This window comes from Hermetia illucens, chromosome 3 (assembly GCF_905115235.1).
Source record: "Hermetia illucens chromosome 3, iHerIll2.2.curated.20191125, whole genome shotgun sequence".
NCBI classification, from domain to species: Eukaryota; Metazoa; Arthropoda; class Insecta; order Diptera; family Stratiomyidae; genus Hermetia; species Hermetia illucens.
In genome coordinates, this window is record NC_051851.1 from 25,994,085 (window position 1) to 26,122,075 (window position 127,991).

General features: G+C 43.2%; 6 protein-coding genes across 8 annotated transcripts; 4 read left to right on the forward strand and 2 right to left on the reverse strand.

The window, feature by feature from the left end:
- Positions 1-916: 916 nt before the first annotated feature.
- On the reverse strand, positions 917-10,482 carry LOC119652484 (protein Tube). The gene is made up of 2 exons (XM_038056665.1): positions 9,987-10,482; positions 917-2,537 (listed from the first exon to the last, which is right to left on the reverse strand). Exons 1-2 carry the CDS (start codon positions 10,327-10,329, stop codon positions 1,705-1,707), a joined length of 1,176 nt encoding a protein of 391 aa, XP_037912593.1. The 5' UTR covers positions 10,330-10,482; the 3' UTR covers positions 917-1,704.
- On the forward strand, positions 2,654-3,306 carry LOC119652485 (succinate dehydrogenase [ubiquinone] cytochrome b small subunit B, mitochondrial-like). The gene has a single exon (XM_038056666.1). It carries the CDS (start codon positions 2,724-2,726, stop codon positions 3,246-3,248), a length of 525 nt encoding a protein of 174 aa, XP_037912594.1. The 5' UTR covers positions 2,654-2,723; the 3' UTR covers positions 3,249-3,306.
- Positions 10,483-20,850: 10,368 nt separating the features above from the next.
- On the forward strand, positions 20,851-39,794 carry LOC119651425 (filamin-B). Its single transcript, XM_038055021.1, has 4 exons — positions 20,851-21,543; positions 38,834-38,994; positions 39,068-39,263; positions 39,362-39,794. Exons 1-4 carry the CDS (start codon positions 21,450-21,452, stop codon positions 39,655-39,657), a joined length of 747 nt encoding a protein of 248 aa, XP_037910949.1. The 5' UTR covers positions 20,851-21,449; the 3' UTR covers positions 39,658-39,794.
- A 9,214-nt stretch (positions 39,795-49,008) lies between these two features.
- Positions 49,009-66,289, reverse strand: LOC119651764 (cytoplasmic FMR1-interacting protein). The gene is made up of 13 exons (XM_038055504.1): positions 66,186-66,289; positions 59,568-59,778; positions 59,319-59,498; positions 57,599-59,250; positions 57,366-57,539; positions 57,188-57,306; positions 57,008-57,120; positions 51,133-51,332; positions 50,760-51,051; positions 50,449-50,689; positions 50,290-50,384; positions 49,811-50,197; positions 49,009-49,727 (listed from the first exon to the last, which is right to left on the reverse strand). The coding sequence occupies exons 2-13, from the start codon at positions 59,772-59,774 to the stop codon at positions 49,521-49,523; spliced, it is 3,867 nt and encodes a 1,288-aa protein (XP_037911432.1). The 5' UTR covers positions 59,775-59,778; positions 66,186-66,289; the 3' UTR covers positions 49,009-49,520.
- Positions 66,290-66,720: 431 nt separating this feature from the next.
- LOC119651709 (probable aminopeptidase NPEPL1) lies at positions 66,721-76,857 on the forward strand. 2 transcript variants are annotated; one of them, XM_038055422.1, is made up of 6 exons: positions 66,721-66,920; positions 74,788-75,758; positions 75,818-75,974; positions 76,037-76,213; positions 76,279-76,389; positions 76,445-76,857. In XM_038055422.1, the coding sequence occupies exons 2-6, from the start codon at positions 74,788-74,790 to the stop codon at positions 76,571-76,573; spliced, it is 1,545 nt and encodes a 514-aa protein (XP_037911350.1). In that variant the 5' UTR covers positions 66,721-66,920; the 3' UTR covers positions 76,574-76,857. The 2 variants fall into 2 exon arrangements, with proteins under 2 accessions (XP_037911350.1, XP_037911349.1); XM_038055421.1 differs by lacking the exon at positions 66,721-66,920 and adding an exon at positions 74,364-74,482.
- A 6,710-nt stretch (positions 76,858-83,567) lies between these two features.
- LOC119652368 (glutamyl aminopeptidase-like) lies at positions 83,568-113,155 on the forward strand. 2 transcript variants are annotated; one of them, XM_038056461.1, is made up of 13 exons: positions 83,568-83,681; positions 83,785-83,883; positions 98,440-98,600; positions 98,664-99,022; positions 99,103-99,509; positions 106,184-106,354; positions 106,413-106,510; positions 106,569-106,858; positions 106,921-107,070; positions 107,132-107,354; positions 111,991-112,271; positions 112,334-112,612; positions 112,685-113,155. In XM_038056461.1, exons 2-13 carry the CDS (start codon positions 83,874-83,876, stop codon positions 113,049-113,051), a joined length of 2,796 nt encoding a protein of 931 aa, XP_037912389.1. In that variant the 5' UTR covers positions 83,568-83,681; positions 83,785-83,873; the 3' UTR covers positions 113,052-113,155. The 2 variants fall into 2 exon arrangements, with proteins under 2 accessions (XP_037912389.1, XP_037912388.1); XM_038056460.1 differs by having other exon boundaries at positions 83,641-83,681; positions 83,759-83,883.
- The last annotated feature ends 14,836 nt before the right edge of the window (positions 113,156-127,991 follow it).

Consider the following 127,991-nt stretch of genomic DNA (forward strand, 5'->3'; position numbering starts at 1 on the left):
CTAAGAGAGTTGGCAAGGATGACACAATGAACAACCAGACTTGTTGGATAGTTACATGATCTTGAAAGCAGGCTGCGTTTCGTAAAATAGCGGGTCGTCGAAACGCCATGTAAGAAAGGCCCTAATCAAGGAACAGAATGCATGTACAGTCAGACAGCTTAATCCAGGAAAGAGGCAGGATTTTACTTTTGAAAGAAGGGGAATTTCACGAGACGGAGTTAGGTCCCCCTTGCTAAGACTATTTTCTTCTATTCGTAACACTTGCAACCACGACCTCTTCGTATCTATCGTTTCTCTCAATTTATGCTGAATTATGGAGTTGATCGCAACCCAACCTTCCCCGCATACAGTAGACTTTCACCTAGAGTTTCCCATCGGAGCATTGAGCAAGCAGATGCAAATATATATATGGTTGTATAGCGTAGCGAATCAACCACACCTACGCGTCATAGTTCGCGGTTCATTGAAATGAGTTTCAACTCTTCCTTTACTGTTCTGCTCGAAGCAGTCTTGGGGCGACCCATTCGTCGGCCCCACTGCACGGCGTAGCAATGGAATTGTTACTCTTCCTTAATGTGAGACATATCCACTCCCGTTTTCCGATCACATCGATTATGGGTGACAGGCCAACGTATTCCGATAATACGTGAAGACAAGTGTTCACGAGGGCTTAGAACTTTAGAGTGCCAATGGGGGTCACTTTTGATGTGCTGCGCGTATCGCAATACAACCCACCGTTGCCAGAAACCACGATTCCTAGATACAAGAATCAATACAGTTTATTGGTGCCTTCGATACTTTGTCCATTACTGCAGATAGGGTGAGTTCGGTGACCCGTCAGACTCGGAACCTTGGTTTTGTTGGTAGATCCAAAGAAGCTTTGCAATCCGCCATATACGAGTCAATGATACACAGATTTCGTGAGAGCATTTTATAAACATTTACTGTTAATTTACAATATGAGAAATGCAATCATAATGTTAATGGTTAAAGACAATCGCTTTCAGCATGATCTTAATGGTTTTTTTTCTTCTACACAATCTCATAAAAGACATTTCATTAAAACTACCCTAGGTTTTTTTTATGTACACAATTGAATATCACACGTATAAAACATTTTGCTACAAAACCGTACACGTCTTTACAGTCTAGAATGTATTTGATTCTGTTAGTTTATCAGTTGTACGAATATTGCAATCAACTTGTCATTTTTAGAAACGTTATATTGAGCCTAAAGTCTAATAGTTGAGTACATGAATCTAAAGCTAGGCTGGGAATGATGTAAAGTCGTTGTATCTCTTGGATAACTTGAAAACATTCCTCAATATCCAAACTGTCAAAATTGTAAAATAACAAATCAACTTCGATCTTTTGCCGAATAAGCAACTTTCAAGCGATGATGGCAAAACTACTGTGACCATTTTTACTATTTCTACCATGGCACTGAACTGATAGCTATCAAATTGTATCTAATAAAAATATAATCGCGAAAAAGTTACGAAATTTTGAAATATATCAACAGACATGGAATGTGATTCATTTTTTCTTCAAACACAATGTAATCACTCACATAGTAAGCACGTCGCATTAATCTAAATAATTGAATTTCCAAGCAAAGTACTCTCAGGCCGGCGTCGTCCTTCCATTCAACTTAGCTTAGCATTTTTCAACGTCTTAAAAACTAACTGAAAATTTCTTGTCGTGTCATTTCTGCAGAATACTCAGCATCGGAAGATTGTTCTCACTTAGATTCAACCGTGTTTGTGCATCGAATGATAATTCCTCGCTGGTTTCAGTTACGTTCGTCAAACTCGAATCATCCAAGCTGCTCTGATCCAGAATACTCAAGTCTGGCGTTAAATTATTGTCACTATCATAAAGGCCGTTGGCTGCATTTGGAACATTCAAATGATGCTCTCTGTCCTCTGATTCGCTTACGCCATTCGGAGTAGTTGCGGTGGTTGTCGTCATTGGAGTATCGTTTGGTGTCGTAGGACGATTGGGGCTCACTTGTAAATTTAATGCACTTAAATCAGGCAGCTCAGTACTGTTTTCTTCGGTGGTGTTTACAGAGTTCGTGGAATGCATTTGCAGAGCACTCAACACTGGAATATTACAGCTATCAGTCACTTCATTGTCATCGTTGTTCACGAAAATGTTCGCTTCTGGATTTGTCGTTGCACTGCTTTGAGTATTGTTGAGTCTACTGTTCAATTGCATCAGGTCGGGAATATCACTGGAACTTTTGCCTATTGCTGATAAGATCGGTAATTCACCAGAATCTACGGTGCTCATGGAAAACTTGATTAGATCCGATGCAGACACTTCGACTTTTCCTTTATCTGGAGAGATTTTAGTGTAAAAATCATGATTGATCATGGAACTGGGATCGTTCGCGTTCTTCATGAGAACACTCGTTCCGGGGTAGCTAATATCTTCCATGATTTCATCCACGTCTTTGATTTCTTCCGTTTCGAATGGGAGTGATATATCGATTTTGGCGGCTGGACCGTTTGCTGGACGTTCTGGCGGGGGCTCTGTAAGAAACGGAGTCAAATATGAATATTTTTTTTTGAGAACAAAGATTAATCAATTTGGGGACCAAAATACTATGCAATCAAATCCAAATCAGAAAAAAATCTAAAATTGTAGCATACACTTGCATTTGTCAAAATTGGTTGACTTTTACATCTTTTATTCAGTCTAGTGCATTTCCAGAAAATATGGCAACTTCATTTGCACGTAATTCTTCGATCCTTTTGAGGAACACAAACAATTTCAAAACGATTCCAGTATTCCAAACGAGTTTCAAACAAATTACAACTATCAACAGACATCCGCTCACTTTACTAAGGCCACGAATAAGTCGGGTTCCGCTCATTCAAATTCGACGTGGAACGTCGAAAGGCGATCATTCGACGATATGGATTTCTGAAAAACTCATATCACTTGCATTCGTTGGGGTATTTCCGGTCGTTTTGATTTGGCCGAATCCATTCACGGATTATGTTCTTGCGGCATCTTTGGCGTTTCATCATTACGTCGGTATTGAAGCAGTATTAACGGATTATGCGAGGCCTTCCGTTATAGGGAAAACTCTCTCAGCAATTTGCAAGTATTCGAATGTGGCTATGACTTTTGTGGTGCTTTATGGACTGATCATGTTCACGAGAAATGATATGCTTTATGGAAATGCAGTGAAATTGCTGTGGTCGTTGGATACTAAGTGTCGAAGCAGAAGAGTATAAATTTTAATTTAATGTGGCGTTCTGGATTTGTTCAAATTGAATTAAATTATTGAAAATTTGTTTGTTTTTTTTTTAATTCTAATTTCATCGGAGAAGTTTTAAGTGGAAACTCATGTAAATAAAGTATATCGCAGATGCAGGAGTTTACATTAATGTTTTTAAATCAGTAACGAGTGCCGAAACCCAACACCTGTAAACGTGAAGAAGGGCATTTTCCTTTGTCGCTGGAAGGTGTCTATAATCAGTAAAGCACAAGACTCAGCTGCTGTCTACGTACCAACCGCTGTATATGCTTGTTAAAGCCAGGAAAGTGCTCCAAAAGCTCATCAGGAGTAAACTTGCTGAAACGATTCGTGCAGCCGAGGACTTATTCCCGAGGCAGCTCGCGTTCAGAGCAGAAATCCACAGCGGATGCTGCTATGGAAGTCGTGGATGCGATTCATATTACGAAGGCATACAGCCGTAATTTCGATGGATAGTACTTCTCATAACGTTTCTGTTAGAAATGCCTTCAATTCCGTAGGATGGTCTAATATGGGCACGCGGGCCGAACTATCCCTTGCGAATATTGAGGGATTATTTAAGAGACCGCTCCCTGCTCTATGAAACGTTAAAGGGTCAAAGGAGGATAGAGATCACGTCGGGAGTAGCACAGGGATACATTGTAGCGTCGGACCTTTTACGGGAGCAAAACTTTCTGTTGTACTGTACTGGTCGGAGGTATGGACTGACGACCTTAAGAAACAGGTGTATCGTAAGCGCCTTGCCCAAGTGCAAAGACGGGAAGTTTTGCGAGTGGCAACTGCCTATTGCACTGTCTCAGAACCGTCCGTGATGGTGATCCCCGTTGCCCTCTCTCCTAAGGAACGTAAGACCATCTACAACCGTAAGGGAGGACAATAATTGAAGCTAAAACTATACATGTGTTTCTTGGAGAAACCTAAGGTTTATGGATTAGGTATTGCAGATTAATAGTCAGTTAAGGTTTTATGGCTAAAAATGGCATTCTACTTTTTAAATGTGTTTTACTCGAAACTGCATGTTGAAAATCGGCTGCCACCATAGCCCAAAATCAATCCAAAGAAATTCCTTGAAATTTTCACGACTTATTCAGAACATATTTCTACGGTCCGCATACTAGGATAATTGCGATTCATTCAGTAGTTTTTTTTTTTATTAATTGAAGAAGCCGTGAAAGAACACCAAAATTCTCAAAAAAAAGTTTAAGACAGCACCAAAAATGTATCTTTTAATAATCCTAGTTTGCGGACTGTAGTTAAGTCTCTACAATAAAATGATGTTTACTTTTTTTTCTTTAAGGCGGTGGCAGCGTCCTCTAGCGTGGCAGCAGAAAAACACCTTTTTTTTGGAGATGGGTGTATAAATTGCTCTGTATTTCAATAACGAACTATGCGATCGGGTTGGAACAATTACTAAGCACGCTCAAGATATTAATAAATCTATGGTGAAAAATTCGTATTTGTATCTTTATCCAGTTTTTCACAAAAACTTTCTAAAAAAAGCCAAAAAAAACGGATAACCCCCTTAAATTTGGATTTTTCTTGTTACGAAGAAGATTCAGATCGATTGGTTGAGAGACCTGATGGCAAGGGATTTCTTGACCTAGCAGCTCCCTTCCTCCACCCTCACTTGAAGGCTCCCTAAGCCGAGAGAATGGGAGGGTTAGCCCGAGGTAATTCTCAAACAGTTCCAGACTAGTGCTCTGATGAGGTGTTTAGTTAATAATTCGACGGCGTCATATCATATATAAAAAGGAAGATATCACACAGTGCAGCAATTATAGAGGTATCACGTTGCTGAGTACCATCTATAAGATATTTTTCTCTATCTTGCTGCCCCATACGCCCAGAACATCATCATACCAAAGAGGCTTCACTCCAGGCAAATCAGCAACAGATCAGATTTTCTCTGTGCGGCAAGCGATGGAAAAAATGTTGGAATATGGATATCAGTTGCACCATCTCTTCATCGACTTTAAAGCCGCCTATGATAGCATAGCCAGGGTAAAACTGTACACGGTCATGAGAGAATACGGTATCCCGACGAAATTGATAAGACTGACTAGGGTGACCCTGACCAATATGCGAGGCCAGATAAAAGCAGCAGGATTACTCTCAAGACCATTCAACATCAACAACGGTCTAAGACAAGGGGATGCCCTATCATGCGTCCTCTTTAACCTGGCCCTGGAAAAAAGTGATCCGTGATGCTGAAGTGATCCGTAAATGCGAGGAGTATGATCCTCTTTAAGTCCACCCAACTACTGGCCTATGCTGATGATATCGAAATCATGGGGAGAACGACCCGAGACATACAAACTGCCTTCATCCAAATCGAGCAGGCCAATAGAGCCTATTTTAGCTTACAAAAACTATTTCGCTCGAAACGTCTCACCTTACTGTACAAGACTATGATCTTGCCAGTCCTCATGTATTCCTCGGAGACTTGGGTTCTTATCAAGAAAAATTGCGAACTCTTGGTCGCTTCGAAAGAAGAATCCTCAGAAGAATTTTTGATCCCTAAAAGAGGATGGCCGATTCCGTAGCCTACATAACGGCGAAATCTATGAGCGATACCATGACCGTCAGGTTCTGGATAAAATCCGGCTCAGTAGGTTGCGGTGAGCGGGTCACTTAATCCGTATGGATGAGGATGATCCAGCCCGGAAAGTCTATATGGGCAATATCTATGGTAGAAAAAGAAGATGAGGCAGACCCTGTCTGAGATGAAGTGATGGCGTAGGCCAGGACGCTAGACAGCTTTTAGGGATATCGAATTGGTGGACCTCGGTCCAAAACCGGGATGTCTGGAATTCCTTATTAAGGCAAACCTAGACCGGATACCGGTTGATATATGCTGCGGTTACCCATAGAAAAACATCGTGAGAAGCATCGCCATCTCAACATTTCATTTTTGAATCTAGAGAAAGTATTTGGCCGTGCGCCACATAAACCCATCTGGTATGCTTTGCGGCAATACCTAGTGTCAGAGGAACTCGTGCGCTGGGTTCAATTGCTCTACCTAGATCCGAAAAATAAAGTTCGAAGGGTGGAAGGCATACCGAAACTATTTCGTACCTCTGTCGGTGCTCATCAAGGCAGCACCCTCTTGACGCTCCTATTTATTTTTGTTATGAACATTGGCACACGAGGCATCCAACGTTCCGTACTGCTCTTGAGCAACTTGTTCAAAAATATAACGATCGCCTCATACAACACGGTCTCCGTCTGGATCTGAATAAAAGAGAATTCTTCACGACCAACCCCGTCGATGGGAAATCACAGAAAGGCCAGCCGAAGCAACGCTTGATATGTTGGATGATAATTCAAGAGCCTCTCGATATTCGCCACGAAAAATGAAGGCTTTATATAAGGCTAAAATTATCCATACGATGTATTAACTAATCATTTTGCAACGTTCCGCAGATTGAGCGGAGTGCTTGGGACGTCACAAGAGGATTGCCTTCGCCAACTTCATTTATTTAAGCATTTTTATTTCTAGAGTTTCTTCAGTCCTTATCCCGTTCAGTAGCGGGCTCAGCCCGTCTTGATCGCCATTCTGCTCGGTCATGTACTATATCTAACGATCGCCTCATGCAACATGGTCTCAGATTGAATCTAAACAAAACTAAATTTTTGACGACCGATTCCCATGAAACAGGCACAATCACTGTCAGTGGTAGTGATCTGCCCAGAACTGAGCGATTTAAATACCTCGGGTCAACGCTATCAGTCAATGGAGAATTGCGTTATGAAATTACCACGCATTAACGCAAGCTGGTTGAAGTGGCGTTCCACAACTGGTGTTCTTTGTGGTCGACGTATAAACGAACGTCTCAAATCTAAAATTTACCGCAATGTCGTGTGTCCTGTCGCCCTCTATGGTTCTGAGTGTTGGCCGACTATAAAAGACAATGAACGGCGTCTTGCGATAATGGAGACGAAGATGTTGCGTTGGACTAGTGGCGTGACACATTTTGATTACATCTGATATAAGGTTGGACCGGTCGTGGAAAAATTGCGAGAGAGGCGTCTTCGATGGTATGGTCACGCAATTCGCGCTAATGAGAATTCACTTGCCAAGATGTCGAAGTCGATGGTAAACGACCAAAAGGCAGACAGAAACAACGGTGGCTTGATACGCTGGATGGGGATTTAAAAGCCACGAAATTGCATCCAGATCAGGCATTTGATAGAGCCAAATGGCGAAACTGTTCACGTCGAGCCGACCCCGCTTGTGAACGGGACAAAGACTGAAGAAACAGAAGAAGATGCACTATATCTAATGTGGATAGAGTCGAGAGGCTCTCAAATCATGACAAATAATTTTATCTGGTTTTGGCTTCAAGCATTTGCATTGGTTTCGTTTTGAAATATTTCGTTCCATAGCCATTTAAAAAAACCCTGATCCGATTACACTATTTACAAATATTTTGAGAACTTTTCCAATAATAAATGACTGCTGGCAATGTTAGTCTTTCTTCATGCGCGGCTTGGGAAATTACTTGTTTGGGGGCAAAGCGGTTGGGAGTGCAGAAAAGGATCGCTTCGTGAAAAAAGGGATCAAAGGAGAGGAGGAGGAGGGGATGAAGGCAGACTAAAATTTTTAGTTGTATACCAATTTTTGTGACTTTTTCGGATGATTGAAGTTTTCTAACATCTCAAAACAAAGCTGATCTCCAGCAGCTTGGTCAAAAATGGAATGATCGCCCCACGCAATGCGGTGTCCGAAAGAATCTGAATAAAACAGAGTTTCTGACGACCGATGCCAATGAAGAAGCGTTCTGATTGTTACTGACAGAAGCCTGCTGAGCGGTGAACGATTTAAGTATTTCCGATCACGGCTTTGAGCAAACGCGCAGTCTGAATGAAATGCTACTCCAACTGGTTTCTTATACAATTGATGCATCCCTGCACCACCATCTGAAAAATCTGAAATCTATTGCAATATCATTTGCCCTCTTGTGGTAGTAGAGACGAAAATATTGCGTTGGATCAGTGATGTAAGACGCTATGATCACGTCCGAAATAAGGACATCCGCGATTAATATGGGGTTGCACTCATCGTGGAAAACTGCAAGAGAGATATCTTCGATGATATGGTCATGTAATTTGGGCTGATGAGAACTCCTTTTCTAAGACTGGCCTGAATATAGATATCGATGGAAAAGAGCCGAACGGAATTTGATACGCTAGATGGTGATTTGAGAGAACGAAGCTTAGGACAAGTCGGGAAATCGGAAGCTTGACACTTCAGGTATAAAAGGTTTTGTGTTTTCCTATATGAGGAGCATAACGCAGTTCTCCATTGGCTGATAGCATTGACCCGAGATATTTAAATTTCTCAGTTCTGGGCAGGTTACTGTCATTGCCAGAACTGATCGATTTAAATATCTCGAGTCAATGCTATCAGCCAATGGAGAACTGCGTAATGAAATTGATTCACACATTAACGCAACCTGGATGAAGTGGCATTTCACAACTGGTGTTCTTTGTGATCGACGTATCAGCGAACGAAATCTAAAATTTACCGCAATATCTGCTATTCTCTACAGTTCTGAGTGTTGGCCGACTATAAAAGACAATGAAGGGCGTCTTACGGTAATGGAGACGAAGATGTTGCATTGCACTGGTGGCTGCACGTATTGATCAATGGTAAGCCGGCCAAAACAACGGTGGCTCGATACGCTGGATGGAAATTTCAAGGCCTCGGGATTACATCCTGATCAGGCATTTGATAAAATAAAATGGCGAAATCGATCACGATGAACGGGACAAAGGCTGAAGAAAAAGAAAATGTGAGGAGCGACGAGTGCACGACAGCTCCGTGTCACATAGCTAAAAATTCCATTGCCCTCTATTCTTTAGAAAGCGATTTAAATAAATCAGCAGATATCGGAATGGGACATATTTTGTGGCCTAAGTGCACCATCCTGATTTTTTCGCATTTTTAGGTTGGATAGTTTCCGAAAATGAGTCCTGTCCCACTTTAAGTTTTACACAAAACCTTAAAAATGGAGAATCCTATATAAATGAGGTGACCATGGTGCCGAGCAGGACAAAATCTAGAGTGCGATTTGCAATTGAAGTTCAAAGCGTCCGCCAAACTGAAGTCCTTGTTCAGTCACGTAATAACTCATATCATCATGAATCGCTCAAATCAGTGGAGCTTCATTTTTGTGAAACATATACCTCGACCTCACTGGTTCATCGGGAGGATTTTTCATATTAAAGGTTGATCTAATCTAAAAAGTAAAATAAAAATTGAAGTAAAAAAAGACTCATGATATCGGTTATCCAACACAACTCAGCATAATTTACTAACTTGTCAACCGACCGGCTACCTTGAGCTGCGATAAGATAACTAATGTTTAGGCTCTATTGTAAGAGCTGAAAGACCTGATAGCGTTATCACCTTATCGAAAATCAGATTCTTAAGAATGTCCAAGTCGAAATATAAACAATTGTGAGTACGGCTGAGTTTAAACGGTGAAAAGAATATCAATTTCAATTTGACATGTTTTCTAGCTCCTCGATTTTGGAGGCAGTAAACCCAGATACTATTTTTAACGTTCAAGTGGGTGTGATAAAGTAATATTTATGTAATTTACCCAAAGAGAGACTGCTTGGAATAATTGATGAAATCGAATAGTAATTTTGGATAAATTACCATATTTATTACTCCAAATGACCACACGATTTCCACCGTAAAACTTACCATTCAAGAAATTCATTGCAACGTAATCAGCGGCCCGAAGTAACTCAGCCTCGACCAGAAGATCCAATAAATTACCAACTGTGGGGCGTTTTCGTCCGGACGTCCCCCATTCGTCAAAGAGGATCTCCGCTCCCGTTCGACCTTGCTTCAAGCTTGCATTTTCAATCAATCGAATCTCATCGGCATTGTATTTTTTCGGTGCATCCCGGACTGGCGGCGAGGAAAAGGTCTTGGGTATTATCGCCATCAATTTCTTCCATGAATTCGCGTGTTCGAGAATCTGTGCGAGCTGATAAGCGTCGGCAGCGGCTATGTGACGTATTTCTGTGTTGCGGGAGTACATGACGGAGGCGGTCGGACGGTAGCTCTAATCACCGAGGTAGATGCAACTAGTTTTCTACGGACACACTAAGTACACACTAGCCAAAGCCAAGCAGGCGATGCAAAACAAATCTAGCGACTGATGAAGTGGTTGCTTATCGACGTTGTCAGCTGATTGTCATTTGGGTATTTGGGTTTTGTCCTGAAAGCCGCTGTAAATAAAGTAGGTCCAAAAATGAAATCTGGCCTGAGCTACATGTAATATGGCGGAAGTTAAATTCCTGGCGAAGAATTGGGGAAAAACTCAACTGCTACTGAAAGTAAAGCTTGTATTTATACAGGGCTACAAAATAATTCGAACTACATCCGTTAAAAACGTATATTATCCATAATTTCTGACTGATTTCATTATGAAACTCCCTATCCCCCGATTGTCGGATTCAATATTTTGAAATATGTGACTCTTATTATTATTTCCGAATAATCATAATCTCAGTAGATGCCGGATTTTACCTAATACTAGCACTAAGTGCCAAGCATTTAGGCTCAGACGATCCTAACTACTTAAAAACTAAAGGGGCGCTGGTGGTAGTGGCCGATGGTAGGTCAATGGGAGAATCCGTCGAGTACTCCCCGCAACATCGAGCACGTATGGAGGATGGCGACTTCTGCATGGTTTGAACCAGACTGTCCGAAAATCCCAGGACATCAAGGGGAAGGGATTTAGGTACAATACCTGTAGCTGACAATATTATGGGAACTACAAGCACCCGCTCGAGATGCCAAATTTCTTTGATTTCCCGAGCAAGTTATTCATAATTTACCTTCTTCTCCACCAATTTCCGTTCGATATTGCTATTATGGGGGATAGCAACATCAATTATATATGAGGAGCGACTCGTCTTGTAAACTAACAGCACGTCAGGCTTGTTATGTGGAGTATGGCGATCAGTCAGAACTTGCCGGTTCCAATAGATGCTGTAAGCAGAACTATCAAGTACTGCTTGCGGTTCATATCGGTAAACCGGGCATGTTCCCGTGATCAGCCCATGCTTGTATGCAAGGTTTTGATGGATAACCTTACATACAGCATTATGCCTAGTGATGTATTGCACCGATGCCATAACGGTACAGCCAGAAATGAAATGGTCCAACGTCTCTAATGCTGAACAGCACATTCTGCACTGGTCGTTCTCCACCCGTTCATTCATGATGAGCTTTTTATAAGCTCGGGTGGCGACCACGCCGTCCTGAATGGCACACATGAACCCCTCCGCACAATTATGGCTGTTGAGGTCATAAAGTATCTTATTCTACATGTAAAAATTAAATAATAATAATAAGAATCACATATTTCAAAGTATTTAATTCAAAATTTAAACTCGGGTATCTTGAAAGCAGTGTTTGGGGTAGGGGGTTTCATAGTGAAATCTGTGAAATGATGGATACTACACGCTTTTAACGGATGTAGGTTGACTTATCCTGTACCCCTGCGTAGCTGTTATAGCTATTAGAAAGAATGATTAATTTTGTTTGTGTAAGTTAAATATCGAAGAAGAATAGACGACTCATAATTCTAATCGTCATCGTCATCGAGGCTCTGCAACCCATTTCAGGGAATGGCCTACAGCATATCCTTCCTCCAGTCATTTCAATCCATCGATCGCTTTCTCTAACTTCGAAATTCGACCAGTGCTGCGCTATCTTCATCAACAAAATCTTCCCAACGCTTCTGGGATTTTCTAACTGGGCTTCTGCCTTCCCTTCGAATACCCTTCTAAATATCCGAGTGTCGTCCATACGTTGAACGTGGCCAGCCCATTGCCACTTCTGAAGTTTGATTAATTTGGAGACTTCAGAGTCGGGAAATATTTGGTACAACTAACGGTTGTATCTGATTCCCCATTGATCGTCCTTTGGTTTAGCTCCTTTTATTCTCCTCAATACTCTTCTCTTGGAGGAAGTTTGTGCTAGGGTTCATGGTTTGCATCCCCAGTATAGCACACGTCTTATTATAGTTCGGAACTTTGATTTCCTTTGTATGCAGCTGGCTTTTAGGTAGGACCGATTAGAAGGCTCTGTTTGAGAGCCGAATTTCGCTGACTTCATCTCCATCTTTTGTCAGTTGTACACTTAAGTATATAAAGTTTTCTATATTTTCTAAGTTGTACCCATCAATCGTTATACTTTGTCTGATAGACGTCATTTTTCTCATTTGCATCATAATTTTCGTCTTGTTTTTGTTAATCCGTAGACCAACTCCATTTGCTGTTTTGTCGAGGTTTATAAAAATCTCCTTTGCTAATGTGAAATATTGCGCCATGATGTTAAATAGTCCGCATATGCGACGATTTAGTAGGACTTATAAAGCAATGCGCTCTTTATGTCCACAGGCAACTTGCCTACAACCTGCTTCAGTCCATCACCTCGCTTTAATCCGACGTTTGTCTCAAACGCATCTGTTAGTCTGTTATTATTTCTGAACTACGCTGTTGTGCGGGGCATTGTCATTCTGGGAAGGCTTACCAATTTTGCTGGAATTTTCAAATCAACCATTACTTTGTTCAGTATATTTCGATCAATACTGTTTCACTTTCTTCCCCAATGATTGCCCTGTTTTTGTTTTTAGGTGGTTTTGGATTGATATTCACACCTCAGGCTCTTCACTACTGTCTGTCTTATATTTTTTTAGGAATTTTAGGAAGAGTTAGTGTGCCGCCGAGTTGGATCAAAGAGCAACTCATTATTGACTTGTTAGTTCTAGGACAGTCAACTAGAGGACAAAAAACCTCTTCAGTTGCTATATCAATTACGCCAAGGCATTTGACAGCGCCCCGCACACCAGGCTAATCTATAATATGTCCTACATCTGTAACGCATTGATCCCAAACTAATAAAGTTTTTGCGGCAGTTATGGAAGGGTGGCATACCTTGTTAGTGCTTTCATCTGAAGGTATTAACATCTCAGAGCTCATCAGTACACGGAGAGGCATCTTCCAAAAGGATTCGTTGAGTCCTCTTTTATTCTGTCTTGCACAGTCCTTTCATGGCTACTGAATGACAGCTTTGCGATAAAATATGACCTACGTGCCGACACACTTGATGTACTTAGATGACATCAAGTTGAACGCTGGTATATCTCAGAAATCTGTCACGAACAGCAGACATGTTTAACCGTGTTATTCGGGCGGAATTTAGATTAGACAAGTGTCGTATCCAAACCATCCGCAAATGCAATCAAGAGCCACATGGCTGACCTTTCCATCCAAGCTATGACCGAGACATACTTCTACAAATACCTGGGAATTCTACAAGGAACCCATGCTCGAGTTGATGATATGAAGGATGCTCTGCTTTCCGAATTCCTGCGATGCGTAAAGCTGGTGCTGAAATCGTATCCCTTATATATTCACTATCTCTTCTTGACATATTCATTCGGGATATTGCTGTAGACGAAAACCGATCTGGAAAACATCTAGGGGCGGATACAAACTATTATATCCAAATTCCGATTGCGTCAGCCGAATTCTCGAGCGGATGAACTTGACCAGTGACATCAGAAGGGGGACGTGGTTGACGGAGTGACACAACATCACCGTCAAGTCGACTCACTACACGCTCACTTTTATAGCAAAGAGCAGACGAGTCCCTTGCATGCAGCTGTTTATAAGACAGATTGCGGACTGATTCCACCTAACTTGAAGGATCGAACTTTCAATCCTCTGAGTGGAGTTAGATTGATCTTTCAATTCTCTGAGTGGGATGAAGCCAGACACAGAGCGTATCGATGAATGGAAATCAAAGGCAATGCACGGCAAACACGTGAATTGTCTCTGGCGGTTATTTGTCGATTTGCATTTGCCACAGCCTCACTGAAAATCCAAATAGGAAAAGAAGGAAAATAACAAAAGTTTGTATGGATTGCCTACACTCCACAAAAGCTGCGAACAGAAACCATAAAAGTGTGCTTCCATAGATACGGGTAGGGCCGCACAAAGCAGGTTGCACCCACTTGGTGACGGACTGGACCGCTTGGGAAGCAACTTACTTCCTCTTTGGTAGTGCACGGACTCTACTTTTTTGGGTTAAACACCCAAGTTTTCAAAAAAGAACGAAAAGGTTGACTGACAGTTAGCAATCGCCTGATAGACACTACGTAACCCGTACGATCGATCGAAATAAGGTCTTACGACTATCAGGAAAATATGGTGGCCCAAGAGTGTTCCACGTCTGCTTCAATGGTTATGTTATAACGAGTGTCCTATAAAATTTGAACAAAATCTTCCCGGTGTTTACCCCTTGTGGAGTATAGGGCATCCACATATTCGGGGCTGTAGTGTAAAAATTCGGGCAGGGAGTGAAAATTATGTAGAAAACGGGATTCGTGGTGAAAATTACCCAGATCTGCCACCCCCTCTCCATCCCTTTCTTGTCAGGCCAGCACAGTCTTTCCGTGACTCAGGTACTCATTCGCAACTGAGTCGACTGGTATCCGACGTCAAATCACGATACAAAACTCACCGCCTTCAGTGAACCGCGACCTTCCGTACGATAGCCTTGTGCTCTAACCACTCAGTTATCCGGACACTGTGTGAAACAAAACCTTAGTAACATCAATTCACTGTCTGTCTGTCTGTCTGTCACACGCACTTTTTTCCGATTTGGCTAAACTGATCCGAACGAAATTTGGTGGACAGATGGGAACTATGAAATCCCACGCATAAAGTGAGTGACATGAATTTAGGTGGAGTTTAAAGGAGGGCTCCCCATACATGCAAAGGACGGATTTAACATTTTTTTTCGCCGGATAAAAGCGTGTGTCAAATGAAAGGTCTCAATTAGTACTTTCGATCTGACATTAGTTTTGACGTGAACTACAAAGTGTGTGACTAAGGAGTCAAAATGTACGCACTTAAAGTGAGACAGGACTCATTTTCGGAAACTGCCCAACCCAAAAATCCGAAGGGTGGTGCGCCTAGATGAAATCTAGGCCTCAAAATATGTGCCATTTCGATATCTGCTCAAATAAACTTACTAATAGTATATTACCAACTTTTAGAAATTGACTCCCCTTAAGTTCATCCTAGGAGTACTAAATTTTGCATAGATGACAGTATCGTGCATGCGCACGTCAAGTTTCATGAAAATCCAGCTATTAGTGTCAAAGTTATAGCAGTTCAAACTTATCAATTTCGTGAGACTTAACTGCATCCTAGACCATGCAAATAAGATGCTGACGCCATAATTAACGAGAATAATTGACACTGAAGTGAAATATTAAAATTTCATTCATGAAGAATCTACTTTTCCGCACCCCTTTTTAAGGTTTGTAATTCATTTTTCTATATACAGGAAACCCACCAGCACCCACCGGACAATCCCGGTCGCTTCATTCCATAATTTCCAGCATGAAATGGCAGCTAATGGCACGACGATCTAACCTTCTAACAATCCCACTCACAGAGGAAGACTACAAGGAAGAACGGGTACATCAGCACCACCATAGATACGATGATCAGGAGACACGCACAAGAGATAGAACGCAGTAACCTCCCTTCACTGTACAGGCAACAATGGACTCCTACTGTATTAAAAAAATCGAGCGTCACCTTCTCAAATCTGTCCAAGCATATAAAACGCACATTAAAAAGGTTCGACATACAATTGGTACGATCAAGTCGTATCTACTAGCTAAAATTTCAGCTGGCCAGAGAAAAGGACCGCGAAACCGTAGAGAAGATGTATAAAATCGTTTGCTCAGATTGCCGGAAGGTGTATATCGGACAAACAAAAAGACTGGTAACCATTAGATTTAGGGAGCATACGAAGGAGACAGAGTTGGCTATCTAGCACTCCCGAAAACCCACAAAATCTATGGTGGTCCAGCATATGGTGGAATGCGGCCATAAAATCACCACTGACGATCTGAAAGTGTTAAAATGGGTGAGAAAAATTATCCAATTAGCAAACAGCCGGTAAACATTAGATTGAATTCACATCTAGGCAATTGCTATTCACCGTTAGTTAAGAAACTTATGAAAAACTAATTAAAAAACTCTTCTCCTTTCAGGATATACACATAAGTTTTTAAAATGTAATTAAATGTTTCTTCTATTTCATTTGAAACAGGTTTATCGGATTACAAAATTGCAGAATTATTGCAAATGAGACCATGCACTGTTTATAAAGCACTCCAGGCTTATATATGATAAATCGGGAAACAGGAAGCTTGGCGCTTCAGATATGAAAGGTTTTGTGTATTTCTTATATAGAGACATTTGACTGTGCATTTGCCCCATTAGTACGTAGCACGTAATATATGCACATCATATGTGATAGTATCCACTTTTAACTCCGCCATGCTATTAATATAGTATGCTGGTCCCAAGCCCAGGTAAAGGAGGAGGGTTTGAGGCAACGTACTCTGTACTATCCTCAGTAAAACAAAAATAAAATGTTGAGATCAGGGAAAGAGATAAATAGAGTATAGTTGGAGTTATTCTACTATGCTAAATCCTACCTGATCTCTCTTGGTGACAGGCCCCGCGACAGGTCGACCAAGAAAATGCATAGAATGTCGTTACAAACATGATGATCGGATTGAGTCACAAGCCTCGGAGAAACGCTAGGGCGTGCACCTCAGTCGACGCGGCAGGACTGGCCCCGGTCCTGTCGAGAAATGGGCAAGGGTTCTTGACGCACGGACGGCGTCAGGACGTAAGCAAGTTAGTCCGCACACAACGAACAAAGCAAATACGTTTCTGCACGCTAAATGTTGGTACCCTAACTGGAAAGACGGAGGAACTCGCAAGAGCCCTTCGGAAAAGGTGCATTGACATCTGCGCTCTGCAAGAAACCCGATGGTCTGGTGCCAAAAGCTGCGACATTGAACGCGAACGCGGTAAAAATGGCTACAAACTTCTCTATTTTGGTAACCCACACACTTAATATGGTGTTGGCATTGCCATCTCAGAGGATTTCCGTGATGCTATTAAAGAAGTCGAACGATTTGATGATCGGCTGATGAAGCTCACCATTATATCAGCTGATCGCACTATTCACTTCTTCACTGCGTATGCATCACAGACAGGTCGACCTGATGCCGAGAAAGATGCCTTCTGTCACGTGCCTGCTGACGATTACATAATCATTGCCGGCGACCTTAATGGTCATCTGGGTGAAAAGGCAGACGGTAACAGGTGCCATGGGGGAAAGGGGCTCGGAGCGCGCAATGAAGGTGGCGAGCGTATAATCGATTTTGCGGACACCCATGACCTTGTACTTATGAATACATGGTTCATCAAACGATTGTCTCATCTTCCCACATTTTATAGTGGGAACAATAAAACGCAAATCAACTATATTCTCATAAGACGCCAACATTTTACCACTGTCACTGATTGCAAAGTCGTTCCCTATGAGACCATCGCACCTCAACATCGGCCGTTGATTGCCGTCCTGGGAATTAAGCCATTGATAAAACAGCGTGAGGAACGCACTGGCCCGCCGCGCATTAAATGGTGGCGATTTGGTGAGAAGAAAGAAGAAACGGTCTCACTCATACGATTGCCAACCATTACGAATGAGGAAGAATCATGGAACCAAATGAAAGACACGATCCACAAAGCGGTCTCTGCAAACCCTGGGGGTCACCAAGCCGGGTAAGCGATACATCAACCGAAATACTTGGCTTTGGAGTGACGATATTGAAATGAAGGTCCGTGGAAAGAAACACCTCTACCACAAGTTTTTCGACGATGAAACGCTCGCCAATTTGCAAATTTATAAGAATGCCAACCGGGAAGCAAAGAAAGCGGTCGCTGTCACCCGAGCGAACCATTTCAAAAATCTTTACGATAAACTGGACACTCGGGATGGCGAGAGAGATCTGTATCGACTTGCTAAAGCCGTGGTGAACGCATACAGGATATCGACCACTTCTGTTGCGTTAATGACAAGAACTGTACTTTGCTTACCAACCTTCGAGCCGCGACGGGTAGATGGCGAGAATACTTCGAGCAAATTTCAACTGAAGAATTTGCTCATCCTCCACTTCCACAATCATTGCTGACATTTGGAGCAGTTCCACCTGACAGCGCAATTGAAGTCGAGGAGGCAATAAAACGAATGAAATCGGGGAAAGCCACAGGACCTGATCACATCGCATCTGAGCTCTGAAAAGCGTAGAGCTGGGACCCAACACTGTGTTCTAGTGAATTCTTTAATCGGGTTATTCACGAAGGAAGACCACCATCTGACTGGCAAGAAACTACCACTGTTCTAATATGGAAAAAGAAAGGTAGTCCAGCAGAATGTTCGATCCGGTTATTTTCCCATACCATGAAGATTTTTGAACGCATTCTTGACAACTGTATTCTCGAAATCGTTGAAATAACTGTGAATTAAGCCGGATTTGTCAAAAACTGCGGAACTTTTGACGCAATATACACTGCGCTGTTAATCATGGAGAAACACCGTGAGAAGCATCGCTCTCTTTACATTGAATTTCTCGATCTAGAGAAGGCGTTCGACCCTGTGCCGTACGAACTCATCTGGTATGCTTTACGACAACACTTAGTGCTAGAAGAACTCGTGCGCTGGGTTCAATTGCTCTACCACGATCAGAAAAGTAAAGTTCGAAGTATGGCGGGTGTATTAAAACCGCTTCGTGTCTCTGTTGGTGTTCATCAAGGAAGCGCCCTCTAACCACTCCTCTTTGTTCTTGTTATGGACACCGTCACACGAGACATTCAACGTCCAGCGCCCTACACACTGCTTTATGCGGATGACGTTTTCCTAGCATCTAATGACAAAAATGATCTCGAGCAACTTGTCCAAAAATGGAATGATCATGCAACACGGTCTCAGATTAAATCTGAATAAAACTGAATTTTTGACGACCGATCCTCATGAATCAGGCACAATACTGTCAGCGACAGTGATATGCCCAGAACTGAGCGATTTAAATATCTCGGGTCAACGCTATCAGCCAATGGAGAACTGCGTTTTTAAATTGCTTCACACATTAACGCAACCTGGATGAATTGGCGTTCCACGACTGGTGTTCTTTGTGATCGATGTATCAACGAACGTCTCAAATCTAAAATTTACCGCAATGTCGTCCGTCTTATCGCCCTCTATGGTTCTGAGTGTTGACCAACTATAAAAGACAATGAGCGGCGTCTTGCGGTAATGGAGACGAAGATGTCACGTTGGACTAGTGGCGTGACACGTTTTGATCACATCCGAAATGAGGATATCTGCGATCGATATGAGGTTGAACTGATCGTGGAAGAACTGCGAGAGAGGCGGAGGATGGTAAATGATCAAAAGACAGGCCGAAACAACGGTGGCTTGATACGCTGGATGGGGATTTAAAAGCCTCGAGATTGCACCCAGATCAGGCATTCGATAGAGCCAAATTGCGAAACCGACCATGACGCGCCGACCCCGCTTGTGAACGGGGCAAAGGCTAAAGAAAAATATATTTGTTTAAACGCCAATGTAATAAAATATTTAAAAATTCCACAATCATAATGTAAAACTAAATGACCCTAGCTATAGAACTATAACTATTATGATATGCTACAATTATCCAAACAAAGCCGAGAAAAGACTACATTTATATATGAATACAGTAAAGTAAAATCGTATACTTCTAATCGAGACCTTTCATTTGATTGATCCCACATAACTATGTTACTACCCCTTTTTGAATATATGGGGATTCCCCTTATGGGAGTTCAGTGTTTTACCATCTTTACCAAGTTTTATGTCAATAGTTGCAAGTGTTTCGCGTATGACTGAGAAACAGATAGACGGAGAGATAAGCAGTAAACCGATTCTAATAAAGTTTTGTTTTACATAAAATGTTGAAAACGAAATATTTCTTACGTTTACACTGACGCTTTGATACCTGTAACCGCGCTTCAACTATTTTGCTGTTATAAACTCTGACAAAGAGCGAGTTAAATATTTTTGCACCAATTAATTTATTGTATTTAAACAGTGTCTCTACTGTGGCTATTCTGTACAACGAAAAATTCACATTCAATGCCGAGTTCTTCACTATTGTGCTAATCTGATCTAAGGTCTGATATTTGTATCTTAGGGTTTAACTTTGCTCCGAACAGATTGTCCATATATGAAACAGCGTCCTTTCCGGGAGATCAGTTAAAAATTTTTTTATTTTTTTAATTTTTTATTTCCCCAATTCGTTGCTCTTATTGCGACTCCAAATGGCGTACTATATGATATTTCCATGCTCGATCCATTCTAAACATTACTCCATAGAATTCAGTAAATTTTGCACCCTTCCCTGCTTATCGTCTCATCTGTTTACTGTTCCCTGGATTTCTTCTTAATGAATCAAATACTTGATTATCGATAGAGGCTAGGCTTCTGTGCCATTATCTTTATAGTTGGCACAATGCAAGTGATAACCCACAGTAAAAGTGCTTAGCATCGAACACTATCAACAAGATAAGATCCCTCATTCTGTCTTGAGTTTTTGGGACTACATTTATTTATCGGTGAAGTGCGTCTGACTCAAAGTCGAATGCCAAAGCATCTCTAACTTTCCCCTAATTACATTTCATTAAACAACTTTACCCATTTGCATCGGACGCAAACACCCTCTCTGACGAAATCAAGATGGACTTGCTGGCACGACAATACATATCATTCAACGCAGCAGGAACACAGCAGAGCTCAAAGACTTTCTCGAGGATGTTATTTTTGGATGATCCATTTGACGGCCGCGGCACTTTAGGAGGATGACCCACGCAATTACTTAACTTTCGGAAAATTAGTGAAGTTCTGCCTCCCAACTCTAGATACTCGGCTGGGTCTTATGCTGACTCATAGTAAATTTGTTGCTCTTGCGAGACATGGTGAGCTCGTATATGTTTTCATTTTTTCAAAACGATATTTTGGGACATTTTCTGTCGAACGACTCTGCGAGGCGGTTTGAAAATTCCACCCAAGTTTTCTTCGTGCGTGGCGCGTGTAGGATTTCTTAGCCGGAAAAAAACGTTTGAACTTTATTTTACTTAAACAAATTTATTGATATAATAAACACAAGATTGTTGTCGTTATTAATTAAAAAAATAAAATAATAAAAATAAATTAAAAGCGTGCAATATGTTCAAAGTATCTCAAGATATTTATCTAAACGCCAGTGATTCGGCAAATCATAGTAAAGTGTTTGGGAAGTATCAAAAGGCGCCAGATGATGGTTAGTGGTTTATGTGATCCATAAAATGTATAAACCAAAAATAAGTTAAACTTGTTTAAAAAATGTTTTACTTTGAAACCCCATCAAATAGTTGCTATGGTAGTGAGTGGAATATTTTTTAATGGTTGTCTGGAATATATTTAAATTAAAAGTTCTTACAAGTGAAAGCACGTAAAGCAGATCCGGAGTTATTTTTAAATATCTCTAAGATGCGCATGATGTGCCTTGAGTAGCAGCATCACATGTGTTTTGTTGTCGTCACTGAAACAATTTCGAGCGGAAGTTGCCCAGGGATAAATTACACAAAAGTTTCCTTCATAGATTTTGTTTAGGAAGTTATTGACTCCCTGGCAAAACGATCAAAAGAAAAAGGCTTGTTCATTATTTATAGTATTGACAGTATTATTTCAAAAACGGAACTGTAATATAGGTTTCAGTATACTTTCAAATAAAACTTTTTTCCTTATCCGTGGGCTCTATTATATCATATCTCATATATTATCACATTTTCATCTTCACTTTTAAATATTCGGGGTTTAGCTTCGTATACTACTTTTGTTTTGTAGAAATAATTACATTAGAGGCAGTCCTCGTACTTACGGCATGTTACGTTCTCGAAATACGCGATATTGATCTGGTTGATCTGTAGATGAAGAACTTTCAGATGGCTTAAAAAATTGTGGGCATAATTTTTTCCAAACTCCTTTTAAATTGTTGGGTGTCACCTCATCCCATGAAGCAGCAATATTTTTTACGCCTTGCAAGATATTATAACTTTTCCAAACATCTCTCAGCTCCATGCCATCTTTTTCATTAGCCTTTACAGCCTAAGATAATAGGCCTTAAAAGACGTTATAACTCCTGGATCCATTGGCTGTAACAACGAAGTGGTGTCTGGGGGCAGGAACAAAACTTTGATTTGAGGATCGATATCGGCAATACGCACAGGATGGTCGGGAGCATTGTCCAAATAAGTAAAGCTTTATAAGCCAAATAATTGTTTAAACAGTGCTGTTTCACTTCAGGTATAAAATGCTTAGTAAACCATTCTTCAAAAAGTATTGATGTAACCCATGCCTTTGGATTAACCTTCCATGTAACTGGAAGAGTACTCTTGACGTAATTTTTAAGAGCTCTAGGATTTTCAGACCTATAAACCAAAAGGGGTTTCAATTTAAAATCACCTTCAACAATCGAATCCAATAACAACGTCAAACCATCTGTAGCCGCTTTAAACCCAGACATAGACTTTTCTTCCTGCGATATAAAAGTACGAGACGGCATTTTTTCCAAAATAAACCAGTTTCGTACACGTTAAAAATTTGTTTAGGTGAAGAGTCTCCACTTTAGATAATTTCCTTTAATATTCCAGGGAAACTCTGAGAAGCCACATGATTGGCACTATCAACTTCCCCTTGCACTCGAATGTTATGTAACGAATATCTCGTTTTAAAGCGCATGAACCATCCGCGACTGGCAGAAAAAGATATTGTTTCTTCACTATTATTCTCGCCACGTTTACTTTGCAGCATTGATGATATTCAGCGCCTTATTAGTTAGTTTCAGTCGGCTACCATCGGCTCTGCCTCTGAGCACTCGTTTCGGAATCCTTTCCTCGTGTATTCGTTCGATGTGGCCAGTCCATTGTCGATGCTGGTGGGCCGTCAAATAATTCACACAGTTCATGATTGTATCTGATTCGCTAGGCATCTCGTTCCTTTACAGCTCTTAAAATCTTTCGGAGGACTTTTCTCTCTAAGGTATCGATCTGCTTTTCCGACACATGCCTCAAGGTCCACGTCTTGCATCCATACAGCAGCACGGGATAAATTGATATCTTGTAGATGCGTAGTTTATTGTGTCTGTGTACTTTCCTCGATCTCATTATGGGGAGGACCGCATAAAATCCTTTATGAGCAGTAGTAATCCGCTTTTGGTTTTCATGTTTTTCGTTTCCGTCCTTCGAGAGTAGGGCTCCTAGGTTGACGAACTGGCCCACCTGTTCCAAATTATGCTCGCCCATTGCAATTCTTTATACTAGCAGTCACCGTTCAAGTTTGGGTCATGTATTTCGTTTTGGATTCATTGACCCTGAGCCCCAGCTTACTCGCTGCTGACTCGAACTGCTCGAACAATTCCTTCGCTCGATGCATCGGTCGGGTAAGCACATCCATGTCATCTGTGTACGCCACCAGTTGCATGGATTTTACCAGTAAGGTACCTCTGGTATCAATTGAGGCCACCTTCCTGACGGCGAATTTGAGCACGAAGTTAAAAAGGGTGGGGCAAGACTATCCTCTTGCTTGAGTCCTGACACTGTTGGAAAGGTCAGTTCATTTTGGATTTCTACTTGCTCCTCATTATTAATCATTGTGCCTTTCGATAGCTGGGCTAACTTCGGCGTAATTTTTAGTTCGATCATTATTCCATATAGAGCATTATCATTTACATTATCGTACGCTTAACAGAGGTCAATTAATAGTTGGTGCACATTGAGGTCATTTATTATTATTCTGTTAAGGGAAAGTCGCACCGCGTCCTTGAGGAACTATTGTGCCCCTTTTACTGGTTATAGTGTACCTATTGATCATAGTATCTCAAGCAGGCCAATAACCGTTAGGAACTTTAGTATGTTCCCTACTTTCAGATCTTTCAGCTTTGCATCTGGTATTAAGTGTTCTCCCAGATGCCTCGACCTACTTTGCACAAGTGCCGGATACTGTCCCAGGACGTGTATAGAGGTTTTGTCATCCTCCTCACAAAACCTGCAGGCAGTGTCCGTAGATATCCCTAGCTTCCCTAGGTGATAGTTCAGTCGACAAAGACCAGTGAGAATTCCCACTATGATTCGGAGGTTCTTTTTGGTGAGGTTTAAGCAATTCTTTGTGCGTATGGGTTCGTATCCCTCAATAAGCACCCTGGACTGCTCCATCCCTGGTAGGCACGCCCAGTATAGTTCCCTCAACCGTTCCTCTTAATTTCTTAGATTCATAGCCATGAAACCGTTTCCGATTCCACAGAAGGGGTCTGGCCCATGTAAAGGCGTCGCTGCTCTCTTCTTGGCTAGATCCCTCCTTCCAACCCAGCATGGCCTGGAACCCAAAGTATCCAGACTTTGTTCTAGCCTTGGTATCAGTAATTCGGGATACCGCCTAGAAAGAATATCAACCTTCCTTCGATTTAGACAGGTCCCCGCCTCACTCATACTACTGGCCATCCTGAACATTGTCCTCCTTGCATGCATCTGCATGTGCAGACGGGCCGTTGGGCATGTCCCCATTGCCCCACTGATACACACGCAAGCCAGCCTTGAAATCGCTAACTACATGCCAAATTGAATTTGAACAACGAGAAATGTCTCGTTCCTTTTCTGAAACAGACACTCAGAAAAGAGCTATTTAAAGTACGTCTCATATCCAGAAGGACCAGAAGGACCAGAAGATCCCTCTTAAGCTCGTTCGGATACGGTTATAGCGATTCACACTAAATTTGGTGGAAAGGTGGGAACTGTGAACGCTCATGCATACAGTGAATAAGATAATTATACATCGAATTTAAGGAGGAGGGCGGGTCCCCATACATGGGGTGTATTTTTTTTTCATCAAATATTGTCATGTGGAGTATCAAAAGGAAGGTCTCGATTAGTATGTTGATATTCTCACATAAATTACTTGCTGCAACTATATAAAAATAAAACTGTACCGAAAGCTCCAAGGAAACTCAAAACCGTTCATATTTGAAGGCAGTTTCCCTACTTGCGACTTGGGAGAATTTTGTGAAAATAAGTTGGTAACGAATTTACTAGACCCCGTCAAGTTGAAAGTGGTCTTCTAGCCGATGAATTATTTTCAAAGGTCGAGTAAGTCTTTAGAAATTGTAGAAAAAGAAAAATATTAAAAAAAATAATGATTGACAGTTTCGTAGAGTGCAAGTCATTTCATCAGACGCTGCCTCGCCCTGCTTTGCGGCAGCGTGACCAAAATTATTGCCAGATATTGGTTGTTCTGTTAGATTTGACAATGAATTCTTCGTTCGATGTGAATCATTTTCCGCTGAACCATTGTTAATGTTTTATATGAAAATGTCCGGATAGCTGAGTGTTTAGAGCATAAGGCTGTCATATGGAAGGTCGCGATTCAAATTTCACTGGTGGCAGTGGAATTTGTATCGTGATATGACGTCGGATACCAGATGCAGCTGTGAATGAGTACCTGAGTCAAACCCGGGTAATAAACTCGGGCGAGCGCAATGCTGACCACATTGCCTCCTACAGTGTACTGTAATGTACCGTTACGGTCTTGAATGAAGTGCTCTAATGCACTTCGGATCCACTATGGATTGTTGAGCCAACGATTATTATTATATTATGAAAATGAAACCATACTAAAATCGACATACTGTCTGTCTGTCATATGCGCTTTCCTCGAAAATGGCTGCTTCTATTATAACGAACTGTGTACCAGATTTAAGAGTATGAAATCACACGCATACATTGAATAGCGCGATTTCACGTGAAGTTTAAGGGGACTTCCATACAAATGAAGAGGTAATAGACATTTTTTTCCCAGAATATAGCGAAGCCACGTGGGGTATCAAATAAAAGGGCTCGATCAGTACTTCAAGATTTAACATGGGTTGTTAAGTAGGGGAGCGACCGTTTGTGAGTAACAAAAGACTCATTTCCAAAAACTACTCATATTATTTACCAGGGATACACCAGCTATGTTTCGGATGCCATACGCCCTCAAATTCAATATTTTTGACAAATTGTTCTATTGTTTACCTCACATCTCCGTGTGCTCCTAGTGTAATAGTGAACATTTTTATAGAGATACTCGATATTACCTGCATTGAGAATTGATCCAGCGTTGTTTTTCTGCCTGGGGGAATGAGGTTTAGGCGATTTCGTTTCTTGGTATCTTGCATTTTCCTAATTAAGCTATGGATTAGAGTTGGCCGAAATCCATTTTTAGTGGCTGTAACCACAATGTATGACTTTTCTTTTTCAAACTTTTCTTTGGTAAGAGGTATAGACAAAAGTCTCTGCACCATGGATCGGTAGGCGGCCACTTAGATGTCCTGATTTGATTCTTCTTCCATCGTGAATTTTATATTAGAGTGCCACTTGTTGATTTTGTCAAGCATACCACCCTCTTTTTTACAATGGCCGGAACGTCATCCACATGGCATGGCATGGCTTGTCATGAAAATTTCACTTGATAGTGGAGATAATATGGGTTAACCATCGCTGCCCCTTTGGTCGTCTTATAAAATTTATCTCTAAAAGTAAAGTTATGTTCTGGCATACCTGTCGCCGCTAGTTTAGTATACAGTTTGGACTTTCTTTTACCCTCCGGAGTACTATCGTGCTGTTGGATCAATTCTTCCAGCTTTCGTAAGGCTTTTTTCACCGGGATGCTAAGAAATAGTGCCTTTACATGTCTCCACGACTTCTGCTGTGTTTCTTACTGTTGTGGTGTTGTAAATATTACCAATTTTCTGTATTTCACATATCACCTATTTGGCTATGTTGTACGTTGAAGAGTTCGTATCTGCTATTATCTCATTCATTACTTACCCTTCTTTGTGAACTTCTGGTTGGCACCCTTCTCAGAAGGGCCGAATTAGTCATTCTAGGCTGTGCCATGTTTGGTATAATCGATTTGCACACCTCTAGTGCCTTTCCCACTCGTTTAATCCAACCCCGCAATGGATTGGTTGTTAATTCGAAAATGCTGTAGATTTTAGTTTCTCGAATACTCGCCTTACTTTTGGAAGGGGGGAGGTTCTTACCGGTGACTGATATTCCTACCTATCCTGCCGCTTTCGTCGACAACTACCCGAAAGAAGGAAATCTCCGGTACGACAATCATGATGGAGTCAGAGAATACATTGTATCTGCGTGTATTCCGCAAGACGCTGCGCCCCGCATATCATGTACAATGATGTAATTAGCCTTCAATAAGCCATTATAGTGTCGACTCGGAATAGAATACACAACGAAATAACTGAAACTAGAGAAGCTCGTGAAACTTATACCGCAAGTAGTTACGTCCTGGTGGTTTAACGTGAGTACCTGTAGAATTAATCCCACGGTCTTCTTAATACACGGATTGATTTTGCGACCACAATCAGAGCCCCGCTGAGACAGGCGCCACGGTACCAGTCTTTACTGAGCGCATGGCTTAGTTTATTCATACTAATGGATGTAACTCCTACCCAAATCTCTACCGAACTATGCAAGGTTTCTGTTTGCTTGAACGTAATCACAACCCCCATGAAATTCCCATTAGGGGGCCAAGCAGAACAACCTAGCGGAATGCAAATGAGTCTGGAATTCTGCTGAGATATGTGAATTTGGGGGTATCCCGATTCCCATGGTACAAGTATGCCCCTGGTAAGGTTTCGTGACTCCTCTTGCAGACTCGGGTCTAATTGCCTTGATTAGGCCTCTAGAGCATTCGACTACTGCATGACGGCCAGCAAATCATGGAGGTTCTCTTCGGCCACTTGGTTTTGGTTTGGCCGGTAGAGTTGCTGCCCCGTCTTCCTTACCGCCACCTCAGAGCACCCTACATCGCAGACACGAAAATTACTTCAACCCCACGCTGGGCAAATCACCAATTTTTGTTTGGGATATGAGGGATCCTAAGTAAAATCTACTTCATGTTGGACCGGATATAATTCGCACCCAAGTCATATTTATAATGCACGATGCTATGGACGACAAAACTATCACTGTCCGAAAATACTAAATTTATGTTTCTAAAATTTCATTTTTTTCATTTTTCATCACTGAAAAAATCTACATATGAAAAAACTCAAGAGTTCCAATACAATATTGATTTGTTTAATTGAAAACTAGCCTTCGTATTCATTGTTCAAAATTAACTCAAATATTACCAACTATCTACCGAGATAAGCAAAACTAGCATTTTGAGCTTCTTTTATGCTTACTCTCCTTGGAGTTCAGATTTGAAAATTTAACCTCTACCTTTTCCTTTTTTCATTTTGACTGATTTTAGTATTCTCTAGAACGAATTTCTATGGGAAATTTTAGCTAAAACTTTTTAATTATTAACCTAAAAAATTCGTAGACACACCAGGTTCTCATGGTTAAGCTAGCGAGGATCGTTCACTATTTGGCTTTGCTGTTCGCCGTAAGAAGGCAAAGTAGCATTTGATGATAGTAGATGAAACCACCAGTCTGGAAAATGTTATGACTCTCCAGTCACTAAAGCCTCGATCAACTTCTTCTGAGTAATTTGAATTGCTGACATCCATCAACCTCAGTTGATTGTGATGATTCATATTAACGTAGTAGGAACCGAAAAGCCTCAGGGCTCAATTCCCTAACAATCAATTAAAAATCAAACCAATCCACTCATAACCCCAATATATCATAATGATTAAAACTTCACCCAAAAATGTACTGCAAACCACAAACATTGCCAAAAAATGTTTCGATAAAATTGCGATCTGATCACTTGCGCATTGCATCATAATCACGAATTACGAATATTATAACGAGTCGAGTGACGAATAAAAGTTGTTCTTAGTCATGTCGATTGGCTATAAATTCAGTAAAAATGATATAATTCGAATGTCTTATGGGCGTAAATGCGATGATTACCTCAGAACTCGATCGAAATGAACAGATGGAGTCACCGCAAATATAAACAAATAATGAATGAATTATTACCAACTTGTGATATTTTCCCGCGAATAGTTATTTTCATTCAATAGTACTATTTTCTACTTTTATGGTGTTTTTGAGGCTCATTATTCATTCATTCTTGAAAACGTTCTTATTCTATCTTATTTGCTTTGAGATACATTATTATTTACTCCAAGTAATATGAGAAGTAAATATTTAGTTTCCGTTTAGTTCTTTTTATGGAATATCCGAATTTTAGTAGATTATGGAATCATAAATCTATTTTTGAAAATAGCAGCGTTTAGATACACATGTTATTTGATAGATATTGATATATCTATATATATATAACGCTGAGTACGTATATGCTGAAATAATCAATCATTCAACAGTATTCTCTATTCTATCAGTAATCGCCTAAAGCAGCGAAGAATACAAAGAGAAATGTAAATAAATACAAAATAAAATCAAAACAAATCTGTTTGAATTACAATTTCAATATTAAACTGAAATAAAAGAAATTGAAAATGGTACTATTTAATGCTTTTCTAAATTTGAAGCACCACATGAACATCAAATTTGACTAGTGTGGATCCAGCTGTTTTGCTCGTTTTATTTTGATTTCGATCAATTGCTAAAATTAGAAACTGAGTCCCTTAATACTATGAAGCGTAATAGCGAATAACATGAAATGAAATCAAAAACACAAATAGATTTAATCCTAGAGAATGTGGGATTATCAATATCTTGTAAGTTACATTGAAAAAAGCATACTCTAAAATTACTGGTTTTTAGGGTGATCTTCAATACAAACAAAGTAATCAAAATACATGTCGTCAAAACTCAGATAAACTTTTTCAACACAAATTATGAAGGATTAACCACAATAAAGTAATGAAGTTGGAACTGTAGTGTAGAAACTAATTTTGGCGCTGATAATCGAGCACTTATGTAGGTCCATGTGGATGTCGGAGAGGCAAGAAAGCAGAGACAGGTCCGCTAGCACCTACATGGCAAACGACCAAAACAGACCAACCCCCTTTCTGAACAACACAAAGAAAGAGGAAAAAGAACATATTCGCTTGGTTATCCTTTCTGCGAAATCATAGCCAGATGTTATCGTTACATAGAGGTCACAAGTTTCGCTCATAAATTCTTTACGATATTAGTTTCCACTCCTGCTCAATGATGGTCCGCAATAGCTACACCCTGTTTTGTTTCAATTCCGCGGCTTAATTATTACCCATTCATTTTGAATTGGATTTAAATCTTGTCATCATCATCATCAACGGCGCAACAACCGGTATCAGGCAGGGTCTGCCTCGTCTTCTTTTCCTACCATAGATATTGCCCTTATAGACTTTCCGGGCTGGATCATCCTCATCCATACGGATTAAATGAAACGCCCACCGTAATCTATTGAGCCGGATTTTCTTCACAACTTGACGTCATGGTATCGCTTATAGATTTCGTCGTTATGTAGCCTACGGAATCGTCCATCCTCATGTAGGGGATCAAAAATTCTTCGGAAGATTCTTCTACGCAAATCGGTATTCCTTTGTCGTTACCTGGTTCGTCGTTGTACAATCCGTCCAGTCGGAGGCTCCTGTTGTAGTTTCGTAACAAGTTGTTTTCCGTGTAGGGTTGTCAACCCTACCCAACCCTCAACCTGGAGGACCAGTTAGTACAATTAGTCCCGTTTTTAGGTGCGGGAGACTCGCCTTCATCCTTTTCCGTCTGCAGCTTTTCGTTAAGAAAGAGCTCTCAGCGGTCACCACGTGGAGGTGGAGATAGGGTTTGGTAGTAGAGCTGTTCGTGTTGGTTCAGCAGGCGTTTCCAAGGTTTTATGCTCCATCGTGGGTACCAATCCACTTTTCGCCCTAGGACCTATACTACCCTTTGACCATCAGCAACCTTTACACCATAATTTTCCTACATTTTTGGGTTTTATTTGTATGGAAGTTGCGAACGGAACGCACAATGCTTATCGAACCATCTTCCTTTTCAGTGTTTTTTTCTGGGTTTGAAATGTTTTGAATTTAGAAAACTTTCTTGGATGTATTTTTAACTTTCAATAAAAAACACTTTAAAAACTTTCATACTGAGCAAAAAGGGAGCACATGCCATTAGCATTTTTTACTGAAAACTTAAGGGGGTCAGGGAGAGGGAATTGATTTTTTTACCATCAATTGTATCCAGATATAGTGTAGAATATTGGGCAAAATTATTTTTCGATACTCTAAGCCATCTTTTTACGTCGAATTTAAGGGGGCTCTCCATACATGAAAAAGAGTGGTGTAAATTTTTTTTTCAGCAAATATAGTCATGTGGAGTAACATAAAGGTCTTGCTTAGTACTTTTCGAAGCCGGGCTTAGTTTTGACATTTGTTGGAAAGGTGGGGAGTGCGGGGGCTTGGAAGTGATCATTTCTTTAACGGACCCATTCTCAGAAACTACTTAACCGAAAAATCTGAAAAAAATCAAGAGGCTGCCACTGTATAGTGTCTAGGCTCCGAAATACCCTCCATACCGATACTTGTTCAAATAAAGTTAATGATAGTACATTACTATAATTTTTAGTAATTGGCAGGAAAACCCCCCTTAAGTTCATCCTAGAATCAACATAGAGCATGACCCTACCAAATTTGGTGAAAATCGTACTATTACGAACAAAGTTATAATAGGTCAAAACTGTCGCTTCTGTGCAAATTCAAGACTTTGAATGTCAATATCACTTGAAAGTGGATATTTTCACATAATATATGCATATATTACGTACTACATACTAATGGGATAAATGCACACTCAAATCTCTTTATAAAAGAAATACACAAAACCTTTCGTACCTGAAGCGTCTAGCTTCCGGTTTCCCGACTTGTTTGTATCTGTTGCAGTTTAAGTTGTTCACATTTGCTAATAATATTAAACTCAGAGTGTGAAACATGTGAGGTTGACTATTATCAATACAAGGTTTTCTATCAAATGACTTATTTAAATCGCTTTCTAAAAAAAATAGAGGGCAATGGAATTTTTAATTATGTCATGCGCTTGTCGCTCTTCACATACGGAAACACAAAACCTTTTTATACCTGAAGCGTCAAGCTTCCGGTTTCCCAATTTGTTTTTGAACTGGAAGAAATCCATCATGGATACGCATCTGGAATCTATGATAAAACACGCATGCCGGACTGTTACCGACTAAAACCTCTCATATTTTCTACACATTCTCCCCGCGGGACCACCGTTTTGTTATTGCTTCGCGGGGCTGCTCAGTTCTTAGCTGTTCACGCTACATGAGCTGATACCGCGGTCTTAATTATAGTAGCTTCCCTTCTATGCTTCTGCTGTACTTCTGCTTCTTTTAGCTGCTAGAATCCGTTTTACCATTGTAGGTACCGCGTCCCATGCTGTATTTGATTGCACCATGTACCTTAGCAGATTTTCCACTCTTAAACGGGTATTTAGCTCTATTTTAAGATTTCGCCTTGAGCTTTTAAATCTTGGGCAGGTGAAGAAAACGTATTTTGCATCTTCGGCTGCACCTTCACACGTAGGACGATCGCGCGATTCGTCTAGACCGAACCTAAAGAGGTACTTCCTGTATCCACCGTGCCCGGTTAAGAACTGAGTCAGATCGTAACTCGTCTGACCATGGTTCCACATAGTCCACATACTTATGTGTCCACCGGCCATTCTCCGCCTGGTCCCATGCAGCTTGCCATGCAGCCAATGACCTTACTTTGCTTGTTTAGGCTTCCTTTCTGATTCTCGTACAAACGACTTGCCTTATCGGTTAGAATATCCACTGGGATCATCCCTGCAATCGCGCATGCTGCCTCATAAGATGTTGTTCGGTAGACACAACATATCCGGAGAGCGCTTAGCCGATAGCAGCTTGAAGCTTCTCCTATTTTTATCGCCGATGCCAACACTGGCGCTGCGTATAAAAGGACAAAACTGACGACCCACAATAAAAGTAATCGTCGGCTATGTTTAGGGCCGCCTATATTCGCAAACATCCTTGCCAGTGTTGAGCTGATAGTCGTTGCTTTCTGCCCAGTAAACTTTAAGTGAGGTTTAAAGTTTAGCTTGAAGTCGACCGTTACTCCTACTATTTCAGCGATGGCTGAGAGCCAACAACATGTGTTCTGATGCAAATTTCAACAGTTTTCTGTTTCCATCGCTTTGTAAAGAGCACCAACTCCGTCTTGTGTTCGGCTAGCTCCAGCCGTGGTCTTTAAGCCACGATTTAATCGTCCGTATAGTCTCGTTCGCATATATCTCTACTTTGTCGGGGTGATTGGATGTTATGACCACTACAACGTCATAGTTCCATAGCAGAGGACCCAGAACAGACAACTGCGGAACTCCTGCCGTTATTACATACGTCTTCGATCCTTCGTCCGAGCCATAAAGTAGCTTCCGCAGTCAGAAGTGGTCGAAGATTGAATTTAATATATATTTTGGCGTTTGTGCCGCGATGAGCGCTTCGATGATATGGTTCCATTTGACAGAATTGAACGCGTTCTCGATGTCGAGGGTCAGCAATGCGCAGTATTTCCCTTCGTCGTATGCTTTTCTAGCTAGCTCAAAAACTGGCTATTTGATAAGTAACCACCACTATCAATAATTGGATATAGCCGGTTATAGATCACCGGCTCGAGAACCTTGCCTATTGTATTCAGAAGGCAGATAGGTCTATAAAATGTTGGTTCACCTATTGGCTTACCTGTCTTCGGGATCAACACAAACTTTTGTATTTTCCACTCTGCGGGGAAGGACCCTTTTTTGAGGCAGCCTATATATACCCCTGCGAACATGCTTAGTGCCATTCCCTCATTTCGGATGTTAGAGAAACAGCGCCCAAAACTATTTCCCACAATAATTTAGGGCCCAAAATAGGAACTTGATATCACTGCATAATAAGGTTATTTTCATCGACGAATTCATTTCCCATGCGAGCAAATCATTGAGCGCAAAAGACAAAACTATAACTTAATCCCAAGATAGAAGGAATTTCCTGCATGATTTAGTAATTTTAGAATAGAGTGACTCACGATTTTCTATTAATAATAAAAATAAATCAGAGAAGCAAAGATTTTATGCGGACTCAAGTTGATCTATTAATACAATACAATATATACTATGTAAATATAAGTTGCAGTCGCAGCAGGTTCCTTGCTGACAATTTGATCAATTTTTATTTGAGTTAAAATAGATTTATATATTTATGAATATTTTGATTGAAATTTGTTTAAACAATGTTTGCCAAGAAGTTGACAAATGAATATTTCCTATTTGGACGCCAGGTGTTCAAAAGGTCTCTTACTTTCTCGTCAGTTATCAAAAGTCTAACGAGTTCGTTGATCGATCTCTTGTTGACCAAGACCCAGAAGAACCTTGTGAAAAAGTCTATACAAAAATACAGGTGAATGATTATGGTAGTTTCTTTCTTGCTAGCTTCGCGAGTAAGCAAGCAGAGTCCGAGCTTTTGTCTACTTATGTCCTCCACATGCTTGAGTTGAATTCGGTGTTTAGCTCCATATACTGGAGACAGGATAAAGTTCAATTTTCAACCTCAACCCCGATGGTGGCGGGGAGGCTATGGAGACGGAGACGAAGGCCAAATTCTTCAACCCCGATGAAGACTCATGGCGGTCACTCCTCTTTTAAGAAACCATGCTGCTTCAAGCAGCAGAAAAAGGTCCGTTCTTTCCTTTCTCTTCCTTATTTGGAACCATTTTGAGGTAATAACGGTAGGATTTAACTACAGGTGGGAAACCTCTCTCTTAAACCTATACCTTGAAAAGCAATGCGACTTCGAAGGGAGGACATTTAGATATTATCATGGCAAAGTTTGATTTGTCAACTGTATCCTTTGAGGAGGAGAGGGTTTGTAAAAGCAATAGTAAGGTCCCTTCTCTAGATGGCGTTACCGCGTTCCCCACCTTTTAAAAAGCTAAAGATCCCACAAATGAGTTATTTTAATGTCATTATCCACGCGATTTGCAAAGTGGGGTAGGGGAGAGAGGGATGCTTCCCCGTTTCGCTACACTTCCTCCCATACCTACTGTATTACTACCTCATCGACCTGCCTGAATGAAATTTTCCTTAGTTTACGATTGTTGAACCAAACTATGAGAGTTGTAACTACAATGGATCTGACCTGGCTTTCCAAAGCCATTTCATTTGTATTAGTTATATATATATATGCCTAGTTGGATAACAAAATATTGAAAGTTTTCAGAACAATATTCGCTATAATAAAAGCTGGACTACTATAGTTGAGTTTCCCTTCTAAGTTGAGCATAAGTTTACTGCGTTTATTTCTTCGTCTTCCCCAAGGCTGTATCAATTTAAACGCATATTACTCTGCCCAGTAGGAGGAACGAAGGTACGAAGAATGCTCTGAGAAACAATCTGACGTACTAAATGCAATGTTTCACTTCCTTTCCTTTTTTGGTAACTTCCAACTTCCTTATGCTCATGTCTTCTAATGATCTCATCTATCTCTTAACTTCTATCCTTTCAATGAGGACTTGCTGCGTCTATCAATTCAATTGGACAAGGATTTACTTGAATCGCACTCTAGATCTTGTCCTCTCTTACCTGTTTAACCCCTTTTTTGAAACTTCTCTATGTATCTCCTTAAACACAAACACTTTTCTGGTCTCATTTTCGCAGCTTTGCCTAGTCCTCTCCCATTTCTATGTAATTCACTAGCCCCACTGATAACTCCCCTCTACTTTCTTGTAACTTAATTCGAAGTTACTTTTTCTCAGTGTAAAACTCCTCACTTCTTCTTTGATTCTGTGTGTTGCTGGTCCGTGGCTTAGTATAGTTGTGCTTCTCATTGACTATCTTGATGCCAATATCTATGTCTTCCTTAACTCCTTTCTGCTTTCAAGCAGTGTATTTTCCCCTCCTCAACATCAGTTTTAATTATCCATCTGCCTGTTTGCTGTCACACGTACTTTCCTCAAAAACGGTCAGTCTTATTGATACTGAATGAGAAAATGGGAACTGCAAACCCCCCCCCCCCCCCCGCCATGCGGCGAGTAACATCATTTTAAATTGAGTCTTTCGGGGAGGGGGGGGGGGGTGGTATTAATAAATGCAAAAGGAAGGTGCAATTTTTTTCACCAAATATGCCAACGCCTCGATTAGTACTTTCCAATTCTGATATTTGATGTAAAATATTTGAGCATGGAGGCGGGAAATTGATGATTTTTTTCAAGGACCCATTATCAGAAACTAATCAGCCGGAAAAGCGGAAAAAACATTAAGATGCTACTATACGGTGTCTAGGCTTCGCAGCATTCTCCATGCCGATATCGGGTCGAATAACAGTACAGTAATATATGCTGTACAATAGTGCATGATACTGCCAAGTTTGGTGGAAATCGTAGTATTACTAACAAAGTAATAATAGGTCAAACTTGTAATTTTTGTGCAAATTTACGGATATCTAAGACTTTGAATGGTAGTATTACAAACTATTCTTATATAAGAAGTATACAAAAACCTTTTATGCTTGAAGCGTCAAGTTTCCGGTCTCCTGACTTGTTTTATTCTTCAAAGGCCTCTTTCCTCATTTTACCTGCCCTTATTGGCTGCACACATAGAACCTTAAACTCTTTCCCTCTATGCCTCCCCTTCTCCGTCATCGAGTCCTAATAGAAAATAAACATTTTAGCGCACTGGCATGCATGAGTTAACACTTCTTCTTTTTTTGAGACGGTACCAGGGTCGGCTCGTCGCGATTGTGCGATGTTTTTCGGTCATCGGTTTAGTTCGAGTGGAGTCGAGAGGCACTAAAATAACTATCTACCTATCGAACCATTATTGTTTCGGTCGTTTCCCATCGACTTCGATGTTTACACTCATCATATCATCGAAGAAATGTCTCGCGCCACTTATCGCCGACTAATAAAAATCGGCGAATACTTTGAGCCGTAGAGGACGGACGTGGTTGCCTTTCATGGTAGAGAGAAAGCAAATTTTTATTTGTTCTCCTTCATCGATGACATAAATTCTGTAAGGGTGTGTAGGAGGGTTGTTCATGTTTTCCTCCGCGGTGTTGTCACATGCACTGAACAGGATGATCGGAGCGCAACAAGTGTCTGGTTGGCAGCTTATTTTTCAGCCTACGTCTGATCTTCGTTATATTAACAATTAGCTCGTAGCGGCAGAATTCTTTGTCTTGATTTGTCATCTCCCTTCGCTTCACCAACTCAACGATTTTATTTCGCTTTGGGATTTCATACTTAACGAGATTTGCCGAAGTCTGTGGTAATTCCTACTCAGACTGGCAATCGGGGGTTATGAGAGAACAGGCTGCCGGATGGGGTGTAGACTGTTCAGACTTAACTGACAGGCCGGCCTGATCGTGTGTGGAGGCTTTAAGAATTCTGATGTAGAGATCAATTCAAAAACAGTTCCCTCACAACCAGATCGCAGAAACGTCTCGTTTGAGGGGTATTTTGAAAATATCTTCTAATAAGAATCGGCACTGGTTCCGAAGTACATTTTCCAGACCTCAAAGCGTACTCCTAGAGCACAGGGTCATAGTGATAAAATATGGACACCGGGTAAAAATTATACGTCCCCCCTGAAATTGAACAATCAATCTAATTTTGTTAACCTCTCCCAACCGATCGACTAATAAAAACTCCGTGCCCGGGATAATCACCAACTTTCCTTCTTCTTTTCCACCGGCGGGGCTAGCACTAAAAACTCTAGTCGATTTTTACTTCTTACTTTTCGATTCGCTCGATTTTTATCCACATTTTTTTGGGAGGGCAGTTCAATTTTTTGTTGAAGATGCTGGGAGTCCTGAGTCCGCACCCACTTAGTGACGGACCGGATCACTTTGGAAGCAACTTACTTCCCTTTGTAGCCCATGGACTCCTCTTTTTTGGGTTTGGCCCGGTTTAGGTTTGAATTTATGACGGATTTCACTTGAGTATAATTTGTACCCATTACGTGTTTGCGATTATATATAAATGGAGCGATTACCATCTGTCGTCACTTTCGGCCACGTTGCTCCCAGGTCAGAAGTGAGACAGTATCTGACGAGTTGCCCCTCTGTCCTGGACGAAACCGTCAGTAAATTTTTTCTTTTTTTTTAGGGTATCCTATTTCAAAAATGCAAGTGGACTAAACGATCATTAATCACAATTCTCATGCTAAAAATATTTCCTCCGAAAGGAGGTGATTCTCCCCGGACTTATAACTTTGACGGGGCTCCGAAATATGGAGGTTTTCACAAAATTAGATTGCTCAATTTCAGGGATCGTATAGTTTTCAACCTGGGCCCAGGGACTTTATTAAAATAAAGGAACAATAGATGGATCCGCATAGTTTCTCCCCCCGTCCTGAATTTACTCTTTACCGTCCTGCAGAAAATTTGAGGGTGGCGGATATTAGCTGTTGAATAGGAGATCGAAATTATTGGCACAGTGGTGATATATTAGCGCTAGGTGACTATGACTTTTCCACAAGCTATTCTTCTATTTCAGTTGCTATTATTGTTGTTGATATGAGCAAAGATATGAAAAAATGAAAGGAATAAATACACAAAAAACTGGCACGTTTTTGAATCACCCAAAAAATATTAAACCTTTTTTTCAGATACATACAAGCTAAACGAAAACAGTGTATTTGTATCTCCTGAGCTCACAGAAGTCGACAAAATTCAAATTCTCCATTTCCCAGAAGACGCTGTTGCAGTAAATGAATTTGTTGATTTTGTCATTAAGAGGAATGGTGTTAGGGGAAACTTCGAGGTTAAAGTAAGTTTACTAAAATATACGATTCCCAGATGTTATTCTAACAATAGCAAAAAAACTTTAAAATTATTTCCAGTTCGAAACACCTTCAGGCATTGTGACAAAAATACCATTGATAAACTTGGATCCAGAGCGAATAGGCGTTCGATTGAATCCCGCTTTTGAAGGACTCTATAAAGTTCATATTACTTGCAACACAGTCAAACTTATGGGATCACCGTATTTCTTGGTTGCACAGATTACAAATGAAGAAGCAGGCAATCAAACGAAATGTAAGTGAATGCCCAATGCCACTAGAAGCATTTATTAACGAATTTATCTGACTATACGTTAATATATAATATCTTTTTACCATTCCATCCACCCCTAGTACCAACTTTCCAATCAGATCCCACGAAAATAACCCATCGTGGCGAGGGGTTGCAACGGATTGTCCTTAATGAAAAGAATGAATTTATCGTGGATGCCTCCAGTGCCGGAAACAACATTCTTCTCGTTGGAATTTGTGGTCCCAAAGGACAATGTGACGAAGTTTCAATAAAGCATATGGGACGAAACGTCTATGACGTGACCTACCGTGTGCAGGATCCAGGACAGTATGTTATAGCGGCGAAATGGGGTGAAGACCATATTCCTGGTTCCCCATTTACATTGGGAACACTGTGATACATTTGGGTACCTTTTCGGAATTCTAATTTAATTTCGATATCTTATAGAATTTAAGTGAATTTATTTTGAATAATTAGATTTATTGACTTATTCCATTGTGTTTCATAGTTTAATAAATGTTTGATGCAAGTAGTGATCACAAATTTTCAGTTGAAGGAGTACTGTTACCAGTAGTACTAATAGAAAATGAAAATTTTCTTGTTCAACCCGATCGAGGCAAAAATTATGGTGTAACTACCTGGTGTGGGACCTTCTTTGAATTAACCCAAACGGAAGATATTTGAATTACTATCCTTATTGTATATACATATCTAAAAAAAATACAACGTGCCGAAAACTCTATGATTAGGGACAATTGGTGGTCAAAGAGTAGTATTGGTACCCACGATGAAGCATAAAACCTGGAAAACGCCTGCTGAACCAACACCAACAGCTCTACTGAACCCTATCTCCACCTTCAAGTGGTGACCGTTGGGAGTTCTTTCTTAATGAAAAGCTGCAGGCGGAGAAGAATGAAAGCGAGTCTCCCACGCCTAAGATCGGGGCAAATTGAATCAAGTGGTTCTCCAGGTTGGGGGTTGGGTAGGGCTGAAAACCTTACATGGAAAATAGCTTGTTACAAAGCCACAAAAGGAGCCTCGAACTGGACTGACAACACAACAACAAACCCGACAACGACAACGGAATAACGATTTGCTTATTTTCTCATGGAACGTGTGCTCCCTCTACAGAGATGAAGCTGTTGAGCAGCTAGCCTATACCCTGTCCCAATATAGGGCTGATGTAACAACGTTGCAGGAGATGCGTTGGACAGGGACTGGTTTCCTAGAGAAGAGTCAATACACTACATATTATAGTGGCCATTCAGTAAATCATGTATTCGGAGTAGGTTTCTTAGTCAGCCAAAGAACGAAACCTGCTGTTATCGGCTTATTCTTTTTCTTCTTTTTCTTCAGCCTTTGTCCCGTTCACAAGCGGGGTCGGCTCGTCGTGATCGGTTTCGTCATTTGGCTCTATCGAATGCCTGGTCTGGCCTGCAAAACTGCTTTCCAAATTATCAGTATGGCACCTTGGAAAATCGCATGAAAGGAATTCATAAAACTCAGATCACTATTATGCATAAGTCTAACTTTATTTTCCTTTTTCTTTTATATAAAATTGTGTATATATAAAGTTTTTTTTTATGGATGGAGGTGGAAATCTTAGAAAGATGCTGCTGCGCCAGGTTGCAGCAGTGTGTGCGATTCACATCCACTAAAACCACCCCCACTCTTCCGCCCCTCCCCGTAGGACCACTGTGAAGTATTACCTCGCGGGGGAGGCTCTGGTTCGCTATACCAGCTCGTCCATGTCGTGTCTCCGTCGCGCCGCTTTCCTAGCTCGATCCAGCTCCAGGAGTTTTGTCTGCAACACGGCTACTGCCTCATTTACCGCCAGCCAGCTCTCCTCCGACTTCAGCATCTCTTCCACCAGATTGGAGGGCTCGGTATCCGCCCCCAAGATGGTGTTCAACCTCCTTTTCTGCTGCAGAAATCTGGGACAATGGAGCAGAACGTGCTCCGGCTCCTCACTCAGGACAGTTGGGAGACTCGTCTAACTCGAAGCGATGCAAGTATAGCCACCGTGTCCCGTAAGGAACTGTGTCAGGTGGTAATTCAATTCTCCGTGCTTTCGGTCGACCCATTTCTCGATACAAGGGATTAATGTATGGGTCCACCGGCCCTTGTCGGAGTTATCCCACGTTTGTTGCCACTTGCCAAACAACTCTCTCCTGATCGCTTTTCGGAAATCCGCATTCACCTCGGCTGGATTTGCCATCCGTTTTTCGTAGAGTCAGTGTGCTTCGCTCGCTAGAAGATCTATAGGGATCATTGCTGCGATGACACACACTGCCTCCGTCGATGCCGTCCTAAATGCGCTGCACACCTTTAGCGCAATTGGCTGGTATGCCGAACTTATCCTCCTCCGGTTTACAGCGTGGTTCAACGCTCCCGCCCAGACACTCCCGCGATGAGTAGCCTACGACTATACTTCGGCCCTCCCACGTTAGGCATCCTTGCAAGGGATGAGCTAGCATTTGCTGCCTTCTCCCGCGCATAATCCAAGAGCACCCTGAAACTCAGCTTGGCATCGATCATCACCCCCAGGTATTTGACAATTGATTTTGAGACCACCTCATGATTACCAACCCCGATATTAACCGTGTTGTTCTTCTTGCGGTTGGTAATAAGGATCGCCTCCATCTTTTCATCCGCCAGGTCTACCTTGGCCATTCGTAACCATGACTTGATGGTATGAATGGCTTCATTTGCATAAAGTTTCACATCTTGGGAATGCTTTGCAATTGCAACTACCGCCAGGTCGTCCGCAAAACCAATCAACGTTGCCTCCTCCGGCATGCGTAGGCCAAGCACTCCGTCGTACATTATGTTCCACAGCAGTGGTCCCAATACAGAACATTGAGGCACACCTGTTGTCACAATTTACTCCTTCGGCCCGTCTTCCGTCTCGTACCAGAGGAGTCTATCTGAAAGGTAACTCTCAATTAGTCGAGCCAAGTAACTAGGAACACCCAGTTTGGCCAAAGTGCCCTTAATCCAGCCCCAGTTGGTTGAGTTAAAAGTATTTTTGACGTCCAGCGTCACCAGAGCACAGCATTTGCCCATGGCCATTGCATTTCGAGCCAATTCGATGACCTTTGCTACTGCATCGACCGTAGAACGGGCTCGCCGAAACGCTCTGAAAGACCCCACCCGCAAGCTCGATGAACTGGAGCAGCCTGTTGTATATCATCCTCTCCAATATCTTCCCTATGGTGTCTAAGAGGCAAATAAGCCGATATGAAGAGGGCACGCCAGGCGGTTTTTATGGCTTCGGTAGCAACACCAGTTTCTGCCTCTTCCATTGGGGGGGGGGGGGGAAATACTCCTTCCGCCATGCACGATTCGAATGTGCGAAGAGACGTGGGCATGTCTCTTGAGGTGATTTTTTCCCGCGGATCTTGTTCATTATAACTCAGTAGGCTGTACTCCACGGATTCGTATTAGCCTCCATGCAGAGCTCCTGGTAGCATTCCCGCTTGCTTCTCCGTATGGCCTTCTTAAGGTTGCTTCACAGATCCCGGTATTCATCTTCATGCTCCTGGTGTTCCGGCCTTCCCCTTGTCCTGTGGGAAAGTCTCCTTGCTCGGAGACAAGAGGATCTCAAGGCAGCGATCCCCTTGTTCCACCAGTAGTTTGGCCTCTTGCCGTGGTGCAAACGTCGTCGTGGCATCGTAGCGTCGCATGCTTCGGTTGCACGCTGAGACACTGAGCTGTTCCAACCGGATCATGGGCTCTCTCCAATGCCGCCAAGTATGTCTCCTCCTCGAAAGCTCTGATAGACCAACCAACCGCTTTAGCCTTTTTATCTCCAGAGCGTCGTTGATTGCTTCCTCGGTTTTTGATGCTGAGGAAGATGGCCTGGTGGTCACTGTGGGTGTAGTGCTCACTCACTTGCCAAGCCATCTCCCTTACTAGTGAGGTGCTAATAAATGTCAGGTCAACGATCGAACCCGACCCTCTACTTCGAAAGGTGACCAACGTTGGTCAGCACGATGTCCAACTCTGCAAAGACTCCAGCAGAATTTGACCACTTGTGTTCGTCGATCGGCTTCCCCACTCCAGGGCCCACGCGTTGAAATCGCCCGCAATGATTTTAGGGCTGTGGTCTCCAGCGTCCAACACCAGACTCTCTAACATCTCCTCATATTGTGCTAAGGTTGCACTAGGGGGAGCGTATCAGCTGTAAATATGGACACCGTTGACCTTCGCCCTTATAAACCCGGCTGCTTTCGCACGCTCAGATTGCGGCATTGCCAGACGCATCCACTGGCCAAGTCGCACTGCCGTGGTTTCTGTAAGGCTCGCAAATTACCGAGACATCCACATTCGACTCTCCTCCCTCTCCTGTGTGGAGTTGCCAAATCTCCCATCAGGCGCGTCCCTTCGTGCGGATAAGGGAATGCTCGGCGAATGTGTCATGGCCATGCACATGCACGCATCCGGAGATGTGCGTGTATGGGCATGTTTATGCGCAGGCCGGGTAGGTGGGAAGTAAACGCCCACCCGTGGATAAAAATTGGCTATGGGAAGGATACCTAGAAATAAGACCAAACATGGAGGAGCAGAAGAAGAATGAAGTTACGGTGCAGGGCTTCAGAAACCCAGTGCCGGCGGTTTTTGGGAGTGAGCAAGCGGGCTCCCGGCCGTCGATATCCAACGACCGCAGTGCCTCAGTAGTGGGAACCTTGGCTACTGTGGCATCTAATGTTACAAGCGTACGGGAGGAACTTGAACTGGCTCCAGTGATAGATCCGTTCAGAAGGAGCTCAATTTTTCGCAGATCCCCTCCCACACGGGCACAAGCCCCCACGATCGCTACCCACAGTGGGAAGCGTATAGCGGGAGCCTTCGATGAGGAAGAATCGCTGACGCCGATTCACCCGAGCGATGTTTTGGGCAATGATCAGTCTGGAGCTGCCTTTACTGCCCTCGGTAAAAAGATCATGGAGCTGTGTGAGTTTATAAAGGAGCGCAGGAACATTCACCAAAATATAAGGGCCATGATAAGAGGTATCCGTTTGACGTACGGCAAGGCCCAGGATGAACGAGTAGGGAAGTCGCCGATTGGAAAAGTGAACCAGGCAACTCAAGTAACGCCGGTTCAAAACACAAAAGGGGAGAAACCGGGGAAGAGGCTGCGCGAGAAGCTGAATGACTCAACAGATCAGCAAACCCCGAAAAGAAAAAAGGACTCAACTCCCAAAAAGGCGGAGTTCATGAAAAGTACGTTTGAAGCTACCAGGGAAAATACTGCAGTGGCTACCTCGAGAAAAGGGATCGAACCTTCAAAGGCGGATGCGGAAGCTTGGAGGAAGGTAGAACCGCGGAAAAGAAATTATTGGAGGAAGATTAGACCGGAGGTGATTTTCATTTCCAAACGAGGCGAAGGGTCATACGCCGACATTCTCAGGAAAGTGAAGGCGGACCCCGAACTCACCAATTTGGGAGACAACGTCAGTCGTATTAGACGGTCGCAGAAGGGAGATCTTATGTTGAACCTTAAGAAATCCAAGGATGTAACCGCGAACAAATTCTTAATCCAAATCGGGAAGACTTTAGGGCAGGAAGCCGACATAAGAGCTAGCAGGCCGGAGATCACTATATCTGCAAAGATATAGATGAAATCACGACGAAGGAGGAGGTTCGCGAAGCGTTGGAGAAACAGTTCGATCTTGCCGGACTACAAGAGTCAGCGGTGAAAACGCTAAGGAAAGCCTATGGGGGAACACAAACCGCCATCATCAGCCTACCAGTGGAGAACGCACTCAAACTGTTAGCAGCAGGGAGAGTGAGAATAGGCTGGGTTATGTGTCGCCTTAGGGAACAGGTGGCGTTAAAACGGTGCTTTAGATGCCTTGGCTTTGGTCACATTGCGAAGTCATGCACTAACCCAAATGACAGGTCAAAGCAATGCAGGAGATGCGGAGTGGAAGGCCACATCAGCAAGGACTGCGGAGCTGACCCAAATTGTCTACTGTGCAAAGGAAAGGAGGGTGTGGACCATCGGCACATTGCAGGCAGCAGCAGATGCCCGGAATACAGGAGAGCCCTTAGCACAAATCGCAGATGAGGTTGATACAAATCAACCTCAACCACTGCGAGGCGGCGCAGGATCTACTCGCGCAAACCATCCGCGAGAAAAACATCGATGTGGCCATACTAAGTGAACCATACCGATACCGCGGTGGTAGCGTTTGGGTCAGAGACCAAACGGGCCAAGCAGCGCTGTGAACTTGTGGAGAACAAGCCTTCCAGGAAATAATGGAGCACCCGGAGGAGGGCTTCATCAGAGCGAAGGTGAAGGGCATCCACATCTACAGCTGCTATGCTCCACCCAGCGCTACACTCGTCGAGTATGAGCGGATGCTTGCTGCTCTTGTTTTGGATGCAAGAGGACGTTGGCCGACCATAATAGGAGGCGATTTCAATGCGTGGGCTCTTGAATGGGGAGCCGGATAACTAATGTGAGGGGACGTGTTCTCCTCGAAGCATTCGCGGAGCTAGACGTGGTACTGGCGAATGTTGGGTCTTCGTACACTTTCCGGGGAAGGGGCCTGGGATCTATAGTGGATCTGACATACGTGAGTGCCACTTTAGCCAGTAGAATCGCTTGGCATGTCAGTGAGGACTATACTCACAGCGACCACCAGGCAATCTGCATAGAGATCAAGGGCGGATCGAGCTCGAAAAAGAGTTTTCGCAAAATGCCGGGTGGTATGCTTGGCTGGACAGTGAAAGCGTTCGAGGGGGACACGTTTTCCGCGGTGCTCAAATCCGACATATCCCTGAATGGTACGGCTGGAGAGAAAGCCACCCAGATCACTCGATGGGTGACGGAAGCATGCGATGCTACTATGCCCAGAAGGCGATTGCTCCCCAGTAGGCAACCCAACTACTGGTGGAACAATGAAATCGCAAGTTTGCGAGCCGCATGTTTTCGGACAAGGAGGCTTTGCCAGAGGCTCAGGGGAAAATCCGGTGGGGACGGTCGAGAGGAGGCACACAAGCAATTGGGTGGCCGCCTAAAGGAAGCCATTCGGAGGAGCAAAAAGAACTGCTTCAAACAGCTGTGCGACCATGCCGACATAAACCCTTGGGGCGAGGCTTATAGAGTGGTGATGAAAAGGCTGCGGAAATCACCCCAGGTGACCTGTCCGCGCCTCCTGAAACAGATTGTTACCACTCTGTTCCCTCACCACGAAAATAGGGGAAGGCAAGTTTTTGTCCAGCCAAATGACGGCATAATACCGCCTGTAACTGTGGAGGAGCTGCGGGAAATGTGTGGTAGGGTCGGTGACAACAAGGCCCCAGGTTTGGATGGCATCCCCAACCGAGCTTTGAAATTGGCAGTGAAGACTAGGCCCGACCTTTTCGCCAACACCTTCGAGGCGTGCCTAAAAGAAGGAATATTCCCTGCCCAGTGGAAAAAGCAAAAGTTGGTGTTGCTTCCGAAGCCTGGCAAGCAACCTGGAAACCCAGCGTCGTATCGTCCTATCTGCCTGTTGGATACAATGGGGAAGATGATGGAGAGAGTCATCTACAACAGACTCCTGCCCATCGTCGAAGCCAGCAATGGTTTGTCGGAACGCCAGTTTGGTTTCCGACGCGCCCACTCTACGGTGGACGCAATTGGCATGGTGGTAAACCTGGCAAAAGGTGCACTGATTTCTGGCGGCTGCTGTGCCGTGGTGGCGTTGGATGTCAAAAACGCATTCAACTCGGCCAACTGGAATAGAATTAAACGGGCGTTGGCTGACATAGGTGTCCCCGGATACTTAGCGAATTTGGTGGAAAACTACCTCTCAGAGAGGACTCTCTGGTACGGGACGGATGAGGGCCCCAAAGAGTACATTGTCACAGCCGGGGTACCACAGGGATCGGTACTTGGTCCCCTGTTGTGGAATATCATGTATAATGGGTGCTTGCTCTTCCCATCCCAGAGGGGACTACGATTGTCGGCTTTGCTGATGACCTAGCTGTGGTTGTTGCAGCAAAACACCCAGAAGATGTGGAGGTTTACGCAACGGAAACAGTGAGAGCGGTAAACTCCTGGCTAGAAAAGGCCGGGCTGACCTTGGCGGACGCGAAAACGGAAGCGGTCTTGATAACGAAGCGCAGGAAAAATAATACAGTAAAAGTGGAGGTCGGTGGACATACGGTCGTATCAAAGCCGGCTATCAAATACCTGGGGGTAATAATTGACACCAAATTGAGTTTTAGGGAGCACGTAGAGTATGCATGCCAAAAGGCAGCCAGTGCCACCACGGCACTTGCAAAAATGTTGCCAAATATTGGTGGGCCGAAACATTGCCGGAGGTTGGTGCTAGCCGGAGTGGTGCGCTCCATCCTGCTCTACTTGTCGCCTGTGTGGGCAGAAGCGCTTGCAAACTCTCAGAGACGGAAGCAGGTGAATTCGGTTTACCGGCGGATGGCTTTGAGGGTTTGCAGTGCTTTTAGAACCACATCAGATGAGGCAGTATTGGTGGTGGCAGGCATGATCCCGGTTGACATTCTGTCCTGTACAATGCAAGACATATGGAGGGGCATGCACAGCGTAGAAATGCGGCAAGGTCAGAGTCGCTTGATCTCTGCCAACGCAGATGGGACGAGTCTGCGAAAGGTCGGTGGACGCACAGGCTCATTCCCAACATTAGGGTGTGGCTTGAGCGAAAACATGGGGATACCAACTACCACATTACCCAGTTCCTCACGGGACACGGTGGTTGCTACAGGCAGTATCTGCACCGCTTTGGGTTGGATGATTTTCCGAACTGTCCCAGATGCGATGGCATACCGGAGGATCCAGAGCATGTGATGTTTCACTGCCCACGATTTGCGATGGAGAGAAGGAGCTTAAACCAGGTGCTGGGCAGGAGTGTGACCCCGGAGAGCTTGGTTACTGAGATGCTGGAGTCCGAGGAGAAGTGGCTTGCGGTTAGCTCCGCAATCATCCAAATGCAGGAGGAGTTGCTGAAAGAACAAAGAAGGAGGAAAGCTGCAAATAGGAGAAGGATGAGTGCCTAAGGGCAAACCTACCCCGCGAAGTAATACCTCAATGGTGGTCCCGCGGGGCTGGGGCTGGAGAGACCGGGGGTGGTTTTTAGTGGGTGTGAATCCCACACGCGCCCGCTTTTGTTCCGCCGTTCGGGCGGCGGAGCTGCGGCGGACGTGTCTTTCTAAGATTTTCCACTTCCGTGTACGCACAAAAAAAAAAAAAAACATTCGACTCTCGAATGGTTTGCGAGAGCAGAGCTATCTCACAGTGATTGAGATTGATTTGTATCTCATTTGCCTGTGCGGTTCAGCTCCCTCCTATATGCCGGACATCTGCTGCTTCCCGCAACATGACGGTCGTCCAAACCCTCTTTCCCACTACACAGCACACACCGTGGATCTCCGGTGCAAACTTTGATGATGTGGCCCTTTTCCCCACACTTCCTGCAACATGTTGGCTAGTGCATGCCGCCACAAAATATATTTTACACAAGTCCAACGTTTTCTTAGTTGATAAGATGGGTGGTTCCGCGAAAATACGCAGAGAAGAAGATAACTATGAGCAACTAACTCTGGAAATCAAGGAAATTTGGAGTCTTGAAAGGGTAATTGTAGTTCCTATAATACTGTCAGCTACATTGATTGAGTATTTCGATGATAAATCAGATAATTTGGGAAAAACTGCTTCGTCCAAGTTATCAGCATGGTACTTTGGAAAATCGCATGAAAGGAATTTATAAAACTCAGATCATTACTATGCATAAATCTAACTTTATTTTCCTTTTTTTTATATAAAATTGTGTATATATAAGTTAAGACTATATAATAAGCTTCTTGTTTTAAAAAAAGTGTATAAAAAGAATCTTTTTACCTAATTACACATCGAACTCAATGAAACATTGCGAAAGTAGGAAATATTTTAATAACATTGTGTAGTGCAGGCTGATCTCATGAATCCGCATGCCAGACAACTATGTCAATATTATTCGATTAACCATCAACTACATATTTGCATTTATGTAAAAAGAAATTGACATCGTATTTACTTTCTTCTCATATTAAATATAAAATAATGAAAAATCTTAACAATAAGCACTTTGATGTTCTTACGGTTCCTTGCTTTTCTCTACGATTATATTATATAAATAATGTTTAAACTATTTTTATTTAGTTCTAAAATGTGTGTATAATTCGTACTGCGTTGATACTTTGTATGTAGGTTTACGTTTTGTTTTTGAAAAATCGCTGTATATCTGGGGCCTTCTAATGCTGCTGACTTTGTCGTAGTTTATTCGGATCATGGTAGTGGGAACTAACCATGGAGGGATGCTGAGGTGGGGGGAAGCATCGTACGTGCTCTACATTGGAGCCTTCTAAATCGCCGCTCTTCATGTATTTGTTGAGTACGGCGAAAATCTGGGAGTTTAGTACCTGGAATCGTCGAATACGATCGACCATGCGTTTCAGTTTCTGTAAGAGGATTGAGAAAAAAAAGATGAACATCGTCGAATATAAAATGGACATGATTATCTGCACGGTTGAATGATACTTACAATTCCTTTAACATCTTCGTCTTTGCCATCAACCCGTTGTACTCTCAGAATGTGATAGCAGAAATCCAAAGCTTCGAATCGCCTTTGTTGACCCAAGAGAACAATCATTGTGCAACCAGCCCAGTTTAGACCTTCTCCAAATAACTCTTCAATTGTATATTCTGTTCCACGAACTGGAATGCAATAGACAAATTGCAAAGCGGACCAAAGCCTATGAAACTCAACACATTCATCAACATGCATAATTCCATTGGCTGGCATTGGACCGGTCCAGATTGGGTCATCTAGGTAGCTACGGATTCGATTCAAAATCACTTCGAAAATACTTAGGCCGCAACAGAGTCGCTCACGAGTCAGTAGATCGCCTTCGCTAGCGATTAATGCTTGCTGTGGGAGAAAATAAAATGGAGAACATTCAAATTTCCATATAAAAACGTTGAAATACAGGAAGATTTAGTAAATTAACTTCAGCTTCTTACCTTAGCAGTTCCCAGTTTCTCAACATTGGAAACAATCTGAAGATTAGCAAATTGAGCCTCGAGACGCTTTTGTTTCACTTCCGGTTTTTCTCCCTCTGAAAAGTGAGAATTTATTCGTTTAAACACGTCCCTTATGTCTTATAGCAACTTTATCTTTACCTTTACAATACGGTCTGGGAAATATGTTTTGGAATAAAGCAGCATGAAGCAAATCGCACACCTCCTCCTGAGAAAGAGCTTGCTCTATCAACAAGCAGAATATTATTGAGTTGCCCAACTCCCTGAACTGTTGGAACAATTCCGTTTTGGCATCAGGATACTGTACAATATCGGTCAAATGTGCTTGGTAATAACCAAGAACACCAGGTGAACCGTATTCGCAACGTGGTAATTTGCAAGACTTGAGAAAATGCAAAACAAATACGTTAAACTTTTCGAACAGGACCTTCAGAAATTAAGATTTAACTTACCTTTGGCATAGCGCTCATTAGAGTTTTGGTGAATTGAAGAATATTTCCTTGAATCAATGGTTTAACGATGTCTTTTAAGATTATATTCATTACAACGGCAATTCCTTGATAGCCCAACAATCGACACATTGCGTGGAAATGTGGTGCACCAACGAAGCCATTGTATTGTCCGTACTGTGTTGAATATGCAGCGTTTAGTTGTTTCGAACCCCAAAGGTAGTAGTGTGACATTTGCGGAGGCTTTTCGCGCTGTATTTGTTGGCCGAATATGTTTGCTCTACTACGGACAAATCTAAAAATAAAGATTAACAATTTGCCGTTTTTAAGTGAAAATTTCCTGGAAATATAAAAGTTGAATCGAAAATCGGTTTACCTATTAGTTGCAGCATTGTAGCAATAATTTGATAAAAAGTCATAATTGAGTTCTACGAAAACGTGAAGAGTTATGCGTCCGTACGGTGCCAGTACATTATGATTGGCTTCTTTCACAACCGCTTCAAAGTTGTCTAGAGCTAGGTACTTGCTGAGCAGCTTATGACAAATACGATTCACATGTAGTAGTCCTTCTAGTTCCTGTAAAACAAAGACCATGATGAATCATGAAAACTTAAACAAAAACAACAAAAATCGAAAATCAAACTGGAAAAACAGTTCTGTGAACACTGTTGACACCAAGCTAAAGATCTGCGTCATTTATTGATGCCGAAGTCTTATTTTTTTCCTAGCTACCGTGCAAAACAATACCTCCAGATAAACCGCAAACCTCGCGTTCTAAAAATGCCGAGTGGAAAGGATGGTCCGAGGCGTCTCTGACTAAGGGTAAACCGAAGTGGCATCAATCGTAATTAATTAACTCAAACAGTAGCAAAAAAAGCTTGGCAATGATCCAGCTTTCAGTATACACTCGTACACACGTATTTTTGCATTGGAAAACGATGTTTTATTTTATATAAAAATGAAAAGATATGCTCCATTCCTTGCCACACACTTCTGCCACTTATGGGCGCCTTGCAAGAAGAAGGGTCATTGCTTTATGAACTCCATTGTCCACTTTTCTTGTGGGGGTGAAGGTGCATCGACGAGAAAAAGTGGTAGTCGCAGGGACAAAGTCCGGGGAAAATGGAGCGGAAATGGTGTTTTCCATCAAAGTGATTGAATGGGCCGGAGTTTTGCCCTGCGACAAAAGCCATGTCTCTGCACCTTTTCCATTTTTTTTCCAATGAGCGCATGATGCTTGTTGATCAATTGCACTTGGCCGTGATCGTCTGACTGGGTTTTATTACCCCCCCTCATCTTTTTCTGACCGAGGAGATTGGATCTTGGTGCCGGTGAGAAGCGCTTGTGTGGTGAAACCCACGATTTATTTTGTTTTGGATTCTGCTGTCACGGCAGTACTGCGCCCCTCTCCAAAAAAGTGTGCAACGGTGTGGGACTGGCCTTGAAAAGGATCAATGAGCTGTCATCGTCCAACAAGTATTACTGTGAATTCTGCCAAGGCTAAATGTTCGTCTATTAGATGTCACCTAAATTAGGAGACTAAATGGGAGCAACACAGCTTGCTACATATCTACCAATTCTTTGTAAGTTACTAGGAACGTAAGGTCCAGCTAAGGTTTGAAAGTTTTTGCCCATGCCCTTCATCTTGTAATATATAGTGGAGGCATGTGCAGTTGATATGGCCAAGTTATCGAGGGTAATACTGAGAATTTTCGGAGAGTAGTGGGGATAGGTGTATTTCCTACTGATATATTGAGCTGCGTATATATTTGTTGTTTTGGTCCAGGTGGTGGAAAGGATTATTGTGGACTTAGGAGCAGTTAACTTGTTTTGATGAAAAGTTTTTTTTACGAAAAACTCCGCCATGCTATTAACATAGTATGCTGGTCTCAAGCCCAGGTGAAGGAGGAGGATTTGAAGCAACATACATTGTACAATCCTCAGTAAAACAAAAATAAAATGCTGAGATGAGGGAAAGAGATAAATAAAGTATAGCTACACTATGCTAAATCCTACCTGATCTCTCTTGGCGACAGGTCCCGCGACAGGCCGACCAATAAAATGCATACAATGTCGTTAGAAACAAGATGATCGGATCGAGTAATAAGCCTCGCAAAAATGCAATGGCGTCCACCTCAGTCGACGCGGCAGGACGGGCCCCGGTACTGTGGAGAAATGGGCGAAGGTTCTTGACGCATGGACGGCGTCAGGATGTAAGCAACTTAGTCCGAACAAAACAAATACGTGTCTGCACGCTAAATGTTGGCACCTTAACTGGAAAGGCCGAGAAACTTGCAAGAGCCCTTCCGAAAAGGCGCACTGATATCTGCGCCCTGCAAGAAGTCCGATAGTGTGGTGCCAAAAGCTGCGACTGAACGCGAACGCGGTAAAAATGGCTATGAACTTCTCTATAGCCCACACACTCAATATTGTGTTGGCATTGCCATCTCAGAGGGTTTCCGTGATGCCATTAGAAAAGTCGAACGATTTGATGATCGGCTGATGAAGGTCACCATTATGATCAGCTGATATAACACTCTTCACTTCTTCACCGCGTACGCACCACAGACAGGTCGACCTGATGCCGAGAAAGATGCCTTCTGGCAACTTCTCGATGAAAAGATTTGTCACGTGCCTGCTGACGACTTATCATCATTGCATCTCATCTTCCTACATTTTATAGTGGGAACAGTAAAACGCAAATCGACTATATTCTCATAAGATGCCAACATTTTACCACCGTTACTGACCGCAAAGCCGTTCCCTATGAGACCATCGCACCTCAACATTGGCCGTTCATTACCGTCCTGCGAATCAAGCCACCGATAAAATAGCGTGAGGAACGCACTGGCCCGCCGCACATTTAATGGTGACGATTTCGTGAGAAGAAAGGAGAAATGACTCCATTTACGCGATTACCAAACATTACGAATGTCGAAGAATCGTGGCACCGAATGAAAGACACAATCCCCAAACCGGCCTCTGCAAAGCTCGGGGTCACCAAGCCGTTTAAGCGGTACATCAACCGGGATACTTGGCTTTGGAATGATGATGTTGAAATGAAGGTCCGTGAAAAGAAACGCCTCTATCATAAGTTTCTCGACGATAAAACGCTGGCCAATTGGCAATAAGAATGACAACCTGGAAACAAAGAAAGCAGTCGCTCTCACCCGAGCGGACCATTATAAAAATCTTTACGATAAACTGGACACTCGGGATAGCGAGAGAGATCTGTATCGACTTGCCAAAAGTCGAAACGAACGCACATACGATATCGAACGCTTCTGTTGCGTTGATGAAAAAAACGGTACTTTGCTTACCAACCATCGAGCCACAACGGATAGATGGCGAGAATACTTCGAGAAGATCTCAACTGAAGGATTAAGTCGCCACGACAGGTCTAGCAAAATGTTAAAATTACTGTCCGATCCCGTTACTTTCCCATACCATGAAGATTTTTGAACGCATTCTTGACAACCGTATTCGCGAAATCGTTGAAATAACCGTGAATCAAGCCGGATTTGTTAAAAACTGCGGAACTACTGACGCAATACACGCTGCACAGTTACTCATGCAGAAACACCGTGAGAAGCATCGCCCTCTTTACTTTGCATTTCTGGATCTAGAGAAAGCGTTTGACCGTGTATCACACGAACTCATTTGGTATGCTCTACAACACTTAGTACCAGAAGAACTCGTGAGCTGAGCTCAATTGCTCTATCACGCTCCGAAAAGTAAAGTTCGAAGTGTGCCAGGTGTATCAAAACCACTACGTTTCACCACTCGTCTTTGTTCTTGTTATGGACGCCGCCACACGGGACATCCAGCGTCCTATACACTGCTTTATGCAGATGATGTTTTCCTAGCATCTAATAGCAAAAATGATCTCGAGCAACTTATCCAAAATTGGAATGATCGCCTTATGCAACACGCCCAGAACTGAGCGATTTAAATATCTCGGGTCAACGCTATCAGTCAATGGAGAACTGCGTTATGAAATTGCTCCACACATTAACGCAGCCTGGATAAAGTCGCGTTCCACAACTGGTGTTCTTTGTGATCGACGTATCAACGAACGTCTTAAATCTAAAATTTACCGCTATGTCGTTCATATTGTCGCTCTCTATGGTTCTGAGTGTTGGCTGACTATAAAAGACAATAAACGGAGTCTTGCGGCAATGAAGACGAAGATGTTGCGTTGGAGCAGTGGCGTGACATGTTTTGATCTCATCCGAAATGAGGATATCCGCGATCGTTATGGAGTTGCACCAATCGTGGAAAAATTGCGACAGAGGCGTCTTCGATGGTGTGGTCATGTAATTCACGTTAAGGATAATTCAGTTGCCAAGATTGGTCTGAACATCGAACTCGATGGTAAAGGACCAAAAGGCCGGCCGGAACAACGCTGGCTTGATACGCTCTATGAGGATTTAAGTCTCGAGTGTGCACCCAGATCAGGCATTCGATAGAGCCAAATGGTGAAACTGATCACGACGAGCTGAACCCGGCTTGTGAAAGGGACAAAGGCTGAAGAAAAAGAAGACTTTTGGCGCATGACCAATACAAGTTCTTCATTTAATATTGCATTAGGCCTGAGTACCCTGATGACACGACATATACATGAATTGATGAAAGCTTGTAGTTTTCGAGTGACAATGGTGTTCACTTTCAATGCGCCACTGTTCTATAGCAGTGGATAGAGGCCAGGACGTGAAACAGGTACGACGAGAGAGCAACCAGACGTCATGAATGTCGAGGTGTTTGAGGAAAACTTCATTGCATCCTTCTACATCCTCTAGCCAAGCAGAAAGGAGGCCACAAAGAACGAGAAGAAAAAGAATCGGTGACAGAATGCAACAATGGCGAACCACATTTTGAACTTCAGATTCCCCCGAGATTTTACCTCGTTCCAGTATGTGACCTTTGGCAGCGCCATATATTGCTTGATAATAGCTATTAGTTTCTCCGGAAAGCATTCCAGATGCAGTGCAGTGTTCGTCAATATTTTTGTGCTGGTTGGAAAGAGTATCTGCCCTTTGTGCAGCAAGAAAGTTATCCACTGCTGAACAACAAGCAGATCGCGTAAATGACCTGTGTTGATTTTGGCGAAGCAATGCTTTGTTCCGTTGTGAACATACACAATAGTCACACACAAGCGAAGGTAAGCGACCAACAGATAATGATCTTTTTAGACGTCTATATCAGTGGTCCTTATGTGACATTTAGAAAGCTACAGTGGTCTATCTGATTAGATGTTCGTTTCCGATCAGTCGAAAATCAATTGATCTTATGGCAGGCGCTGTGGTCGAACATTGTGCCGCTGATAAAAGCGTCATGAAAGCTGCGGAAATCTACAATCCCTTCACCGTTGTTCCTATGATAGCCAAAATCATGCTTCCCCATCATATGTCCGAGCAAGATGTGTTCAGAGCATCCATTACCTTTGAGAAGCTTCTCCTGAAAGCATTCTTGTCTCCTATATCAGAAATCTTTGTTGGTACATAGTACTGCAAAATTATGATGCTCCTTAAGCCCTACTGGAATCTGGCAGTCAATATCCTGTCAGAAACCAGCTCCTATGTCATGAGAGCACACCTTTCACTGGACGCGATAGTGTGGCACCGAATTCGCGTTTAGGACCACTAGACTTAATAGAGTTCAGAAGCACAGTCCCGCAAGAGAGAGAGGATTACTTCCCGGCTTTCCGCCGGAATGCTCGCTCAAGTTGGATAAAGCAAACATTCTGGGGACCCTTGATACCATTTTCGAGGAGTTTGCACACATTTTAGAAACCAATCATATACCGTTTGGGAGAAGCCGAAGTCGTAGTCGCGACATCAGTCCCTATCCAGGGTATAATACAACAGCGTCCAAAAGATAAATTGCTTTTAGTGACGTCATGCTTTCGATTAGGGCAGGAAAGAGTGGCCAATCTGAGGCTGTCATGCATTTTAAGGAAGCGCGAGTGTGGACAGCCATAACAAGAATTTAGAACACTCAATTTTTTTTAATTCGCGCGCTTTTCGTTATTCTTTTGTTCGTCCTCGCTCATGAAAAAACAAAACAATAAACCCATAGATTTCTTTATAATAATCATAGGAGCGAGATAGCGTTATCAGGGATCCATTGAAAACCGAAAGACACAACAAAAGAATTAACTGGTCTACCTGGTTGTTTATCGGCAAAACCTTAAAAATTAGCCTCCTCGTGTCCCTAATTTTCAGATGCCGATGCACAAAAATTCAACTTACCACAATTCCTGTAATGTCGTTGCCTTCAAAACGGCTGATCGCCAGCTCTACACTTTCATGCACTTTCACATTTATCCGTTGCGTAATCAATTTATTAAGATCAATGGACCTCCCTGAAAAAAATAAAAAAATTCAAAGTGTATATAACTGCATAGCTTCCATTCTTCGGATAAATCTTACCTAAAAGTTGAACATGTCGTTGCTTCATAAGCGTCTCATACCGATTGTTCCGGGGATAAGATTGGAAGTTGAATCCTAGCACTTCACATTCGAGACGGAACCGTTTATCCAAGAAAATACTGAAAAATCAATAAAGCATTCAAGTAGGACTGAAAATTCCATAACATTGTTCAATTACCTTCCAGCCAGCTGTTTGTAGTGTGCAAATATCTGTTCACTCAATTTGTAGACGAATTGATCAAAACAAAGATTCACTTCAGCCTCGACTTCATCATAAAGGAACTGCTTCCTGAACACAGTGAGGGCGTAATGTGCCGAATCGTTATATAAATCAAGAGGGTAAAGGACGAACCTAACAAAAAACCACTCAATAATCATTAACTCAAAAGAAATTTGTGCTGAAACACTCACTCCATCATAGAAGGCTCTTTAGTTTGTAAAATATGCGCAGTCAAAATCCACGGCATTGACATTTCAATCGGAAATTGAATTCGTTTCTCCATCGTAATCAGATCATTGCACTCATCATTGTGTTGATGTCGAACCATGCACTTCTGAACTTTTCGTCCCATTGTCATCTCCAAATAAAATTCCCGATACCATAATTGGGATAGATCACAACATCTTTGCAGTGTGTCACTGAAATTTAGCAAGTACGACCAGAAGAATGAAGTCTTGTGGAACTGATCGATTTGCATCAGGCAATTGCCATCAATATCTTTTCGCAATGTTCGCTTTCCTCCACTTTTGTCGGCAATTAACGATTCAAGCATGGTCCGAACCATATAAAGCTGAGTTGATGATGGTCCGACATTTAGACGAGGTACATGGATTTTGAAACCACCATCGGGATCCTTTTTCCCTTTCAATGCTGGATCATCGTTTGGTTCCGAGCCTTTTTGCCAGTCGGCAGATGTTTCTCGGACAGACATTATAATGCTGCGAATCAAATCTTTTTTGTTTTTGATAGCTTTCCTCAGAGGCTCACGCAATGACAGCTGAACAAAGTCTTGCAATTCGGCATAGATACTCCGCCGAATGGCTTCACATAAAACGGTTTCTATCCGCGCCATCAGAACTTGAAGACCTTTGATCATAGCAATGACCTCGATTAGTGCAAATTTTTCCTCAGATGTGTAGTTGTAGCGAGTTGCGCGCTCATATTCCTCAGCTTCGACAGGACACTCCTTGTTTTGATGGTGATCTGTTGGATGAAGCAACTTCCATGAATAAAGCTCGGTTACAACGCTTGTCCATTCGGACAGCAACTGTAAACCACGAAGTGCCAAATCAGCTGTAGCTCGATTCTCAGCATCCGTTGGATTGTCCTTAACCGTAGTTGTTACTTCATTGGTATACCGCGCCAGTTCAGAAATATATTTGACGTGATCATCACGGATTTGGGGCAAATGAACCATCAAATCTGCCTGTGGACTTATTGCTGTCGAACTAGATAGAGGCCATTTGCTAGCATCGAAATGTTTGCTTCGCTTGATGTAGTTAAACGGGGCAATCTGCATATCACCGAATAGCGGCACTACTTCCAGGTTCTTGAATATCCGATCGATCCGATCCAGACGTAATTTCTTCTTCTGATCAAGTTTATTGATATTGCACAATTCGCTGTCCATCAAGAACAACCCAAATCCCATCACTTTCACGAGCATGTGTTTCTCTTCAGGCGTCATATACATTTTATTCTCAAACATATGAACGCAGATATTCACAACCTCGGACAGCAAATCCTCATAACCAGGAATTTTTTCAAGAGTGTCTTTCACTGTGTCTCGAATTTTATTCTGAGTAGCAAGAAACATGGACAGATTTTGTGATTCTTGTAAAGCTTTAGAATCGGTCATGACTTTGAGAAACTGGGCAGCACGTCGATACGTACTGTAGTCGTTTTTCACGCTCGATTTCATGTTTTTCAATTCATCGAGGACGGCGAACATATTTATGAATTTTCCAAGAGTGAGGAGATATGCTTCTGATACGAAATCTTTACGTTTCTCGGCATGGCAAAGACGTTTTACTTCACCAGAGAATGCTTCGATTGCTTTTCGCTGTTGGTATGGGTTTAACAATAGAAACTTAAATATTTTTCGAAAACATTTAAAAACTAGGCACTTACTTGAAAATACATGAAATTCAACAGTTTATTGACTTCCGGAGCTAACACCTCAACTGTTTTTTCGTAAATTTCAACTCGATTTGGTTGTTCATTAGATTTAGGTTGCGGGATCGCTCGTGAGCAACAACGCCATGTGTAGAGCATTACAGCATGTTTCTGGCCCTCTTCGAGGAGTAAATTCTGCGATTATAAGGATACGTTCTTGTAAAATGTTTAGATACGAAAGTAAAAACAAAATTTAAGTCGTACCAAATTGGCATGAGTTGTAGCCTCTTCAATGTATTTGGCGATTCCTGTGACAAAACCATTGCGATCTTCGAAATTTGTATCGAAATTGGCTTTGTAGATAATGGAGCATGGCTGGGCCTCGATGCAAGGCTGTTCGTCGGGTAAGGAGAGCTCATCGAGCACCTCGACGTTAGACAGAGCATCAGCCAATGTGATTTTCTCTGTCATCGCGCTGTGAAGTAGAAAAGTAAGAATATTTTTGAAAATGGAAATGATATTTTAAATTAAATTAATAAAGAAACAATCAGAGAAGAGAGAGGAACATTCGGAAGGTTAAGTGTTTTAATTTCTACCCTCAAACATGAAAAAAGATAGACTAAATATTCTTTCAATGATGTGGCATACATGGTTCATGAAGTGGGACGCATAAAAGGCACTTAACGCTCACACACCTACATAAGAAAGTAAAAATTTCTTATATGCAGAATGCTTCTTTAAAGAAGATGGATCGTGTGAATTTGGGTTGTACATTTTCAAGAGCAAGACAGTCACGATTGGGAAAGGGAGATCAAATTGTAGAACAATCTTCAAGAATGGTTTTAACGAGGGAGTTGAAAAGTGTTAAGGAGAACTGCATTGAGATAAAGTTGGAAGAGAGACGCAGGAAAAATACAGAGAGGAAAAGGATGTTGGGGAGGATTTGAGCGAACAACATATCGGATTATAGTTGCTGAAGCTTAATGTCAGCCTGTTTTTGAGCACCAAACTATTTAAATAGAATTGCGGAGACAAAACAGAGGTTAATAATTTAAGGTTGACTGTGTAGAGAGAGAGAACAGGCCGATGAGGAACGAGGGGAGATCAATAATAAAAAGCAGAAACAATAGGGAGCCGACTAGAGAACCTTGGGAAACTCTAGAGTTAGATGAAAAGAAGCGCGGGATGAAGGACTTTCAAAATAAACCCTGCAAGATCGGTTAGAAGGGTTGGAGGCGAGCTATGTGGTGATTGATCGGAGGAAGTTGAGTAAAGAGGGTTTGGAGAGGAGTATTTTTTGGTTGACGAAAGAAGTCGAAGAGAAGTCGCTACAAATGACATATACTTTCGTGATTTAAGAGATTTATCAACGAAATTGGTAAAGACAAAGACCAGCAGTAGATGTTTCACAAAAGCCCATAGCTCTATCGCTATGAGGTAATCGAAGTGTGCAGACAGTTAATTATCTAGGTATCTCTGGAGGATTTCGGAATAAGAGGAGGGGGGCTGACCGGAATAGGACGGAAGTTCACAGCTATAGTAGGGTCACAGTATTTGAGAATAGAGATAATGAGCCTTTTTTTCAACTGGCAAGAAAGCACTGTTTGAAGTTTGAGAGATAGAGGAAGGATGTGTTGTTTACAGGTTACCAGGAAAAGACTAGAAACCCCATTGGGATCGGGCCCGATGTTGGTGTCAAGTTTATCAATAACAAACTCAATTAACGCGAGCGAGTTAGAATATCTATAAATTATTTTAAATATAATTAAGACTTGCTTTTTCCGATTCACTAGTGATATTCATTAGTCTAGCAAATATCGATATTTCGGGAGCCACTTGTCCATCAGTGCTATGAAGTCTTACTTGCTTAGCTTGTTAACACTGATGGAGGGAACAAATGGTTCCCGAAATATCGACATTTGCAAGACCAATAAATATCTCTAGCGAATAGAAAAAAGCAAGTCTGACTTGTTAGCACTGATGAAGGGAACAAGTGGTTCCCGAAACATCGATATTTGCAACATCACTAGCGAATAGAAAAAAGCAACTCCGAATAATTTCAAATGACTGATGATAGTCTGTAGCTAAAAGAGGCGTAGAAAAGACGGGTGCGTAAGACGAGTAGAAATTCAAAAGAACCTCAGTTTGGTTATAGGAACAGCCACATATCTATAATATTGAAGATTCATAAGAACACCACGAATATGGATTTTCTCAGAACCTTCTTCTGTCGTCCCTCTGAGCATAAGCTAGAAGGAAGATTCGAATATTGGCGGAAAATAAACCAGAAATAAGTACGCCAGCAGGATAGACTTATGCGGAATTTAGCTCCCTGAGAGCCAACCTATCTCTCTTTGGGAGTTGATATGTGCCTCTCCAGGAGCCAAGCTTTCCGTCGACCAAGACCGTGAGTGGGTGGTGACAGCCACATTCTGTACGAGGTGGCAAAGGACTACTATCAACAAAACGCTACGGATCTAGACTAAGAAGTTGGAAAACACCTCCATGAAATCAGGGAGAAGTAGGAAACCCAAGTCGTGGAGTTAAAGTCAACATTTTCTTACTGCGAAAACCGAAATTAACGAGGGGGCCTGATAAAAAAGTAGAGAAAAGCAAAAGTACGTCCTTGGGCAGTATATCAGACATCAGGAAAGAGACAGGTCTCAATAGGGCAGGTGCTAAATGGTGTCTGTGCTATATGAAGTAAGACCTGTAAGAGGGTCTTAGGAACGCTTAGGGCAGACTGGAGATCAGCCCTCAAGAGGGGAATACTACCAAAAAAAACCAAACTCGAATCCAAGAAGAGGAAAATCCCGTGTAGATCAAGGGTGAAGGTGAGGGCCAGAAGGCCTGCCGTTAGCTATGCTAACGGAGCATTCGACTGACTATACTGCCAAAAATATTTTCGGAGCTAATACTCCCTCGTGAGGAACAGGAAATCGGAGCGCGAACGAGAACACACGGACTGGCTTAAGACTACAATCCCTAAATTCTCAGACTGGAACGGAACAGAACTGTCGACATATGCTGGGAATGATATATGAAAGTCGCAGCGATTGAAACGGGGAAATTTCTGCGCCTCCTCAAAACTCAGAACGGGCAAATATGGATGGTTTTTAGAAGCAAAGAAGAAGGCAAAGGCAAACTCGTTACGATTGAGGTAGAGGACCGACCCCTGGAGGCAATCAAACGTCGCAACTGCGTCATCAATTAAAAATTTGATAACTTATTTGTGCACATCCAGAAAAGAAATTTCGGAGGACACTCGGATGGAAGGCCTTGAAGTTGAAATGGCAAGACCGATCGGCAAGATCGACTGGACTATAAACAGTTTCTCCGCATATAATTCTCCGCTTCCAGATGGCATAATGCCAGTCATGCTACAGAAGCAGCAGGAATTAGTTGAGCTGCGGTTTGTTGAATTTTACCGGAGCTGTATCACTTTAGAATACGTACCACAATCCTGGCGACGCGCACGAGTGGTTTTTATACCGAAAGCGGGCAGGCGCAGCCATGAGTCCGCGAAGGACTTTCGACCCATCAGCCTCACCACTTTTTTCACAGAAACCGATCTTCACGAAGTAATTGAGACGGTTGAGCAAGCGGAGCGATGCCTTCTTGGATATAGCATTCAACAACGTTACTACCAACGACATTAAGAAAGCCTTAACCAGTAATGGATTGGAGGGTTATCTTACGTATTGGATTATATGCATGCTAAGTACCAGGATAACCCAGTTGGATCTGGAAGTGAACCACTTGACTAGAGCGCCTCTTCTCCGGTGCTCTGGTTAATAGTGATGGATAAAATTTTACGAATATTGGACAGCAGCGGGATGAAGGTAGTAGCGAGTGCCGGCGATTTGATGATATTAGTGTCAGGGATATTTCCATCCAGTGTGAGCGACATCATCGCAACAAAACGGAACTGATGCTATTCACCATCAAGACAAGGGCACCTGAACTCCATCTACCACGGTTGAATGAACAAAAATTGGTTCTTTCCTCCAATGTAAAGTATCTGGGTGTAACCCTGGATCCATGATTAAATTGGAGATTGAACCTAGAACTGAGAGATAAGGTCTGTATAGCCTCCCATGGCTGCAAGAGAACCTTTGCAAAGAAATGTGGTCTTCGGCCAAGGATGGTTCTCTGAATGTACACGGCTGTGGTGCGTCCAATCCTAACATACGGCTCTATTGTGTGGTGACAGGCTTTGAGCAAAAAGTACAATCGAACGAAGTTTAATAGGATTCAAAGAACCGCATGTGCAAGTGCTATCGGGGCTCTGCAATCCTGCTGTCAGGCTACTTAAGTCCGGATACTGGACAGCGGAGCCCTACAGCCACAGTAACACTCTAGACGAAGTACTTCGGGAAATGTTGGCATTCCTCACGGACTATGCCACACCCAAGCTGAACTTCACGAGAAACTTTGCTGTGGACTTTTCAACCGGGGTGGGAGGGCTGCTTTCCTACAGGAATACTACGAACTGGTACTGAAGATCTGAGCCGGCTGGACTCTGTCTCCCTGCATTCATAACAGTAGTCACGATCTTAGGAGATTCTGGCATCGAAATAGCGCACCACAGCGCTAATTGACCGCCTTTCGGTATCCCGACGAAATTGATAAGACTGACTCTGACCAATGTGCGAGGTAAAATAGAAGCAGCAGGATCACTCTCGAGACCATTCAACATCAACAGCAGTCTAACACAAGGAGATGCCCTCTCATGCGTCCTCTTTAACCTGGTACTGGACAAAAATGATTCGCGATGCACGACGATATTGACCTTATGGGAAGAACAAACCGAGATTTGCAGCCTAATTTCATCCAGATCGAGCGGGTGGCGGGAGATCTCGGGCTGCACATTAATGAAGGCAAGTTAAGGCAACGTCGGCACCAAAAACGAAATAACCAACAACATTAATTCGCACTGGCAACTTTAAGACCGTTGAAAATTTCTCCTAACTAGGGTCTAAAATCACAACCGACAACAGCTATGAGGATGAAATGCGCGTACGGTTAGCTTACAAAAACTGTCCCGCTCTAAACGGAGACAATGATCTTGCCAGTCCTTACGTATTCCTGGAAGACCTTATCAGAATCTGAGCGATACCACGACTGCCTGGTTATGGATAAAATCCGGCTCAACAGGTCACCGTGGACTGGTCACCTAACCCGTATGGGTGAGGATGATCCTGCCCGGAAAGTCTCTGGAAGAAAAAACAGAAATGGTAGACTCTGCCTAAGGTAGAGTGATCATATAAGTCAGGGCGCCATGCAACTTTTATGGATATCGAATTGGTGGACCTCGGCACAAAACCAGGATGTCTAGAGGTCCTTACTAAGGCATGATGATGATGTTAAATATAGTCGCCAGCTCCTTATTGTAGAGGTGGCGAAATCTGTTACACGTGGCTCATGTCTCGGGTCGAAAGCATTAGATAATGCTTTGAACCGAAAGGGAGTGAGTTCCGAATACCGCTCAAGCAGGCTGAGGCTCTTAAGTGCGTACGGGGCAGTATCAGGTGAGGTAGTTTGTGTCATCGTTACAATGATCGCCTTTTATCTCCGAGCGAATGAGACAAACAACCTCTATCAGAGAAGAAGGACGCATCCGTGCGAAAGTTAATTACCACCTGACACAGTTATTTATGGGACAATGTTGTTATAAGAAGTATTTGCACCGCTGCGGATTGGATGAGCCTTCCGAATGTGCCTGGAGGAGAAAAAAAAAATTGAACGACGCTCTCAGCGTAGACATCGAACCCCACAACTTTGTAGGGGACTTACTGAGGTCAGAGTTGGAACGGATTAAAGATTCTGGGGGTTTATCGCGTTTAACGAGTGTGTGACGTGTTATACACGAACACACGATTCTCTTCGAATACGGATTGATTTGGAGACAACAATCAGAGCCCGGCCGTGACTGGCACAGTGATACTGGTTTATACTGAATGCAGGCTCAGCATTCATACCAATGGATGCGAATCCTATCTAATATCTTTGCCAGAGCCAAGGGTACAGTGACCGAGTTAAATAGCGCGACTTCATGCCTGGACCTGCAAAGAGCTCTGCTCGCGATATGGTCGAAACTTCCACGCCCACGATGAATATGGTTTTGGATGGTTTGCCCTTGCAACTGATATGGTCGTTCTCCATTGATTCAATGTAATGAGCAAGAGGGATTGGCTGAAGATCTCTTCTTGAAGGGGATTTTGTACGATTAAGTTTCTCTAATATGATCTTGATTGAATTTCGTAGCTTTTTCTAAGAATAATAAAGTTTACGCGATACAGATATTAGTTGCAGTGAAAAGCTGGCATGAATCCCAAGTGGAAGGCGTGACCTTAAAGATACAGCGAAGTCTCCAGCAAAAGAAAAACGCGATCACTCGTACTATCCAGGGTTAAAGAAGGCAAAACCATCCTTAAAATCAGTACTGCATGATTAGCTCCTATTCCAGACAGTATTTAACAATCAAAAACAAATTTATGCGGCAAATCAATATCAATGAAGTCTGTCGGTGCCGAGTCCGAGGGGCGAAGGTTTCCCGCAACATAACCCCAACACTGAGCTGATTAGCTTCACAGCCAGAGAGCAACATTTCTATTAGACACATCCGGTTTTCATTACAGCGAACCCCCTGCAGCACGTAAACAGCACAAAATCACGTTCGGAAGCTGCGAACATTCCACCCAGTGACACAGAACATGACGTCCGACCCGTCAAGACTTAATCATGCGAGAGCAAAAGGGGTCGATATTTTTCACATCACTTTTTGCCACTTCCACCTGTTTTTTACCCAGATTTTCACTAAACTCGAATTAGGGATACGAATTAGAACATTTTAAACGAATTTTCGAGTGAATTACTTACGGCGATTTTCAGAAAAAAACCAAAATAAAAACGCCAGTAAACAAATCGAATGCACAGCCGACGCACCTATGCTCATACACGCGCACGCAACAAATTGCATTTCGTTGTCAAAATGTCAAAAACATTGTGGGAGGATTCTGTAGGTGAATGGTCTTCCTTATCAGCTGGTACAGTGCGGGTGAGAAGTGGGTGTTGGGATTTATTATATTCCTATTAGAATACTGGATCCCATTGGATTTCTTTACTGAGATTACATACCTACGAAAGAAAACAATAACATTCCAATTGTCACATTTCCGAATAATAGTACTGAAGGCTTTGAAGTTTGCTGGACTTAACAGTGAACTTGTGACAATAAGCCTTGCTGAGGAACAGTTTGACCATAATATTGTCAAGGCTAGATTTTATTGCTTCGCAAAATTAAACGCAGCGCATGGCACTTGCAAACAAATTGTAAAATTGAATTGTTTATCAAAAGTTGTTTGCGACTACCGCACTCAAGCAAGTACCAGAGATCTACTACCTCAGTCCACTTGACGTGTCTTGCAGCGGCGGTGACTTTTCCAAACTCCCTCACGCGCTAAAATTGTTCGGTTGTTGGTGCCGCTGGACCGCTTCTACTTTGCAAAATTTCTCCGTCCGCCCAATCAGTTTCGTGCGTGATTTCATTAAGCATATTCTCGTTTTTGCAATAAATTCTCGCGGCATACATGCAGTGCAATAGCATTCGCAAGGGTAAGTGGTGATTTGCCGAGGATTTTTCAGGGAATATGGAGACGAAAGTGGAAAACATTTTTCCGGTTTTTTGCGAAAAGCTTAACCTTTAAATGCGGTTTTTGTCGACCGTTGTTTGCAGTAAATTGCGACGCTTGGGTTCTGTTGGAGAAGCTCCCGTCCGGGCCTGAAGGTCGATGTGTCTAGTGCGAGGGTACTTCAGCGGCGAGTTTTGTTTACATCGCGGGGGTTGGATTTGTTGGGGTCAAAAGCCTCGTAACTTTGTTCGGGCGGTGAGTGCGTGCCGGATTGCGTGTAAACAGACTGTGGCACGCTGGAGCCACGGGTCCGAGCAGCAGCTCGATTTGCCTGATTTGACGAGGCGATAAGACAATGAGATTGTGAGTACCCATGCCTGCTGCGCTGATCGCCCGTCAGTTTGCAATGGGTCCGTGGCGACAACGCCACTCATTCAATTCTATTTTTAGTCATTGCGCCGTGAAGCTTCCTGTTATCTCGTAGCAGCGGTTCTCCTGGTGGCTGACTGCGATGTGGAAAATGAACCGTTCAAGCGCGTCATCTTGTAAGTTGCAAGTGGGATTTGGGGGTCGTAGGGAGAAAGGTCCATGATCTCGAGATGGTTTCTGCATTCTGCGAATTTAAGCTACCCGAGTTGCCCCACGGGAGACCGGGAAGTCGGCAAAATGCCAAATGCCTTCATTCTAGCCCGTCATGCTGCATGTGCCGCCTTGATGGGAGTCACTATGGAATAAAGATTGCTTCGAATGACGATGTTTCAATGGAACATTGTTGTAGCTTTTAGTCATCATAAATCATATACTGTGAGCAATCTTCAAGTAAAATGCTTTTGATTTTATCCGCAAGGTTCAAGCACAAGTGATTATTTATGAAGATGCAAATCTGATTAAGGACTGATAGCCATGAGCGCCAACTATGTTCCTGCCTTTTGATAATATCGAATAAATACATCTGCATCTGTCCGAGAAACACTGCGGATATTATATTAGGCTGGGGAAAAACTAATGTCGTATTTGTGATCGAAATTTGTCGCTTTATTTACCATACTTAGAATTATCCGATTTAAGTCAAATATGCTCCGTTTTGTTCGCAAACTTGTTGCCATTTAGAAGGCAACTTCATTATCCCTCCCTTATAAACCCCCCCCCCCCCCCCTTTTTTTTGCAAAAAACTCAGCCAACCAGTTTTCGCAAGCCTCTTTTGAGACCAACTTAGTAGCACCAATAGCGTTTTGCATGGACCGGAAGAAATGGTAAACACTTGGTGCCAGGTCCGGACTATACAATAGATGCGATAGGACATCCCATCCGAGCTCCCGTAGCTTCTGGGGGGTCATCAAAGATGTGTAAGGCCGAGCGTTGTCCTGGTGGAACACAACACCATTCCTATTGACTAATTCTGGCCGCTTCTGATCAATCGCCTGCTTCAAACGGTCGAGTTGCTCACAGTAGAGGACCGAGTGGAGAGTCTGGCCATAGTTGAGCAACTCATAATGGATGATTCCCTTCCAAGCCCACCAAACACACAGCAAAACCTTCCTGGCCCTCAATTCGCGCTTGGCGATGGTTTGGGCCGGCTCGCCGCGCTTCAATCACGATCTTTTTCGCTTGAAATTATCGTACGTGATCCACTTTTCATCACCAGTCACCATCCGCTTTAAAAATGGGTCGAATTCGTTCCATTTCAGCCGTGCATCGCAGGCGTTGATTCGGTCCAAGAAATTTTTTTGCGTCAACTCTTGTCGCACCCAAATATCCACCTTTTTTTGGAATCCAATCTTCTGCAAATTGTTCCAAACGGTTTTATGGTCTATACCCAGTTCCTGGCCAATCGAGCAAGTGCTCACATGCCGGTCTACTTGGATGATTCCAACGATTTTATCGGTTTCTACGACTATTGGCCTACCAGTACGGGGTGTATCTTCGACATCCACTGCAACAGAACGAAATCGATCGAACCAACACTGTGCTGTATGAATCGTTACAGTATCGGGCCCATAAACTTCACAAATTTTTTCGGTCACCTTCGTTGCATTTTTACCTCTCCGGTAGTAAAAACGTAAAATATGACGAATTTCTTGCTTGCTGGACTCCATCTTTGATGCGCTATAACTTGACACTGAAACGTACGACCACAACACTGTCAAAGAGACACTTGTAGTGCAGATTGTCGTCTTCAAATCGCCGTATAGTATGACCCGATGCGATAAGCACAATACAAGATATGTTCAAGTGTCACCATCTATTGACAAAATACGACATTTCTTTTTCCCCCAACCCAATATTTTAAGTGAAATCTTGCAATATTTCCAGCGATTAAATTATTTGAATTAATTAGATGAAGTGGCGGCCTACAACGGCCGTTCTTTGTGATCAACCTATCAACGAACGTCTCAAATCTAAAATGTATCGAGTGTCGTACGTCCTGTCGCCATCTATGGTTCTGAGTGATATACAATGAAAGGCGTGACACGCCTTGATCACATTCAAAATAGGATATCCTCGATTGATATTGGTTTTGCACCTATCATGGAAAAATTGCGAGACAGGCGTCTTCGATGGTATGGGCATCTAATTCGCGCTAAAGGGAAGTTTTTTGACCAAGATTCGTCTGAGCATTGAAGTCGATGGCAAGCGACCAAAAGGCCGGCCGAAAAAAAGATGGTTTGATACGCTGGATGGTGATTTGAAGGCCTCCCGACTACATGCAGATCCGGCCTTTGATAAAATGGAACAATCGATCACGGCGAGTCGACCCTGTTAGTGAACGCGACAAAGGCTAAAGGAAAAGAAGAATTAGACGGTTTCTGCTTTTTCGGTAAGATTTTTATTCTATTCGCATATATCGATACTTGGGGAACCATTTTACCCCTCATCAGTGAGATGTGCAGGACTCCGCACTAAGTATTGGACTTCCGTAACTATAAGCTATCGGACTACCAATTGAATACCTTCGTTCGACACTCACCTTACCTTGGTGAGTGAATTTTCGTTAGCGCGAATTACGTGACCATACAATTGAAGACGACTCTCTCGCAATTTTTCCACGATCGGTGCAACCCCATATAGATTGCGGATATCCTCATTTCGGATGTGATCAAAGCGTGTCCCGCCAGTCCAACGCAAAATCTTCGTCTCCATTACCGCAAGATGCCGCTCATTGTTTTTTATAGTTGGCAAACATTCAGAACCACAGAGGGCGACACTGCGGCAAATTTTAGATTTGAAACCTTCGTCGATACGTTGATCATAAAGAACACCTGTTGTGGAACGCCACTTAATCTAGGCTGCGATAATGCGTAAACCAATTTCACAACACAGTTTTCCATTTGTTAATTACATTGACCCGAGATATTTAAATCGCTCAGTTCTGGACAAGTCAATGCCATTGACAGTGATTGTGCCGTCGATTTGATAGATAGTTGGTGCCTCAGACATGCACTTTCAGTTAATCCATATAAACCATAATGGCATTATTTACAAAAAGGAGAAAACTGGATGAACTTTGCCTTCCAGATGAGGGGTACAGCGTTTCAGCTCTCCGAAGAAGTGAAATACCTGGGAGTCACTCTAGATAAAAAGCTTCTTTGGAACAAACATGAATTTAAAACAAGCTCTCACACTTGTTATCATTAGGCCGATGTTTGCTTATGCATCCGTGGTGTGGCGGATCAAGGTGAGACAAAAAGGTTTGCAAAGAACTCTGTGTCAGGGTATTACCGCCACGACATCCGACGCCACTGTAAATGCAGTACTCAATTTGCAGCCCCTGGATATATGTATTCAAGGCATTGCAATGAAAGCTACTCATAGACTAATTCGACTAGATCTTTGCCAATCATCAACAATCCCATTCAAATGTTATTTACGTCAATTGAGTAGCTTTTCTATCTTCGCAGGAGTAAAAAGTGGTTCCCTTGCTAGTAGCCGATATGAAAAACCCAATTCTTTTATGCGGCATCGAGCTGACCTTGTTGATATTGAAATGCCGGCATCCTAGATCTGTCTCCTTATGTTAATAATCATTTCCCTTTTAAACACAAATACGTGGAGTACGCGTAAATGCAATCAATTGTAGCTTCAAAAACTTTTGCATTTAACCGGGCTGTTCATTTAGCCCGAACTCGGATAAATGCAATTTCGTGCAATTAATCATCCTTTATATAATTGCAAAATATAGCATTTATCCGTCAAGACGTGGATTCAAAAAAAAGCGCTAAAAAATCAGTGATTTTATTTTATTACATAAAAAAAAAACATAAAATTCAGTTCATTATTATGAAAATACTTCTAGAGCACAGAAAGTACAGATAATGCTTCAGCACATGCAGCAATTAGTTTTATAGTTAGGCGATGACGTCATCATTTTTTAAAGTTTGGGTGCAAATACAAATCATGTTTTGAAAATTTACCGGAAAGCCCCCTTAAGTTTATCCCAGGAGTACATCACCATAGACGATAATGCATGACGTAATTCTGGAAAGTTTGAAGGCAATCCGGCCATTATTAACAAAATTATAGGTCAAAGTCGCGTTCCAGGTAAATTTACCGAAGACATGTATGACGTCATCATCCTTTAAAGTGAACTTATATGAGCGACGGGGTCGAGGGGGACCTTCTAGTTTTCCTTTTTTGTCTTTTTTTTGCTACTTGCATTTCAGTGTGAATTACTTGAGGTAGATATGTGTACGTATATGTATGTGTGGCGCGGCAGGATTCGCAGCATTCGAAATTTATTTCGAATGTTGCGGATGCGAACGAATAGATGGCGCGGATCTATCCACTTTGCGGAGCTCGCCACGGGAGTGGAGGACCGGCGAGAAAAGTGTGCCATGAGTTAGGGGCAGAAAAGAAACACATGAAGCGAGACTCTCTTCTGCCTCTAACGAGCATACAGTCACAGTCACACAAATTATTTAATAAAGTCACACAAATTATTTAATAAAGTCTAATGGTTAAATATATCAAGTATTGATTGTAAAAACCCAGTCTATGTTCCGGTGTACCTAAAAGTGTGGTTTGCAGAGAAATTAATATTAAAGTTAAATATGCATCGTCATGCGGCAATAGGCAATGCTTGTTTATTTAGGGTGAACACAGTATTTACGTCGTTGATTTGCATCTACATATGTGAATTTTGACGTTTGACAAAATATGACGGAGTATTTTGTATTCTTAGCTATGTGCAAATGAAATATCGTTTCATACAGAGTTTCTCACATAAGATGAATACTAAACCGTTATAGCCGAAGCGCTCGGCTTCTGGTATCCCGATTTATTTTATGTCTATGGGACAATCGAGACCTAAAAAATTACTGGTCTATTGGTAGTTGGGAACCAAGTGGGTTTATGGTTGGACAAAACAATATTCTGCGAGAAAACTTGGTACCTCCAGAAAGTTTTCAAGTATCTCGAAGGCGGAATTGAAGGAACAATTAGGGGTTTGGTAGCATCATGATTTCCAGAAAGAAAGATGGTTCGAATTTAAGGATGTTGTGGAAAATTTTTTCGATAACAATAAAGATCCCAATTACAAAAATATTGTCAGAAGAATGCTAGTTAAACGTTTTGTGTAAAACAAAACCTTATTAAAATTGATTCACTATCTGTCTGACCGATCCGAATGAAATTTGGTGGACAGATGGGAACTATGAAATATCACGCATATAACGAGTGGCATAAATTTAAGTGGAGTTTAAAGGGGGGCTCCCCATACATGCAAAGGGAAGATTCAAAAATTTGTTTCACCGGATATAGTCGTGCAGGGTATCAAATGAAAGGTCTCGATTAGTACTTTCCACAATTGATACTAACTTAGTCGTGAAAAGTGCGCGAGTGAGGAGTCAAAATGTATGCACTTAAAGTGAGACAGGGCTCATTTTCGGAAAGTACCCAACCTAAAAATCCGAAAAAAATCAGGGTGGTGCGCTTAGATGAAATCTAGGCCTCAAAATATGTCCCATTCCGATATCTGCTCAAATAAATATACTAACAGTATATTGCCAACTTATAGAAATTTACTGAAAAACCCCCCTTAAATTCACCATAGCACTTCCGAATTTCACCATGGAGGACAATATTTCGTATATATGTGCTAAATTTCATGGAAATCTGGCCATTAACGCCAAAGTTATAGCAGTTCAAACTCATCAATTTTGTGCGAATTAACAGCACCCTAAGCATACAAATAAGATGCTGACGTCATAATTAACGAGAATAATTGATATTCGAGTAAAATATTAAAATTCCATTCAAGAAGAATCTAATTCTAATCTAATTCTCTCTTGGCATTTGCTAATAATATTGAACTCAGAGTGTGAAGTGTATGAGGTTGACTATTACCAATATAGGGATTTCCATCAAATGCTTTATTTAAATCGCTTTCTAAAAAATAGAGGGCAGTGGAATTTTTAGCTATGTGACGCGGTGTTCGTGCACTCGTCGCTCCTCACATCGTTGTTTCGGCCGGCTTTTTGGTTGCTTACCATTGACTTCGATGTTCAGACCAATATTGGTAAATGAGTTGTCGTTAGCGTGAATTACGTGGCCACATCATCGAAAACGCCTCACTCCCAGTTTTCCCACGATCGGTGGAACCCCATATCGATCGCGGATGTTCTCATTTCGGACGTGATCAAAACATGTCACGTCACCAGTGCAATACAACATCTTCGTCCCCATTACCGCAAGACGCTGTTCATTGTCTTTTATAGTCCGTCAACACTCAGAACCATAGAGAGTGACAAGATTGATGACATTGCGGTAAATTTTAAATTTGAGACGTTCGCTGATACGTCGATCACAAAGAACACCTGTTGTGGAATGCCACTTCATCCAGGCTGCGATAATGCGTGAAGCAATTTCATTACGAAGTTCTTCATTGTCTGATAGCACTGACTCGAGATATTTAAATCGCTCAGTTCTGGCAATGGCAGTAACCTGCCCAGAACTGAGCGATTTAAATATCTCGGGTCAATGCTATCAGCTAATTGGGAACTGCGTTATGCTCCTCACATAGGGAAACCCAAAACCTTTTATACCTGAAGCGTCAGGCTTCCGGTTTCCTGACTTGTTTCAAACATTAATAAATTAATGCAATAATAATCGTTGGCGCAACAATCCAATTGGATCAATGCCTTCGTAATGCAATGTAGGAGGCAAAGTGGTCAAGATAAAGGAGTTGTCGCCTTTTTCGCAATGGAAATTTTTATGGCTACTTTCTTCAGATCCAAAACAAAAGTTTATCTGTCCTTGATCAGCTACAGATCGTAAAATTTCATGATAAAATTCATGTACCAACTTGTAGGTAAGCAATGACCATACGTTTTCGTATGTATGATTTTTCTTATCTGTGTAACTGTATCAGGGAGATAGGTGCAATCTACGTGCATTTTTTCACTGATAGCCTCATATGAATTAAGATTACCTCAGTCGTTCGCAAGCAATAGTGGAAGAAACTTTAATTTTTTGAGAATTCGTTGGTTACGGTGTCCTAGAATAATAATTGGTTTAAATATGGATTTCCGAATCGGGAGAAGAGAAAAGGTAATTGAATGTGGTATTATGGTGCTAGGATAGGGATATGTATCCATACGCTGTCGGATTTTTAGTATCGTTACGGACGGCGCTTGCGATCAAGGAGACTGCTTCGAGGCAGCTCTGGTTTTGAGTCTATTCGATAAGCAGTATGCAAAATCCAAAATGATTCTGGGTATTTTTTTCTCCAAAATTAAATCCTAGTCAGTGAACGAGCATTTCTCGGTATATTCAGCAATTCATTTCTTCATCTCCTTATTGGAAATAAGTAATGTAAATCGCACTAATGAAACCTTCTTATCTAATATTTTTAGATGTCGGCAACTACTATTAAATTTAATCAGACGTTAACATCATGTGATCCGCATTATGAGCCGGTTCTTATCATCGGACAGCTTCGTCATCTAACTCTCCTAAAATACGAAGATCTTCTGCCAAAATTTGGTCATCGTGTCAGTGAAGAGAATTTCAAAAATGGCGTAAACTGCCTGCATCCTTCTCCCACAGACACTTGTTCATTATATTTGGATTTAGTCTCGATTGCAGCTCTTCCTCTGACCACTTCAAGGCATAACACCACAGCCCGATCACATGCGATAACGCGCCTTGTCAGAAGCAAATCACTAAACATTAGCGAGTCCATTGTACTTGTTTGCGAGAAAAAGGATGTGTTTGCAAGTGCATGTGCTGTTATACGTGCCTTCCCTCTGTACTCGCGGAAAAGTCTTTCAGACAACACTGTGACCACCGTCAGCATAGAGTTTATCATCATCGACGACTGTAATGTTCTCACATCTGGGCAGATAACGTCGGATGATATTGCTTGCTTGGAGGAAGCAGCAAGATCAATTCGGATGGCTGCCAGAATTGTCGATACACCATGCAATGAAATGAACGTAAATGACTTCATAAATGAGGTGAAAAAAGTATGTAGCGAATTGTCTCTGACGCCGACAATAATTCAAGGAGAGGAGCTGAAGGCCCGAGGGTTTGGTGGTATCTATGGAGTGGGGAAGGCGGCTAGTGTACCGCCAGCTTTAGTTTGCATTTCGCATGAACCCCAAGGTGCCAATGAAACCATCGCAGTTGTAGGAAAAGGTATCGTGTATGATACAGGTGGCTTGAGCATCAAGGGCAAGCTTGCCATGCCTGGAATGAAACGAGATTGCGGCGGTGCTGCAGCTATCCTTGGCTTCTTTTATGCAGCAGTTAAACGAGGCTTCAAGGATAATTTACATGTGGTATTCTGCTTGGCAGAAAACTCTGTCGGGCCGAATTCAACGCGGTAAGGATTTTTTATTTCAAGTTTCGTATTTATGTTATTCACTGAGAAAATGTTAACAGCCCCGACGATATCCATACCCTCTACTCGGGTCGCACAGTCGAAATCAACAACACTGATGCCGAAGGACGCTTAGTACTCGCTGATGGAGTTGTTTACGCCCACAAGGATCTTAAGGCCAATATCATTTTGGATATGGCCACACTAACTGGAGCTCAGGTAGCTTAAATTTGCATATAACCTTTATGATTTAAATCTAAATTGAAAACTTTGCTGTCTAGGGAATCGCAACGGGGAAATATCATGGTGCCATATTAACCAATAGTGAAGAATGGGAGTACAAATCATTGGACGCTGGTCGTAGATCGGGTGATTTGCTGTTTCCTCTGGTATATTGTCCAGAGCTGCATTTCTCGGAGTTTAGTTCGACTGTTGCGGACATGAAAAATTCAGTAGCTGTAAGTTTTTATCAATGTTGGCTATTTGAGTGGAGCAAGTTTCTTGAATAAACGCTAATTTTCAGGATAGGAGTAATGCGCAACCTTCTTGCGCTGGACTCTTTATAGCGGCGCACTTGGGTTTCGACTTCACTGGAGTGTGGATACATGTCGACATGGCGACCCCGGTTCAGAGTGTAAGCAAACTACGATTCCAATAAATATTTAGATGTATTGATTCATTTATTATAGGGCGAGCGGGCAACCGGCTATGGTGTGGCTCTTCTTCTGTCGCTTTTCGGGAATCACACAAATTGTCCAATGCTGAGATCTATTGCTCCGGCTGAATTCGAGCCGCCACAAAAGCGGACTCGTGTTTAAGACGGCCATTGTTTGAGGAACTGTTGGATATTTGTTATTCTCAGTAGTTTGAATTATGTAGAGAATATTATCCTTCGAAAGGAATGGCAAATTAATTGTGTTCGTGTAATTGTGCTATCATTTGTACTTTTTCTTTGATGTCGAAATTTCAATTGATGTTTGGCTATGTAGCATTTCATTCATTCTTTCTTATATGAAATCCCATTCAACATTTCTAAGTGGAAAGCAATAATAGTAATTGTAAACTGAAAGTGAGTGGAGGAATAAACTTATTGTAAAGCGAATGAAGACTGAATTTTTATTAGTAAGTGTCTGGGCAACCAATATCCTAGCTGAGAGTAATTTCCCTATGCCCAGTGTACTTAGTGAGAGAGGCTACTGAACATTAAATTTGAATTTCTATACATAGTATAGCCATAAGTTCTGCCAGTCGATCCGTATAGCGAGAAATGCTAGGCCGTCGAAACTGGTAACACTGCGCACGAAGAGTACCTGACCATACCCCACTTCGTCAGACTTTCAGGTTCCGAAGGTGAACGCGCGTGAACGACAACACGATCAAGCTCGGTAACTACGAAAAAAGAATCGCGAGTATTGCGTTGTACCAATGTGGGAATGCGCAGAAAAAGATTCATAGTTTATGACAAAAGCTACTGGTAAACGAACGATTCGTTTTTAGGACATTAGCTCGATACCGCAAAACAGCTGATTGATTGACAAGCCGTGGGAGAGGCGCTCGCACTCCGTACGTCGCTCGAATGTCATGCATATTGTGCGTGAGCGTGTTCGTGGCAATCCTCTTCGCAAGCAGAAACGAATATCGGCGGAAAAGGGCGTTTCAATTCGAAGCATGAGTCGTATTTTACAAAAAGATCTCGATCTCGGTGCGTACCGGGGGTGCGTTAGCCATATGTTAGCGCCAAAACTGAAGGAAATACGGCGAACTCGGTGCAAAATTCTATTTTCTGATGAAAAATTTTTACTATCGAGAAAAATTCAAACGACAAAATAATCCAGTATATGCTCACAATTGTTATGAAGCCAAAGAAAATGCTTCGCGGGTCCAACGTCGTCACCACCCGACTTCTGTCATGGTATGGTGGGGCGTCTCATATCACAAAGTAACTGATATTCATTTCTGTGATGCCGGCATCAAAACCAATGCGAAAAGATGTTAGAGGATGTGGTTGAGCCATTGAGTGAATCTCTATTCGCTGGAAAGCAGTGGTGCTTCCAGCAGGACTGGACGCCCGCTCACAAAGCCAAGATAATTCAGCAGTGGTTAGCGGCGCATGTTACTCACTTCAAGATCGCGATGAATGGGCCTCAGGCAGCCCAGATTTGAATCCTCTGGACTTGCAGCCTTTGGGCTAAGTTAGAGTATCGAACTTACACTTACATGAGTTTGAAGGCCAGCATCGTACGTGAAGCTCGAGAAATACTGCTTCATAGCGTGCGTGAAACGATCGATGCATGGCATCACAGAATTCGGGCCTGTATAGCTGCCAGCGGCGGTCACTTTAAATATTTTTTTCCGTTTGAAAGGTCTATCTTTCCCTTTTCTAATGGTGTACTTTTCGATTGTTTTGGTTTATTACTTCGTGAGGAATAAAGATTTGCTTGACTGATAGGACTTATCGCTATGTATATGGTTGCCATTTATCCCTTGGTGGGGTATAGTGTGCAACCAAACCCACGCGCCAGCGTTCGCGATTACCTGAAATGCGTTTCAGCTCTCCCCAAGACTTCCCCAGGCACCTGCATTCTTCCTCCACTGTTCTGCGCCAAGTGCCCTTGGGGTGACCCAACCATTCGGCCATCTTGGGAAAGTGGATTGCCAGTAATGCAATTGTCACTCCTCTTTAAGGTGTGACCTATCTTCTGCCTTCCGATCACAAGGTGTACGAGTGCCAGGCCTGTGCCTGGGGTGATAGCGATGGCGCTCTCACCTTCTGCAGAAAAAAAAAGTGTGGCGGGCATCATCCATCACGTCCTTGAAACAAATGCACTCAGGCGAACGTGATTTTTCGATTATGTGCAGGTAAGATTGAAAATACCCATGTCCGTTGAGCAGTTGGGTTAGATAGTAGTCAACTTTATTGTGCTTTCGATTGAACCACGGCCGCATGTCTTTTATAAGATGCGCGGTCCATCAGAGAGTATGGGCTCTTTCTTCGTAAGCGACAGCTTTCTTATTTCCCTCGCCCTTTTCGAAGTATATAAGCCTGCGCTCGTCAGCATAGAGAGCAATCGGAGGAACTCCCGCGATCATCATTACAGCTGGCTCCGAGACAGTATAATAGGCGGACACAACTCGCAGAGTCCCTCGTCTTTATACGGTACATTTCCTTACTGAGGGAGTCGGCCCATACTTCGGAACCGTAAAAGAGGACTAAATCGCACTCATCAGCAAGCGACGCCTGCTGGATGAGGGTCCTCCGACATTCGACATCAGCCGGCAAATCGCAAGCATTCTAACCGCAGTTCACCCACCTGAATAGGGAGGACTGTGGGAACCCGCTCTTTGGTCAGCAGAGCGACTTCGATTTTCTCCAGAGCTAGGGAGAATCCATGTGCGTACCCGCCGCATCACCATTCCCATTGTGCGCTCATCTTGCTCAACCGTGCGTGCGGTAACCAGTGCCGCAACATCATCCGCGTACCTGACCAGACACGATTCATCAGGTATCTCGAGTATTAGACTATCTTATAATTCATTCCAAAGGTCCTATGTTACATTTATTCGGCGCTGTCCTTCTTTTGTCTTGTAGAGTTGGGCACCCTCCATCAATATCCGCAACAGGTAGCCTGGAGTATGGAAACGATTTTCCAGTTCCTCAAGCATGTTGTACCACCTCACCGAATTGAAGGCGTTTCTTACCTCGAGGATCACAATCAGCATCACTTGCCGACAGTGGCTATTGTGTGCCTCAGTCAGTTTTACCACTTGGTATCCAGACCTTATTGAGCGAGCTGAGCGTATTCAGTCTATCAGGGCATTCCCATACCAGTTTAGAGTTCACCTGGTTGGACCTAAGTGCCTTGATCGCTGCTTAGCTGTTTTGCCCTCTGTAGTTCCTTTGAAGATTAAAGGAGGCACATCTGTCTATGGGGTATATTTCCGCCTGGAGTATGCTAGTGTGCTTACCTATTGGCTCCAAGTACATTTTCCTTGGACTAACGCTGGCGCTGGCTCTCTCTACTATGAGGGATCCGTCAGTGTACCAAGTAATCAGTTGCTGATTTAAGCTGTACGTCACAACCACGCTCTCCCAATTTGCCTTCTTACTCTAAGGTGTTTCAAACTTCTTATCAAAGTGAAACCTCCTTATCATGTTATCCTTTGATATCAATCCTTCGGGCTACCGCCTAGAAAGAATATCAATCATCCTTCGATTTAGGCAGTTCCCCGCCTCACTGATACTCCCGGCCATCCTGAAGATTGCCCTCGTTGCCTGCATCTGTATGTGCAGATGAAGAGGGGTTAATCTCAGAAGGACCTCCAATAATGCCGTTGGGCCTTGCCCTTGTTGCATTCCGACAAGTATTTCCGACATGCGTCTTCTAGAGTAATTTTTGGTCTAGTGTAATTCCCAAATATTTCACCTGTGTTTCTTGTTTCACCTCTATGTTATGCAACTTTATGCCTCTGAGGTGATCAAGCGTACGTTTCCTAGTGAATGGTACTATGGTGGCTTTGTCTGGATTGGTCCGCAGTCCCGCCTTCCTGCACAGTATTTATTGGCACGTTCAGGAGTTCGTCCACTACCATACTCCACATAAGCTAATACAGAGCAGTTTCGGTTGACCGTCCTGCCCGGTAAGCGTGTTGACACTGATGTAGGGAATTACGCATTAGAACGTTAGTTCTAATATAGTTGTCTGTGACCTTCTCCATCGTTTCGAGAATGAAAGATGTTAGTCAAATTGGCCTGAAAGATTTAGGGTGAAAAGGATCCGTTTTACCCGTTTTTAAAATAGAGACCACTTATGCCCGCGTTCATGCCGTTGGTATATATCCCAGGGCTATGCTTGCTGCTGCTGCTTACCACCCTTAGAAGAGACCCTAGAAGGCCTTTCTGAATTAGTGCTGGGAAGCTGCAATCTACTCCGGGGATTTCAGTGGTTTAAAATTTCCCACCGTCCACCTTACCCTAATTTCCGGGCATACCTTTTTTGCTAGTTTTCAGTTCTCCTTTCTTTCCCTTTTATTCGTTCTTTGGGGTGGGTAATGAGTTTTGAGAAGCAGGTATACTCTGTCCTCCTCATTATCGGTAAATGTCCCATCCTCCTTCTTCGAAAAGACAGAAAATATTGCCCCGTATTTGGCTACAGCTTTGTAAAGCAGGTTGCTTCTGTGGTTTGTTCGATCCCTTCATAGAATTTCTTGAAGCTGCTCCGTTTTGCTTCTCTGACCGCGTTGCTATATGCAGTCAGTGAATTTTTGTACGTTGGTCAGTCCCCGGTTTGTTTTGCCCGGTTAAAGAGTTTTCGTACCTTCGCTTTCATTCTCGCTAAGTTCCTATTCCATCAGGGTACATCCCTTGATGATTTGAATGTCTTAGACGGACAGCTGACCTCATATGCGTCAATGAAGACTGTGTTGGGGTTTTCCACCACTGTATCTAGTTCCAGTTCGCCCCTCATATCACCGCCCCTTGAAGGGGAGCGAACTGTCGCTCAGGTGCGTTACATAGGAATTCCAATCCGTTCTTCTGAGATTCCTTATTATTTAGTTTACCACAATGGAGTTTACCACAATGTCGAACCTGATTATTCTGTGATCAGACATAGAGAGCTCATCCGATACCCTCCAATTCCTGACCAGCAAATACTCTCCTAGAGTTGTGCTTAGTACCTCTTGTCTAGTGCTGGTCAGGAATGTTAGAGTGTATTTTTAATTTATCGCCAAGAATAAATTCAAGAAGGTACTCACCTCTTCCATTGGTGTCGCGCCCAGACGTCGTGATGGGCGTTGGCATCGTAGCCGAGGAGAAGTGGTAACGCCCTCTTCTCACAATACTTCACTAGTTTAGCGACTAGCTCCAGTGGAACCCGTATGTTGTCTCCTAGGAAGTAGCCCGATGTCACGACTGCCTCTCAAGTGCTCCTCCGGGGTTCCAATGAGTCTTGGATAGCCATTAGGTCAGGAACTTTGAAAGACATTTATATTTTAAATTACGTTTGAGAATTATTCAAGCTCTTGGTTTTTCGCAGGAGGAGTCCCAAATTTCCTTCATGCTTCCTCCTGTTGTTTGGAGCTCTTCTCCACTGTCGGAGTATCACACTCCTCCTCCGAGAAGATCTAGGTCTAGGTCGTCCAGGTTCTGCTCTTTACTAGGCGGCAGGTCTACTTCCCTGACTGACCCAGTCCTTTCCGCTTTTATGACTGCCGAGATTTCTTCGAAGATATTGGTATGCTTTTCACCCGTTGCCTCCTCCGAAGTGTCTCTCCTCGACTTTTCCCTGTGCACGCGGTATGTTCTCAAATCGATAGTTAATATGGCAGCTCCGATGTTTAATTGCCTCCAGGGATCGGTCATCTACCCCGGTAATGAGGAGTCTACCTTTGCCCTCCACCTTGCTTCTGAAGACTCTCCATAATCGCGTATGGAGATCCTCATTCTGAGCGATTAGGAGGTCCATGAGATCTTCCGTCTCTGTTGTTCCGGCTTTCGGGAGAAACACTGTCACCATGTGTGCCCCTGATATATCATCCCCAGCACATGTTGACAGTTCTGCTTCTTCCCAGTCTGGTGATTTAGGAACAATGGTTCTAAGCCACTGTACAGTATCTTCGTCGCGTGTGATCTGGGCGAAGGTGTATTCCGGTGAACACAAGTTTCGCGGTCCATCCATTGCACATCTGCCTGACGACAACGTCTTCGATAGTTTCCTGCTCCTCACGAGTGAGTATTTGTTCGGCAAACATTTTAAGTCGAATGCTCTTGACCGCACTAGTGGAGCTAATGGCGGGCTTCCTGATTCGTGCCTTCACCCCTGACCTACCCGAGTGTACTCCCCTCTTGGGTTTAGGATTGAATTTTTTGGGAGTATTCCCGCCACTTTCTTGGCTCCGATAAAGATGGCTTAGGTCTATCGTGAGCCTTCTTAAGGGTCTCTTCTGGTTTCAGGGCTTTCTTCAGTTAACGCGGTACCATTTAACGCCTGCACCAGTGAGACCTGTCTCCTTCCTGACGTCTATTGATTTCAGATGTGCTTTCGCTTCTTCGCTTTTTCGTTGGTAGTTGTCCTCGTAGTATACCAATGTTGATCTTGGATTTACTGCTTGACGTCCTAACTTCTCCCTTTTTGGGTATAATCAGCTGGTTCTCAGTATTTTGGAGATGTGCCTCCGACTGGTTTACCAATTTGTGTGCCCATACGGCTTGGCCCCTGGAAAGCCACACATCACCCTAAGGGAGAGACAGCTCACTCTCAGAGAGAGATAGGCTGGCCACAGCGAGCTATATTTCTGCAGTGCACTGTTTGACCCAAATAGTTCGATCCTTTCCTTCTTCTCTTATCAGAACTCGCTCTATTTTATTACGACAGTATTGATTTTGAAAACAAGTCTTCATTAGAAAAAATTCATAAAAATGAAGGAAAAGTATCAGATGGTTCACCGCATAATTCTCGGTTATAATCATAATTTCGTCAAATTTTCAGATTGTCCACTGCAGGTGGCAAAATTATTTTAAGTTTATCTTAAATTGGATTGCAAATTTTCTTGATAACACCCTGATGAATGAATGAATGTATTAATCATCAAAATTTTATAAATAAATTCGATGACAAATAAACCTTATCCTGTTCTGAACTTTGCACTGGAGTTGGGGTTGCAATATAAGTTAATCGCAAGGCATTTCCTATCGCCAACATGAGTAGCGCTCCTTTATCTCGATCTTGACTCCATCCGAAAAATAGAATTCGCGATTGACTTCAGGCCATAAAAGTGATATCGATAATATTTCGGAAGATAAGGATTGCGTGAGTAACACCTGTGGGGTGGGAGTAGTTAACATCGTCTATAAACGCTTATAAGCAGGTTGATCGGAAAATTCAATTATTTATAGCTCGATAATACTCACGAGACGTATGTAGATAGGTAAATGCAATTTCAGTGAAATTTTGTAGCTTTTAGACAGTCTCTATTGGTTTATTGCTAGTAACAGACGTGAGTAGTGATCACGTGCTCACATTTTTTGCAGCTCTGTAGATTTGATAGAGATTCATGTGTTGTAACAAGTGGTTGACTTAGAATTTTGAGGTGAAGTGCATTAACAACAAAAAAGGAAAAATGGTGTGCGGTAAGTAGTTACAAACATGTGATCTTTTATTCATCCCTTCGAAATTCATTTGAATTATAATTCACAAAGTGTAATCCAGTAAAGTCACCCAAGGGCTTTGAAAAAATGGACCATCTACCGAAGCCCACATAATGAGAGCTTAATATCTATAGTGTTCCAATTGTGACGGATCCAATTAGTTAGGGGTTAATCTATTAAATTTTATCCTTCAATCTTTGATTATCTGAGAAAATTTTGCGTATCTGAAGAACTGGCTTTTCAAAGTAAACTTTTAAATTGAGGTACACAATCTGTTCTTCATTGTGGTATATGCGTGCAATTTTAGAAGTTTTCAATCCTCGGTATGGATTTTTGTTAACTGTAAGGACCAAGTTATATATTGCTTTGAGAAGTGCTGCCTCATAGGAGTAACTACTAATATTAGATATCAACTTATTCATCAGCAATTTGAAAGATATATTAAGAGAAGGGTCTGAGGTAGATCACCACATAGACCTTACTTTGCTGTAGGTTTTCGAACCAGGGCAGAGTGGAGGACCGGCAATGTATTGCAAGGTTATGGCACCAACGGATACATACACGTTAATTTAGTCATATGGCCCCCAGAACTCTCCAGTGTATAGTGTATAAGTACAGAGAATACTGGACGTTTGTCGATGGTTGGGTCATGATCCAATCCCCAAGCATAGCAAAACCATTCTGACTGGCAGCCAAGCGGCGATGTAGGCTTTGTACTCAATGACAGTATCCTTCAGGCTGGCAGGGCAGTGCAAAAACGCGCTGAACAGTCTGGGTTCCCGGCCATAGGAACATATCATAGATGGGAATGGGCGGCTTTTGGCGATTCCTCGGAGGACCACTGTCAGGAGCAGAATCGACTTGAACTACTTAGCAGCCGCTGACTTCAGATGACGAAGACTGACGACGTGCATCAACTCAAGGAGGATGTAGCTCGCCTATATAAGGACCCGATCGCAACAGCCTTACTGCTACGGAGAGCTGGAGAAACCCTAAGACAGTTCGTTTAAGATGACCCAGACATTGGTCTCTATTTGCAGGGTGGGAAAACTGCTATCCACTGGACGTCTTAGATCTTACTATAGCCGTCATGGTCTCAGGAATTTGTGGCATGAAAACGATGGACCGTGGCACTATTTGGGTCCTTCAGAGCGGCCTACCGATACCTTTCTTGAAAAATTTGCTTGAAAAGTCTGCACGACTCATTGTGACAGCACATTACTAACCTGCAATCCCAATAGAGGGGGGAAAAGTGAAGTGCAAAGGATTCATGTCATCTCCAGTGAAACACCCATAGGAAAAGTAAATACATTCAAGAAAAAAATTTCTATCGTATCGTACACCATAGCAGAAGTCATTGTTCAGAATGCAACGCACACAAGAAACCAGAGGAACTTGTTCAGATCACTTAACGAGGTGAGGAAAAAAAAGCCCATTTGTGGCCCAAAATAGGGGTGGCAGGATACCCGAAACAAGAAACTAATAAGGAAGAGCAGTTCAATAAGAAATCTTCGGTGGATGGCTTCGGAAGCCCAGTGCCGGTGGTTTTGGCGTGTGACTACCCAGGCTCCAGCAATCCATATCCAATGACCATAGCACCTCAGGAATGGTAAATTTCGTTACTATGGAAACGAATGATACATACGTAGAGGGGAGAGGAGAACTGGCCTCAGTTTTTGTTTATCTTCCTTTTACAACATCGGGTTTTTAAAATTTGAAAAGGTCATCAATCCCACGCCTAGATGCTCAGGCGATGCAGGACAAAATTCAAATTGAAAGTAGCTCTTATCTTATTTAGTGATAAAATATGAATTAATTAAGGAGAGGAAGGAAATCCAATAGAACAAAAGGCCCAAAGTGAAAAGAGCGTAAGAACGTTTGGTGAGAAAATGATGAACACCACAAAAATGACGCCTTCTCAAAATATGAAATCAGATCTCGGGAGACCTAAAAGAGGCGTGATCCATTAGACAAAGTAATTAGGCGATAAAATTCCAAAATGCAAAAAGGCTCTATTCCCAAGAAAATTAAATTAAATTAAAAATTAAGATATAAAATGGAAACCCAAAAATTCGGAATATTGCTGTGGACGAAGACCGATCTGGAAAACGTCCAGCGGCGGATACGGACAACTATGTCCAAATTCCCAATGCATAATCCAAAGTCTGTCGTGGAGCGGATGAACCTGCCTCGTGACAGGAGGAGATAGGGGCTTGGTTGACGTGGCGGCACAACATCATCGGCAAGTCGACTCGTTGCACGCTTATTTTTACAGCAAAGAGTAGGCGAGTCCCTTGCAAGCGGCTGTCTTTAAGGCAGACTGTGTCCACTTAACTTGACGGACCGATCTTTCAACCCTCTGAATGGGGTAAAGTCGGACCAAGAGCGGATGTACTTGATAGTTCTGCTTACAGCATGAATTGGGGCTGGTAAGTTGTAACTGATCGTCATATAACGCACAACAAGCCTGACGAACTGTTAGTTGACAAGACGGGTCGCTCAGCGTATATTACTGATGTTGCTATCCCCCACAATAGCAACATTGAAGGAAAATACGGCTCGGGAAAGAAATTTGGCGTCTCGAGCGGGTGGTTGTAGTTCCCATAATATTGTCAGCTACAGGTATTGTACCTAAATTTCTCATGGCTGTCCTGAGACTTTCGCACAGTCGCGCGAATACTTGAAAAAAAAACAAGAAAAAGTTTGCGAAATCGACCTTTAAAGTTGGTCCGCAAAACTCACGTTATAGGGATATCTTCCAAAATAATGGCCTGAGGATGCCAAGAAAGGGTGGGAACCACAGTGGCCGCGTTTCACTAAACATCTGAGGTAGGAGGAACAATGACGGAGGAGCTTTGCCCATGATATAGGCACAACCACAATCACCATGAGCCTCCCACCGAAAATAATCGGGTCTAAACATATCCGCTACGATTTTTTCTGGAACGCATACTCTCAGAGGTCTAGTCCGATTTCTATGGTGCCAGATAACCTCCGGTGATCCTTCCTGGCAAGAGCCACTTCAGATGAGTTCCTCTTAGACTCGGGTCTGTTCGCCTGTCTTCAGCCGGTGCAGAGGATTGCAACGAAACCCGTCAATCGCCACTCTGCTTACAACATAAGACATCACGGGACAGCACTAACACAAAACAAAGAGGGATTCCCTTCGTCGTCTGGAAGCAGCAAGCGTCTGTAGCAAAGGTACGCCTCTTCTGATTTTGTAGGCTGTGTCATTCCGAACCACCACTAGATTAAGACAACAATACCTGCATGGCGTCAGTCGAAACCGTACGCCGAACAGGAAGACATGCTAAAAATGCCATTCGTTGATATGCGTGGAGCTCCTTCTCTAAGAGAAGCTAAATAAACATTATTAGGACTCTGCACCGTCGATTAGAACAGTTTATAAGTGGTTTCAAAATTTTCGGAGTGATCATTGGGGTTACTACTCAAGAAATCATTGACATAATCCATGATATGGTGATGAGTGACAGAAGAGTGAAGGTGCACGAGATTGCTAGTCCTGTGGGTATTTCGAATGAACAGGTACATCATATTTTGTATACACATTTGGACATGAGAAAGCTAGCCCCAAGATGGGTGCCGCGATTGCTCACGATTTACCAAAAACCAAATCTGAGAAGTGTTGCAAGGACGGCTTCAAGCTGTTCAAGAAGAATCCGCTGGACTTTAATCGTCGTTTCGTCCTGTGGATGAAACTTGGAACTAGCAGTACACTCTTGAGACCAAGGAACAATCTAAACAATGTTTTTTGTGATTCGTAAGGAATAACCCTCATCGAATATCTGGAAAAGGTTACAACTATTAGAGGTGCATATTATTCATCGTTATTGGACCGTTTGAAAACCGAGCTGCAAGAAAAACGCCCATGATTGACACACAAAAAAGTCCTTTTATATCCCAACAACACCCTAGCTTAAGCCTCAGCAGTTGTGGTGGCAAAATTAATGGAAATAAGGTTCCAGCTCGTTTCATACAGAACCCCCCCGCGCCCCCCCCCCCGCTCCTTTATTCTCCACATTTGGCTCATTTGGTCTACTATTTGTTCCCCAATTTGAAAAAATAGCTGGCGGGAAAAAGGTTTCATTCAAATGAGGAGGTGATTGCAGAAACGAATGGGTATTTTTCAAACTTGGACAAATCCTATTATTCGGAAAGAATCAACAAACTAGAGCAGCGTTGGACGAAGCGTATAAGTCTAAAAGGAGACTATGTCGAAAAATAAAAAAAGGTTTACCCCACGCAATTAGTAGTAGTTTTTGTTTTTGCATGAACTTTACAAACGACCCTCGAACGTCACTGTCTTTCGGTATTTAAGATTCCCTTTGTTTAACTCCATCATCAGGTTCCATATAAATAGATGTGATAGATCCCTGTGGCCAGCCACGCTCCGCATTCGCCCTCACTTCTTAGACGAAGGCTTTCCTATCGTGGAAGCAGGTCTTCCACCGAGCTAATTCCTGACAGCCACCCTCACAATTTAGGTAATCAAACAGGCTTTTGAAATCTGCAAAGATCCCAAAGACATATTTGTTAATACAACAGAGAACAAAGTTTTTGACACGCAATAAAACGTCCATGGTGGAGTTGCCAGTTTGGAAGCCATACTGCCTGTCCGACATCAGAGGGGATGTTTTCAACCTCAGCCGCTGGACCATAATCCTAGCGCCGGGAGAAGGGATATGGCCTTGTAAGATCGAGGATTACCCATATCCTTTTCTGGTGGCATCAGGAGCGCAAAAATGCTGGCAGTCTTCCAGAATGCAAGGCAATAAACCTCCCATAAAGAACAATCATATAGACCCTAGATATGAGATGGGATGCCCGCCAGATAGCTTTCTACATTTCACCAGTCAACCCTTCCCAGGCGGATGACTTCCGAGTCATGAGCCTTGGCGTTCTTCTCAATCTCGTAACACTACAGAGGAGGATTTTTTGTTAATCGAAAATATGACAAACATGGATTTGTCACATGCACTAAATGACAGAGCAGTTTGTCACATCATCAGCTCCATTATCGATTCGTTGATGCTAAGGGTCATTACGATAGTGATTCGTCAGTGAACATTTTTATCTAGAAAATGCCCATACTAATAGTATTAGTGAAATCGTAAAGAATTTCTAAGGAATTCCTTCGTGGAATGCAATCCGCGTCATATGGTAGTAGTAGCTAGGTTGACTCTATCAAGACATTCCACGAAACCCCTCTTAAACTTGGCTTAGTTTTCGTATTGCAGTTTAAAAAGTATGAATGAATAAGTTTATTATTATCTATTTTCTAAAAATTATATTTGTTGCTTCTATTCCAACAACGAAAATACTAAGCGATATCTATTGTATGGCGAATTATTGACAAAGTTTACGACTTGTTCCTATGTTATTATCTATGCTCTGCAGTTCGATAAAATAAGCCCCGACACCTATAGCCTAATATTATCGCTAATTAAAACGTAACCTATCGATGAAACGCTTATACCTGACTTCAAACAACCAATTAACGGGCATTTCTTTCATGAAAAAATTCTGTGGATGTCCTGATTCATCATTTCGTCTATCTTATCTTAATCCGAAAACGCCATTACAGTAGTTGGGGCAAGAAAATTTGTAGGAAAAAATTATATCAATTTGTGGATACCCCTGATTAATACTATCGCGAAGTTTACTAGAAATCGTAGCGTGTTTTTTCTAGCTTTTTAGGTTGGAGCCTCAAATCTATCTTTGGAGCTTAGAATAGATTTTAGGTGGCTTGATCGCACGTGGAGGTGGAACAGTTAGAGAACGAGGGACGAAGGGTGACGAATCATATGCACATCAAAAGCATACATCTAGCTTCCTGCGACGACGGGACGCGGCTTTCTAACTGAGTTCCTAAATTTTAGGAGGGGTGGAGGGGGTGAATTGTTCATTTCAGGGCCGTACAGAGATAATACGAGCCGGGGTGGAAATTATGCCGGTCTGGGGTGAAACTGACGCGGGCTCACTTGTTATTGCTTCTGTCCATTGAAATTTCCATTTCGAGTTCGTCTGGTCACCCCTGTCTTATCAGACTAGGTTTCGTATTAATTTTTCTAGCGATTGCATATCAGATCTAGGTCTCTCAGTCATTATATGAGCAATGGAAAGTTGGTATTTTGAAATCAAACGAAAATAAGCGCTGAATAACAGGTAGGATGAAATTATTGAAAGGAGAAGAAGAACAAACCAACAAAGCCAAAATACAAGCAATTTGTCAAGCTAACCCCTCCGCGACGTCTCAGGAATTTAGAGCAAGCCGCGGACCATTATTAAATGAGATCGACATTTGAATGAATGGCGAACATTTTTATTTTCACTTAGTGAGTATTTTTTGTGCTAACAAATGTGTCCTGGGAATTTTTCTGAAAGATCCGTTCAGAGAAGCACAGCAGATTGATTCATCCCTTCAATAGCATATAAACAGTATCTTGAGAGGGTGATATTAATCCAAGGAAGTGAAAGGAACTTCGCGCCACCAAGTCGATGTAGTAAGGAGAGCTGGGGCAAGATTGTTACAGCATTGTAAAGCGGCCACTACCCTGATCTGCCGTCGGGTTAATTTCTGTAAGACAAAAACTTGTGGTTGATGTTGCCAATAGCGACAGCAGCAATATGACCATTATATATTGTTGCTGGCGTAAAACTGGTACACGTGGTAAAGGGAACTGAAAATAAAAAAATCATCCCCAATTTTTAAGGAGTCTTTCAAGATTTCCTTTGCTAGACTACTTCCTCAGTGAAGCCCAAGGGATTTTCTGGAAGGCTATAGAAATTATGGGTTAAACTGATGGGCCCATACGAGATCGTAAGGGGTACCTTTGTGTTGACTATGATAGAGTGCGTATACGTTCCTCCAAATCGTGCTCCGACGGGGTTCGAAAACATGTTTCGGCAGCCTACTCTTCGACGCCCATTAACGTTGGTCATCAGAACAATCCAAAGAGACATACTTCATTGTTAGGTTTCGTGTAGCTGGAACGGAAATGAGGGCCGGATTCAGTTATGGTGTTTATATTCGTTAGTGCTGGATTGATACATAATTTTTCCTGGCACTTTAATGAGGGTCATCTCCACAGCAACCACCAGGAAATTTTATTCCAGTTAGGGAAGGAGCCTTGAAAACACGCTATGCCAAAGATCGAAGCTTGTCAAACTGGCCAGTGAAAACAATGGTCAAGTAAACTTCTGTAGAAGTGTGGTTCAATTAGGTAACCGCAAAAATAAGGATTTCTACAAAACAAAATGTAACTCAATGTTGAGATATGCATTCCCTCGCAGAAATTGGAACAGTGGTTCACTGTTCTAATTTTCGTTCGGGTCGGGATTGAGCTGAGTAAGTGTCCAGTAGTTGATAGGTTAAACTTGTTAAGAAGAACAAGACGTTGAAGAAGCTAGTTGTTTTAGCGAAGTATGGGAGAACCCTGAATTCAGCTCAGAGACGAATATAAGTTTGGACGGGTTTCAAGAGAAGACAAAATCTACCGGATATGGGAAAACTAAGCTTAGAGTCTGGAAGGAAAATCTAATAAAGCCTCCAAACTCGTGGTAAAGATATAGCGAGCATTGCCGAAATGGGAGAACTTATGTTGGTACCTAAAGATGGTAAACCTTCAGTTGAGCCACCTTGTTATTGATCTTTACATTTTCTAAGCATCTAAAGACTGTTTTAAGTGGATGATGGCCAGAATACTCTGAGATTACTCGTCTGATTTCTTTGTAGTGCTCTCACTAGTGAAGCGATGAAGTTAGAGGAAAGACGGGATTTCTATGGTACGGAAGATGGACTGAAGTAGTAGGATATCTTCACGGCTATCCCGAGGGCTCTATACTCCGGCCATTGTAGCACATTATATACAGCGATCTGTTCATCCAACGATAAGGCACGATAGTGGATAACAGATAATAATAGACAGCATGGGATGTAGCTGTGGAATATGGTGAGGATGTTGGGTTGTACTCATATGAAAATAAATTCACGTAGTAGAGGAGGAAAATAATGCTTATCGTCACAAAGTGCTGAAAGGAAAATTAAACTTCTATTCTTCTTCTTTTTCTTCAGCCCTAGTCCCGCTCACAAGTGGGGTTGGCTGGTCGTGATCGGTTTCGCCATTTAGCTCTATCAAATGCCTGATCTGGATGCAATCTCGAGCCTTTTAGATCCCCATCCAACGTATTAAGCCACCGTTGTTTCGGCCTGCCTTTTGGTCGTTTACCACTGACTTCGATGTTCAGACCAATCTGAAAGGACCTAGCCAGATTTTATTAATATTGGGAATTGCATCGACCGTGTTCAAGTTTGCCAATAGGTGGAAGCAAGGCCGTGGAGAGAAAATCCTCGCCCGAGGTAGAAATTAAGTGGAAAAACGGGGCCCACGGTGGAAATTATACGAGTCTAGGATGAAAATTATGCGGGTCGCCTACTATCCCTTTGTTTTCATTGGAACTGAATTTCTATTACCGGCCCCACGAAAACTTCGCCCTGGGGGGATCCCATTTTCTACCCCCTCTCGTGAGACTTATGTGCGAGTTAACATATGCAGTATACTCGTTAAACTACATGGCCCAGGTGAGGATTTTACCGACCGCTGAAGGTATGTATTATAGCATAGTTATAGGTTGCACACACAAGAGGAGAGGGGGGAGAGGATATTCAGATCCTGCCAATGATGAGAAAGTTGAGGCAGTGCTAGCGAAAGTACTTAGTGTGAAAAATTATCCGAAGTAGATGGATAATACGAATTTGTCAGGGTGAAGCACAACGTGCACCGTTATATTAAGATGGCTCGAAACGCGCGAAAAGACCATGGGCGAATTGTGTTCGACTGCCTAATGTGAAGGGGATTCAGGACTGTTGCAAACTCCCACGGTAATTTCATTGCAGCAGTTATCTATTGTTACCAAAAGAACGGACCGAGTCATTCACAAGCTCAAAGTGAAAGCTGTTAAGAGCAGAGAAGGGCCGGATGCGCGATTAGCGTAAAATTTTCCACACTAAAAAAGTGCAAAAGCTTCAAGGATCTAGCAGCAGAAAGAATACAAGGTGCTGATTTTACACATACCGATAGGAAGGAAGCCCCGTCCAAATGTGATTGTTAAGGGAGGGAGATCCGACGTTAAGTGGCCTAGGTGACAGTCTCACAGAAAAAATACAGAAGGGAGAACCTTTTCTGGAGCTCCGGAAGACACAGGATGAAAGGACACTGAACTACCGCCTAACGCTGTTGGGACCACCGACAAAAATGAAAAATGTGAAATTTGGATTACAGGAAGACACCAATCCGAAGAAATAACCGCAACACTTGGTAATGGGTTTGTAACAGCTAAAATCAATGGTGTTGATGTCTACAATATGAGCGAATGTTACGTGAACTAGTGTTAGATAAATGTACGATCTCCTATTGTCATGTGGGAGTAAGTTACTTTCCATTTGGTTCGGTCCAACATTAAGTGGATGTGGACTTAGGGTTCCTCATATTCCAAACAGTAATTTAAGGAATGTTTGACGCCAACAGGTACAGCCGAAAGAAGAGGCTGAAAAGAGGCCGATATCAACCTGTCCGTCCTTTCGCACCCGTTGGGAGGAGTTTATAAGGGGGTAAATGCTATATTAAATGGAAGCAGGTCCCTGCAGGTCAAGTGCCCAGTTTTATTGCAAAGGATAGTGACCACTCTGTTCCCACAGCAAAGTAAATGCACTATTGCGGTCTAGAAAAGCACCCGGGTTGAACGGAATACCGAAAACGGCTTTGAAGACGACAATAAAAACAAAGAGATTCAGGTGCTGCTACCAAAGAGTGGTAAACAACCTGGTGAGCTGTCGTTGTATCGTCCTATTCGGTTACTAGACAGTATGGGAAATCTGATGGAGTGCATTGTATGCAACAATAGAGAAGAAACAGGGGTATGTCAACACAACAGTATGGTTTTGGCACCTGGCAATTGATAGTGGACGGTGTGAACGCAGTGGTCAATCTGGTACAGCTAACAATTGTAGATATAAGGTGGCAGGATGGCACCACAAAATACTGTTGTATTATTACTCTCAATGTGAGAAATGCTGCCAATTCTGGGCAATGGCAGCATATTATAAGATTCATAAGCCAGCTAAATGTACCCACGTATATTTAGCTAACCATCAGGGACTACTTCGTGGCTAGGAAGCTTCTCTATGATATCGACGAGGGCCCAGTTGAATATTTAGTAACCGGCGGAATGCCTCAAGGGTTCGATGCTGGGCCTGCTGGCCGCAAGTTGAGGGACAGCATCTGATTGTGTGCAAGCCTTTTATCAAACGTCTCGGTCTTATGCTGGATCGTCGATTAACTTTTGGGGAACACTTGAACCACGCGAGCGAGAAAGCAGGGAATGTTGCAGCGGCGTTAACTGGCATGATGCGTAATATTGGGGAACTCAAACCACTGTGAAGGCTGTTGTTAGCCAGAATGTACCCACCTATTCTGTTGTACGTAGCATCAGTTTGTGCGAAGACTCTTGGTATTAATGCGTATAGGGGGAAATTATCGGAAATATATATCATTTGAGTGCGTTGAGAGTCGTTAGCGCATTCCGAATAACGTTAGATGAGGCTTTCGCAGTTGCAGGAGTGATACCAATTGATATTTTGACTAAGGAGATGCAAAGGCTGTACTGTAAGAACTGTAAGGTACGGGGTGACCAAAATGCCAAAAAGCGACAGCTGGAAGAAAGCGTACACAATGAGGGTGCCGAGAGAAATGTTCGAATAATTCTCACAAAGGGTAGTAGACGCTCAGGCTGATTCCAAATATCCAGGCTGAGACTGTTTGCGGCCATAGGGATGTCCTCTACCAGTTTCTGAGAGGGCATGGCGAATATTGCCGGTATTTTAATAGTTTTGGACATAAGGACTCCTTTTTCTGTCCAGAATGTGTAGGTGTTCGTATGTCCGCGATTTGTAAGAGAGAGGCAGCTGGTTGATCATCATTTCGCAAATGCTAGAATGCCAAGAAGTATGGAATGCAGTTAGTGGCCTCATAAGCTGTATGCAGGAGGTTATAGTGCTTACGAAAAAGGGGCAGGAGCGGAGCAACTGCCACCGTAGCAGTAAGCTGGTAGAACTTTAACACCCGCCCCACGATATAATTTCTAGTAGTGGGCAGAAAAGTTCGTAGGCTAATATTGAAAAAAGCGTTCGAGGGTAATATAACGATTATAGCGGTCATACGATTTTTCGACACCATTTTTATAGTACGAGTTGTGTCTAGTCTCAAAATAGGCCTCAGTTTCGGCGATTACCTCTTAATCGTGGCTAATTTTTTTTAAAGCGAGCATTCTCTTGAGGATACAGCGGAAGAACTTTGAAGCCTGAGTCATGCAATTTGACCATCGTTTTCATTGCTTTGTGACACAATACATTGTCTTGAGGAAACAGCACTTTCTTTTTCTTCCAATAGGGCGGTTTTCGCGATTTTATCCTTTAAATGCTCCAATAACGCTATGTAATAGTCGTTGTTGATGGTTTTTCCATTCTCAAGATGATCGATGAACATTATACTATACACATCCTAAAATACTGATGGCATAGCCTCGCCAGCCAACTATTGCGTCTTTGCACGCTTTGGAGTCGGTTCACCACATGCAGTCCACTCAGATGACAATCGTTTTGATTCTGGTGTGAAATAATGGAGCCATATTTCGTCCATTGTCACATATCGATGCATAAATTGGGATGAAGAGCTTTAAACCTTGCTTATAATCGTCAATTCGTTGTTGATTTTGGTCGAATATGAACTCGCGTGGCACCCAGTTTGAACAGATCTTTCGCATGCTTAAATATTGATACCTTTAGAGCCTCAGATATCTCGATCACTTTGCTCATCCAAAATGATTTTGTGGACTCTTTTGATGCTTTCGTCTGTAAGAGCCTCTTAGGGGCGTCCATCGTTCCCAGTGCTCATTTTACCTGGTCTAAACTTAGGAAAACACTTCTCAACGGTTGATTTTCCTGGTACAAACTCCAAATAATGTTTGCTACAAGCAGTATTCTTTTCGCTAAAAAGCAATGCTTTATCAACACAGGAAATTCCATTTTGTCGATCTTCTTCAAACTAACAAAAATGGTTTCAATCAAAATGCTCTATCCCACAAACTAATAGTCCGACAGCTGTCAAATTTGTGCACGTGTCTCTTGAGAGTTAGGGCTAACTAAAAATCATATGGATTTAATAATAGTAGTACCATCTGTGTGTTAGCTTACGAACTTTTCATCCCACTGCTTAGAATAATAGTATAACAGAGGGAAAAAATGTCCTGGGTATACATATTCGGAATATATACCATATGTGGTTGGCAGCTGCTTCCTCTTTCGACTAAAAAGACTAAAAGGACCTGTAGATTGGGTCATAAGATATATCTATGTACTAACTTCACTTCAGGCAGCAAGACAAGGCAAATTCGCGGAGATGGCACTGCATTAGCTCACGGAAAAATTCGAGAAGACGATTTCCGAAAAGAGATATTCGCCTTTGACGCATTCATGATCATCGGAAGTGCCGTCAATTATGACCAATTTGCAGGGATTTGTGACGTAGGGTGGAGGAAAATCTACATTACGCTGTGGCCAGACGAAAGTCCTTTGATGTAGGATATTTTAGGGGTATTCACAAGGAGTTTTTTTTTCTTATATATGGAAGGCGGATTGGGCTCATGGAAAAACTGATTATGGAATTGGCCCGGTCCTTGGAGAAATGATGATCATAATCTATCATATCATTTTATTGGCTACAGAAGAAAGTCTGTAACAAAAAATAACGGGGTTACAGGCTTTGAATCCACTCCAAAAGTCACGCACCGCTATTGCGCTGGTAGTGAGGGCCCTGACAGGCTGGCTCTGCTACGGTGTGGCTCTACAATGGTGGGACCAGAGCTAGTATTTGGCCATATGTGATTAACACTGGTCCTGCAATTACCACATGGAGAAAACCAGCAACACCCCTTGAACGCCATAACAGACAATCGCCATTTTTATCATTTTTGATTAACTCACTTTTTATTGGGGGATATTCAGGGGACAGTCTACGACAAGGGAATGCCCTATCATGCGTCCTCTTTAACCTGACCCTGGAGAAAGTGATCCATGATGCTGAGGTAAATGCGAGGGGTACCATCCTATTTAAGTCCACCCAACTACTGGCCTATGCTGACGATATCGTGGTGGCAACGGCAGCACCAGAAACCAACCAACCAACCACATCAAACCGCACTGGTCTAACAAGAAGAATAAAGATAGGAGACTACAACTTTGAGACCGTTGATAATTTCTCCTATCTAGGGTCGAAAATCTCAACCGATAACAGCTGCGATGATAAAATCCGCGCACAGTTGTTGGCAGCCAACAGAGCCTATTTCAGCTTACAAAAACTATTTCGCTCGAAACGTCTCACCATAGGGTCAAAGCTCTTACTGTGCCAGATTATGATGTTGCCAGTCCTTATGTATTTCCTCGGAGATTTGGGTTCTTAGCAAGAAAAATTGGGAACTCTTGGCCGCGGGAAGAATCCTCCGAACAATGTTTGGCTCCCTACATGAGGATGGACGATTCCGTAGCCTACATAACGACGAAATCTATGGGCGATACCATGACCGTGAGATTGTGGATGAAATCGGGCTCAATAGGTTACGGTGGGCGGGTCACTTAATCCGTAGCCCGGAAAGTCTATAAGGACAATATCTATGGTAGAAAGAGAAGACGAGGCAGACCCTGCCTGAGATGGAGCGATGGCGCCAGACAGCCTTTAGGGATATCGAATTGGAAGACCTCGGCGCAAAACCGGGATATCTGGAGTTCCTTATTAAGGCAGGTCTAGACCGGATACCGGTTGTTGCGTCGTTGATGATGATTTAGGGATGACATTCGGTTCTCTTGCTGTTTTTTCTAGTCATACCCAAAGTTGAGGTTCAATTTGAACACCAAAAAGTTCACTCGGGAGTGTTACTTGATTGGATCTTATTTCGTCCATCAATACTTTTGGGAGCAGTTTGGAGTACACCTTTTACATGTCCTTTCCCTGCCTTTTTTAAATATTTTCATTCACATTGAACTGTGCGAAGGTGGTATAACAGACCCAAGACTTAATGGGTTACGATCGTTTGTTCCATTGGACATTTTAAGATGACTTTCCAGAAAAGAAACGCTCCTAGCGTAATTACTTCTCGAAATAGAGGATGCATTGTGAAACCAGCCATTCCTTCTTCCTCCTTGGTCATACATACTCATTTACTTAGTTAGTTATGAGAGAAAAGCAACTACAAGAAGACGCACTTTATACAGAGGTACAATATCCAGTGCAGGCTGCACAATAATTGCATTGATGAAAGCCTCACTTTCCTAGATATCCCCTCAAGCGTTGAGCTATTGGTTTGGGGTGGACAGCGAAGTTTTTGATTGTTTGGGAGCGGTAGTGACTGTTTAGTGACTATCTTTCTGCATATCCTTTTAGAATTTATAGCATAATTTCTTTCCAGGTCTAGGGGCAACTGCAGTGAAAATAGTTTTGATCATTTTGGCATTATCTACTGCTGGATTCCTTGTAGCAACAATCGTTTTAGCTGTAGAGAAAGACAATTGCTCTTCTTCAGAGGAAAATTCAACCGTTGTACCACCAACCGAACCGCCTCCGACCAAAGTATATAGTTTATTCACAACTTGATAATGTTCCATAACACATTAATATCCGCTTATATTCCAGATCAACTATCGACTGCCAGGCAACATTGCCCCCACTGCTTACTTCCTATCACTTAGTACTGAATCTGTCTATTATTATCAAGTGACGATCTTGTTTCTAGTCTTGGAGGATACAAATGAAATAGTTCTACATGCGAGTGCAGATATGGAAATCAGATTAACCAGTTTATTCCGAATTGATCCAGAAGGAATAAATACAGTCCTCGAAGTAGCCAGCCCAGTCAGGGATGCGGAAGGGGAGTTTTTGATACTTCCAGTGAAGCAACTATTAGTTGCAGGGAATGACTATCGCCTTACCATCTCATATACTCCCAGTTTTGACACTCAATTCGGATTTTACTCATACAAAACTGGCAATAAGTAAGTACCTCTAGTCCTAGTTCCTCTAGTTTTTCTATGTATGCCTATTTCGCATCGATTTAAATTTGTTTTTCTTTCAGGGAGTTCTTCACCACAAATCTGCAACCTATTTATGCACGTCATGCGTTTCCGTGTTTCGACGAGCCATCTTTCAAAGCGAAGTTCAGCTTGGATATATCTTCCTCGGAAGGGAATCGAATCCTTTCTAATATGGAAGTTAAAATGAGCAATAGTACCAATCAGGGTGCAGTTCGTAGCACTTTTGAAGAATCCGTGCCTATGAGTCCCTACCAACTGGCCGTTTTTGTCTCTAATTTCGATAGCGTAACAGAAATTGTTGAGCCTTTGAATGGCGCGAATTTTACAACGACCATACACGCTGCCAAAGAGGATATAGGAAAAGTAAGGTTTGCATCAGAATTGGTTGGTCAGTTGATGGAATACTTCATTGACTACTTTGATGTGGAATATCCGTTGTCAAAATTAGGTAAGTTAAAGGAAAAATTTGGTTCGTTACGACCTGGGAATAGTTTTTAAACAAAATGAGAGTTAAAACGTTAAGCATTTTTTGACACTGAAGTTTGGGGTCGTGTTAAGTGGTTGATCTTTACTTCTGGAACACGCGCACGCACCCAGCTTTCTTGTAGGTGAGCGGAAATCCCAGAGATATTGACTGGACACTCTTGATCTAGACGAAGTGATATGTGGTGGATCCTTGGAGTATACTCCACTCCCTCCTGCTGCGCTGTGCTTTTGGGTTTTCGTAATCATAATTGTAGTAGATGCGGTGTCTAACTGATGGTTATAATTGTCGCCAGGCGAGTTCCCGTGATCAAGCACTGGGTTTCGGCAGCTGTTCCCACCTCGTCATTCGCCGCTTGTTTTAGTTCTTCTGACCAGCAACGAATATACAATCAGATCGACCACCTCCAAATAGAAGTGAAATCGTTTGACTACCAATGCATTCAAATGGAGGAAGACCGTTGCTCTGACTGGTCTCCTGCGAAACTATGTGCTTCATGCAGTCTGCGGAGAGCTGTTACTTCCATTTATTCGCAAAATCCAGGAAGTTCGGGATAGGCATGGAAGAAGGAATGCTTTTAAGAGCTTGAAGAATGCCACCTGTCTTGAGTCCAACAACTGGAGGGGCATTTGCCTGCTACCTGCTTTTTTCACATAGATATCAGACAAAATCATCATAAAATGGATCCAAAAACACCTCGAAAGTTTTATCGAAAAATTAGGTACTCATCGATCATTCTGTTTCATGGAAGTACCGAAGATGGAAAAAATCGTGCAGGTACTTTCCCTGTCCTCCCCCCTAGCCTCGATGAGAGAAAGAATACTGAGAAATACCAATGCTTCACTGTAAAGAAACTGGAAGAGGCGGTCTTGGCCATGAAGGATAAAAAAGCATCGGAACCGGATGGTATTCCCAGAAAGATGACGAAACTTGTATTCAAGTATAAGCTGGAGTGCATTCAAAGCATGTTTGATAAGTGTGTTTTTCCCTACCGCTTTAAGGTTGCGAAGTTCCGATAAGCAAAGGCTGTGCGAATTTGAGGCAGTATGTGGGATTTACTGCCATTAAAACCACCCCCACTTCTGTGCCCATATCACTGCGGGTCCACCGTGAAGTATTACTTGGTGAGGAGGACTTTGGTTTACACCAGTACAATTACGTCACCTGTCTATCGTGCTTTCCGGGGCTCGATCCAGTTGCGTTTATCGCAGTTACTGTTGCCTTTACCACGTTTCAATTTGCTCCCGACTTCAGCATCTCCTCCATTGGATTATGCGGTTCGATAACTGCGTTTAACTTCCCTTTTTCAATTGCGAATCTCGGACAATGGAACATAACACGCTCCGGGTCCTCGGGTGAAGCAGCGCATTCGGGATAGTCTGGGGGCTCATCCAATCCGAAGCGATGCAAGTACTTCCTGTATCCACTACGTTCCGTAAGGATCCGTGTTAGGTGGTAATTAAATTATCTGTGTTTTCGCTCGACCCTACCTCTTAACACCGGTGTACGGGTCCAGCAACCTTTTTCGGAATAATTCTATTGTTGCTGCCATCTTATGTACAGATCTTTCCTAGTGGCTTCGTGGATATGCTGAACTCACCGTTCTGTGGTTCACTGTGTTGTCCCGTGCTCCAGCGTAGACAGGAGCTGGGTATAGCAGGCTGAATTTCGAACCGCTGCGATAGATTTAGGTCCTCCATTATTAGGTTCCATCCTTGCAAGACATGAACTAGTCTTTGCTGTTTTTTCACGCGCATAGTCCAGATGCGTCTTGAAGCTTACCTAGTGATTACCAACCCGGATTTTTCCTGCGTTTGGTAATAAGAACCATCTCCGTCTTATCGTCCGCCAGGTCCAGTTTAAAATTTCTAACCATGCTTTGAAAGCATGAATTCCATATAGCTCCACGTCCTTTGTCATACATTATGTTCTACAGCTGCAGCCACAATACTGTCATTCTGTAGTGCGAAAAGAATTGTGATTATTTTGAACAAGAGTCGCGGATACGTCACTTGGGGTGATTTTTGTCTACGAACATATTACATCCTTGTAAAGAGAGCCCCACGGGTTCGTAATTGCCTCAAGGGTCAGTTGCTTGTAGCACTTCCGCTTACTTTCCCGTATAGCATTTTAAAGGCTATTTCGAGGATCCTGGTATTCTTTCTCCGTCTGCCGATGTTTCGGCTTTTTTCTAATCCTTTGGTAAAGCCTCCTCGTAGACACGATGCTCTCAACAGCGAGATTTCTTGGTTCCACCACCCGTTTCGTTTGGTGGAACCCCCGTTGCGGCATTGTAGAGTCGGATACCTTAGTTAGTCGCTGACATAGCTGACTAACTTTTTTCAGTACTTCAGTGTTCCAGCCAGCTATCCTCGTTTTTCCACCTCTGTTGCTCACTCGATTGTCGCCTCCTCCGTTTCTGATGTCGAGAAATTTGAGGCGGTGTTGTAGACCAGACCATTCCTCCCGTCAACGAGGTACTGATGTAATCGAGCCTCTTCCTCAGGTGGGCACATATCTAACGTTGGTTAGTACGATGTCATTTTCTTCCCCCGTCCAAAGCCCATCCGTTGAAATCGACGACAATAATTTTGGTTCCGTGCTGCTCACTAGTATATGGTGCAGCAAAGTGACCGAAATCGAAGCATCTGAAGTCTCTCTTGAGAGATATTTGCTTTCGAATTTGGCACACGACCCAGCCTGTTCTTACCTAGCCCGTGGTAATCAGTTTAATTCATGATTACACCGGCAGGTTAGTTATAGGGGTCTGTATAACCCTATACGCCTCCTTTATTTTCTTTATCGCACTCTCTTCTATTCCGATAAGGTTGAATTCTTCCCTCAGCGTCACATAGATATCCTCTTAAGATGTGACTTCGTCTAGTTCTATGCACTCGATCACTATCTCTTGCTTTCGAACTTTCACTTCTGTTTGCTGGCACCTTTTCTACCTGGTCACGAAAACTTCTCGCCGGATTTGTTTAGGTCCATCACCAGATCCCTCTCCTGTGTATGCCTGATACGATTCACGCTGGTACCCAGGTCTGTCAACTCCAGATCAGCGTTGACTTTCCGATGGATATCGGCGTAAGACATATCTTCTTTCTTGGAAATACTCACTATTTTCCGATGAATCTTCCTTTTCTTCTTCTGCCGCTTTTTGTCGCGCACTTTTGTCCATTGTTCGAGTTTACGAGTAGCATATCAGCATATTTTCTCCCTTTTGTCAAAGTTGGGGCCGTAATCAAAGAACTACCCGGGATTTTTGCCGGTTCAGCTTCCTTCGGCGAAGGGGCTTTTCCTTCATGGGCGTTCGCTGGGTAATAAGGGGTTCACTTGTTTCGTCCCTACTCTGGTTGCTCGCGTTCTCACCTACCTTATGTTATGAGGCTTGGTCGTTTTTCTCCTCCACCGTCCTAATAGAGCACAACTTTTATTTTATGTTTGTAGAAGTATGCAGCAAATCTTAGGAAGGATTCGCACCCACTAAAATCATCCCCGGTCTCTCTAGCCTCAGCCCCGCGGGACCACCATTTAGGTATTACTTCGCGGAGTAGGTTTCCCCTAGGTACCCGTCCTTCTCCTCCTTCCAGCTTCCCTCCTTCTTTGCTTCTTCAGCAACTCCTCCTGTATTTTCACAATTGCGGACGAAACCGTAAGTCAGTTCTCCTTCGGCCCCAACATCACCGCAACTACGTTCGCTAGGCACACGCTCCTACTCAACGCTTGGTTTAGGTTCTTCGTCTTAATTGCAAACCTTTGGCAGTCAAACATCACATGCTCTGGATCTTCCGAAATGCCACCACATCTAGAACAATTTGGAGAATTATCTAACCGTGAGGAACTGGGTAATGTGGGGGTTGGTCTCTCCATGTTTCCGCTCAAGCACAGCCTAATGTTGGGAATGAGCCTGTACGTCTACCGACCCTGCGTTGTTAGAGATCATGCCGAATGTCGACAGAGATCATGCCCGGCACCCCCGATACTGCCTCACCTAATGTGGTTCTAAAATCACTATAAATCTTCAGAACAATTAGCGGGTGAACCGAGTTTACCTGCTTCCGTCTCTGAGAGTTTGCAAACGCCTCTGCTTACACGGGTGACAAGTAAAGCAGGATGGATCCCACCACGCCAGCTAGCAACCTCCGACAGTGTTTAGGACCAGCAATATTTGGGAAAATTTTTGGAAGTGCCTTGGTGGCAATAGCTGCCATTTGGGATGCACACTCTAGGTGTTCCCTAAAGTTCAATTTGGTGTGAATTTTCCCTTCAGGTATTTAATAGCCATCAAAGCTCCGTATATCCACCGACTTCCGCTTTCACAGTGTTCTTTTTCCTCCTTTTCGCTATTAACACCGCTTCCATTTTCGCGTCCGCCAAGATCAGCCCGGCTTTTTCTAGCCAAGACTTTACCGCTCTCAGTGTTTTCGTTGCGTAGACCTCCACATTTTCTGGGGGTTATGCTGTAACAACCACAGTTAGGTCATCTGCAAAGTCAACAATTGTAGTCCCCTCTGGGAAGAGCAATCACCCCCCATACATGATATTCCACAGCAGGGATCCAGTACTGATCCCTGCGGCACAGCAGCCGCCAGAAATCAGTGCGCCTTTTACCAGACTCCAACGTGGAATGGGCATGCCGGGAACCAAAGTGGCGCTCCGACAAGTCATTGCTGCTTTCGATAATGAGTAGGAGTCTGTTGTAGATGATTTTCTCCATCATGCTCCTCATTTTATCCAGCACGCAGATAGGACGATATGATGCTGGATCTCCAGGTGACTTCTTAGGTTTGGGAAGCAACACTATTTTTTTCTTTTTCCATTGGACAGGGAATACTCACATTCCTTCTTTTAGGTACGCCTGGAAAGTGTTGGCCGAAAGATCGGGCTTAGTCAGTTTTACAACTTGGTTGGAGATGCCGTCCAAACCTCGGGCCTTGTTATCACCGATCCTACCGTATATTTCTCGCAGCTCGTCCCCAGGTATTACGTCCTCATTTAGCGCCCGGATAGTTGAGTGGTTAGCACACAAAGCTGTCGTATGGAAGATCGCGGCTCAAATCTCACTGGTGGCAGTGGAATTTGCATCGTGATTTGACGTCGGATACCAGTCAACTTAGGTGTGAATGAGTACCTGGGTCAAAATAGGGTAATAACCTCGGGCGAGCGAGAGGTTACGGTCTTGAATGAAGTGCTCTAACATTGTTTGAAGCAGCTCTTTTGACTCCCCCGAATAGCTTCTTTTAGGCGGCCAACTAGTTGCCCGTGTGCCTCCTCTCGACCATCACAACTGGGCTTTTCCCGGAGCCTTTGGTAAACCATCCATGCCCGAAAACATGCGGCTAGCGAACTTGCAATTTTGATGTTTCGCCAGTAGTTAAGTTGCCTACTCGGAAGCAATCGCCTTCTGGGCATAATACCATCGCATGCTTCCGTTACCCATCGAGTGATTTGGGTGGCCTTTTTTCCAACCGTCCTGAAAACGTGACCCCCTTAAAAGCTTTCGCCTTCGAGCCGAACAAACCACCTGGCACTCTGCGAGAACTCTGTGTCGAACTCGATTCGCCCTTGATTTCCATGCAGATTGCCTGGTAGTCGCTCTGAGTATAGTCCTCATTGGCATGGCAAAGGACTCTACTGGTGAAAGCGGCACTTACCTATGTCATGTCCTCTATAGATCCTAGGCCATTCCCTGAAGGTGCACGAGGCCCTGCTGGCAGAATTGGCGACTCCATACACTCCACCCTCCTAATATAGAACAACTTAACACCCCTTGGCAGAGAGAGAGATGATGCGCACCAATCGGGTGTAAGTAGTTTGTAAGAATATAGTTCGAGCGCAATGCTGAAATCCTTGCCAGGACTATATTTGCACTGCATATTTTCTCGAGAATATTCTTCCCGTGGTGCCTAGAATGTAGCTTATGATCTATCATCACTCAGATATTTGCGGCCAGCCAGGTACTATACCTTTCCCGTGCCCATCAGAAGTCAAAAGTGGCAGTGCATAGGTCACACTTTAAGAAAGCTCGACTACTTCATTGCTGGCTATACCATGCAGTGGATTCCACATCCATGAGATGACGAGTGAGTTATTCTAGAAATAGGGGAGGAGTGGAGGTTTTCTCGAAAGCCAATAGAAGGATCCATCTTTTGATGTGGAAGTGGCCTCTGGGACGCTTCTTGTGCAAGTGTGGTGGTAGTTGCAAAAGCTTTGATCTTCCAGTTTTTTACCTATCGTTACTTCGGTGCTTTTCTTACAGGTATTTTTGAAAGAGGATTTTGTTAGGTTATAGGATCATAGTGACGAATATGGTGACCAATTTCGAGACGTACACGAGGCCATGACGGCGTCGGTCAGCCCCACCTAGTTTAGCAGGGTCTGTATTTGGAGTGGCAATAGCCATGAAGGGCACTGTGAAGCCGAAGTTGTTGTAAATAGGAACTATTTCGATTCTGGGTACTACTGGTTTTCAGTCCCTACGTCAGATGTTTCGTTCATGAGGACAAGAGGCAATAGGAGAAACATTATATATGCTATATGCATAAGGCTTTTCTAAGTCTTATCCTTGATTAGTTTTTCGGTTGATAGGTATCTATCCTGTGGATTCAAACATTCTTACTTTAACTATTTTTCAGATTTGGTTGCTGTTCCAGAATATTCTAGTCTTGGCGGAGGTGGTCTGGGACTCCTATTAATGAAGGACTCATATTTGCTTTACGACGAAACCGCTGATACATCCAAAGATAAGCAAACTGTTGCACTCAACATTGCCCGCGCGGTGGCTCAGTTGTGGATGGGTGATCTGGGTAAGACCTAACTTAGAAACTTTCTCCAAATAAAGACTCACACCGTCACTAATTTCAGCAACACAGAAATGGTGGACTGACTTATGGCAATATGAAGGTATCACTATTTATCTGGCATACAAGGCTTTAGATAGCATTTTCCCTAATTGGGGACTAGTAAGTTCTTTCGTATAATTAAATTGGGACCTTCAGGTAACATAGTTATAATTTGTAGATGGATCAGTTCCTTACGTCGGAGCTCTATCAAGCTTTGGACGTTGACACGCGTCTATATTCATATTATATAGGGGAACCTATCAACGCTCCTGAGGATGTGCTCGAACGCTACGGAGTATTCACTAGTAGCAAAAGTGCAGCAGTCATTCGCATGTTTGAAAATAGGGTGGGAGAGGAAGTATTCCGTAATGCCACCAGGAAGTTTGTGAAGGATACCAGTTATTCTAATGCCCCATCCTATGAATTCGTAGATATGCTTGCGGAGTCTGCTAATAGTACCGCTTTGAAGTACTTCTCCATTATCTACTACCATGTGTAAATATTAACTCTCTGACCTCTCTCCATTGCAGGAGGGCTGTAGATACATACGTTACACAGATAGGGGCCCCTGTATTATCGGTGAAAAAACAACTCAATCAAAATTATACTGGCTACGTAGTAATACAGGAACAGTTTCCTGCTAACTCGTCAAATCAGCGAGCCAACTATTATAGCAAAGGGTAAGGATAAACAAAGGGTATGCACGCACGCTAGTTTTCTAAGTGGTTTTGAATATTCTAGAACTCGGTGGTTTGTTCCTATGACATTTGGTTATATGAACGAAACTAATTTCACAATAACTCGTCGAAGTTGGTACAGTGAAACCACTGATACTTACGTTATCGGTATTGATAAGGAATCAAAATGGATGAAATTTAACATGGAACAGAAAGGTTACTATCATGTAAACTATGATGACAGTTGTTGGAAAGATTTGGAAACTGCTTTGCAAGCGGACTTAGAGGTAAGTGAAATTAATTTTCTGAGGATACTTAACTAGATTTTAAATATATTCAATCTATTTGTTATTTGTCAATTTGTCAGTAGGTGGAATGCAGCTAGTTGGGATAATCGTAGTGGATTTATTAATTTGAACAGTAGATCGACAGGGACAGGACCGACGCGACGTCCTGACGAACTGATTTAGATTTCATCTCTCGGCATGTGTGGGTGGTCTTATACCGTATTTGAATCCTGGGTTTATTATTGGTGTCTGTTTGTGCCCCACTGCAGGAGAATTATTATTACATGTCGCTTGTTTACCTCTTACCTCTTACCTCAACAGTCATTTTTTTTTGGGGTAGAGTAGGGGAGTACATTGACGCACACAGTTTTGAACTCCCAGTTCGGTACGTCGTCGGACTACCAACTAAACACCTCCCCATCGTCAGAGAGCTGGCCTAGAACCATTTGTCATATTACTTCGGGCTAGTCTCCAAACTTTCCCGCCTTGCGGAGCCTTCAAATCAGGGAATTCCTTTCACCAACAGGAGGGAAGAGAAGCGACCGAACTGTCAGTTCAAGAAACTCCCTGCCATCCGGCTCCTCCACCGGTCAAGCTCTATCTTCTTAGCAATGAGAAGGACCCGAACGTAATGGGTAACACGAGTCCACCTGTTAGCACTCCTCAGCTTCTCTTCGACAATGTTGTTGGGAGAGACGAGCCCCATCCCATTTTCCACAAGAAAAAAAAGTGTGGTGGGCCTCGTCCACAACTCTATTGCAAAACACACAGTTTGGAGATCGCGCCTTTCCAATCTTGTGCAGGTAACACTGAAAACTTTCATGCCCACTTAAAAATTGGATAAAGAATTAGTCAGTCTCACCATGCTTCTGATTCAGTCATGCATCTAAGTTGCCGATGAGCTGCGCAGTCCATCTGACTCTAGTTTCATTTTGCCACGAGAGCTGCCACTCGTGTAGAGTGCGTTGCTGTTCTTCACGAGCAACCACCTCTCCTGGTTCATCTCCCTTGCGCTTGTATATGGCTTGACGCTCCTTATCAAGAAGGGCAACGGGGATCACTCTCGCGATAACCATCACGGCCGGTTCGGAGACAGTGCGGTACGCAGATGCCACCCGCAAAGATCCTTGCTAAGAGCGTCAGCCCATACCTCTGCTCCGTAGAGCAGGACAGACTGCGTTGAACTCATCAGAAGACGTTGCCTGCTAGACGTAAAACCCTCTTTAAGCGCTTTAAGCGACCAAGCCTTCCGTTCTTCGCGTCTTCCTTGCGCGCTCCGCTTTTCCAAGTTACTCCTGTATACTTTTGATTGCACCAGTTTCCCTTCGACTTCAACATTTCTCCGACGATTTTCTGCGGGCTTAGGTTGATTTTTAGGCAGTCGTCCAGACTCTTCCTCTCTGAGGAAAATCGTGGACAGTGAAACATAACATGCTCCGGGTCCCCCAACCACATTCAGGGCAAAAGGGATAATCATTCAGCCTGAATTGGTGCAGATACTTCCTATAACCACCATATCCTGACAGGAATTGCGTCAAATGGGAGTTAATCTCATCGCCGGATCCACTCCTCAATGTGGGGAATCAAAGTGTGGATCCAGCGACCCCTCTGCGAGTCATCCCACCGTTGCTACCATTTGTCCAGCCTCTCTCGCCTTGCGCCTTTCTCGTACAGGCAGCGTGTCTCATTTGGCAGAATGTCTATCACAATAACACATGGTGCGTCGCCTGATATTGTTCTGAAGGTGCTGCACACCCTTAGCGCCACCAAGTGGTAAGTCATACTTACCCTCCTCCGATTACTCTCACACGCTAGTGCTTTCTCCCAAACTGGTGCTGCGTAAAGTAGTGTGGAGGGAACCACTCCGGCCACAAGTAATCTGCGACTGTATCTTGGGCCTCCAATGTTAGGCATCATCTGCGCTAATGATACGTTGGTATTTGCCGCTTGCTCACAGGCATAGTCCAGGTGTCCCATGAAATTGATTTTAGCGTTAATCATCACCCCTAGGTATTTGACAACCGGTTTCGAAGTGATGATGTGACCATCAACACGAATATTAACCGTATCCCTCTTCCTACGGCTGGTAATCAAGACCGCCTCCGTTTTTTGTTCCGCAAGGTCAAGCTGATCTCCAGGCACGCTTTTATGGCACTAATGGTTTCGTTTGCGTACACTTCAACGTCTTTAGGTTGTTTTGTGACGCAAACCAAAGCTAGATCATCTGGGAAACCGACTATTGTGGCCTCCTTTGACTCGTGAAGGACAAGGACCCTATTGTATGTTACATGACGTTCCACAGGAGAGGACCCAATTCTGAGCCGTGTGGTTCGCCTGCAGCGTCGGTGCACTGCTTGCTGCTTGCTGCCTCTGCGCAAAGTTCTTTGAAGCATTCTCGCTTGCTGGTCTGTATAGCCGGCTTAAGCCTAGGTTCACACATAACTGCCAATTCTCGTCGAAGTTCGGTCTTCCTCTAGATTGTTGGCAGATCCTTCTAGCTAGAAAACATGCATCCTCCGCGATCTCTTCATTCCACCAATAGTTTGAGCGCCTTTTTGCGAGGACTCGCCGCCTCGGCATAGCAGGGCAGCATGCTCTCGTTATGCGTTCCATCATTTGCTCTACCTTTTCTGTAGTCGAAACACCGAAATTTTGGCCTCCCAATAGCATCTCTATGAATGCATCTTCTTCAAACTTTTTCACGGACCAGCCCTGGTTTCCAGCTCCGCGGGAACGCACATCGCTGCATGGCCTATATTCGATCTGGTGGAAAATTACCTGGTGGTAGCTGTGAGTATCCGAGACTAGCATACCTAACATTCCTTCGAATTCTGCTATCGTCGCGCTTGGTGGAGCATAGCAACTATATATGTAGATACCAGCTATTTTTGCCCTGACAAATCCAACTTCTGGAAACTCCATCACTTCTTGATTTCCACACGCTTATATTGCTGCCTTGCCAGTTACATCTGCAGTCCAGGCACCGCCCTTATTATTGCGATAAGGGTCGCTGATTATGGCAGCTTCGATTCCCTTCTCATCGATGGTCTGCGAGAGAAGGTCTGCTTTTCTAAGGCGTCGCGGGTATCCTCCTTGGTCGTGATTTCATCAATGTCCTTACATTGTATAATAATGTCCTGCTTTTTGGCCCGTACTTGTGCTTCTTCTCCTAAGGCTTTTTGCACCTTGCCGAGGAAATTTTTCAACTGTGTTGCCCGAAGACGTCTTCAGCTCCAGTATGAAATCTCCTTTTTGGGGGCGTCTGATTCAGCTGAACCATCAGCTCAGGATCGGATTTGACCTTCCTGAGGATATCGGCATAAGTCATATCTACTTTTTTTGGAGATGATAATTATTTTGAGCCTTAATCTTCTTTTATGTGTCGCATTTTTCTTTCCGCCAACCTTGGTCCATGTTTCCTTGGTTCCCTTTTGGGGTTTTACCTCTCTTGGGTCGATTGGAGTCGGTGCCGCAATTTTCATGATTTTGGTAACTTTGTTTGCCTTCCCCTTTCGCCGGTGAGAGGTCTTTTTGCCTTTTTTTTTGTCCTGCGAGGATCCGAAAGAATCGTTCGCTCTCTCTCTACTCCTCTTTTCAATCTTTTGAGGGATTGTCACCTGTGTTGCCTGGGTGACGCTTGATGTCTTCGAGGCATTTTTTTCGTCCTTGGTACTTTGTACAGTACCCAAATGGCTCGGACCATGTTTTCGATTGTCTGGTGCACATTGTGTTCGTCCTTTATGAATGCGGAAAATTCAATTATTTTTCGTCCGAGCAGGGCAAACGATGATTCGTTCGTATTCTGACACTGCTTTTCTGCTTGGTTTTCCCACTGGGTGCTTTCGTATTTATTAGCCTTACGGGAGGTTTCCTGATTTCCTTCCTTCATCAATGTTGTTTTGGAGGAGATCGCAGGATCGCTGAGCTTCTCTTAAATGGATCAACCACTAAGTCCTGCGACATGTTCCGACCAGGTGTAGTCACCCCACTATGGGCTAATGAATGACCAGTTCGTGGAGCATCTTTCCGTGTATTTTGAAGAGGCGTTCTCGGCAGTGATGTACTCTTTTTAACTGTCTCTTTCTCCAGGCAACGGTGCCCAAGTAATTCACCACCGAGGCATCCGCACGAAGGGATGCGCCTGAGATCTGAGATCTGGCAACTCCGCATAGGTCCGTCTGTCACATCTATTTTTCTCGGAAACGGTTGCAGCGATTGAGATCAAATTTGGTAGAAAGGTGGGAACTGTGAACGCGTACGCATACAGTGAATTACATCATTCTAGGTCAAACTTAAAGAGGAGGAGGAGGCGGTCACCATATATGCAAAAGGAGGGCGCACATTTTTTTTTCCACGAAATATAGTCATGTGGGGTATCAAATGAAAGGCCTCGATTAGTACTTTTCGATGCCGGTCTTAGTTTTGACATTTGTTGTGAGGAGTGCGGGGGAGGGCCGTGATAATTTTTTTCGCAGACCGATTCTCAGAAACTATCCAACCGAAATATTTGAAAAAAATTAGGAGGCTGTTAATATATGGTGCCAAGATAAGCTTGAGCTTTATTCAGGAGCAGATATGAACGGATGAGAAAGATATTTCCTCAACAACAAACTAATTTGATTCAATTTTCTTTCAGGTGATGTCTTCCGCTGATCGTGCCAATCTTCTTTATGATTCCTTCTCATTCGCTGAGGTAGAACCCGACATCGATTACGATAACTCTCTCAACTTCCTGAAGTTGCTCGAAAATGAGCTTGATTTTGCGCCATGGTTTGTTGGATCATCATCGTTGACAAAATTGAGGACACGACTTCGTGAGGCAAACTTCATCAACAAATTCGATGAGTTCCTTCAAAGCCTTGTAGAAGCTGCATATACCAACGTAGGATGGACCCCAGATGAGGACCACTTGAAAAAGTAATGAACTGACGCGCTCCTTATAGAGAATGATCTCATTTCTTTTGCTCTTTTAATTTCAGTCTGTTGCGAATGCTCATTCTGGAAACTGCATGCAAATTCGACTATGAGCCATGTTTGAGTGATGCAAAAAAGCAGTTCGACTCTTGGAATTACAGCAAAACTAATAAGCCGCAGCCAGATATTCGTCAGATTGTGTATTCGTTCGGAATTGCTTCGATGAAGGACGAAAGTAGCTGGGACCAAGCATGGGCAGCCTATATAGCCGAGTCGGATGTCAAAGAGAAAAGAATGCTGCTGAAGGCCCTGGCTCAAGTGAAATCATCGAGTATCCTGAGAAAGTGAGTATAGAGTGGAATGTTTTTTTTGTTTTGTTGATGCATCTTGAATTGTTCTTTGTTGTTTTTTTTCAGATACATCAACTCAGCGTGGGATTTAAATAACGTAGCCCAGAAGGACTACTTCGTATGTTTGAGGGCCATGGTGGAGAACCCAGTTGGTGTTCCAATAGTATGGGGTTATTTGCAAACGAATTGGCCCGGTTTAGTTCAGCGATTCGGCGTAGAGGACCTTCAGCTAAACGAAATACTATTACTTGTTGCTGAGCAATTTTCCAATCAGGAGAGGTTATTTGAATTGACCAGTTTCCTGAATTTGCATAAGGATATCCTCGGATCAACGCGGGCCAAAGCCGTAAGTGTTGTTGCCAAGAACATGCTATGGGAGGCAAAGTATAAGTCAGATATTGAGATGTGGTTGTTGGTGAATTTTAACAGATAGTATTCCGAAAAATACTTACTAGACAATATGTTAAATTTTCTAAAAGATATAGTAAATGTTATTTTGTATATTTTGCCTAAAAGTAAAAAAAAACTTTTCTTTGACATTCCTATTTTCGTATAGTACTATTTTCAGGTGTGTCTAGAATAAAGAGACATTGGCTCCTTTTTAAGGTTTTATTGAAAACAAAACCTTATTAAAATCGGATCATAGTCTATCTATCTGTCCGTCACACGTATTTTTCTGGAAACGGCGACATCTATTGATAGAAATTTGGTAGAAAGGTTGGAACTTTATTTTTGCTCGTTGAACTTAAGGGAAGGGGCCCTAAACATAAAACACATTTTTTTTCACCTAATAAATAAATCACCACTATCTGTGGCGACCACTTCAGTAGCGGATGAAGTGGACTGAGGAAATGAACCTCTTCATCATCCGCTCCTACTACAAAATAACGGCGGGGCCAGGTATACCATCTTACCGCCCCTTTTTTCACCAGAGATTCGTCGAACGCTTCCCGCAATTCGCGCACGTGACTGTGCAGCCAGTTGCAAACCAGTACCGCTTTATCAGTCACAGCGAAACAATTCCAGCCATCATCAAGGAGGGTGTTCGACTTGAGGTCATGGCGGAAACTGGTGATCAAGAATCGATGGGGGCAGAGGCTTCGTCATCAACAACACCACGCCGCACTGCAGGCAACAGTCTCAGTACTCGCCAAAGCCCTCTTCTCCACTGTCTTGCTGAAGTTTTTGCTGAGGCTCGGGACGAATTCTTAAGAGCGTGTATAGAATTCTCGGAAATGGATCCTTTGCATAGACCAGGTATTCCCAGGCTCTATGCATCTCCAGCAACTTCAAAAGATTTATCTCAAATCAGTGATGAGATTGCATTTCGACTGTGTGCTGATATGTCGCTGCTGCCACAACAATCACTTGTATATTGTGGGGTAGTTGCGGCTGCCAGATTACACGGTCAGAAGATTCGCTTTCGCGGTATTGGTTTGAGTGACCGAAGAGATCCACCATGGAAAATTCGTCTGGAACTTCGGGGGGACTTATTACGGCAGGACATTGTTAGACTGATTCAAATCGGCGCTGGCAATGCCAGCATACGTGTGAGAAATAAAGTGCAGAGGGTTTATAGGAACTATGCCATTCCCAGTTACGACGATGAAAGTCACTCCAGATGTATCCAGAATGCAACTTACGCGAGAAACCAGCGGATTTTTTTCAGATCACTGAACGAATTCCAACAGAGCGTCCAGACAATGCAGCACAGTTTTCGGTGACGGAAACGAGAAAATATTGAGATAGGCTTTGGGGGTTACCCACCCACCATGCTGAGTGGATCATTGCCGAAGGCACCCGCTATGTCATCAGGCCTAGCATGAATTTTGCGGATGTTACCGAAGAGGAAGTTCGAAGCTCGAAGAACGGGATAGGCCCAGGTTTGGACTGGGTGCAGAATTCTCTGGTATACAAAATTTACCAGCGCACACAGTCGATTGGCACATAGCATAAATCAGGTCATGAATTGGCCCGAGGATTTTCCACCCTTCGTCAGCGCAGGCATCATCTACCTTGTCCCAAAAAAGGATACGGTGCAGGACCTCGCGGACACAAGACTGACAACTTGCTTACTAACCGTGTACAAATTCATAGCGGCTATTATTAGTGGAAGGGATTCTTGGGTCAAAGGGGCTGCAAAGATCAAGTCTTATCGACCTGGTAGTTGTAAGATAAGTAACTAGAGGCTAAAGAAGCCTCTTTATTTGCTATATCGACTATGCCAAGGCTTTCGACAGCGTGCCCCATTTCTGGCTAATCGGTGTCCTACGTCTGCATCGCATCTGTGCGTACATCCGAGGGTGCTGATACCTCAGAGTCCAACCGTATACAGAGGGGCATCTTCCAGGGGGATTCGTTGAGTCCCCTTTGGTTTTGCATGGCACTGAACCCCCTTTCATTGTTACTGAATGATGCTAGAGGCCATGGTTACGTAATCAAATATGGCCTACGTGCTAAGTGGGAGCTGACACACTTGATGTACTTAGATATCAACAAGTTGTATGTTGGTACTGACGACCATCTTAGAAGTCTGTTGTGAATAATAGACATGTTCAGCCGTGATATTCGGAGTTTGAATTAGACAAGTGTTGAATCCAAGCATTGGTGATCTTCACGTCGAAGGTATGATCGAGACAGACTTCTACAAGTACCTAGGAATTCTGCAAGGAACCCATGTTCGAGTTGGTGATCTGAAGGATGCTCTGCTGTCTGCATTCCTGCGACGTGTAAATCTGGTGCTGAAATCGCATCTCTCGGGGAAGAATAAAATAAGCGCGTTGAATGTATTCGCTATCCCTTCACTGGCTTATGAATTCGGATTATTGCCGTGGACGAAAACCGATCTGGAAAACGTGCAGCGGCAGGTATGGACTACTATGTTCAAATTCCGAATGCATCATCCAAACTCTGCGGTGGAGCGGATGAACCTGCCTCGTGACATAGGAGGTAGGGGTGTGGCTGACGTCAATTCGCCTCGTTCCGCGCTTATTTTTACAACAAGGAGCAGACGATTTCCTTGTATGCAGCTGCTTGTAAGGCAGACTGTGGGCTTTCAATCCTCTGAGTGGGAAGAAGTCGGACTAAGAGCGGATCGATGAATGGAAGTCGGAAGCGAAGCACGATTAGCACGTGAATTATCTTTGGTAGTCATTTGTCGATTTGCGTTTGTCGAACAGATGGCTGTGTGCTGCTTGCATACAAGCATGGGCCGATCACGGGAACATGTCCGGTTACCGATATGAGCCGCAAGTAGTACCTGAAAGTTCTGCTTACAGCATGTATTGGGACCGGCAAGTTCTGACTAATCGCCTGACGTACTGTCGACTTCAGAAAGGATGACAACCTAACTCCTCCTTAGCGATTCAAAATCAATATCTGCTTTTACAGAAGTTTCGATCCGCACAGAAAATGTTCACCGAATCCTACAAATCTTGTATGTCCTCGTGAAGTTATTACTCGATAAAATTTCACGATTTCCCTCCACTTCCTTCGCTTCCAAGTGTAATTTTTCGCGGCCAAAACCCTCCTCCTCGTTTTGCGGGCACAGCGAACAGCACAATTTTCAAATCACACTCACTTCTAGCAAGTCCGAAATCTGAACCTTCTTCACCAACGGCCAAAAATGATCTCCTCTGCCCATCAGCTGTCTCTCGATCAGCCGGTCCCGCTAAACCTGACCTTGAACTTCTAGAGATTATCTTGCCAGTCACATACACAGTAGCGTTGACGGATACGTTATGACCAATTCGCCTGAATGTTTCAATAATGTGCAATATGCGGCGAAATTTACTTACACCATAGAATGCATTGTTTATTCAAATTAATCGCGAAAAGGCGAACGAAATCCCGCTTCCATTGCAAAGTCATGGCTACTACAAGCTTCAGCTATCTAAAAAAGTTGACTGACGGTTTCGTCCAGGGCAGAAGCAACTCATCAGACGCTGCCCCACCTCTGGTCTGGGAGCAGCGTGACCGAAAGTGGCGACAGGTGGTAATCGCTCCATTTATATAGAATCGCAAAGACGACATGAGTGTGACTTATATTGTAGTAAAATTCGACGTATGTTCAGACCTGAACTAGACCGGATTGAATTTTTTGTTGAGGATGTAGGGAGTCCTGAGTCAGCATTCACTTGATGACGGGGCAACCCACTTGGGAAGCAACTTATTTATTCTCTTGTGGTCCAAGGACCCCTCTTTTTGAGTTAGACATTCAAGCTTTAAAAAAGTTGACTTAGGGTTTCGTCCCGTTCGTCATCAAGTGGATGCGGACTCAGGACTCTCTGCATCCTCACCAAAAAATTCAGTAATCTGTTTCAATTTCGGGGCCCCGAGAAGACCCGGGACTGAAAGGAATCATCTCCCCTTCTGGCCTCTCCCCAGGCCAAAACAACATGGGCCATATTGTTGTAGATGTTTTTTAACGAGTGTGTTGTTGGGCCTGCTTAAAAGGGGCACCTCACGAAATCAGGCTTAGGCATCATCAGGTTCGCAACTTTCCGCAGATATATCGAGAAATAGGTTGATGAAAGGTTTATCAGCTGCCACCTCTATAATGCTTGGAAGCTTCCTAGTGCAATGCATGCTACGCATAATTTACTTACTTAGTAAATGTCTCCGCTTTGCCTTTGTCGTGAGCTAGAAGGTCTTAATATGTTTTCTTTCCGGGGCCGAATCTTTACTTCCCCGATGTTCTTCTAGGGATTTCGATTTCCAGTAGTCCTTCTCTGAATACTGCGGGTACTACTTTTATCCCCTAAGTCGTTGTAACGGTCAGGATACCTGGGAGGGAATAGCCTCTGAATGATCATGAAATGAGGGCACTTGGCCACTCTTATGACTTTTTGGTGACACTATTGCTATCTTCTGGAAACTCACTAGTCTCCCTTACTGCACTAAACAACTAACTAGAAGTTTCTTGAGACTGCTTGAAAAGTCCTACCTACCGCCCCCTGGGCCATTGTTTGGGTTGATTGGGACCTGAGCGAATGTTAGACAATTCCCTACTCAATCATCTTGACACGGAGTCGTATTTTGTTCTGTAAAAAACGCTCTCTGCCTGGGTGTCAGAGTAGTGCTCCATTTTTAGGATTGCAGGTTTCTTGTAGGCCAGAAAAACCAGGAAAAAGCCCTCTTAATTTGTTGATTGTAGGGAGGAATATGGGGATTCATAAATAGCGGGAGGAAGGATACATATAGTGGATGGTGATGTTATTGGGTAGTGGAATATACGAGGTTAGGGCGGTTGAATATTATTATCTTACCGTCGCGATAACTGCAATTCTGGGTGGATAGGTTTAGGAGATCTGTAGGGAGGGGATGGTGGTAGGAGAGGCTAGCGTTGTTTCTCTGTAAGTTGGAGTAGAACTGGATGAGGTCCTTGTCGTGGGATTGGTATTTGGTGAGGAATTTGGTAAGGGAGTTCAGGAGGAACAAGTCTACGCGGGTGCAGTTTATCTCGTCGTAGACCGCTTGGTATGAGTATGGATTGGACTGAGGAAGGGAAAATCGAAAGAACCTCCTTTCACGTACTCGTAATCGTTCCATTTTGGCTGAGGAGACGTCGCACCATGCGACGAAGCCATACGTGGTCGTAGGTCAGATAAGCTGCTTGTAGCAGAATAGATTGACTTTGGGAAGGATGGCGGAGTCTTTCTTGAGGATGGGCCATAGGATTTCAGTCCAGCCATGGTTTTGAAGAGGATGGAGTTTACTTGGGGGACGAGTGATAGATTGATATTGAGCATTATCCCGTGGCATTTAGTGGATTGGACTGAGGGAATGGGGGATGCCCCGGTTTTGATTTCAAGGTTGCGGGTGTCGGCTAACATCTTGTGGATAAAAGAGGGTACTGCGAAAGACGATGGCTTCACATTTGTCCGAGTTGGGGAGGCGTTTCTGAGGATGGACAAACTTGTTAAGGGTTATGATTGTGCTATTGATTCGGGTTTAGGCAGCTTGTATGCTTCTGTAGAGGTATAGAGGATCAAATCGTAGCGCATCGGATGGTTTTTAAAACCGGGAGGATTGGTGGGGTGCTGAAGTGGATGTCTGCGGTGTATAGAGAAAATATGATAGGGAGTTCAGAATTAATCTGCACAAATCTGAATGAAGTTTAAAGGTAAAGGACAGTTTGAAGATGAGGTCTTCGTGCCAGACAGTGTCGGAGGCTTTCTGGGTATCGAGAAGGCAGGCGCTAGTGGGGATGTTGTCGTTTAATTAGAAGGGGATGTCAGTTTTGAGAACTAAAGGGCGTAGCAGGTGCTGTGGCCACCCCTGTTGGCAAACTAGAATGAGGGAATTATGGCGTGGTCGGAGATGTACTGGAGCATGATGTCGTGGATAACATGCTCGAAAATTTTCGAGGTGAAGTTGAGGAGGGAGATAGGGCGATAGCTGCTCGGGGAGACCGATGGCTGTTGTTTTTTTAGGATCAGAGTAATATTAAATTTTTTCCATGGGGTGGGAAAATGGGCTGATATGAGGCATAGGTTGAAGAGTTGAGACAGGAAGGGGTTGGGGGTTTCGGGCATTTTTTCAAAATGTGGATTTTTTTGTTGGTTGGGGAGGGGATCATGGATTGGACTGTAAGGGGCGTGAGAGCTTGTATAAGTGAGTAGTGTGGTGTTGTAGGCTGAAAGGATGGGTTTGGGAATTGGGAGTAGATGGGTGGGGAAGACATTAGGTTAAGGATGTGTTGGCGCAGTAATGCCTCAGTGGGATGGTCGGACATCTGTCGGGTGGTGTGGTGTGCGGCAAGAAAGCTATTTGCAATGAGATTGGCGTGGGCTTTAGACGAAGTATTATTGGCGAGGACGCTGGCTGTGCGGGGTTTCGCTAAGTGGGGGCACGTTGTATGTAGCTGTTTGCAGGTCTGCTGATTAAGCGAGATACCTGCATACTTCACCGCATAGTGCTTAGCGTAGAGTGTTTGAATATGGGATTCGATGAGGTGGGTTAAGTAATAAATTTGTGAAAATTGAACTGGGGTGCGTCTCTGAGTCGGTGAAGTTGGCATCGTAGACTGAAATTTTTGTTTAATGGGGTCAGGGATATGGGATGGGAGGGTGATCAAACCTTAATGGTCTGAGACGGATGGTTTCGTTACAGACTGCTTGCGTGATTTCCGTGAACTTTTGCACGGCGGAGTCAATTTCTGCAGTGGAAGGGTTGGATGGGAAGTGGGTAACTGACAGTTTGTCGGCTTGGTTTTGGTTGAGTAGTTGCCAGTTGCCTTCATCCAGATTGAGCAGTCGGCGCGAGATTTTAGGGTACACATCAATGAAGGCAAGACAAAATATATGGTGGCAACGTCAGCACCGAAAACCAACCAACCAACAACATCAAATCGTACTGGTCAAACGGGAAAAATAAAGATAGGAGACTAAAACTTTGAGACCGTTGACAATTTCTCCTATCTAGAGTCGAAAATTACAACCGATAACAGCTACGATGATGAAATCCGCGCACGGTTGTTGGCAGCCAACAGAGCCTATTTCAGCTTACAAAGACTGTTCCGCCCGAAACGTCTCACCATAGGGTGAAAGCTCTTACTGTACAAGACTATGATCTTGCCAGTCCTCATGTATTCCTCGGAAACTTGGGTTCTTAGCAAGAAAAATTGCAAACTCTTGGCCGCGTTCGAGAGAAGAATCCTCCGAAAAATTCTTGGCCCCCTACATGAGGATGGACGATTCGTAGCCTACATAACGACGAAATCTATGAGCGATACCATGACCGTGTGGTTGTGGATAAAATCCGGCTCAATAGGTTACGGTGGGTGGGTCATTGAATCCGTATGGATGAGGATAATCCAGCTCGGAAAGTCTATAAGGGCAATATCTATGGTAGAAAAAGAAGACGAGGCAGACCCTGCCTAAGATGGAGCGATGGCGTTGGCCAGGATGCCAGACAGCTTTTAGGGATGTCGAATTGGTGGGCCTCGGCGCAAAACCGGGATGTCTGGAGTTCCTTATTAAGGCAGGCCTAAACCGGATACCGGTTCTTGTGCCGTTGATGATGATGACTAAGTGCTAGTATTTGGTAAAATCCGGGATCAATCGAGATTGTGACAACTCGGAAAATCACACATAAATTTTGATAATTTTTCCAAGAAGTTAGGCTGGATTAAGTTGTTATTTGCCCTAACGAATCCCTTATTTTGACAGATAAAATCGTCCTGAAGGATTTTCAATATAGACAAGATAATGCTCTCGGCAAGCTATCTAAATTTGATCAATGTTAACTGCGTCACATGTTGCGTTGGACTACCTATCTCTGACCAAATTGAGCGAATAAAATGCCATAGATAAGCGGGAAGAGATCAATGGGGGTAATTTGGTAAGCGGCTAAATTGCAGCGACTTAGGGAATAAAACCGGAGGAGATTGATATCTTACGGGGATTATACAGCACTTCCCAATGGTTTTACTGATATTGCTCATATATAGGCTGACTAATTATTTTCAATTTGATCATAAATTTCATATCTTTATTCGCGCTTTATTGAACATGAATTTAGATTTATTTTAGTAATTTCGTTCAAATGGTGAAACCACATTAGGTGCGAATGGGGAGGTAATCGCTATCTAGATAAGTAAGCTGGTTTCAATTACTTGGAATATTTCTCATACAGCATTAAATGATTTACAAAATTTCAAATTTCTTGAAAAGACATATTTATTGTGATTTGTAATTCATAATCTTAACACACGAATTTTATTGACTTTTATCTACGATAAATATAATATCCAACCTTCTACATTTACTAGCAGATCTAGGGAGAAACGTACCCCAGAGATTCAAGATATTTTTGAATTATTGAATGGAAAATAACTTTGGAATTATAGATATGGTGAAACCACAGTAAATTTGATTAGAGAAGATAAAGATCAGGCGGTAAAATATCTGTTTGCGATAGTGGACCACAACCAATATTCACTCATTGACTTATCTTGAGAGCACACACGTGTTGGTGGGATTGGATTTCCCAAATTCAGATCACGTGGGCTTAGAGATGGAAATCCGCCGATGGGAAACCCCATTTGTACGATTTGCTGAAGGCAGGGAGTCTGCTCATTCCAATCAGTTGTCTTCGTATATGTACGAGTACATAGAAGGCAATAAAATTTATGATGGAGTATCTCTGTCAATTTCGCGATATAATGTCGCTTTTGGATCAATATGAATGAATCACAGTTTGATGTCGAATTTTCGTATGTTAGTACTTAAATCGTCAACCATTTGACCTATTGGCTAAAACACCCCTTAGTACTACTCAGGTACTTACTTTGAGTCATTTGGCGTATCATACTACACCTGACCTTCTAGAAGGATCTGCTGACTACCTTTTGCCCGATCTATCTTCATTCATAGTGCCATCGCGACTTGCCACAGTTCATTCTTTTGAGGTTGAACTGGCTCAATGCGCTCCCTCTCAAACACCCCAGCGTTGACGCAGGACTCTAAGCTACCCCTGTTAGCATTCCGGGTACTATTCTACCTACTCCAATGACCCACTGCTGCAGGTCGATTCACCACCCAAGCAACCCTTTATCTGATTAGGCAGCCTTACCAAAGGAATCAACTAGGACAACATTTCCATGCAGCTCGCCTACCTCGTCGATCAATATAAATGAATCTTTTATTAGTTTAAGACCAAAATGTGAGACTTGTAAGAACCAAGATGTTGGGCTTCAATCTATCTGTCCTGCCTCTCCATCATCAGGTTACCTGCATTTCTAGGCTACTCAGGGATTTCTTCATCCAACGCATTTGTTCGATTTGTTATTTCCTCGGCATATAGTATTTTCCCTGTCTTTCACCTGTACGAGATTATCGGAAATCTCAACTACAAATTTTCTGCTCCCTCCTTTTCATTGTAAGTACTGGGCACCAGGTCTTACGTTCTCAACTCTCCACTCCTCCACAATAACTCCTTCCACGTTCCTTTCCATGAACACCTTGCCACTCCTTATCCGCAACAGAAATCGTGATCTTGATTTTGTTCCGTCCAATACACCGTTCACCGCTGAGATCCACAAAAAGTTGGGTGTGAAGCTGGCAGTAAGTAAATGTAAGTCCTCTGGAAATGACGCTAATTTCAGCCACTTTCAATTGCCGCGAATTTCAGCTAAGGAGCTAAGTCCTGGAAAGAGTATCTGACCAGTGTTGAGATGACATTCATCATCATTAATGGCGTAACAACCCATATCCGGTCTAGGCCTGCCTTAATTAGGAACTCCCGACATTCCAGTTTTGCGTTCACCAGTTTGATATCCCTAAAAGCCTACGCCGTCGTTCTATCTCAATCAGGGTCTGCCTCGTCTTCTTTTTCTACCATAGATGTTGCCCTTATAGACTTTCCGGGTTGGATCGCCCTCATCTATACGGATTAAGTGACCCGGCCTCCGCAACCTATTGAAACGGATTTTATTCACAACCAGACGGTATGGTATCGCTCATAGATACCGCTCATTTTTGGGAGAATTTTTCGCTCGAACGTGGCCAAGAGTTCGTAATTTCTCTTGCTAAGAACCCAAGCCTTCGAGGAATACATGAGGACTGGCAAGATCATTGTCTTGTACAGTAAGAGCTTTGACCCTATGGTAAGACGTTTCTAGCGAAACAGTTTTTGTAAGCTGAAATATGCTCTGCTGGCAGCCAACAACTGTGCGCGGATTTTGTGATTTTTGACCTTAGATTGGAGAAATTTTCAAAATTTCAACGATCTCAAAGTTGTAGTCTCCTATCTTTATTGTTCTTGTTTGACCTTATTGAAATCGATTCAATGTCTGTCCATCTGTCTGTTTTTTTTGAGGAGGTGGATATTTTCAAAAGACACGGGTCTGAACACGCCACTGTGTAGGATTTTTCCCCACTATATCCACCCCGACTCCTCTCTACCCCGTGGAATCACACAGGGCGGTGGAGTGACAATTCTGACCCAGCGTGAAACTATGGAGGAAAATGGGGCCCGTAGAGGGAATTAGGATAAAAATTATTTAGGGCCGTCCTAATTACCCCTGTTCCATTGAAGTTTATATTTCGGCCCCCCGTGAAAACCCATCCTTTTCACACGAAATATTAGGAAAAGTGAAAGAGTTGAGTGCGTTTGGGTGCCGCACAAAAATGCGTCGTTCACCGCAGTGATCAGCGAAAAAGGCAGCGAGGGCTGAAATCCCCGATATGACACCGGGACGTGCAAATAAAGAGGAAGCCTTACCAAGTGGTACGACTGACGGTGCGGAGACGGCAACTCCAGTAATCTGTAGTGCCCTTGTTCCGAAAAAAAGCCCAGTCAGAATGGTTAGTGCTAGTTCTTTCAGAGGAACGTCAGCAAAGGTGTCAAAGACGGGCTGATGGAACTGGAGGAAATACTGGACCGCATCTCCTTTTACAGGCGAGCGTGGAGAGTGGCGGAAGGCGATTGGAAAGCAGAAATAGCCACATTCACCGCTGAGAACATTGGTTGCGCCAAACGGACCGCAGATAGCACACTGCAGAGCGAACTGGGGAAAAAGCGGAAAGAAGATGACGTGCCTGAAGGAGGCTTTATCAAAGTAGTGTCCAGGGCCTAAAAAAGGAAGGCGAAGAAGGATAGAAGGAAACGACTTATTACGCTGCCAGAAATCCGTCTGTCTAATGACAAGCAGGCTACAAACCAAAAGCCAGTAGCAGAAAAGACGAGGAAACGAAGAAAGACCAGATCATCGGCTCTGCACTTTAAGCCGATGGAAAGCAAGACAACTGAGCAGAGGCGACGAAGGGTGGCGGAGTCCTCGTCGAACTGGCCCCGAAGACAACTAGGAAGAGTACGTTTTGCGAAGCGGCCACGGGGAGAAGGCTCTTGCTTCTAGTCTAGAGCCTATGCGCCCTCTAGAAATCCGAGATCTTGACTGCCTCACAGGAAAGGTCGAAGTGGAGGAGGCCATAAAGCCTGAATGTCCAGATGTAACCAATGCCCGGATAGATATTATCTCTGTAAATGCTCGAGGCCAAAAAATCGCCATGGTGGAAGTTCCAGAGCAATATATGAGGAAGCCCTTGATGAAAATGATGAAAAGATTCTGGAAATGGCGGGGAGAACCGGGGTCGTAGTTTTAAACACAGGATCCACGCCAACGTTTTGGCACCCAGGCTGCGAAGAAAGCATTCCTGACATCACTTTTGCGTCGGAATCTTCGGTACCATCGATGGATTTCTAAGCGGGCACCGAGGTTTTCAGTCTTACATGCACAAGAATTGGGAAGGCACGATTTCCGGATTGTGATTCTGCAAAGAGTGGCAGATGGTGCTGAACACACCTTTTTCTCTTGTGACAAATGGGATGCCTTTCAGCAGCAACTTTATGCAGGCAAAAGCTTTCTGCAGACAACATTGTCAGAAAGAAGCTGAAAGCACTGTCAGCTGGAGTCGTGTCGCGCATTATGTTCATGTCGAGAGAGCGCAGACACCTACTAGGTTGACCAATGGGAAAAACGACATTGTAAAATTTACTAAAACTCTCTTAAGAGAGGTAAATAATCCGCAAAATACGGACGCGGGTAGAAGAATTGCGACGGAATTGTAAGTGAACTGAATATTCAGCCTTATCACCATAGCTTGCGATGCATCGGCGACCAAAAGGAGATTCCGTCACGTGAAGTACTGGTGGACGGCTGGAATCGGAAGTTTATGAAGGAACTCGTAGAATCCAAGATGAGGTAACCTTTAAATCCGTAAAATACAGAAGAGCGAAAAAGCAACAGCACCACGAAAACTGCAGGTAAAAATCACATTGCTAGCAGGGGCTACTTAGTAACATTGACAGGACTCCATGGGGTCTCGGATATAAATTGACTACAGAAAAACTTGGTTTTCATCGATCACAGGTTATCGGCTACGTCCGCAAGCAGCGTAATTATATCTGACTGACTGCGGAATCGTTGAAGGCTTTACTGACCGCTACGAGTGATGGCGGGCGTGACGCGCTCGAGCTCCAATACCAAGCGAAATCATGAAAAAGTTCATCGTAAAGTACCCCACTGGATTTGACGGCCTCCCCGCATAGTTATTTATCCACTTGTATGGAAATCTAGGGAGTCCACCAGGGTTGCATTCTGTCACCGATATTATTTCTTCTTGTTTTCGGTAACGTTCTTAATGCTGTCTTGTTCGGAGGACGTGGAGGAATTCAATAGACTAGGACATCTTTCCTCAAACACCTCGACTACGCTGATGCCATCTGTTTGCTCTCTCACCGGGTCACGGGCCATTGGAGAATGCAGTCTCCCCGTCTGCATTAATGGACAAAGCACCGCAGCTTTGATCAGTTTTTATATCTAGAAACAGACGGTGCCACCAAACTGGATGTTGCTCAACGCATTAGCAGCGCTAGATCCGTTTTCGATGTCTTGTCTAAAATCTGGAAATGCAGTTAGCTCAACACCAAAATCAAGCTGAAACTATTCTGTGCTGGCGTTCTTTCTGTGTTGGTATATAGGAGTAGCCCATGGAAAGTGAACTCCACTGTTGCTCATAAGCTCTAAGTTTTCGTCAGTACCTGTCTGTGTCCTATCATCGGAGTACGCTGGTCTGACACGATTTCAAACGAAGAACTTAGTCGGCGAACAGGCTTGGTATGTGATAGGAAGACAGAAGTGCTAATGCACATACTTTAAGGAGGGACGACAATTGCAGTAGGAGTTAAGCCATGCAGTGGAATCCACTCTCTCAAGATGTCCGGCTAGTGGATCGTCCCAAGCGCACTTAGTGGAAAACAGTAGAGGACGAGTGCGAGCGTCTCGGGAAATCGAAGCGCATTTCAGGTAACAGCGAGCGATGGCGCGTAGGAGTGGTTGACGCTCTATACCCCAACAAGGGGTGAAGGGCAACCATATATATTTTACTTAAACTCAACATGAAAAAAATGAGGTGGTGTTCCCAGTTATATGTAGCCAAAGTTTAAAAGAATAGGAGATGGCGCTGTATTATATATGCCAGCTGCTTGGTTTTCTCAGGCCTTGGAAGAAAATACGAGATATCTCGAGAAGTTTTTTAATCGCTCGCTGCGCAGTGTTCCCCTCTGCAAGACGCTCAGAGATTCGTAAAACCCTGCGGTTGTCGCAATAAGAGAACTTGCGGCTTTCTCCATTAAACAAATGTAACTTAACCTGTGTTTCCTCAAAGCTGCGGAGGAGAGTCCACGTAACTCAGTAGCAGTCAGTAGCAGAGAGGATAAAAAAATGAGTAATCTGGATTTAAAAAAGGATCAAAATCATGTAAACGAATAGATACACTGAAATGATATGAGGAGTTCAAAGCGATATTGCTTGATATTTTTAAAAACGCAAAAGTGTTTAACAATCCACACAAGAAGTACGGAAGTGTCGATGTTTCACGTTACTGCAAGTTTGGACATTTCAGTGCTTTACGTAACGATAACTAGTCCTAGTATGGAACTTTCATGTAATCTTCTTTTTCTTCAGCCTTTGTTCTGTTCACAATCGGAGTTGACTCGTGGTAATCGGTTTCGCTATTTGGTTCTATCAAATGCCTGATCTCGATGCAATCGCGAGGCTTTTAAATCCCCATCCAGCATATCAAGCCACTGTTGTTTCGGCCGGCCTTTTGGTCCCTTACTATAGACTTCAATGGTCAGACCAATCTTGGCAAGTGAATTCTCGTTAGCGCAAATATGTAATTCGGACATGTAGTTCGGACATGTAATGGACATGTAGTCCATAAAATCGAAGATGCCACTCTTGCAGTTTTTCCACAATCGGTGCAACCCCATATCGATCGCAGATATCCTCATTTCGGATGTGATCAAGACGCCGTTCATAGTCGGCCAACACTCAGGACCATAGAGAGTAAGGACGACATTGCTGTCGCTGACAGTGATGGTGCTTATTTTATGGAGATCGGTCGTCGAAAATTCATTTTTATTCCCTTCTTTATATAATATGCAAAATACGTCACCAAAGACGGAGTACCAGGTTGTTCAATAAGTTTTGGGGTTCGATAAGAAAAACACAATTTCATGGTTTGAAATACACTTCTTCCAACGAGATTCCAATTTGTGAATTTCGTCCCTGAAGTGAGAACCTGGAAAGGCTGAAAAATATGCTTTCATAGCTGTTATGACTCTATCATTTGATGAAAAACGCTTTCCACGTATGTTTTTTTAGGTCTTAAAACAGATCGAAGTGGCTAGGTGCCAAATCTGGTGAATACGGGAGATGCTCCAACAATTCGAGCTTGAATTCATGGATTTCAGCCATTGTCAAAATGCTCTTGTGACAAGGTGCATTGTCCTGATGAAAAACAATTTTTTTTTCTGCAGACCTGGCCTTTTTCACGAATTTTTTCCTTCAGCTGGTTTAAAAAGT

What these genes read in the sequence shown, in the direction of transcription:
- LOC119652485 (XM_038056666.1), top strand. Translation starts at nt 2,724, where the DNA reads ATGGCAACTTCATTTGCACGTAATTCTTCGATCCTTTTGAGGAACACA.
- LOC119652484 (XM_038056665.1), bottom strand. Translation starts at nt 10,329, where the DNA reads ATGTACTCCCGCAACACAGAAATACGTCACATAGCCGCTGCCGACGCT. An exon ending in TGCAATGAATTTCTTGAATG is followed by an intron (nt 2,538 to 9,986) that starts GTAAGTTTTACG and finishes CGTTTCTTACAG; the next exon opens with AGCCCCCGCCAGAACGTCCA.
- LOC119651425 (XM_038055021.1), top strand. Translation starts at nt 21,450, where the DNA reads ATGTTCAAAGTATCTCAAGATATTTATCTAAACGCCAGTGATTCGGCA. An exon ending in TCAAAAGGCGCCAGATGATG is followed by an intron (nt 21,544 to 38,833) that starts GTTAGTGGTTTA and finishes CCTTTTTTTCAG; the next exon opens with ATACATACAAGCTAAACGAA. An exon ending in GGGGAAACTTCGAGGTTAAA is followed by an intron (nt 38,995 to 39,067) that starts GTAAGTTTACTA and finishes AATTATTTCCAG; the next exon opens with TTCGAAACACCTTCAGGCAT.
- LOC119651764 (XM_038055504.1), bottom strand. Translation starts at nt 59,774, where the DNA reads ATGACAGAGAAAATCACATTGGCTGATGCTCTGTCTAACGTCGAGGTG. An exon ending in CTACAACTCATGCCAATTTG is followed by an intron (nt 59,499 to 59,567) that starts GTACGACTTAAA and finishes TTATAATCGCAG; the next exon opens with AATTTACTCCTCGAAGAGGG. An exon ending in ACGAAGATGTTAAAGGAATT is followed by an intron (nt 49,728 to 49,810) that starts GTAAGTATCATT and finishes ATCCTCTTACAG; the next exon opens with AAACTGAAACGCATGGTCGA.
- LOC119651709 (XM_038055421.1), top strand. Translation starts at nt 74,453, where the DNA reads ATGGATTTCCGAATCGGGAGAAGAGAAAAG. An exon ending in GAATCGGGAGAAGAGAAAAG is followed by an intron (nt 74,483 to 74,787) that starts GTAATTGAATGT and finishes TAATATTTTTAG; the next exon opens with ATGTCGGCAACTACTATTAA. An exon ending in GTCGGGCCGAATTCAACGCG is followed by an intron (nt 75,759 to 75,817) that starts GTAAGGATTTTT and finishes AAATGTTAACAG; the next exon opens with CCCCGACGATATCCATACCC.
- LOC119652368 (XM_038056461.1), top strand. An exon ending in CCGAACCGCCTCCGACCAAA is followed by an intron (nt 98,601 to 98,663) that starts GTATATAGTTTA and finishes CTTATATTCCAG; the next exon opens with ATCAACTATCGACTGCCAGG. An exon ending in CTTTGCAAGCGGACTTAGAG is followed by an intron (nt 107,355 to 111,990) that starts GTAAGTGAAATT and finishes ATTTTCTTTCAG; the next exon opens with GTGATGTCTTCCGCTGATCG.